This window comes from Fundulus heteroclitus, chromosome 16, assembly GCF_011125445.2.
Source record: "Fundulus heteroclitus isolate FHET01 chromosome 16, MU-UCD_Fhet_4.1, whole genome shotgun sequence".
Classification (NCBI taxonomy): Eukaryota; Metazoa; Chordata; class Actinopteri; order Cyprinodontiformes; family Fundulidae; genus Fundulus; species Fundulus heteroclitus.
In genome coordinates, this window is record NC_046376.1 from 19,480,868 (window position 1) to 19,602,763 (window position 121,896).

Here is a 121,896-nt window from a genome sequence, read left to right on the forward strand (position 1 = left end):
GTAATCTGCAGAGTCAGAGTAAAGCAGCTGAATGTGGAGCGATAAGGCTACTTCATGGTGTGTTTACATGGCGTGTGTTCTAAGACCGTTGCGTGTCAGGCCGGGCCATGCTGCAGAGAGTCCGATGAATGAAGCATGATCCTCTGATTTCCAGGACAAAAGCCTAAAACGTCAGAGCCCATCAGCTCACTGCGGCTAGTTGGTTGGGCGAACACCTGTTTTGTGTTTTGGTGGCGCGACAATATGCCAGCCGTGTTTTCCTTAAATCTGTGACATAAAGAGTGATTTTACACATGGTGCATGAGGTTGTAAATATACTGTATCAGTGAAATCATCTCCAGAAGCCTAACGTTCACTAGCCTTATGGCGGAATATTATACCAGAAATTATAAAATGTCAGAACATTTAGTTTTCCAGCGCCTCTTGGAACATCCTCTAACGATCTGTAATGATTTGGGACAGCTTGCCGACCTCACTTGCACTGAACAAACAGTAGTTCACGGGGTTTGCCTCGATTGACCTTCTTTTGCCAGGTGGTTAATTTCATAATGGACTCACAAGCAGCCTGTGCAAATTCATCTCATTACCCAGGCCCAGAATCCTCGCTGGAAAGATTTCAGTCAGATCAATATTCACGTACTCCTCTTAAAAACGGTGAGACAAAAAAAAAGACTTCTTATCTGCACGCTGAAATTTTTGTCATTAATCTACTTAGCCACCTACATTTTCAGGCTTGCCAGAGGTCAGCCCTAACAGATGGGGTTTTGATGATATCCAGTGATTTTTTTCTGTGAAGGGTTAGTTATTTTGTCTCGCGTTCAGCCGGCACCAAAGTCAGTTTGGTGTTTCGGAAGTACATAAACCGGTGCCTTCCAGGCATTCGTTCTCTGTCATCTGGATCGCATTTTGAAAAATTACATCCACAAAAGGGTTTGATGGAGTTTCAATGAGAAGTAGTGAAAATAATGCTAAAGTGTAAGAAAACTTTTGCATGGCTTTTCCTTTTTGGAAATAAAAATGAAAAAAAAAAAGAGTGGTGTGCATAGATAGTGGGCCCTCCAAATTCAATAAGCTGTAATACCGCCATTCAATGTAATTACAGCTGAAACATCTTTTGAGGAACGCGCTTACCAGCTTTGCACATCTAGAAACTGAAACTCTGAAAGTCAGCAGATGTGCATACGTCGATGAGGCTGAAATATAAATCCAACAAAAAAGGTCATACAGCTTTTCAGATAAGGGAATGCTGCGTTATGATCCATGTGTTCTTAATGCTGCCTCAGAAAACCTGGATGATGTGATTCTTTAGCAATTAAGCAAACTCAAAAGATGAGAGTAAGAGAAAGCAAAACTCCCTGAGCCGGATAAGTTTGCTTGAGACGTTGTACCGAAATGTACTGCCAAAATTTTGCAACAAGTGGACCATAAAATCCTGGTAAATTAATACAGAGCTGAATGTGAATCTGCGGAGAAACACACTCAGTAAAAATACTTTCGGAAAATTGGCTTTAATGTGCTTATTTTTTCCCCACATGAAGCATTTAACTATTGTGCAAGTGGGAACAGTCACCTCCAACTCTACGTACTTCATTGAAAAATGGCGTCAGTAAATACGGCGACAACTGAGTGAACTTATAAATGCTTTACTTTAGACGCCAATGGGCTGCTGCCCTTTGCAGCTCTGTTTGCGTAACACAAATGATAGCTTGATGGTTTTGGCCATCAAATTGGAAAAGGAGGAAACAAATGAGGGGGAAATATATATTTGTCTTCTTTTCGCGAGTAGCGATGTGAACAGACTTTTATCACCAAAAATATAAAAAACTAACAAAATCACCCATTTGGTTAAGTCCCAGCTGCACCCTTTCCACCCTATGACATTTGCACAAGTATTACACAAAAGCTCCAAAAATGACTTGAGCACCTGTGGGACCTGTTTGAAAGCTTGGAAGTGAAGCAGGCAGGTTGCATTGCACAATGTATCAACTGCTTGTCATGAAAAAGCAAAAGCCAAATGATTGCATCCAGAGAAAAAAAATAAATCTTAGTTGAGGCCTTCATTTGCAGCTCTAAAAGAAGATACCACTTATAAAACACTGAAAAAGAGAGAAATAAATTCATTTTTTTTAAATCCTGATGTTTAAATCTATTTGTGACGGTACCTTTTGAGCCCCTGGGTTTCATTTTGGTGTCATGAAAATCTTTGCAGCTATTTGAAGAAAAGAATAACTTGATTATATTTCTAGCCTTAACGTGGGTGTATATTGGTGTTGAATACTTTGAAATTAACAGCTATTAAAACGGTTCGGTACGGGGTTTTGTGTGTCATGAAAAGTGCGGTTGCTACTGACATCAGCGACTAAATGGCATTCAAAAATTATTCCCCTCTAGCACCTAATAAGCTGTTTATGGGTCACCAAATGTTGTGCGTCAGGGGTGCATCATGGTTTATCACACGCACCTTGGTGTGATTAATCCTGATGAGAGCCTACCAATGGTTTACCATATTCCAGAGAGTTTTCTAAGATCATGTCGGTTGTTCAGCTGGGATATTACGGATAATATAAAAAAGTTATTTTTTTTAATAGCAAAATCATAACAATGTTTGGAAACCTAAAAAAGTTGGTAAAGTATTTATGCACTGCTATACAGAAACAACCCTAAACATTCTTCCCATTATGTCGTGTTACAGCCGGAAGTTTTATTGCATTCAAATTGTAAATACATGCAACAAACCAATACAATGAAAATAGTGCATAATTGTGAACCATTTCACCAACATAAATCTGAAAATTGTGTTCATTTGTATGCAGTTCCTCTGTGCCAATGCTTTGTAGTAACACCCTTTGTCACCGGGGACATGTTGAGAGACCATGATGTGGGCCAAATCTTTCAGAATATCTTGGTCTCAGTCAGACTGAATAGATCAATATTGTGTCATCAATATGTTTGAATCTAAACATTTTATCTACTATAGCTGTGGAGGTCACCGTCTTGTTGGCACATGACCAGGGAGATGGTGTGTTCAGGGTGACGTGCAGCATTTTGGATGTAGGCTTAGGAGTAACATTCTGGTCTCATCTGAGCAGAGAACTTTATCTCTCACATTTGCTGTGTCCTCTACATGACCTCTGGCAAACGTTAAACAGGTGTCATGATACACAGACTATGAGTTAGTCTGCCACATTGGTTTTCAGTATGTTGTACCATCCTGACGTTACTATTAGAGTTTCAGACTTTCTCAGTGACAGCAACCAGACTTTGGAACCAGCTCCAAGTTTTTTTTATTTATACATTTTTGTAAAACATCAAAACTCATTATTTAGGCTGGCTTTTAATAACAAGAAGCAAACTATCATACTGTTCCGATTTTATGGTTCCATACTTTGTTTTGTTTATCTGTGTATTTATTTTATCGTTCTTGATTGCTAACCACTTGCTAAGCCTTTATTAACTGTGTAAATGCCTACATACATAAACCATTGATTTATTGATTGATGGATTATTATAACTACTTTCTTCTGATGCAGGTGTTTTTTTCCCCAATGCAATCATTCTTTTTTTAGCTAGTTGCACCATAGTCATGTTTCCTCACATGGCTGTACTGAATTGTGTTTATTGGACTCATCTGATCCTTGCTAATCATTCCTCTTCTGTTTTTAAGCCTTAGGTTTTCTGTCCTTAATCTCTGGAATTTATTGATGACTGTCCATCCGTCCATCCATCCGGCGTCTACATCTTCTAATCCTTACAGTGTCATGGGGGTCTGACGACGACCTGCAACAGTGATTGGGCAAGAGGCAGGGTAGAACCTGAAAAGGTTGTCAATCATCTAACATAATAAAATTAAGAGTACCACATTTGAAAAAAAAAATCAGACTAAATTAATATTATTATAACTTTAAAGCTCCATGTATGGGAGAATGTGTCCCTAGAGGGTATGAGTCACATCACACCGGGATTATTTCATAACACATGATGGATATCACACCCCCGCCTGTACACATGCCGATCCTCTGTTTTTGTTTACCTTGATTCTGTTACTGGGGCCCATTCTAACCCAGTTTGATGCTAATATTGCAAAGCGCTGAGGTGGTTACTACACAGCAGCCAACACGGATATTTCTTGCTGTTCAGCTAATAAGGCATATATGCATGCTGCATTCAAATAATGACATAGAATGCATGGACAGGCATGGTCACTTCACTGGTGGTCTTCATGCTGGAAACATGACTGAGCCTTTCAAATGACGGCTGATATCTCCTGAGTCTGTGTCTGCCCCTGTGATTTATCAAGTGTGTAAACAGGAAAGCATCACAAGGATATCAAAGTACACGTGGCTATGATAGGAGAGCATGTTCATGTAAAGCAGCTATCTTGTTCTGTAATGATTCATCATTAGTTTGACCAAAGAAAGATGCTGAAATTCCTTATTTACATATTGACCTGTTTTTAAAAGCTTTTTGATTGCAAACATGTCAGAAAATACTGAGTTAAAAAGCTGATTAATTTTAAAAAATCCATATTTCCAAAGAACATTGTTTAAACTATAGAAAGGGACATACAAAATCCAACTAAAAAAGTAACACAATATAATTGTTTTAAGGCTCTACTTGTTGTAAATGAGATCGAACACAAAGCAATCGATTCTTTCTTTAAAGGAAAAAAAGAATTAGGACTAAATGGTTTTATTCTCTTGTGACTAAAACACTAGTTAAAGTATAAATCTTGAAAGGGACAGTGTGTAACTAATTTGGATTTCAATTAGCCAAAATCAAGTATTGCTTTTATAAATACATATTCTGGCAAAGTCTAATAACCTCACATCAAAAATGAAAGCGTTCTCGCTATAAAATTAGCAGTTTATAAATACATAGGTGTCTGTGCAACTGTTACAGATTCAAACTCACAACATAACTGGTGTACCTTGCGTTATTTATACTGTAACAGCAACCACTAGGAGACGCCATGTTGCGTCGCTATATCTGATTTCAGTAGCCGAAAGGGGACTGTCAGCCATACATGTTTTCCCTATCTGTCTTCTATATGAAGACTTGCTGTCGGTGGAGGAGGAGTATAAAACAAGCAAAGATGACTATGGGTCTTTCTATTTGCCGCTTTCTGTTGAAAATGGAGGACCATCCATACTCTTTGTCCAGCGAGAGGGAAGAGAAAGTAACCAAGAAAAGAAAAATAAGTAATAATCGGTAGAAAATCAGAGGATATAGTGGCGCAGCTATTGTTACCAGGTGGAGATAATTCCTGAGTGGATTTAAAACGGATGCAGAGGTTGCATGCTTTTTGCTGGACAGGTAAGTTAATTCAATATAACAGTGACGTTTATTTTTGTGTTAAGTTAGAAACAAGGCAGTGTAGTCCAGCAACTACTCTGTCCTCCCGGCAGGGACGGCTGGATCGTCTTGTCTCCCTGTCAGGAGTATGTGTGTACATACGCGGAGGGATATTTGAGCATGCCGGTTCGGTTCACATTCCACAGCAGCAGAATGAGCTGGTCTCTTAACTCATGTTTATGGAGCCCAAAAAAGTGACTGCATGTTCAGAAACAAGCCCAAAAAACCATGACCAAAGTCACTTATTATAAGCAGACTTGGCAACAGTGCCAAAAAACATTTCACACAATGACCGTAGCCATTAGCAGTAGCTTGGTACCACATGCACAGATGGCATAACTGACAATGTAATTGTATTTAAATTGTTGCATTTATGGCACTCCATGGCTTCTGTAGTAGTCATTACACGCTTAACGGCGAGGTTGTAATTTATTTAGCTCACCACTACATGGTGTAAATCTTATACACTGGGGCTTTAAAAATGCAAGCCATGGGCATAAAAGTGGGGCAGGGGGTGTATAAATAAGACAGGACAGAACACAAGCAGAAGACAAAAGAAAAAATCTCATGCATAGAAATGTACACAGATTTAAGCAACTGAAAATAATTGTTTTGAAGATGAATAGAATGAATGACACACAATCCTTGAAATGACAATTTACTGGTTCTCAAGTTTTCATCTAACAGCTCTTTGAGATTTACCTTGTTGGCTCTACAATTGTGTTTATGACAATTAGAGAGTCTCTAAAACGCACAATCTTGAAGGAGCTCCCTCCGACAACCCTGCTATCCAAATAACAAGTCCAGGTGGGAGATTTGGATGGCAGCTCCGTCTCCTCTGCTCGTCACCCTTGCTTGTCAGGTTCAAAGGTGGGTGTTGCATTGCAGCACCGCTTCAAATTCCGTATAATTCCCAATAGCTTCCCTGGCAAAGCCCCCTAAAGTAACACATATGACACATGTATGATAGCAACATACCTACATCACAATCTGCCAACCTTATTCTCTGTTGGTGTACTCACCTTCCTTCTGGATCTTCATCATCTCTAAAGACATTTAGTCATTTGTTAGTGTCAAGGACCCATTAACCATTACAGCCTCCTATTTAGGAGACTCAGGTCTTTTAGTGTTTGTAGAGCTCTGCTCAGGACCTTCAAAAACCCTGGGGTAGCCTCTGCAGTATTTTATGCTGAGGTCTGCTGAGTGGCTGCAGAGAACGGGACAGAACTAGACTTAGACAAGCTGGTCAAGAGGGCCAGTTTAGTTGTGGCCTGTCCCTTGGGCTCTACAGCGGAGGTGGGGGAAGAGAACTGCTATCCAACATGAAAAACATTTCTCACCTCCTCTCTGATACTGTGGGCAGAGGATTGCATGGGAGTGAAGATCTAAAGCAATTCCCAGGTCTGGGGTCTGCCACAGCAGACTACAACTGCATGTGGCTCTCTGGACAAACTGAGAACTAAGAACCAAATAAGGTTTGATGTTTATAAAATAATATATTGTAATAAAAGTCAGGTTTTAGCAGTGTTTTCATTAAATTATTGCAATGTATCGATCCTACAATAGCAGGGTGTCTTCAGTCAGAGGCTTCTGCAAATCTACAGTAGGTCCTTCCTGCCTGCAGCCATCAGTATCTACAACAACTCATTGAAGAAACCCCATAACATGAATTACCACAGAAGTTAATGTCCCTCTGGGGTAAAGAAAAGTATTTTTAATTGAGTTTAAATTAAATTTCCACAACAAGATGATAAAGAAAGTACCAATGATATTTTTTAGGTCTATTTTTCTTGTCAATATGTTGGATATTATAGTATTTGCTTCTTTTTTTTTTTTTTTTTTTTTATATAATTTTCCTCAAATATCAACATCCCATAGAAGAAAATGTATCCATAGTCATTTTGCTTACATTTTAAAACCTAAGAATACAACTGACATGGTGGTCCTTTAAAAAGGACAGCAAATTTCTTATAGTAGATATTTATCAAAAACTTTAAGTTGCCTTTTTTTTTTTCAAAAGGTCATGTGACACTTAAGGCTTTAAACGAGTTAACCCTTGCCTGAATGATATAATACCACTTTGCATTGTGTGACCCATGCTCTGGATTGACATCTTATGCATTTTATGAACATCTGAATGTGGCTGCACTGCATGAAACAGGCTTTGTGTTACCCTACGTGAACTGGATCTGTTTGTGTCCTAAATGCTCCACCGTCACATTTGTTGGACATTTTTGCTATACAAATAAACCAAATTTAAATGAACTCAAATTTTGTGACAGCTCTATGGTGTTCAAGGTCATGTGGGAGTCGGTGCTCATCCTCAGTAATGTGTGAATACCTCAAGTTTCTGTATTTTTACATATGTAACAGCAGGCGAATATGGAGGACAGAGACACTGGGCTGCATGATAAAAAGACGAGGTCATCTCTGCATGTCTGTCCTTCACTTGGCATCTATTTATCTCAGCCTGCTGACAGAGGCAAAACCAGTGCAAGGAGCAACGGTTAAGCAAATACAGATGCAATATGTCTTTCAGAGGAAAAAAAGTGAGTGATGCTACAGATGCCATGAGTTAACTTACGGAAGAAAGCTAAAATTACCCCCTTTTCCATTCGCAAATGAACAAAAGGGAATTTGCACCAGTGTTCCTGCTGCTAAAAATAGAAGCCGGTAATGTTTGGTAGGCTTTCAACCCATGAACGAACACAAGGCTATGCTCTACTCTCTGTGGGTCATTTTTTTTTTAACTGGAACTCCTGGGCCCTGAACAGCCATTATCAACAACAGGCACAAACAGAGTGCCCAGGTAAAGACGGACAGTACCAGGCTGATTGTTAGCCTCGCATCGAGCTAATTACATCTAATTGGTCCAGACTGTTTTCAGCGGCTATGTGGCAGTTCAGTGGCTGAGAGGTGGGCTGTGATGTGGAGACACATGTTCTGTAATGTGAGACTCGACAAAGAGGTGAGAACCGGTGCCCATACAGAGATGATTTACGAACACATGTCCATATGAACTCATGTACACAATACCTGACCCTACTTGCACCCTTTTACCTGAGCTCCCACCTGAACATGGGAGCCCAAGACCTTGTTTTCACTCTGCGTCCTGCAGCTGCAGAGTTTAGTCCACCTTTCATATCTTAATTTACCCAGCCATGTTTACGGAGCGCGATAGCGATCGTTATCCCCGTAAAGCAACTCTGTGCATCCACTGCAGCTCTGACAGTGACCTCGGGGAACCTGACTACTTAAGCCCTACGAAGCACAAAGAGTACCGGAGTGTTTGTGCCCACACAGTGTGATTATTTGTTCCTGTTTAAAACAGGATTTCACCAGGTAATAACTTAATTTATTTCCTCCAATATGGACAAATAAAAGTTTATTAGCAACTTCTAGATGCAGCAGAAGCATTCCTTTTACTTTGCGAAATAACACATTTTTTTTGTCATGCTTCTAGCACAAACATCGAATGCACGTTATGGCATTTTTGTTGGATAGATCAATACAGAATGATGCATGAAATAATTTCTATTCAGCCATAAAAAAATTGTAAAAAACACCTTTCTCTAGAGTGGTAGCTGTGTAAAGATTTTGCATTGTTATTCCTTGCAAAATGCTTCCAACTAAAGCTGCGGATACACAACAGGAAGGGATGGACCTGACCCGACATCAGTCACAATCAAACAAAATTTCTTTTAGTTTTTTTAGGCAGATCTGAACTTGGTCTGCTGGTGGTAACTGATAACTTTCCTATTGTAAATGTGGTTGCCAACAGCCAATGAAAAAAGAGAGGCTGGGAAATGGTAACAGCTGCAGGTTGACTTTCTTTTATAATTTTTCTTACTTTATTGGTAACTATACAACATTATGAACATAAACTCATAGATAATTAATGCAAGCGATCAACCAAATAGTTGCAAGTATTGCAACATTATAATGGTGTGTGTTAAGATAGAAAATGCATTATTTAGATTACAGTCACGATTACAGTTGGGGGAATTTGGCCTTGGCATGTTGTGAGGTGGGTTTTATTTTCCTAATTTGTTTCAAAATAAAATATTAATTAAATAAAACTGACTGGTTTCTGTTAATTTGCAATAATTTATAAAGATCAGACATTTTTTCCCATTTTATTTCACATTAGACTTTATATTTAAGTTTGCGTTTGGAAAGAGGCAAAATGTGAACAAAGTTAGAAATAAACGGCAAATTAAAATAACGTTTGTTTTATGGTGTAGGCACATTAGCACTGCTACTGTGCTTTGGCCTCATTCATAGAACAACCCAACAGCACATCTGCATCAATCTGAACCCTGAGGTGAACAACGTGCAATATATTCTGTTGAAGTGGTCTGGTGATGCTGATATTTAAGAATCAGCTCTTACCACATGTTTTCTCGTAAACAAAACAGAAATTTGCAGTAAGTCTTCAGTTCTTTAGGTTGTCCCTTGAGGCTTTTGAATGGGAATGATTGTGTATGGAAAATTCCCCTTTCCCAAAGACGTGTCACGTGATGCAAAGCAGATGGTGGAGGTCAACTAACCTGCTGGTGCTTATTGTATTAAGACCTGCACCAACTGACCCTTTTCAAATGCAGTATGTATGCCCGTACATGTGTCTAATTTAAAGCTAGCAGGCCTGGTCACATGGACAGCATATGGACAGTGTTAAGGTGTCCACAGAATATATGTATAAAACCATGCACTCCCTACCATCTTAGTCTCTGGCTCTCACTGAAAATAAGGCTTTGATTACATCTGCGCATTTAAAATATTACAGGTGTGGGTGTCAAGCAAAGTTTATAACTTGTAGCTTGTTTACTGTGTCTAAGTTTTTATAGTTTATTAAACCATTTCGCTAAATTTTCCTCAGTTCAAATAGAAGCATTATGTGTGCTGGCTTTAAAAAACTGAAATATTCAAAAGAAGAATACGCAACAAATGCTGGAAAATGAAAAAGCTGTCAGATGAAAATGGACTAGATTGAAAGTGTTTATCACACAAGTTAGTGTCCTGATGCCTAAAAGAAAAATCAACTCAAGCTACTTTTTATGTTTACATGAACATAAATCTGCCTCAGCAAAAAAAAAACAAAAAAAAAAAACAGTATTCTCAAATCTGCAAAGTCAAAGCCCTCTGCTATTTTGTAAAGCCTGGCCTGGTGGCAGGAGTTGATACACAACTTTTACATGATCTACTTCTGCCCCAGAAAACTCTGAAGTTAACGTTCAATTAAATATGACTGTGAAGAACAGGCATAATTTTGTATTTGCCAACTTAAATAAAAAATAATTTATATTGCATTAGTTTAAAATCATGCATGCAAATTTTACATGTCCCATTCAGATAGAAACAAATGACAATCATTTAAAACTTTGAGCAGGGCTTGATCTAAATGAAAAGCTGAAAATAGAAACAATTTGCAACTCTTTTTTTGTCTTCCTTTAATGAACACTAAGGTTGTAGAATCAATGCAGCGACATTCCAAAACCCACTGCTCACATCTAATAGTATAGCCGCATGTATTGTCTGGTCATTCATGCCGGTTCATGGAAATGGCTACAAGTACATTCAGACAGTAACATCTCTTGGGCTTGCTCCAAGAAAACAGCATTTTTTTTTTTTTTCTGGCAGGGATGAGCTGGTCGAGGCAGGTGCATGTAGGCAGGTGAACAGAGTTGACTAATTAGTGCAGCAGGGGGATCTGATTAAGAGCAAGGTGTAATGATTTGTGCTGGAAGGAGATTGAGCTGATTGGACAGTGGCTGAGAGGTGAAGGTTGATCCAAGAAAAGTCCAGAAAAGTCCAAAATAAACAAACAAAAACCTGAATTATGACAGAAGATGGCCTGCAAAATAGGAGGGATTACATAACAAACTGACCAAGACAGGACACACAGAAAGTGGTAGTGATGGTGAGATGAAGCCTCATGAGGCATTGAACCACTTGAGCCAACTGGTTCGAGAAAGGGTTCATTTCTTGATGCTTCATGTGCACACGACACCACCTACTGGCCAGGTGTAAAATCACAGCCAGCTGTATCTTAACACGTGTGATGCATTGAATTTTTGTCTATTATGACTCTTGGGAATGACTTCACAAAAGGTGTAGGACAAAATAATTTGTCTACATAAATTTTGTATACACACGTGTATAATAAAACATTGTTTGAATGTATTCTCTGTGTGTAATTATTCCCAAAATAGTAGTGTCGTGATATGGCATGGTGTGTAATAATGTTTTTCTGTGACTCTAGGAAAATGGCATGGGCTTAATCAGGCAGAGGACAATGAAAGTGCTTGTGGAACTAGGGAGGGGTAGTGAATAGGCTAATGCTTGTGTAACTTGGATGATTTCATGCATTTTTATTAAGAAACAACAATTTCTCCACAGTTTTTGGTTTTAAATGATTTCTCTTTTTTGATACTACTTCTCCAGCCTTTGAAAAGACACGCTCACATGGCACAGATGATGCCGGGGTGCATAAATAAATAAGTGCAAGTATGTACAGATCGGGGTACTGTGACCAATGAAAAATGGCATGGGCCCAGTACTATACGGTCCCACATTTTCCCCTCAGCAGCAACACTGAAGCACACAGAGGTTCCCGCTGCGTCTTTACGCACGATCCAGCTGCTGATGTCTCACTCTTTTCAGCTCAATGCAATTCTAGACAGTAACAGTTTATAGACAAAATCTCTATTGCTTTCCTCAGTGCGCTCTGGGCGGTGAGGTGGGAGGATTTTACCCGATGGTGTGCTGCGTGCGAGGGATAAACAAGGGGGAAATGCATAAATAAAAACTGTACAGGGCTCCTATACAGTGATCATAGGAGCTGACCGGTCTGAGATCAACCTCCTGATGTTACAAGTTCTTTAAAATGACTCTTAAAAGTGCGCACCCAAATTACAAGTAACATAATTTTGCGCACCTGAATTAAAGCGCAAGGCAGCAGCGCACCGAAGCGCCACGGTTCTGTTTTATTTAAAACAAAGATCATGAAACACAGCCATAACTCTCCTGGTGACTTTAATTGGCACACTTTGCTACCGGTGTGAGGACATTAAACGTATTGATTCACGTTTTGAATGGTGAACGGTGATAAAAGCCCCTGGGTTCGAGGGAAAGGAGAGGGGAGAGGAGCAAGCGCTGAGGCACAGAAATACGGTGCATGTAGTTAAAAAAATGCAGAATTATTAAAAACAACTTATAAACAGAAGTAGCATTTTAAACTGCATCTGGTGAGCAGAACTGTTTTATGATCCAGAGTGCAGCCATCACTGGTTCTGAATGAAGGCAATATCTGGCAGCAGCTCTCTTCCCCCGCCCCCTCCCCTCCTGCGTACGTAGTACAGGACCTTACCGGCTCACTTTCACCGCTGGTTAAGACTAAAATTATTCATAACTCTGATCGCTCTTCCTGCTGCTCTGTTAACATGAACTGCAGCAGGAATTACTGATGGCCACAAGCTGTGAAAGAAGCTGAAACATCTCAGCAGAAGGCGGAGTTTTTATCGTCCGCTGCCCAGATGGGCGTTGGGATTTTTATGCGTGAAAAATGCCATGTTTGCGTGTGACCGTGTGAAGTCAGTGAAAGGCGTGTGTCACACGGTCAATGCGTGATAGTTGAAAGCACTGATCTCCTATCTATCTATCTCTCCCCTAAACTCTCCAAATAACAAACTAACTGTCTCAAACTAAATAACCACTATCCAAACTCTGCTATCCAAACTATCAAAACTCTATCCACTCTCTCAACTGACCGCAACTTGCCTACAACAACCCACAATTTCAATGGAGCCTGTGGGGTTTCTAAAGCTGTCAAACCCCGCAGTGAAATCTGAACCACTTCCCGAAGCAGTCACGTGGTACAGCCAGGCAGCGAGGCTTCGGCCGTCATCGTTTTCGGCTCCTCCCCTAAATGAAGCAAGCTTCGATACACGCATTGCGGAAACGCCCCCTCCATTACTCGACACGCGCCTCGGAGCCTCGGCACATAACGTAACATCACTAGAAAGTGGTGTGGTTAGATGGTGAAGGTCTAGCCAGACAACCATAAGCTGAGCATTTGTTAGTTTCTCCACGATAACAGATTTTTCCAGTTACAATTCTTCCCTTGGAGATTATTACACAACCAGCTGCAAGCGTATATACATATGTGCAGAGAGCGCAGGTATTTGTTTATCAGTTACCCAGTTGATGCACAGTTGATGTTCTTCAGACAAGATGGCAAGGTTGTGGTTGAAAACGTTGAGCAGCAATAAAAGTAGTGGAGTCCACCAACAAACACCCACTGGTCACTACAGCAGTTTATAAAATGGAGACTGCATGTTCAGACCGTGCTGACCAAGAACTCTCACATATTTTAAAGGCAAGTCCTCCCACTGCTTGGGCATCAAGCTTTTTGACATTTGCTGCTTCCATCCTAAATGCTGTTTGCTCTATTAAAGGAAGCTACTATTTCATCCATATTCTCCGGACAACATGAATGCATTCCCGCATTTTAAAATAGCAATACGTTTAAAACTGTCAGGATGCAGCTTATTGGCTGCAGGCTGAGCCTCTCTCCCTCTCTCTTGTTCCTGCGCAGCCTGATCGGTTTCACCTGGCAGGCTGCAATTAACCCACAACTGCTTCCACCTGTTTCCACCGCTTTATAAGACTCACCTCTTTCTGTTCCCGTCGCCGGTCCATAGCGTTCACTCCCGCTCAGTCCCTGTCAGTATTCTTGTCAGCTCCGTTTGTACCCGTCAGCCTGAAGACTCCTTTCACCTGGTCCTGTTACAGTCAGCCCAAAGACTTTCCGACAGTTTGTTTTCTCCAGTATTCGGCTCAGACGTTCAGCCCTCCACCGCTCGGCTCAGACGTTCAGCCCTCCACCGCTCGGCTCAGACGTTCAGCCCTCCACCGCTCGGCTCAGACGTTCAGCCCTCCACCGCTGGGCTCAGACGTTCAGCCCTCCACCGCTCGGCTCAGACGTTCAGCCCTCCACCGCACGGCTCAGACGTTCAGCCCTCCACCGCACGGCTCAGACGTTCAGCCCTCCACCGCACGGCTCCGTTCAGCCCTCCACCGCAAGGCTCAGACGTTCAGCCCTCCACCGCACGGCTCAGACGTTCAGCCCTCCACCGCACGGCTCAGACGTTCAGCCCTCCACCGCACGGCTCAGACGTTCAGCCCTCCACCGCACGGCTCAGACGTTCAGCCCTCCACCGCACGGCTCAGACGTTCAGCCCTCCACCGCACGGCTCAGACGTTCAGCCCTCCACCGCACGGCTCAGACGTTCAAGCCCTCCACCGCACGGCTCGACGTTCAGCCTCCACCGCACGGCTCAGACGTTCAGCCTCCACCGCACGGCTCAGACGTTCAGCCCTCCACCGCACGGCTCAGACGTTCAGCCCTCCACCGCACGGCTCAGACGTTCAGCCCTCCACCGCACGGCTCAGACGTTCAGCCCTCCACCGCACGGCTCAGACGTTCAGCCCTCCACCGCACGGCTCAGACGTTCAGCCCTCCACCGCACGGCTCAGACGTTCAGCCCTCCACCGCACGGCTCAGACGTTCAGCCCTCCACCGCACGGCTCAGACGTTCAGCCCTCCACCGCACGGCTCTGATGCTCTGCTCGCCACCGCTCGGCTCTGACGCTCTGCTCGCCACCGCTCGGCTCTGACGTTCTGCTCGCCACCGCTCGGCTCTGACGTTCTGCTCGCCACCGCTCGGCTCTGACGTTCTGCTCGCCACCGCTCGGCTCTGACGTTCTGCTCGCCACCGCTCGGCTCTGACGTTCTGCTCGCCACCGCTCGGCTCTGACGTTCTGCTCGCCACCGCTCGGCTCTGACGTTCTGCTCGCCACGGCTCGGCTCTGACGCTCTGCGCTCCACGGCTCGGCTCTGACGCTCTGCGCTCCACGGCTCGGCTCTGACGCTCTGCGCTCCACGGCTCGGCTCTGACGCTCTGCGCTCCACGGCTCGGCTCTGACGCTCTGCGCTCCACGGCTCGGCTCTGACGCTCTGCTCTCCACGGCTCGGCTCTGACGTTCCGCTCGCCACTGCTCGGCTCTGATGCTCTGCTCTCCTGCACCCGGCTCAGATGTTCTGCTCTCCAATGCTCGGCTCCAGAGTTCCTCCCGGTCAGTCTCTCCACACTCCTCCTGCCGGCCAGCTTCTACACCCTTCACCTCCGTCCGTTGAAAGACTCTGGTCTCATCCTCCATCTTCCACACTATGCAATAAAACTCACTCATAAGAACTGACTCTGTGTGTGCGTGCTGTGTCTGGGTTCATCCCAGAAAAATATATCATAACAAAAACAACTTCTGGATCAATACAAAAAAAAACTATTTTATTTCAAATTGGCTGAATACTTAGTGGACTTAGTCATAACAACAAATCCATAGAAACATCGTTGAACCATTTGTGCTCATTGGAGAAAGATTGGAAAGGGTTTGGACATTTCTATTGTTGGTGATTTATATGATTGACCTATTTAGTCACCAGATGACGGCAGAGCAAAAAAAGCATGGGAAAAAGTCTCAGGTCTACATACTTTATCTCAGATTCTTCTGCTAGAATGTACAGCCTTCACCCACAGAACTGAACTGATAAAAACTGGGACTCAAGTCCCTCAGCCTGGACTCCAGTCTCAAACTTATTTCAGACTTTTAGTCTCGGCTTGATATTGTCACAAAAGACTTGGAACTTGACTCAGACTTTACGACCAATGGCCCACTGTACATTATCTGTTATAAAAGGTTTTATGCATATCTCCCTGAAGAAAGAAATGTGAGATTTTAAAGACATTCACGGCATGCTTATGAAACAGCTTAAATCTAACATGCACCCACAGTAGGTATTCTGGCTACACCCCATGCTGGAGTTAAAGTGTGTTTCATTAAGTTCTGTATGCACAGGATGTACCATAACAATTAGCCCCGTTGGTTCACAACGAGCAATAATCATGCACAGCACAGACTGCTAAGATCTTCTTTTAATCACTGTAATGAAATGCATTATCACTCCCCTTCCATAAACAGTTTTTTTTATCTAGCAGCTGCAGGACAGTGCTTACCAAAATGTGTCTTTTTTAAACATCCTGCAAGATAGAAATACTGTATGACAAGGAGACTCTTGAAAAAGGTGTCTGCAGATTTGACTTTTTAAAGGAGCCATTTAGCAAATATTTTCCTCCAAACCTCCTTTTTCAAAATATTATATATTTTTAAAACTTTTCATCCTTAACCCATTCAATTAAGGAAGAATCATCAAATAATTCAGAGCATTAAAATGTCTCCTTTATGTTGGTGAAAGCATAAACTTTTACTGTCATAAACTAACTTAAATATGGACACATTGTAGAAACACAGCCCTTCAATCTGAGGTTTTAAGTGTAGCACAAGCAGCTGGATGGGATGGCCGTTATCAGGCGGATCTCCTCCGTCATTACAGAGACAAGGACACACCTGCCAGGACAGAGACCTCCACTGGAGTATTTGTTTGTTCCAAACCCAGTGAACCATGGCAGCTAATGAAAGATCGTTCACATCTATGATATCTAGTATCTGCTTTTGAAAAAGATCTCGAAAAAAATACGAAATTATACATGAACTAGTTCCACAGTTTTCACTTTAGCACCCCAAGGCTGATTAGATTTATAAACATATTTTCCAACTGGTGTCATCTGCTGGATTACAAACACACAGCACTCTCTGAACTTGGTCTCGGACACGCAGTTCAGGATAAAGTGAAATTTGTCTTTAAAAGCTGAAAGCTTTCTGCAGCTCAGATAAACAAGTTGTATTTTAGTTTGAGACCAATTTTAAATGTGGCTCTTTGTCCCTGTCCAATTAAGTGTGTCAGAGATTTACATACACTCATTGTTGATATGAATGATATTTTAACTTTTGGGCCTTTTGTGATGCCTTTGAATCATTCTTGTTTTGAGCTGAAATAAATATGAAGCATGAAACTTCACTGAACTTTAGGGAAAGAAAATAAAATTATTAGATGTTTGAATTCACTGTAATCCAGAATGGGTAAAAATATACATATCGTCTCAAATGCTATCATTGAGGCCAGGAACTGTTTCTAGTTAGATATTTAGCAACTATGTTATTAGAACTTTTAGAGCTGAAACTGGCTGGTTTTGGGCCATGGATCAATATTTTAGAAGTCTGTCCTAAATATTAGTTGGAATAATTTGTTCCAAAACCAGTTTTGATGTTTTTTTTATTTGTGTCTCATTGGATGTCTTAGTTGTGTCCAGACAGCAACAATCTTACCAAAACTGTCTTCCCCAGATGTTCAGGAACAACCCTAAACCCAGATATGTACAAGTCTATCATAAATGGGAAGGTCAGGCTAACCTGGTAAGTCAGATTGATAATATGTAGCACTCTCAGTTTAGTTCTACACATTATCAGTCTGGGTCTGCTCCCATCAAATGCATTCAGGGAAAGGAGGCAAATTTAGCAGAACCTTTAAGCTAATTGGGCGAAGCGACTACTAGGGCCCGCCTACCAAAGTGTGGTTTTAGCCAATCACGATACCAAATGAAAATGTCATAAGCAGCAGGCAAAATGAGAAGCTACAACAAGTTATGCTGGTAAAGGCACTTCTTGGTGTTCTTCCTTCAAAGATGAAATTGTGGCTTCTGACAAAACAGAAAAAACACACAACCTGTGCTGTCGTGTTTATTTTGGTTCGGCTGTGGGCTCGGTGCCTCTTGCTTTCGTCACAGCTGTATGTCTGGCCTTAAAGCATAATACTACGACCTAATTGTCCGATTCCTGCTGGGGCGCTTCTCAGACAGTTAAGTGGGACAAGCTGGATTCTCATGTGTTTATGAATGCACAAAGATCGCGAGAATTCAGCTTGCAGGCAAGGTTATTGTCGAGTCAAATCTTCTCAAATAATGTTTTATAGTCAGAGCAGACAAAGACTGATCTATCTGGCCATGATGACAAGAAGCATATGGAGCCAATATTAGGCTTTGAAAAAACTAACAGTAAACCAGTTGCCAAGCATGTTGGTGTTAGCATCACGCTAAGGGTATGCCCCACTGTTAGCAATATTCATGCTTTGGTTAATCTAATAAAAGAAGAACATGCACAGCCAAACTCAACCATTAGGTGGTTAAAAACTTGGAGACACTTGGGTGCTCCAACAAGACAAAGATCCTGGTTGTCATTGTTGACCCTGTTTGTATTAGTGAAACAAAATAAATTCAAACTTGACCATAAAATACCAGGTTTTTTTTTAAAATAAACAGAATTTGTTTGGTGTATAATCAAACCATACCCAAAAGGAACAGTTCAACTGCATCATTTGAAGCTAAAATATCATTTATCATTCAGTCCTAAGATGAGTGCATTTAAAGTTCTGACTGATACAATATAACTTGATAGGCAAAACACTTTGAAGAGTGTTTCATGCAGTTTCCTGCTTTACAACAGTGTAAATGTTCACTAATTTTTATTAATCCCCTCATGTACCAAATACAAATACTTTTTTTTCACTTGAGTTTCTTTATCTTAAACTAAATTGTTACATAAAGCATCATTATTTCATGTAATTATCCTTTTATCCACAGCAAAATGCTAACTCTCATAAGCTGGGTGTCTGTATCACAAGACCTTCATGCTAAGGCGGTCGCAGCCAAAGCTTGATTGAAAGAGCAGAACATTATCCCCAGTGCTTAGCACGGCCTGGGCCAAAAGAAAACCCTGTAGTGGAAAAGGTTAAGAGGAAAGGACGCTTAGATCTGCTCGCCTGGCACACACACCGGTATAACGACACACTGGACAGGCTGTTCTTCCTTCTGACTCAGTGAACTGAATGTGGTCCGATTTATGTGTGTGTGTATATACGTGCCTTTGAATCGCACATCTTCACACATCTCTGTTCCGACTCCCCCTTTCCTTCCTTTCCTTTCCTTTCCCTGCCCGAACAGCTAAAAAAACACATTCAGTTCTTGTTCGCATTTAGCACAAGCAGTATCCATGTTTTCATTCTTTGGACAAAAAGGAAAACAGTGATCTCTCAGCCGCCCCCCCCCCCCCCCCCCCTCCCAACCTCACTCCCCATCTTTGCCACCGAGGACCCCCGCTACCACAGACAGCACAATCAGATCTGTTTCAATACCCATCTGTACTATGGATAACAAAGAACATCTTGGACAATGATGTTTCTGTGGTTGCCGTTACGCAGAAGAAGAAGATTAGATGTTGTCTGATAATATAACTGTATGTTCCATACTGTGTGTAGGAGCACGCTGATCCTCTGCCTTGGGTGCGCTGACTAATCCTGCTGAAGTGTAGATGAACCGTGGGGCGGGAGGGTAGGGTAGGATCTGGCATATCACACACATTTTTAAAAGGAAAGCAAGGGAAAACTTTGTGAAAAGAGAAGTAAGATTATCATCAGAGATTGGATTTCATCATATCTTCCCAACATAGTCCTTTGCTCTCAGGCTGCAGGTTTACAGGTGGTTGCAAGTGTCTGTAAAAGTAGAACGGGAAGCTCCTCTCCAGTGGAACCAGCTCTCAGTTATAGTCAGAGGCAAATACTCTGTCTACTTTTCAGACTAGGCTTAAGCTGCTGGAGGACGTAATGACCATTTTCTCTCATTCTGCTACATTCTTTTACTACTCTTCCATTTTGCATTTTTTGCTGTTGTTTTTGCTTTTGACTTTCAATTCAATTTTATTTATATAGCGCCAAATCATGAAACATGTCATCTCAAGGCACTTTACAAAATCTTATGTTCTCTCTGTATTCTCTCTCTGTAGAAGCAACTTCTGGCCAGGCGTTCTGTATAGCAGTGACACGGTCTTGGAAAGGGGGCATAGGCTTCATTCATATCAACTTTTGTCCCATTATTTATACCAACAAGATCACACCTTAAACAAATCATATGTATCTTGAAAATATAACTGAACAGGTTATAAGTCAAAGCAGTAAAAGAGTTACCATTCTAGCTTTAAAATGGTCAAAATGTTACAAAAAAAAGGGACATCCAAAATGTGTCCTTAAGTATGAATATTACTTTCCTAATTTTAAAGCATTGCTCCAGATTTCTGAGAAAAGAGCTGACCCAGCTTGAGCTAGAAATCACAAGTTCTTCTTGTTCTAATATCTACTTGTTTCATAAGTTTGTTTGAGTGGAGCCAGTCAACCCGTAGTCATAGAAAATCAATTAGAATAGACTCCGAACAAAAGACAACACGCTCTTTTAACCGTGCTATCTTTCTCCGTACAGAGGCAAGATAAGAGCAAATTCTACGAATATTCAGCTCATCCCAAACATGGACTGAGACTTGAAAGTGCTATCTGAAAACCGAGTTCACCACGGCTTGAGTAATGGTTTTTCAAAGTCCCCTGACAAATCAGAGAAATGTGATCAGCGGAGGAGAACAACAGCATTTAGAAGACATGTTCCTTTAACTTGTTGTCACAGACGATGTCAACAGCATTACACAACATCCAAACTGACCCTATCTTTAAAGCTAAACCTGGTGTTTTTCGTTGCACAGCTTTGCAAAATGTGTTTTGAAATGACAGCTGTCTTTGGCTGTTTATCTCTTTATTATCTGCTTTCCTGGTATATTTATTAGAAAATAAATGTGCTTGTATATGTTTAATTTACAAATTATAATTGTAAATCAGGCCTTAAAAACAGTTTAAGGGAGATCTTTACATACACTGCATAAAAACAGAAGCAGCCTTTTTTCTCATCGACTAATGTTGAGTTTATTTATTTAATAAGGGGCAATGCATATTAAACGGGCATGTACATATAAATATGCCACATTATTGCCTATTGCTAATTTTCCATCTGTAGTCCCTTTGGAAGGCTGAGTCAACAACATAAAAAAATAAAATCAATAAAACAACAGTGAGCCCTATAAACAGGTGGAGTAATTACATAGAGAGATAACATTTCCTTGAAAACAAAATAATAAAAAAATTAAAGGAATTGCAAGAACGACAAAAAATATGGTGGATCATAAAACATACATGCCAAGGGGGTCAAGGGCACCATTCGCATATCATGTAATGGTTAATGCTGGTAAACCTGATATTCAGCCGTACACAGAGTTAAATTTTTTTAAAAGGTTTATTGCAAGGATGAGTAATGGCAGGTGAGGCAGGCAGGCAGGGACGAGCATTAGACCAGAGGATGCAGATACAGGTAACTTGTATCAGTCCAGCTGGCTGAGCACATAGGAACTGGCAGAGGAAGGACACATCACAAAAGAAGAGATGAGATCGGAAGAGAAGAAAGGTTCTGGCAGGGATGAGTTGGCTGAGGCAGGTATATGTAGGCAGGTGAACAGGTGACAAGAGTTGGAAGTAATTACTGGCAGCAGGTGGAGCTGATGTGGGCTAATTGACTGGAGGCTGAGCTGATTGGATAGTGGCTGGTGGCTGAAAGGTGATAGGCTGATAAGAAAAGTCCAAAGGCAAAATAAACAAAAACCCAAATCATGACATTTCACAAGTGTTAAGAAGCTAAAATTAGATATCAAAGAACTGATTAAAGTGCAGAGTGCTGAAGTGTTAAAGTATTAAATGTGCAGTTATATTGAAGATTTCACGATTGCACAGTCAATGCCCAACTTGTTACGCATTAGGACATGTGTGACATGATCATAGTATCAAAATACAATTTTGCTGACTGAAGAGTTTAATTGTTTCTAATAAACCTAAAGTTGGACAAATTAAACTTATTTGTATTCACAGTATTGTTTATCTGTCATTTGAAAAGCAATTGTGAGTCAAGAGTTATACGTATTAAGCTAAATGTCTTCAAAAAGCCTTAATCTTGAGATCATGAAAAATGTGTGGACAACAATTAAAGCTGACTGTTCGATCCCCTGCTCTGACTGTCTCAGTCGTTGCGTCTTTGGGCAAGACACATCACCCGAATTGCCTGCTGGTGGTGGTCAGAGGGTCCAGTGGCGCCGATGTATGGCAGCCTCGCCTCTGCCACTCTGCCCCAGGGCAGCTGTGGCTACTAACATAGCTCACCGCTGTGTCAACCACTTTGGGGTCGTTGGACTAGTAAAAGCGCTATAGAAGCACAAGCCATTCACCATTTTTACATTGTATATGTGTACACACACACACACACACACACACACACACACACACACACACACACACACACACACACACACACACACACACACATTTCATGAGTTGCAGGTTGCGTTTTTTTTTTTTAGCTTGTTTCTGAAAGTTGCTTATTTGGGCTCTAAAATAAGTGACAATAAACAGGACACCTGCTTGCACTACTGACACTTTGAGTATAACCAGCTGAAATATCCCTCCACCTCATGACGCACTGGAGCACATCCTGACATAGGAGCCAACCGGAGTAAAGGCAGAGATAGCAACTCTGCTCGTATTTTCTGCAGTTTACGGTTGCAATAACCGGTGATAACTGCTGAAAGTAGATTATGCGGTGCAAATCGCCATTTTGACGTCGGATTGGTTTTGAAGATGAGTTTTTACACGCTGATAACATTGCAGAAACCCAACCCATAAACCGTACTTTAATGCTTATTAATGTGTTGTCTTTGTATTTGACAAACTAAGGCTGAATCACGTTGCCAAACAAAGTACAATGGAGTTACAGTGTCAGCCCATGCAAGCTGTGCTAAACATTTCTCTTTCAAAGGTGTTAAGCTCCTGGCCCAGTTGCAAGCAAAGTGTAAGACTCTGGAATGACCTGGAAATTTAAAACCTTTTTCCAGGCTTTAAAAAAAATTGTGTGTATGATGAACGTGGCTATAAATAGCATGCAAAAATATAGAAAGAAATTATTGTTGTTATTGTGAAAGCTCAGGATTAGGTGTGTGAGAGAGTGAAAAGATGAACAATAAAACGTGACTTTATTGAAATGTAAAAGTAGTATTAATTTATATGTATATGCGTAATACCATGTCTATGTTTGTTTAAGAGGCGAAAACATGAAAACAGGTATTTATTTACACATTTGTGCTTAGAAAATAAAAAATAATTTTTTTGAACAAGCATGTTTTTTATTAGTGTCATTGCAAAATTGCGTATTAAAATGCCCAAATAGGCCTTTACACTTTCAGAAATAAAAGGATAAAATATGCGATTAAACTTGAGTAAACTATTACAATTTGTAATCGTTTGACAGCCCTAATCTATCTATCTATCTATCTATCTATCTATCTATCTATCTATCTATCTATCTATCTATCTATCTATCTATCTATCTATCTATCTATCTATCTATCTATCTATCTATCTATCTATCTATCTATCTATCTCTCTCTCTCTCTCTCTCTCTCTCTCTCTCTCTCTCTCTCTCTATACATATATATATATATATATATATATATATATATATATATATATACATATATATTTCTCACGTTGTCTTGTTCATTTAGTAACCTTGAGTGTTTTAAAAGACACTAGCAAATAAAATGTGTTAGTAGTTGTAGTATTTGTTTCTTTTTATCTATATAGTGTCAGTTTTTTTATTGTATATAAAACAACTCAGATGCAACAATAGACAATCTACTGCCATTCACCACATAAATAGCAAAGTTTGATTCTTCATTTTAGGATCACAATTTCTTCTTTCAAGACCTTAACAAGCTAAATATAATTTGAGAGGTTTCGATTATTTAAATATGCTTATATTTAACCATTATTCTCCCAAATAATATTTTTTAATTATGTATAATCATATTACTAATAATATTAATTATGAAACAAAATTCATAGTTAACAAAGAGGAACATTAATAAATTACTACAACTTAATTAAATAATAGAAAACTGAATTTAACATGATAAACAGGGATTTTAAAAGGATTTATTTAAGCCTTGTGGCATTGTGACCTCCTTTACCAGGAGAATCTGAAGAAAAGCTGCACTGAGTCCCTGTCAGTGTTTCAGTCTCATTAATCTTGTTTACCAGGATTGTCACGTTTCCCATGGTAATTAAAGGAGAAACCTTCCTCCTGCTTACTCCTTGTTTTGCTCCAGCTCCAAATCTTTTCTCTAACTCAGTCAGGTTTATTTTTCTGGAGTCAGCCTCAGGGCCTAAGGAGGTTCAAAAGGCTTTATGAGCAGCTCTCAAAGCGTAAACAAGTTCTCCATTGACGTGGTACCAGATCATGGCGCATCTTTGAATAAGCCACATGGTAAACAACTTTTTAGGCTTCACAACAGTTTAAAAATATTTGCTTAAAATACTATATCTCTACATATCTAAAGAAAACCAGGGGAAGGAGGATATGACCTGACCAGAGTAACAAAGTGTTGCTGTATTAAAATATCTTTCCCTGGCTAATAGTATTTTGATTAACAAATAACTTTATTTTATTTTGCCATGATACAACCACAAATCACAATTGTTTCAGGGGATTTGTCAGGATTTACCAACTGAAAGTTACAAATTCGAAATGGATATAACGAGCTAAAATGTGTGGTGCGCTTGTGCTAGTTACCCTGATACTCTTCAACATTATCAAGTATAACCTTTATGAAGTCAGTAGAATGAGCCTGTGTGACTTAATGCAATTTTTAACCAAACTATTGTTCAATGAAAACCTCAAAGGTTTGTTATTGAACAAACAGCGTCATGAAGGCAAAGCTGTTGAGTGTCTCACAGAGGAATTTTCAATCCATCATCCAAAAATGGACATGGTACAGCAAAACTACACATCTACTAAGACATGGCTCTAAACCTAAACCGACAGGCCAGATAAGGACAGAGTTAAGCAGAGAGGCAGCCAAGAGGCACATTAGTAGCAAGAAGAAAGCTTTAAGACGTCCAGTTTGCCAAACATCATGCAGGGGGCATCGGAAATATGTGTTGAATGTGTTGTGGTCAGATGAGATCAGCGCTGAACTTAAGTAAAGCTGTACATCATTCTGTAAAGCCACTGCCATCTGTCTTTTATGACTCGAACATTTTAATCTCATCAGATGCTGAGGACTATTTGCACACTTTTCGCATCTCGGGAAGTGCTGTCGGTGCTTTCAACTGTTTGAAAACATTATGTCTAGTTGTGTCTGCGTGTTAAGTGTAAATTTTGAGCCGGTATCTCACCAAAATTTCATCATGGTAACGTAATGACAGTGAAGATTCTTGATCCTTAATAGTTTAGAGCTGGAAGCCAACATAAAAATAATACAGTGAGTGTATTACAGTCACATTATACAGGTCAGTTTAAACATGGCTTCTCAAACCTCTGAAGTTGTCTTTGTGTTTGAATGTAATCCTCTCAGACCATGGTTTTATTATAGAGAAAGAAATATCTAATAGGCCTCTTAGCAGTGATGCACAAGGAAGCCACTTTGCTACCTGCCTACTGAGCTGCTGACGTCGAATTTGTTCTCCAGCTCACACACAGCAACATGTGCCTGGCCCACACTGATATGACCACTTTAAAATGCACTGGGACTCAATGACACACGGGTACAGAGGCGCACAATCATGAACATTCAGAAGGCCGTAGCGCTATCATGATTAAAGAGCCACTACATGCACTTCCTCACACAAATTATCCAAATGAACATTATAAGATGAGGGGGTAAATTGATGCTAAGCATTAGCAGGAAAAGGCCCTGGTGGGGTTGTTCTCTGCTCTGAGTTGCACCTGCCATAACAGCAATGCAATCCAGTAGATTTGTTTGCAGTCCCTGTATTCAGTCTTATTGAATATCTTGTGATCTTAGCCATGCAACAGTAACATTTTAAAGTAAATCCTTGAGGTTTTTAAAATTGCTGCTATTGTTCTACTCTTCCTTCTTGCAACTCCACCCACTGTTATCCAAGCTTAGACAAATTTATGGCTACTTCCGTATCCATTTAATTTCATGTTTGTCTTCTTCTTTTTTTTCAAAACCAGCACAATACCTGTTGACCAAGTGAACAGGTATTTTTTGTTTTTGTTTTTACAGCACAGCTTAATTTTTATCAGTTAAACAAAAAGTGGTTTAAGACATTGCAACACATGAGGAGATGAGAACTTGTAAAGCAATGCTTACTCCTTAAGGATTATTTTGCCTCTGTCTAAGACAATGGTGCCTTTGAAACAAAAAATGTCAAAAAAACAACAGATGAGGAAATGAAAGGGCTTTAAAAAAACATGTGTTATCACAAGAAATATGGCTGTCAATTTAGTGTTACCTATTTAAAGGAAGTTTAACTGTATAATTATTTGGCTTATGACAAAGATCTAACCTGTAAAATAAATAAATAAATAAATAAATAAATAATAATAATAATAATAATAATAATAATAATAATAATAATAATAATAATAATAATAATAATAATTTGTATTATAAGATGGATGGATGTACCACTTAGGAAATATGTCTAGCTGTTAGAAGGCATATTTTCAGTAAGAATAATGCATTGAAAGTAGCCCAAACGGAGGTTGTGTCAGTGCTGGTGCACCTGGCACTCAAAGCTCACATTTTGGTTAGACTTGTTTTTAGGCAAGAAAACCAGAAAATAAAACTAACAAAGCAGCGAAAAGACCCTGAAAATTGTATGTTGAAGGTCAACAGTCAATACTTAGGAAAGGTGCACAAACACTTGCTTAACTTGTTTAGCATGCATACAGTTCATGACTTGCAATCAGCGTATAGATTTCAAATTTTTTTTAGTTATCAGAATCGGAATGAACTTTATTGACAAGCAGGATTTTACACGTACGATGTGGCAACAGAAATGATTTTACGAGTTATGGGTACAAAAAGAAACGGTGACATGTCTGCATGTACTTTGAGCAATTGGAAATGTTATCTAGACTTTTTGGCAGACGTTACAATAAATTAATTTATCTTTGATAATCCCTCACAGAGCCCTAAAAACTAGCAATTGAAAGTACAGCTTCGAAACTATTTAGATACATAATAGTTTGTGTCCCACAAGCTCCATAAGTGAATGCTGAGTTATTATTACTATGATCTTTTTAACAGTGCTGGGCTGTCTTGTTTCTTTGGTAAATGTTATTTTCAGTTTTAACCACCCTACTTTAGCTTATTTTCCACCTCTGAGTCAAAGTCAACAACCACAGATGTGGTAGCTCATTTGTTGTCTGCTTGAGACTTATTACTGTCTAATGCCCCTTGTGGAAAGAAAAAAAAAACCTAAGGCTCATCCTCTTTGCGAAATGAGACATGATTATCACTGATAATGCTTCCTTAGCGAGCTTTGGTAATATCATGGGACATCCGATGACTGGAAATTATCTCATCATGCTCACTCATTAGCAGGAAAATATGCGAGTCAATATAACAAAGTGAAACTCTTTATTTTATGTCAGCTAGACCCAGTTAACCCGCCTCTAAACAAAACAATGCAGCTTTATGCTCTGCATTAAGAACATTATAATGCATTATTGTTTGGCTGACATGAAACATAAACTATGTTTTAAAAGAGAAATGACAACATTGCATTTAATTTATTATGACTAGGAATCAGAAAGAAGAAACAGACTTAATACAGTAACTTAATTAGTAAAAGATGAAACAAGTATGCAGTACTATGATCAGCTGAATGAAGCTTAGACAAAATAAATAAATAAATTTATGGAAAATAAGAGGAAAACCTATCCTATATGCACATATGTCTGTGTATAGTTTGTGTTGTCTATGTACCTCCTGCATCTATCTCACCCCCCTGTGTGCTAGCAAGAGAAGAAAGAGCCCTTCCTCTCTTACACACCCACCCACTGTTGGTTATGTAATGTTCTCTGCTGGAAGCTGACCTCTAGGTAAAAGCTAATTAACACATTTTAAAGGGGCAGACTGAGTAGACCTGGACAGAGAGCTATTAGTACAGCCTGCTGCAGTGAAACCTATTATTTTGTTATATAGCCCTAAAACAAGGGCTATATAACAAAATCTTACTTTCCATGACAGCGTATACTCAGTGTGTCCCCATACAAGTGATATAAGGGACATGGAAACAAGCAAACTGGTATGATGACACTAAAATAAACTACATTAATTACATGCAAAACAGAAACTAACACCCCCCACGATGCCTCCCTTCAACATCCTCAGCAACATGGTTTCTGCCGTGACTCACTCCATTCTGCTCAGAGGAAGGCCCAGCGGAGACTCTACCACCTGCTGCAAGTCAAAAAGTACAACCTTCTGCAGTCAGACCGCTTGTTTGTATGTACAATCTAGGAGATTAAAGCTTATTCTGATTATGATGTAAAAAAAAAAAAATAAATAAACCAAACCATTAAACTTTCAATTCTTTGCATGCAAATGTTCAAGGTTTTGTTTTTCTTTCTTTTTTTTAATAGTCTTGTAAAGAAGGTGATTTGATTACAGGTAAATACTTTTTTTTTCTATATTCTTAAAATTCGGACATATAACGTGAATTTTCCCGGAATGTTGAAATTTATCATGACCGTTTATATGTATACATTTAGTAAGATACACATGCTTTTTTTTGCTTGTCCTACTGTTTTCACAGCCGGATTTTTGTTGTAGAAAGGTCCAGGCCTAAATCCGATTTAAAGTAATATTAATGGCCCAGCCAGAGTTGATAAAAGAGAATAGTGGTGGATCTAAATCCTAAAAAGATGGTCAGCAATTAAGAGAAGGATTTTATCAATGTAATGCCAGTAAATTCCTTTCCTTTTTATTGAGAGGAGTTTAACAAATATCCAACATACCATGTATTTAATCAAATGGAAATAAAACTATTCATTATCATTACTGATACTAATTTGCATTGTTTCGAACAATGCCTGTCACATTTCCTATCAGAAGGAAACCTCTTGGTTGAATGGAAATAGTCAATTCAGCAAGATATTGATCTAAATCTGAGAAGCAGCTCTCAGGGGAAAGATCGGGGTCATCGATGATCTGCAAGCCTCCTCTCCTCCTCTTTTCCTCTTCTAAAGTTGTGTTAATGTGGACCTGCTTGGCTCTGACATGGCTTCTGGGACTCCACAGAGTAAGACCCACAGTGATCTCACCCAGACGTCATCAGTTTGCTAAACAAACCTAAGGGACTTTAGGTCACATCTTCACAACATCAGCTCAAATTCAGGTAACTGTACAACTGTAGCAACAGCTGCAGCTGAAAACAAAGCACAACAGAAGAAGCAACCCATCGCGTTCAGCCAGTACACCAAATCAAACCCTATTGGGTATCATAGATAATAAAGAAATGGGATATGAAGATGAGTGTGAGATTTAAACAAGACGGATGTCTTTTCACCACGAGGTCATCATAGAGCGGTTCATTCAGACAAAAGAGGATCATTAGCAATAAAGCACCATTCTAGGAAGACTTGATCCAACACACTTGAATCAAAAGAAAATGTCCCCAGAAGGCCTCTGGAGAACCCAGTGACATAATGAGGGGAGAATTCAGCAATTTGTGCAAGATGTGCTGAAAAGGGTACATATATAAACGTTGCAGGCCATTAGTCCCAAAGGCCCAAGGTTTGACATGTTTTTGGTAAGTGTTGCATTTATTTGTTCATTTATTTATTAATTACTTTTGATATGAGTTAAAGGTTACGGTCATCCACTTTAAATATGTTTTTTAGACTGAGACCAACAACGTATCTTCTACTTGTGCTACAACTGAATGCTTTGGTTCAGCATGAAAGAATGACCCATTCTAAGTCCAGGGAAAATGATCTAACCTGAGAACCTGTGGCAAGACTGAAAATTTGATGTTCAGATACTTTCTAAACAATCGGACTCAGCTTGTGCTATTTTGGAAGTAGAGTTGGGGGGGGGAGGGGATCAGTCTCCAGATGACTCAGGAATGTTGAATACAAATGAGGACTAATTTTATTTTCTTGCAAAAACTTTGAAACTACTTATCAATTAAGTGTTACTTCATATTAGTCTTTCAATAAAAAAAAAAAAACACAAAACTTTGTGTATGTGATATGATGTGAAAAGCTCAAATGGGAATGAATGGTTTTGCAAAGCACTGACGATGTTTGTTAAAAGTCTTGGTACAGAAAGTTTCTTAACCAACGTCAAGAGGGCATCCCATGATACCCGAATAAAATGTACACCTTCCTCTGCCTGTAAGGGATTCTTGCAAAGGAACAGATAATCTATGCCAAAAATAAACCTCTACCTTAGAGACCTGGCACAGCCAAAACTTTGTCCACAGTGTTTGAACACATTCAAACTTAAATATGTTTGTCCCGGGCTTTACCAGGACAAGCAGCTACATTGTTTTCCCTGCTATTCCTCCGATATTAAAACCACTTCCCGAATATCGCTCGCCGTACCTGATGTTGGCTCTTAATGTCATGTCTGGGAGAACCCTTTTAATTTAAACACCTCATCGTGGTTGTTTTGCTGAGGCATTAAATAGATTAGTTCTCAGCTCATAAAACATGAGGAGCTTTTTAAGAGCTGGCTCAAGAGAGGGAACACCTTCTCTATGTTGCAGCATTTTCTTAGACAGCAATGCTGGAAACCCATGCACCTCCCGAAAAAAGTCATGTTCACAAGAGTTTTAATATCAGTTAAGGTTTGGGACTGGCGTTTTTGCATAGTTGGAGACTTTCAAAGCAATTACTTGAAAAAATGTGTAGCCTATAAAAAATGTCTAAAACTCAAACTTGATATATTTGTTCATCAATTCTCTGCTGGGAAGGTTTTCTGCCGCTGGGTTTCCCCAGTTGCCTATGTTGGAATAACAAATTTTCCGTGTGAGCTCTGCCAGTAAAAGGCAACACCAGCGATTTAGTTCTTGGTCTCTGGAGGCCGGCAAACACACAACTAAAATCCAGTAAAAATATCAGGACAGGATGGACCTAACAAGAACAAGATTGCATCTTGATACTATGTGGTTCTTTCTAATATTATGTCCCATTTTTTTAACGACACATTTGTTGTCTTTAATTTAAATTTTTTTGAGTTACTCATAGCAAGGTGTGTCTTTATCTGGGGCCTGAACAGTCTTGCATTTATTGTAATATGGTATATTCCAAGCTTCGGTATGTCAGATAACCTGAATAAAAACAAAAGACAGTTAAAAAAAAAAGATTATAATTAATTGAGGATAAAACAGCGTTTGAAACCAACCTGGCCCGTTGTGACAAACTGTCCCCTAAACGCCTTTGGCAACTGTCATCAATCATTTGCTGGCTATGATCTTTTACATTCCTGTGTAGGAATTTTGGCCAGATTTGTTTAAATATTAGTTTTTATTAATTTTAATATAAATCTTCCTGCAGTCAAAACATGTCTTTATTGTGCAGAGGTAGCTGTTTATATCAGTCCACCTGATCAGTTATGTTTCATCAGTTAAGCTATGTGTTAAAACAAGTATTGTATCCATCAGGGTTTTCTTTTCTACAATAACTATTTGATATAATCTAATCTGATGAAAGTAAGGAACTGCTTACTGGAAGCTTTTATATAGAACCTCACTTCTAAAACCCAAACACTCACTTTCAATACTCAGAGTTAGCTGGTTCAGATGTATGCAAAAGTATGGATCTATACGCGTTGCAGTGGCAGTTTTTAATGTGGCCCATATGGTGGTTGCCCAGGGTGGCATTAGAAAGGCCAACAAGCATCAAATATATATTTTTTCCTTTCAATTGCATCATTAACAAGTTTCTATTGCTGGTTGTGGGGTGACAGAATGCAAGAATCACCACTGATCAGCCGTGTTGAAAGCCAGATGCCTCTGAAACATGCATAGGAAAGAACCTAATGACGAAGGATTAAAATAAAATTGCAATCTTCCATTTCGCCTGAACGACGATCATAAAGCAAAGTAACTCTTCAGAGTTGAAAATGTGCACATTTGGAAAAAAAAAAGTATCATCTTAGAAGAATGTGATCTATTAATGTTAGATAATGATTGTATGTTTCAAATCTGGTATCATAAGATTTTATTTATTTATTTATTTATTCCTGATTTGGTATAAACTGACCCAAATTTTCACATTTGAACTACATCTTAAATGAGCTGCTATAAAGTCCTTTGAATTTAATACACAAAGTATGACCAGAATATGTTTTATGGTTAAGATACAGCTTTCAACTTTTGTGCATAATACAGTATTCCTCCAGACTGGCAGCTGTCACCTCTTCAACAACATCAGGAAGGAGCTACCCAAGCATATAGCATACCCAGGGAGCAAATAAACAGTCCTGTGTGTTATCGTCAACACCTCAGCCACACCTGACACAGCCATTTACAAGATTTAATTAAGTGAAGCGTTTCCAGATACTTTTTCCTCTACTGAGTGTCAGACACATCTCACTGTGACTCATCATTCCCAAGGCTCAATAAAGGCAGCTAAACCCTCCAGAACTGTCGATTCATTTATCACTAACAAAGGTCCTCTGAGAATTTTTGTTTAGGAAAAAGTAGTAAATAACAGATTTCATCTGAAATCCGCAAAGGAGTCATCCTTTCAGAAAACAAGTGAACTATTGCTTACTGTATTTTAAAGCAAGTTAATATCAGTTTTAGTTTGTCCAGAGCTGTCTGGACGAATACAGATACAATACAATGTGAAAAAAAATGAAGTGATTGTAATACTTTCTGGTGATACTGTATATTTTGGTTGCCTTGTATGAACCTGGACAAGGTAATGAAACATTAAAGAGCAGACTCGTCTCTTCCCTTTTTATTATTTTTATGAGTATCATAATAATTAAAAAAAACATAGCGTAATTCATATAACGTCTAGGTGAGATTTTTTAGCATTTTTGTTTTCCGGTACTCGGTTTTTGTATATACTGTGGCATGCAGAAGTGGGTTTCCTCTAGGGTCCTAAAAAAGCATGCAGGTTATATTAACTGGAGAACTGAAACTGCCCACAGTAAGTGTAATTTGCACATGTGTGGTTGTCTCGTAGATGTCTGTGTTGCAATATTACTTGGCCAAACCCCCCCCCCAACTCATATACTGACCACCGTAGACAGGCACTAGCCCCCTGCAAAACTACACCTGCAGGATGAAGGAGCCTTAGAAAATCTATAGATGGACCAATGGATGGACAAGCATAAATGTCAGAACAGAAACATCGGAGAACAGTATGCATTCATTTATTTATTTTGCAAGTTCCCTTTCTGGCTTGAGTAATTTAGTCTTTCTAAGCCAATGACTTAAACTTGAGTTTTTCCCCCCAAAAAATGTGAGCACACTTTGAGTTTTCTCATGTGTTTGTGATTCTGCATGTGCCACACCATGGGTCACGTCCCTCATGCCACTTAACAATTTTCAAGTCTCTTGGTTTCTCTTGACATTTGTGTGTAGGTCACGCGTGTCTGCTGAGTTACAAAAACAGAATCCAGAGAAGTGATCATTTCAAATGACGTTTCAAAGGCAGCAACATCAGACATGCAACGGTTTTATATATATATATATATATATTTTTTTTTTTCTTCCTTTTTCTTAAAAGAATATTTTAAACACACGCAGTCTTCACAGGTACCTGCAGGAGAGGAAGAGATTAATTTTTATTTCAATGTGACCATGTTGTTACGTTGTAAAGACTGTTTCCTCCTGGAGATCACATGTCTTCCAGCTTCGTGTACAGTGTAAAATGGGATACCTTTGATTTCTGACTTCGTCGCAACCACTATAATTACCCCAAAAATTGAATTAGGTTTACCTCTATTTCTACCCTCAGTCAATCTGAAAAAATATCTGTGCTCTTATTAAATTCATTGTGGTTATTTGCTGTTTCTATCAGATTGCAATTTGTGACAGTAGCTCATATAACCTTTAGTTATACAACTGAGGTATGTAAAATACCCTCTCTGAATGTCCAGTATGTTGAATGTTGAAGCAGATGGACTACAGCAGCAGAAAATCAAACCTAGCACCGCTCCTGTCTGCTAATAACTGGAGGAAAACTGAGGCTACGATTTGCACAAGCTAACCAAAATTAGACTTTAACAGATTGTAAGAATGTTACCTGGTCAAATAAGTCTCTCTCTGCCCTATGCACATAGGGAGGGCCAAAACTTGACATAAACAAAATATGAAAGCATGGATCCATGTTGCCTTGTATCAAACATTTGCCTCCTGTTGGTTCAGTGCTGTGGGGGATATTTCCCTGGGATACTTTGAGCCTATTATTACCAGCTGATCGTTGTCTAAACATCGCAATCTATCTGAGTGCTGACCATAACTATTTCCAGTGGGATAATGGCCTACATACTCACTAAATTTTCATCCAAAGAGCACCTTTGGAAGGAGGAGAAACGTAATATTTGCATCATAGTTATACAACCGACAAATGCACCAACTTTATGATGCTATCAAGTCATTAAGGAACAAAACCTCTGAGGAATTTTTAGGCACCTTATTGAATCTATGTTGGAGTCCAATGTGTTACTCGCAAGATGTAAATAGTAGGTTAGCCAGAAAGTCTAGATCTTTTACAGGTGATACTAATACTGGGTGTAATCTTGTGCTATATTTAAAAGTGCAGGCAGATATTTTTGAGTCCTAATGACTTATTTTGCACCTGAAGTGGTTTGCATCTGATTAAATTAGTTGCTGCACAACCTATGTAAGGGAGTGTGTTTGGATAGATAGATAGATAGATAGATAGATAGATAGATAGATAGATAGATAGATAGATAGATAGATAGATAGATAGATAGATAGATAGATAGATAGATAGATAGATAGATAGATAGATAGATAGATAGATAGATAGATAGATAGATAGATAGATAGATAGATAGATGTCTTTTTACCAGGTTGAATTTTGATTCTGATTGTTATGAAATAAGAATTTTTTTCTACAATCTTTCCATGACAACGAAAAAAGCATGGGCAGGAGCAATTGTTTGCTCTGGTTTAGGTTTCCAGTGGTCCAGAAAGCTGATGAAGATGTCTTTGTTCCCTATGTCTCTATGTACACCTTCCTCCTCCTGCACCATCCCATCCTCTGCTCCCCCTCTGTGTTTATCATTTTCCAAACAGTGAAATTCAGAACACATCCTGTAGAGTCCGGCGACACACAGAGTCTGTGATTGAGCTCAGAGGCTGGAGACTCTTTCACACCAACCTTTGCTTTTGTTGGTGCTCATGTACCCAAACAGTGGAGCTCAGTCAGAAATAATGCTGTCTGGCCTTGGTACTAACACACTCAATTAGGCTTTGGTGTCACTAAAATTCACAAACCTTTCAGTTTTTTTTTTTCCATTTTTAACTCTTGCTGCTTCAATGTCTCTGTCTGAAATTTGCAAACCACACACACACACACATATATATATATATATATATATATATATATATATATATATATATATATATATATATATATATCATTATTATTTTTTCCTTGACATGTAGCTAAAACATTTTCACCAAATATAATAATAGAATTAATAACAATTCTTCATCCTTTTTTCTTTAATTTCTGATCTATCTGTGTAGTGATCGATGTAAACTGCAGCTTCACAAGTTGATGAAGACACACATTGATTCAGGAGAGTCTTTAGTTGATTAAGGCTGGTCTTTGTTGTACTCCAATTCAGTTAAAAGCCATGGTTTGATTGAAGATGCTTTAGATTGTTTATTTTATTTTTCTTGCATTCTACTTGCTGCATACTTCCTAATTTTTTAAACATATGGTTCCATTTTCCTTAGTGAATAATTACTAATTATTTGAAACTAACTTAATTCTCCTTATTACTTTCCTTGCACGTTTTGCTACCTTTTCTGGATCCAATCGTATATATATTTTTTAAATACTTTCTTGAAAGACTCCTCAGTCTGTACTTTCTAAATATTTACTGGTTACTTTATGTAAGTTACAACATAATTTCCTAGAACTTGTAAGGTAATTTATTTATAACTTGCCATGTTAATTATAGAATTATTTGGTTACTTTTCTAAATTAGTAGGATAGTTTTTCAACAACTTACTTATTTCTTCCTTGAACTCACATTGCAAGTGGGACTACAAACTTTCCCAAAATTTACCAAGGACTTTCGTGAACTTGCTTGGGACTTACTGGTTACTTTATTGAATCTTTTTTGGCACTGGTATTTCATAGAACTTTCTGGTCATTTTGGTTAACTTATGTGATACTTTCCTGGAACTTGCATGGTACTTCCTGGAACTTTCTGGTAACCCTCCTGGAATCTGTTGGTTGCTTTCCAGAACTTACTGGTTACTTGTTGAAAACTATAAGATAATTTCCCAGAAATGTGCTATTTCCCCAATTTTCTGGTTACTTTTCTGAATCTGTAGAATGTCCTAAGTATTATGGGTAGAGTCTAGAGGGTTCTGTTTTTTATAGAACATTTCTGGAACTTACTGGTTATTTTCCTTAACTTTTTTAACACTTACTAGTAACCTACGTTGTACCTCCTGGTACTTTGTAGAACTTACTGACTGCTTTTTGGACCTTTCCTGGAACATGCTGATTCCTTTACAAAAACATACTTGTTACTTACCTGAACAAAACATTTCTTGAGCTTGAAAGAATGACTGTCATATAAAATTGCAAGCATTTTTTTTTCACTGGAGCCAGAGTTCAGGGCTGATATTAGCAGAGCAGTATACCTGAGCTGTAGATTATTTGTTAACATTTCAGAAACATGATGCTTTCACTAAAAAGCTGCCACTTGAGAACATTCTGTCATTGACATTATTCTTCATGTTTTTCTTGGACTGTTATTTGACCAAGCTAGATGAGTGGCTAGATTTGAAAATGCTGATGCTGCTTTCACCGATATGCTGAACTCTGCTTACAGTATATTATTCAATTAGCTGCTATAATTAGAAAGTTGGTTAAATTATTGATGCAAATGAGACCTATATATAAAAGATGTATTGTAATCTACTGAATTTTAGCAGATGTTCTGCACCTTGTGAATAAAGACTGTGTCCCCCTAGAAGTCTGAAGGTAAAAATATCTACGTGTCTAACCAGCATAATTTAGTTAAACTAATCCTTCAGAAAGAACAGTTATATTTGGAATTGTCTTTGTTGTTACACCGAACGTTTTAAGTGCCATCCTCATTATTCTTATTTTCCCACACAGACATCTCTCTTCTCTGGAGCTATGCCTTCAAATTCATTGCCATTTTATGGTCTTCTGGAATAAACCCATGCATACGTTGCTAAGGGAAGCAGCAATGTGTAAACACGACTGGTTGCCAGGTTTCACCAAGACTCACAGTGAAAGCAGTTTGGCAAGATAAAAGTTAATGAGGCAACGTGTATCTGAGCTGATATCACAAAGAGTGCCAGGAAATTAATTGTAACGCATTCAAATGATAAAATGTAATTGTAATTTAGACCATTAATATATATAATAGAATATGAACATTTATCAGATCCTTTAGCTGAGTGCCTTTGCAGCATCACATTATAGAGTCAAACGCTTATGTTTTGGTCACATTTTTAGTACATTTACTATTTACTGGTTTTATTTACCATTTACTGTTTATTGCATTGGGAGTGACTGTGCAGCACCGTGGTTGTCTTGTAAATATTCATTTGAAATTGAATGATTTATTTGTCATTAATTTGTCATTTTACTTGGTGATATGCCTAGAAGAACCTGACAGTTGGCAGTCTACAAAAAGTTTGAAAAAAAAAAAAAAATATCAAGGACTTTTTTGTAATGTTCTCTACTTAACACTTGATGGCACACTTGGCCCCAGTTTCATTGAATGATCATTCAAAGAGCTGCAGAGCCATCTTGTGGTGAACGCTTAAAACAACATATATGTGGCTCCTCAATTTGAAAAGAACTCTAATCTGTTTAATACACATTTTCAGAAGCATACATCTGCATAAACAATTATGTGCAACCCTGCTTTAAATTCTGCAGGCTATATAACCCAGCTATGACTGATTTATTTTTTCAGCTCTGGTCCCAGGTGCAACTTTTTGATGAAATCCTCTTCACAGAGTATCTGATTCTGGACAAACTTTATATATATATATATATATATATATATATATATATATATATATATATATATATATATATATATATATATATATATTTATTTATTTATTTATTTTTGCTGATTATGTAAAGAATATATTCCACACAATCCCGTCCTCCTGTCTGAGGTGTAATTGGAGTATCTACTGGCTTTTACATTCTTTCACAACTGCTCGGGGAAAGACCGTATGAAACACACGATTCACAAAAGTGAGTGAAACAGCGGGTGGTTGAATTTGTCCTGAGTGGATTTATTTGGAGTGGAATTGGGTCACGAGAAAGTTTGACCATGATGAATTAAATACTACTAATGTGAAAATTGATGTTTTTAATGTTTATGACAAAAATTATGATTACTTTGGGTGGAGCGGCAGTAAAAAAGGAAGCGTATATCTAGTGATTGGGTCTTAGGTCATGTTGGCACTCGTGACAGGGAGGCTGCTGCGGTGGCTGAGCCTCAGCTGTTGTTATGAACCAAAGGACCTGGGTGAGTGGACAGCTGCAAAGGACCAAGAAAGCAAAAGTGATTGCTGTGCTGAGCAGTTGTTGTGTGTAGGGTCACTGAGTATTATTGAAACCGAAGGTACACACAGTAAATTAAAGCGCTTGCTTGTCGTTTTGTTTTGTTTTTACCTGATGTAAAAAAAAAAAAAAAAAATCATGGCAGTGCAATTAAATAAAGTGGGGCCTTATTGGTGATTGTTTGGCTGCAAATGTACATCATCGAATCGACATTTTTCGGTTATTACACAGCTAATCACAGGGTGAACCTTTGCTAGTTGTTAGATAAATGGTAAATGTACTGAATTTACATATATTTTTTTAAGTCAGATTGATCAATTAAGGCTCTTTACGTCACAGCCACATTTACCCCTTCCCATTCCCAAATGCACCAACATTCACACACTAATACAGATTGTTTGGCAACTTTGGATAATTGTCTTGCTCATGGGTCCATCAACATGTGATAGAAGAAAGCTGGAATACAACCACAATTTTCAGTCACATGATGACAACACCACCCACTAAGCTATGGTCACCCAATTTATCCACATATTTTAGCATCTGTTTAGCATTGTGAAGCCCTACTTGGAAATGTCATAAGATCCAGTAGCGCAAAAAAGCTAATTCTTGCAATGTTTTAACCTGTCTTAAGATTTTGATCAGGAGTGTATGAGCAGCAGTATGTACATCTGTGTATTTTTTTCACATGTAAAAAGATAAAAAAGGGAGATTGTGATAATGTGAAGTTGAATATGCATATTTTGATCAACAGTAGTATAGGTGATTACTCAGGCTGTCACCTGTTCATTGTACACATCATAGTGACAGCCTGGGGGAAGAAACTGTCTCTATTTCGGCTGGTTATAGCAAATAGAGCTCTATGGTGCCGACCTGAAAGTTGAAGTCTGAACAGTTTTTGCTCAGGACCCAATAACAGGTGGTTCCTAGGACCCAGAGCTGATCCACAGCAGACGCTGTGTTGTTGAGGATGGTGAGGGAGGCAGTGTGTTCTCCAAAGGTCCACTGTCGTATCCATGGTCTTGATCCATTTTAAAGGTACATACCCATATTACATGCATATAAAAAAGACCAAAAACATTTTGATCATGATAAAATAAGGTTATATATATATAAGTGTCCCTCTTGATAGTGTTTTGATAATTTTGATAGTCCTTTTTGAGCCTAAATAGAACCCAGCACCGGTACAATGAGCAGATAAACACAGACATGACGCCATCTACCTGTAGTATCACAGAACTATCAGAAAGCCAGATGGCATCTTTTAAAGGCCGCTACATATATCAACATTCATACTGTATTCCCAGCACTATTCCAGTCTTTTCGCTCTTGGAATCATATATTTTTTGTGTGTGTGTGTTTTTTTTAACACTGGATCTTAGACCTTTCTTCATTGTTTCCACACTTCACTGGGAGATGCAGACTCAGAGTGACAAGTCTGTAGTTATTAAACTGCATTATGGTGCGTTTCTCTTGCACAGGGGTGACGGTGAAGTGTTTGAAGCAGGAGGAAACCTTACACAGCTCCAGAGACTTGTTGAAAGTCTGAGTGAAAATGGCGGCCAGTAGTTCAGTGGAGGCTTTTCAAGCAGAAGAGGAAAATACCATCAGGTCCTGGATCACCGCATGTGCAAAGTAACAAAATAATATCAGGCCTTAATTGAAATTAGATTAGTAATAGTTAAATGTTTTAACTGTATTTGATTAAAAAGAACATGTGATAAGCATTTTCCTCATCTTCTTGGATGAAAGTTTGATAAAATTATGTGACTGTGGGGTGTATTTGACAGAGATGGACTGCAGCCACAAATTTGAAGGAAATCCCCTCGACTTTCCTGTCAGAAAGTGGTTTGTGTTGAAGCCAAATCAGGTGCTCTTAAGAACTTTCAGAGGACAATCGGGGACACAGGAGTGGAGAAGATGAGTACTGAATGGGATGAAAAGTCAGTCTGTCTTAGGCTAGCAAATTTACCTGGAGCAAATAAAAAATAATCCTTAAGTCATTTTTCCACTTTGGTTTCTGCTTTACAGACCTCCAGACCGAGGTGAACCAACAATAGCGTACATCTGATGAGAGTTGGAACAATTAAGGGCAGACTGAATCATTTCCCCATTCATCTACTATGCATGTTTCTGGACTAGGAAGCCACAATAGCCGGAAAAAAAACACACACACATCCACAGTGACAAGTATGCAGTCTGAGCTCAGAATGATTCCAGCTGAGACTTAAATGGAACCAATCTTGCTTTGAGGCGACAGCTTTCAACCACCACAACACCAAGCTGTCCATCAAGATCACAATTTGATGATTTTCCCCCCTTATGTTCCCCTGATGCAGGGAGGGTGATTCGACTTCGCGATTCAGAGGGATTTTGGAATCATGGTCGATTGAAAGCTTTTCTGGATCAGATTCAAGAAGGGCTGACGAAACGAGACTAAACACTGCAAACCACAGTTGAAAGATCTCCACAAGTGCAGATTTTCTCCTCCGCTGCCGCCGCCCTGGGATTAGCCCCTTCCTGGGAGACTGACCACAATCACAAATGTGCAGACATTCAAAAATGCATGAACATGCTCACAATTCATTTGTATGTCTAGAGCTAATTGGAAACAACTTTGAAAAAAGATTGAAAAAACATGTTATATTATTATTGTAATCCACAATTCTCAAAAAATAAATAGTTTGTTACCTCCTTCAGCTACGTGTGTTGATGTCTTACCTGCAGTGACCTCCTCTTGCAACAACGAGAACACCTTTTCTCAGGGATATCTTTGCACACACCAGTGAATGATCTGTTTTATTTAAAAATCCACACGGCATTCTATCCCAAAACAACACAATCAGATCTTGTGATGCTGCTACCTGGCCAGCAGTGCAAGTGAGTTTCTGCCTGTGTGTAATTCTTACACAAACAGTGTCTGTGATCTATTAAAGAGGGCTAGGAAGAAAACATTAGCTTAGGAACTAATACAATAATTTATCAACAGGTAAAAAGTTACACAAATGATGGGGATTGTTTACAGTGGCATCTATGTTTATTGTCAAATTGCTAAAGGTGTAAATAAAAAGTATTAAAAATCAGAGTTGCATTATGTTACACTGAGTTTTTTGAAAAGTTAATCAAACTTAATTCCAATACATTTTTTTATAACAGTTTTCATCAAAATACTGCTGACTCAGTTATTGGTATCCCTGGTTGGAGTGAGATCTTTTACCATTTCTCTTTGGAAAACCTCTAAATAATTTAGTCGTGAGTTACTTCTTATGTTTTTATCGTTAGGTCAGGGGACTAATGCCCATTGGAGGTGGATTTTGTGTCTGGCAGACCATTACTGTGTTGTTATGACCAAATGTTTTGGATCATTATGCTGCCGAAAGACACTTTCAAGCAAAGGTCTTCAGAAATTGTATGTGAAATCTCCTTGTATGTCAAACACTTAGAATATGAGTGTCTTTGTGAGAGAAACAGGCCCACACTATCACAGATCCTGCATCTTTAATTAACAACAGTTTGGCATGTAGATAGAATCAAATGGTTGTCAGGGAGACTTGATAACCCAAGATGCCATTTTTTGCTGGAGTTGTCTAATTGTGAGGTTTAGAGAGTTTTCTTCACGTCCGTTACTATCTTGTTGTGGCAATAATATAATGGCTCCACACTAAACCTATTGGGCAGTAGCTGAGAGAAATAGGTCTCTATGTCAAGGCACATTTACACCCTAGTGAACAGAAAGACTATTAAATGTAAAAAAGAAAAAGCATAAAACATGCCTCAGCTACATTTATTGTAAAGATATCATGTCTCAGGGAATTTTGTTCCCTGAGACAATTCAATGTTACTCTTAACATTGAATTGTTGCTTGTACAGAATAAAAGATGAGTAAAATTTGAATTAGAGGATCGACTTTTCCAAAATGTTCTGTGCGTAATAATTATTTCTTTCTTTTTTTTCTTTTTCTTTTAACGTCTCCTGTCTAGCAGTGTAGCGTTAAGAATTTCTGTGTTAATGCCAATGAGAACCCAACAGATTTCACTTTATTTAACAAGTGGAGCCTTACTGCTTTTGCTATAGTGCTGCACTTGATTTATATACTGTATGCATAAAGCTTTATTAGATTTTATTCTGGAACTATTTCAAGTTCAATGGACATGTACATGGGAAAGTAGAAAAGAATAAAAAGAAGAGGAAAAGATGAGATAAAATGCTAAAAAGGTAGAAAAGGTGACTAAAATGGAGGAGAGGAAAAGGAGAGAAGCAGATAACATCCTCAGAGTCTGCTTCTACACCTGCAAAGAACGATATACAAAGAACAGCAAAAAAAAAGATAAAGTATTTAAGGTACAAACAAAAAACGCCTTGATATCATCACTGAAAAATACACAGTATTATTTAATATGATATGTATAAACTGATAGCTAAAGCTAATGATAGAGGTTTTCTGTATAGAAGTGGATCAGTAAGCACCTGAATCCAAGCACCTGTAAGAGTTTGTGAGAGTGCGCTTACTTATGTAAGGGTTATCCATAAGAAAACGGCTCAATAGTGGTTGTGAGGAGCCAAAGACCCCCACCAGAGCACCAAGGCAGACACCGGGAAAACCAGAATCCCAGAGGGGCCCAGGAGGGACCAACACAGGGAAAGCTGCCTCCCCCTATTCCAGGGAAGAGCAGAGAGGAGCCCCCAAAAACCCCACAACAGCCGCAGTGCCGAAGCCCCCTGGACCTGCGGCGATAAGCCTGCGGGCTCCGCCGGCAGCTAGCTACGCCGGAGCTGATTGAGCAATGGGCTGAGAAACCCAGGCCCTGTGAAGCAGCCACCAGGAGTGAGTCAACACACACCTGAGGTAAACCAGCTACAGAGTCACATTCACACGTTCCCACCCTAGTGCCCTCACACGCATACACTCTTACCCACAATACAAAGGACCAAGTAGAAACACCCTCACTCATCACACACATCCTTTACTCCCAGGTCCAGCCCCCAGGTCCAAGAGGTGAACCCTATCATCAGGATGGGAGGGGGCACCTTCACACCCAACAGTCCCCAGAACCTGACCTACCCGGTCAGGTTGTGGGGACACGTTGCCTCAAACATGTTGGGATTGTGACAATAATTCAACGACACACTCAGAAATTCCCAAAGGAAAATGTAGAAAGCCCAGATTTTTGACCAACTACATTTACTTTTTGTTTTTTTTACAGACAAATGTTAGCATATTGCCTTTCATTAACCTATGAAAACCTTTAGAGGTGAGTGTAGGTTAAGACATCCTGTCTTCAGAGAGTCTAAATTCAGGCTCGTTGGAAGAAGAAAAACATTATCTTGAAACTAAAGATAGAGTTTAAAAGAAGTCTGTAATTTGATTGTCCCAGACCTTTAAAATTTGAGAAGATTATCACCTTATCATTGTGTGAACTGTTTTGTTTTTTGACTTTTTGTTAATGAAGAGTGATGTGGCTTGCCCGCTTGTGTCATGTGACTGGAAGTGGCACATAAGTTGACAACGGGTTGTTTCTTCTTGACTCTTGGCTGAAGAACTGAGGAGAAACTTGTGAAGGAGGCTTTTATCTGTGGTCATGAGGGATTTCTAGCGTCCCGAACAGAATACCTTAGGAGGGAGATCTGGACTGTTCAACTGAATCTTTTTTTTCTTCTTTTTTTGCCGTGTTTCTCATCAGCACAAAACCAGGAAGCCGCTTAATAAATGCACAGATATGCAAGCCTTGTAGTTGGGATTTGTTGTTGCTTCAAAATACAAACCAGGCCGGCTGTGTAGTTTTGAGTACTGATTGTTGTCATTTTGACTTCTTGTATGAGGAAAAACAGTGAAGCAGGGCCTCCCCAAAAATTATCTTTAGGAATTAAGGAGTTAAAACAAAGGGCTTGGAAAAATATAGGCTGCAGTTCTATCCATGTCTTGCCTTACAAGGTTCTTGTGGTCAAAGCTGTCATTCCCAGGCCCAAACAACCACCTCTGACCGTTTTCATACAGTGAGCAGATTCCTTATTTCCCTACAGACTTTGCAACATACCAAGTTTGGAATATCACACATGGTAAGATGCTGGAAGACTGTAAAATGTAAGTATGCCTTTATCTTTGAGCCTCTAATATCTTCCCTTCAGACAGCAAACATGCTGTTCTCATTTTCATTCATTCAAATCACCCTCTGCCTCTGGTCGCTAAAATATAGCTGGCTGTCCCTATTTACATAGAGCACCATTTTGGCTGCAGTCAAATCAAACCGGTCTCCAGCTTTATCAGACACTGATCAGGTACCTTCTCTTCTTCTTGTACATGAGAGCAGAAGTAACAGCCTCTTGTAGAGCTGGAAGCAGTAAACTGAAGCTGGAAAAGTAATACCTAGCAGCTGTGTCACATTTTATCTCATTAGAATCACAAAATTCAGTTAATTTCATTGGGATTTTGTGTCATAAGTAACATAATTGTGAAAGGGTCAGTGACGAATACATGGATTTCAAACAATGTTTCATGAATACAAACATTTCAAAATTATGCCTTGCATTTTTTTTCAAGCATCTTTTGTCTGATAACCTCAAATAAAATTCTGTTAGAAAATGCCTTCAGAGGTCAACTAATTAGTAAATAGTTTCTACCCGTGTGTCATTTAATCAGAATAAATACAGTTCTTCTGTGAAGACCTCAGAGGTTTGGTAAACATCATTAGCGAACAAAGAACACACCAGACTGGTCAAGGTTAGGTTGTCAAACAATATCTCAAGCTCTGAACATCTTACAGGCACTGCTCAGTCCATCAGCCAAAAATAAAAGGGACATGCACAAATCTAGACCTGACAGGACATGCTGGTACGCCTGTTAGGAATACTTTGTTTAGAGAACAACCAAGAGACCCATGGTAACTCTGGAGGAGCTGCAAATAGCCACAGGTCTAGTAGGAGAAAGTGTTGACAAGAGAGCTATTAGTTATCTACTCCACAAATTTGGCCTTGACAGGAGAATGGCAAAAAGAAAGCCATTGTTGAAAGAAAGCCACACAAACATTTATTTGTGGTTTGACAAAATTAATGAAGGAATAAAACAAAAAAACATGTAGAAGTAGGCTCCCTGGTCAGATAAGACCAAAATGGAACCATTTCACCTCTGTGCAAAAACTGTGTATTTTAGTAAACTAACACTACAGATCAACCTGGAACACACCTCCCTGCATCCCATGCAGTTGGGATGCTTTTCTTTAGAAAGATGAGTGGTCAGAGTTGATGGGAAGATGGATGGTGCTACAGACAGGAAGCCCTGGAGGAAAACCTTTTAGAGACTGTCTAAAAGTGGCTTTCACCTGCACACAGGATGAACCTAAACGTCCCGCTGGAGCTAACGAGCCGATGAGGAGTACCTTCTAAAATGTCAAACGTTGCATTAACAAATTTAATAATGCTTCATATCACTAGTTATACACTAAAGACAACAACTTTATGGAACTTTATTTATTAACCGATGCTGGTAAAGTCCAGATCAGCTATCTTAAAAAAAACACTTGTGAACCATAACGAGGCCACTATGATAGCAAAGGAACCACGCAACAGAAAATACAAATGGGATTTATGCTCTCTTCAGGCCAATGACGAGGAAGAGTAAACTGGGCCAACATTATGTGTATGTTAATACAAGGCCATATCTGTCAGTGAATTCCTTAGTTGGCATTTGCTTGTTCTGTTGCCTTTGGATCACACTTAGGACCTTTAAGTAACGCACAGGCCTTTGCGAGGCGATCCGTCAGACGACTACGGCAGGCGCTGAGCGCACTCTTCAAGTGGGAGAAAATCTTCTCACACAGACATCTAGAGCCAAACGCTGTCGATAAGGCCCGTGCAATGTTCTTGAGACAGTTAAACGTGTCTGGTAGGGATGTCCAGCAGGTGAAAATGTAAGCTCCACACACAGCTGTGCATTCCAGCTGCTGTCGTAGCTCTGGACAATTTGTCCGCCACGTGGTCGAGCTCTACAGTTCAGTCAGTTGTATTTGTGTGTCCTCTGTATGCAGCCAGTTAAAGAGAGACAAATCCAGCTGGTCATTAAAGCTTTCTGTTTTGGTCAGGAAATACGTCAGTACACCTGAAAGCGTGAAGTGAATTCTGTCCCGAGTCTTCAGATGTATCCGTGTTTTTTCCATCGTACTGTTCCTACGCTAAAGCGCGAGCTCCCTTTAGTTGTTTTAAGTGGTGAAATGTGGAAGTTTCAGCACATCTTAAAAAAGGTGCCACCTGTTTAGCAAAAGCTTCCCAGGTAAAACAGTTTATCCTGGTCCCTGCAGTTTGAGATTAACCTTGTTAAGGTGTCTAGTTATGTCTCAGAGAAACAACCCGCTTCTCATCTTTGGGGTTTTTGTCCCTTTTCTGCTAGGAAAATGTGTTTTTAACACATAAAAAAAATCCACAAATCATTCCAGAAGCTTCCCACTGCTAATCCATCTAACAGCACCATAGAGCAGTATCTCTTTACAAAAGCTACCCATCTCCTCCGGGGTGTCCTGGAACAGGTGGTGCATCAAAGCAGATCACTTGACTCCAACGTTGATCATTAAGATCTATGTTTTAAAAAGAGGTTTGCTTAGTGTGAAGTTTGATGACGGGATGGGCAAATTGTTCCTCAATTAAGGTAGCAGCCCCTATATGTTTCCCAACCATATTTGGCACACCATGTCAATGCCTCGCTCTTCAAAGCGCTCCTGAAAAACTTTGGCAATATCCTCACCTCCCGTTGTTTCAGGGTTAAGCAGAACAGTCCCTCTTGTACTGTCACATCTCAGTATTTTATCGTAACATTCAAGTGTGGCACATTATTGGTGTCGAAGTTCTCATTCAAAGCTACGCTTAAACACCCTGGCTTCTTTTGAACCAGTTGTTTGTTGAACTCTAAGATCGTCACCCATTTTCCGGACTTGTCGTTCGACCGGTTGATACAGGTATGTTTTGTATCCCTTAGAAAATCGTACTTTTGTCTGGGAGCCCATCAAATAAAACCTCTGAGTTATGGATAAAGCCTCCTTCATAAATGATCTGTCTGCAAACAGATTTCTATGGTTAGTGTCCAATACGCCAACTTGCTTCAGTTCTATGATGTTTACAAGCAGTAAATATTTGATATTCTGATATCTTGACACAACACGTGTAATTAAGTCAATCTTCACTACCTCATTCTCAATAAGGTTTTTAAAGTTTTGTCTAAAAATGTCATTTAACAGGGGATGTCTGGCCTTTCAAGGCACAGGACACATACAGGACAATCTTTCTGTTGTGCAGAACCCCAGTCTTTAATCCACATAGTCATAATAGACTGGGTATTATATTTGTTTGTTTGTTTGTTTGGTTCAATGTCATATTTTGCTAGCCTGGTCTAGTAAAATATTCTCAACGGTTGACAAAGTAACTTCAGCGAGTTCTAGCTCATCAGAGGTCAAACCCAGTAGGTGGGGCGTTAGCTAAGATAACGTCATTAAGAAGTGATCCAACTGATGTGTTTGTGCGAGCTAATTTGGAATGCAAACACTGGTGGTGCTTAATATGTATTTTTTAAGACACTCTCTAAGCACTCGGTTCCACTGAACATAGAAGCGTCGTGGTGCGGCTGTGCTGCGCCTTTGCAGCTGATCGCAGCAACTCTAGTCGGTCAGAGCAGTTGAATTAAAATAAATATCTGAATAAATAAACATTTGAACTCATGATACGTCCAAAGAAAAGAAGGTAAGGTGATTAAATAAAGAGCAGATATGCAAGATGTGGGTGGTACTGGCCAAATAACCACTTTACTAGTTCATTGTAGTGATCTATCAAATGTCCCTAGTCAAGGTCCTAAACATTGAACTAAATCTAATCAATAATGTGTGGCAAGTTTTAAAAATTGTGTGTAATTGAGACTTAGCTATAATTGCTGTTTACGGTAGTTGTAAAGGGTTGTTTAATACAATGTGCAACCTACTATTCAGATTATAGTAGTTAAAAAGGAAAACCATGCATATATCTTTTCACAATTACATAATACTTTTTGTTGGTCTATAATAATAATAATAATAATAATAATAATAATAATAATAATAATAATAATAATAATAATACATTGAAGTTTGTGGTTGTAATGTGACAAAATGTGAAAGCATTCAACAGCCATGAATACTTTTACAAGGGGTTTACACTAATAATTGGAAAAGGTGTTTTTCTCAGAATGAACCTTAACTCCCAGATCCTCAGCTTCCTTGAAGCTGAAGACCGGCAAACTGCAGTGAAGCTGCTTCTTGGATATTTGAGGAAATCTATTTGATGCTATCCATTTGTAGGACTCAGAAAATGATTGTAGTCTCTGTAATTCAGATCAGGCTTTGCACTTATTCTTTGCAGATGTATGAAAAATAAGTGAATGAATTCAGGAGAGAGGTTACACTATATCTGCGAAGAGAGAGAAACCTGTTCGGATGTAAATTATGTTGCATTAAAGCCAAAACATGAACCATTCCTCCCACAGCCGAGACTGTGATAAGCCGTAAAGAAGGTGGTGTAAATACCCTTTCACTCATTTGCTTTTCCAGGTCCTCTCGCAGCACACCTTCTTTCTGGCCCCATATTGTTTTTTTTTCCTTGACAATAGATTCAGTTACATAATGAATCCCATCCATATCAAAGACTAACCCCAGGAAAGACTGGCAGGGCTCCAAACCCCCTCAAAACGGGCCAAAACCACATGGGAGAACAAACTCTTCCCTATTTTTTCCTCTTCCCCTGGTCTTTGTCATACCACAAACGCTATCAAGTGTGAGAGGACGGCCATGTGTTGCTGATCATGTGCATATGAGATAAATATTGCGATGGTCACCTAATATGTTGCGGTGTACTTTCTAGCTTCATAATGACTGTGAAAGCAGAAAAAAACGGAGCACCCCAGATACGGTTCTAAAATGCATTCCTCATGGCAGGCCTTGAGAAAACGACGACTTCGTGGGTTTTTTCGATCTTCTAGGAGGGTAAATGGGTTTTGATGGTCTCTGCTGTTGTGTCTGAATCACCATGTTGTGCTGGGCAACAAGATTCGGTGCTCCCACAGAGTGCACTCACACATGGCTCTGCCAGCACTGAGCAACATTTTAAAACTCTGGGCCTGCTGTCCCTGCTGCACTTTCTGCCAAACAGCCCTGCAACAAAAAAAAAAAAAAAAAAAAAAAGAAGAAGAAAAAAAACAACAATGTTTTCTTTCTTTGCTTACTACCTGAATCTTTCCAATCTTGTTTCTTTTTGATGTCTGTTCTCTTTTTTTTTTTCTCCGCAGTTGTGTACGTCTTTTCGCGTCATCGATTTCTATTTGCTGGCTTTGTCTCGGCGATCTGTGCGCATGGAAATTTTAAAGCAAATGTGCCTCCCACACTTGAAATTCCAGGGTCTTGCAGGACTCCACAGGCTGCTGCCTCTCTCTCTCTCTCTCTGTCTCTGTCTCTTTATCACTGGTAACATAGGACTGTATGGGTGCTAGGGCTGTGGGACAGGACAACAATGTGAGTGTGTGTAGGGGAGGAATAATAATATGCTAATTCACTGCCCTTAATTACATCAAGCGAGAGGAGAGATTCCATACTTGACATAACTGTTTTTGAATCACTCATTGTGTCTCAGCTGGCATCAAGTGTCCACTTGTATAGCTGTAGATTAAAAATCAGACTCATACTTATATGTCACAATTATTCACTGAATTTGGAAACACACTGTAGTTGCTGACAAAAAGGGGGTAGATCCCCATCCTTTCCAAATTCCATTTTCATGCATTCATATATTTTTGCTTTTTAACTGTGTCTTATCTTGCTGGGAAAATGTGTATTTCTCAGATGTTAGTGTCTGAATGTGAGGGAACAAAGCAGATTTGTTTCTCTTCGTTGAGAGAGGTTGAGTACGGGGAACGACAGTGTCAAAATTTGTATTCTCCACTTGCCTTAAACGTGACATATGCAAAATGCACATTTTTACCCCTTAAATACATTTTGTACTTGGAGTCTCTAGGAAAGCAGAAAGGTTGAATGTAGTCTGTCCAGGAGCTGTGCAGATATCTTTATATTTCTGTTTGGGTCATATGTGTCAAGCCATTGAGTTTTCTCTGTTCTCTATTATGCTTTTCTGTAAAATTGGATCACGGTATTTGTTAAGGAGCTGCTAAAATAGATCATGGACTTAAAACAAACCAATTTTGTTTATCCGTTGTTTTATTTTTTGCTGTGATTTGGTGCTCCAAGCTTAATGATCCCAAAGCTACATGTAGGTAAGTGAAAATGGTCAAATGTATTAACCCACACAATTCATTACACCATCCCCCAGCATACTACAAAAATGGCCGAACAGGGTGGAACGCTCTGCAACCTGGTGGGGGGGGGGGGGTTGAATGTCCTCATTTGCATTCAAAGAGACCGCACCTGAACGAGTTGCTGACAGAGCACCTCAGAACAGGGGCAAACGAGGGACCATGGAGCAACAATAACAATAGATTCAGACCAAAGTGGACCATTGCAGTTCCACTTGATATAGACCAGGACTGAATTATTTGAATGTGAAAAGGAATGATTTAAAGCTGCAGTAGGTTACTGTTGATTATTTTAAATCTGTCACTATGTTCTGACAGTATAATATAAGACAGATAATCTGTGGGAAAAAAATCAAGCTCCCTTGGCTCCTCCCAGTGGTTCTAGTGCCATTTACAAAAATACACCGCTCCCAGTCAGAAACAACCAATCAGAGCCAGGAAGTGTCTTAGCGGTGTTGTTCACGCTTGTTTAAGCGCTGCTCACACTCCTCACCGACACAGCACGTACAAGCTCGACATTACCGGTGGGCTGAAGCTCTGCTGTGGGGGAGGAGCTGTGGAGGGAGGGCTGCAGTGGAGCAGAGAGCAAGGTGGGGCGGGGGGGGGGGGGGGGTTTGGAAGGTGGCTTGTTTCAATTTCCAGGCTAAGTCCGCAGTCTTGTCAGAACTCCCTACTGCAGCTTTAAAAGTATGCTATGTCCCCTTTAATAGCCAAATGTCACATACAGTATTCAATACTTATTGATAAATTAAATTAAAAAAAGAGCATTGCATTTTTGTAGTGAAAATCTTAAAAATGCACATTGGGGATTCAAGCATAATTTTGTTTGCAAAAAAAGGACCTTTCTTTGCCGTTTCCCATGAGAGAAAGAAACACAGTAATTGCTAGGACATTAAAACTTTCCTTTAAATTTCGTCATTATTGCCTAGTCTATGCTGTCTGCATGAAAGAGAGCTGACCCTCGGATGAACAGGTCATTTCACACAGACAGGACGCTGCAGAGACAAATGTTCTTTCTCCCCTACTGCCGTTATATTGAGCGTTGAAATATTCATGGAAAAGGTTGGAAAAATCCATTAGTTTGTTAGGGAAAACCAATATTCTTTGGGTCACATCCCTTATAAATTCCTCAATATTAGAGTTTACCACATTGTGTTAGTGGTAAAGGAAGAAGCATGTAGGAAAATACCTGTATTATTAACCTTTTTTGCCACTTACATTCTTTTTGTGATCATCTGAAGCTGAATTTTAAATGGAAGTTTGGTTAATTGCCCAGGCTTGCTGCAAGTAGCCATACTGAATGTTTGATGGTATTGTGTTATAAAATAGAATTTCAAAACAAGCTAAATTTTCTACCAATAAACTTAAGTGTCCTAAACTGCCTTAAACAGGAAGAAAAAGAAATTGCAAATGTGTGAGGTGAACTTATTTAAAATAAAGATGTATAAAGTACATAATCACGGAAGGCTGCCACAGTTCAACAAAGCAAAAAAGCTGTGACAAAGAAAACACAGTCCCAGTCTTGAAGCTGTGGAAATAAGATGAGCAGCTATGCTGCCACCCCATTCACGATCGAGACGTGCCAAGAAAAGTGAAAAGGAGAGAACGAATAAAAAAACAAAGTGAAAGACTGTGGACAACTGTTCAGGGAGCTGAAAACGACCAGATGTCAAAGTGTTGTTTTTTATCAACTTTCGCTTAATAATTTTAAGAACACTGCACCTGTGCTGAGCTAAGTCTCTTGTTATAATGTTAAGCTTACTGACAAAACCAGCTGTAGTATTTATTTATTCTAATAATCTTTCTAATAATGTTGTTACATTTTTATAGCAATTTAAATGTGTTTATTAAATACAAGACATTCAGGCACATCAAAGGAATACAACTCGCTGTCAGTGACTGTAGAGGCAGAAGGAAACCTTGCAACTTCTACAGGGCCCCGAATGGCCTGGGGGGCCCAAAAAAGTGTTTGAATTCAGTGAGGATGGTTTTACAAATGCACCAGCAGGTATATTCAACAGTTTACTGTAGATTAATTGCAATGGGCTCACCTGGAATTGAATCCACCACTTGAAATTACACTTTTGGCCATTGTAATATAGGGTGCGCTCTAAAGGAGTGTATGCAACCTATAATGTGAGAGCATTTCTTAAAAAAAATGTTAAAAGGAAGAAGTTCATTATCTTAACATTTTCTGAATTTCTGTAATCTCTCCCATGCAATAGGTGCAGGCAAATAGAGAAATATTTTCAAATACTTACATATGAAGGTTTTATTTCTTCTTCATTAAACATTATTAAACAAAAAAAAATAAATAAAAATAACACTGATAGGAATGAATATTTTTCTAGAAATGGTTAAACCTGGTCAGACAATATCATTTTTGGAGTTTAATACATAGGGAGTTTTTAAATGCCGACGCTGATCATTCCTAATTTCCTAATGAATGAAATAACAATTTCTTTGTTTTTGCAACATTATTTAAAATATATATTTTTTTATTTTATGTTAAGTCCTCAGTAAAGCTTGAATCAATTTAGATATGTTTATCACCAGGTTTTGACTGGCCTGGTCTTAACTGCATATAAAGGAGACATCATTTCGAAAATCCTAAATTCATTGAGTGGTACAGCAGCACAAGACAAATAATGTTGAGGAAGTTATTTGCTTGGGTGGGGCTGCTAAAGTTTAGTGCTATGTATTTACTTTGCATGTGTAGCGAGGTGTTGTTTTAAACAGGAGGGTCAGGGGATTTCTGTTGCAAATAAGCAACAGTTGCCCATTTAACTGTAAAATAACACAGAAGAGTATATAAATATTAGTTTCTGATTACTGCGATAAATGTCAGTGTATGTGTACAGTGCCTTGCAAAAGTATTCACACCCCTTGAACCTTTTCACATTTATTCAGATTGCATTCATAAACTTTAATGTATTTTGTTGTAATTATATGTGATAAATCAACATAAACTAGAGCATGGTTATGGAGTGGAAGAAAGAGGATGCATGATTACGCTAGATCTGATTACAAATTAATAAATCTGGATGAGCTACAGAGATACATCCCTCAGTTAGATTAACTATTAGTGATCCGCTCCACAAATCTGTCCGTCAGATCGGGAAGAAGAAGGCCCTTGTTGAACAAATGCCGTCCCTTACATGACGCACTGTGTGTCATGTAAGGGACACAGCAAACATGGAAGACGGTGCTCTGGTCAGATGAGACCAAAATGTAACTTTTTTCACAACATGTGAAATAGAATGCTTCGTCACCCTAAAAACACGGCGGCTGCATCATGTTGTGGTGGGTACTTCTGGGAGAAAAGCGACCCGATACTGGGTCCACCTCTCAGCAGAACAACGGCCCTAAATATACAGGAAGAGCAACAATGGAACAGTTTAGATCACTTTTGTATTAGAATGACTTCGGAGTCAAGGTCTAGTCCTAAATCTGTTTGAGAATCTGTAGCGAGAGTTAAGTTTTGCCACAGACCTGACTAAACTTGAGCAATTTTCCAAAGAGAAATGGGTAAACATTACAGTTTCTATTTTTGCAAAGCTTTATATAGTCCTGCCATAAGACAGCTGTAATTGACAATGAAATGTGTTTCTACAACACATTGTCTCAGAACTGAGTAAACATTGACACAAAGATTTTCAGATTTGTATTTTTTCAAGTTAAAATCATAATTAGTTGAACATAATATAATTCTCCTTCCACTTCCCATGTACGTGCTACATTGTGTTGGTCCGTCACATAAAATCCCATTAAAACACATGGAGTTCTGTGGTTGTAATGTGACAAAATGTTGAAAATTCTCAGGGGTGTGAATACTTTTGCAGGGAATTGTACTTTGCAAACATTATTAGGATGCGATATTACTTGCTGAACAGCTTTGTTTTCCTGTCTTTGTCATACAAACCGGACGATGAGACACCGGCCGAGCGAAGTCTCGGAGAACATTCAGGAACATTCTGTCGCGAGGAATAAGGCCATGCAGATTCAGCAGAGGGCCATAACTGTGCTTTATGTCCACTTCATTTCCCTTGCAAATCAGCCTCACATTCTTGGGGTTTTCACAGTTCCCAGATCCCTCCCTTTTCACCACAACATGCCCTGAGTCAGCCAGACTCATTAGGCGCGATGAGACCAGGTTAGCTGTCCCAGTCCTGACACTGCTTACATGGTCAGGTGGGTGAAGGCAGCAGCTTAACCGGGTCCACCCTGAGTTTCCATCAGGTCTAGTGGGCAAAGACCACATCTCAACTCCCAGTAACGCCCTTTCCTTTCCATCAACTTTATTTGACAACTGGAATGTTGCAGCGTCTCAAACATAAATTGTGCTATGCATTTCTTTTCCCAGTGTACTGCATGAGTATTTTTTCAACGCAACAGTGAGATTGCGCGGACCCACAAATAATAATGCAATTTTTTTTGAATGCGCTGCATTAGTTTATCTCACAGTAAAGCTCCGCGATGCAGTTCATCCCTACCTATTTCCATTCAGGCTTTCAAAAGTCCCAATCACAAATTGTGGATCCGTTCCAAGGAAACAGGACCCAAGCACCCTGAAGAGCCTTTTTGCCTCACTTTTATTCACTCCTCTTCTTTCTCAAGAGTTCCTCCTGAAAGTATTTGGCAAACACTTGTGAAAAAAAAAAGAGTTTGAGGGAAGAAAAACAACAAGTCGTTCTTGAGCCACCCACACCCCATCTGCTGTGGTATTATCTTCTTTTATTATCTTCAGATTATGTGTGCTGATATTATTTCTGCTATTTAGTCCGGTGGTCATTGCGGTTGTTCTTATTGTTGTTGTGTTTTTTTTTTTGTTTGTGGAGTGCTGCAATATGAGGGGGGGATTCTCCCCTTAGTGCATCTAATCATCCATTCAGGACCCTCTTAATGCCTTGTCAGTTCCCCTTGCCCTTCCATTTTCTGTCCAATTAATTCCTTTCTAGCTCTCCGGATAAAGGGACACAATAGGGCCCCATCCTCAGCATAATGGATCATTAAAATTCAGCAGCGCTGCCCTGGCACTTGGCATCGCCCTTGGACTGGTTAGGGACGGTGGCTTGGCATGCCAGGCCGGAGCCAATGCTGGACCAAAGGAGACAGGATCTCTTCTCATTTCTTTTATGCTGCTTGTTTAATGAATAAATCTCAAGGAGACAACTTTGACAAATATGTTGATAAGCTTTTGCAGAATTTTGATAGTAAGATACTTTAGAGATTAACTATATAAAACCAAAACTGATAAGTTGCCTATAGCCTTCTTGCTTTTTTTTTGTCAATGTTTGTTCCTGAGGGAAAAAGACGAGCAAATGATGTATTAATGTGTTTTATGCAAAGTCTCACTCATTTCAAAGTTAAACATGAAGATTTACATGAACTAACCAGCACAAAGGCAAACTCACAACTGAATTATTTTTCATTTTATTATAGTTGTTTTTTTTTTACAGTTGTTTCCAAATATATTTGAGCACAAAAAAAATGTACAGGACGGAAACTGGATGATGTGTTGGCGGTAATTAGAGGGACAAAAACAAACATCAAGAAAAAGAATTGTTTATTTGTTTTTTGGGGGCAGGGGGGCGGGGGGAATGGCCAGCGGAAGGGGTTAGATGTGCATGTGCGTGTGAAATTAGTTTAAAGAACAATCATTTTCAGAGACTTTCTTTCAAAATGATACACCAAAATGATATACAAAAAAATGCAGTTATGCTCCATTTTAATTCTGCAAACCGATGCTTTAGGGAATGACATCAAATTAAGGACAAAATGAGGAGCAAGTCCCTGGAGTGGATCGTTTGTTAGTTAAAAATTTCCTTTCATTTCAAAATACTGACAACAAGCATTAAGAAGGCACAAAAAACATTTTTATGCAGCAGTGAGTCGGCTTTCAATGGTTCATGGAATAAATATGGGGAAACAGTCACACTTAATTTCACTTTCACCAGATAAAATAAAAAATAAAAAAAGTTGTTTTCTGTATCATTTGGTGTGTATTATGATTATGTCATGGGATATGTATTCAGTCCCCCAAGAAAATGGGCTCACACATGCATCTGCACATTATCTCTCCCAACACACACGGATGCATGTTCGCCCGCATATTCGCGCGTTGTCCATGGACATATACAGGAGGTCCAGCTGACGCGTCACTCAACGTGTGGTGTTGTTTTACCCCATTTCCTTTAAGCCCACATCATGACTAATCGCAATTTGCCAAGCGTAGATTTCAGACACCTGTTCTGAGTCCTGCGCCAGAGTCTATTGGTCCTGTGTGTTTGCTCCCAAACTTGGAATGGAGATCCCTCTGGAAATTCAACGGAATATTAGATGCACGCTGCTTTACTTCATTTACCCTCCTTTTCATTAAGTCAATAAAACAGTACTCTAAATAACCAAGAAGAACTCACATGTAGCATGTGTTTATCTATTCAAAAACAAAAACAAAAAAAAAATCCATTAATGCATGAACATAAATACATATAAGACTTTTATGCAAAATGACACAAAATTCAAATGAGCCTTTTTCATTTCTTTTAAGGCTGAATCACTGATGCAAATAGTGTGCTGCGTTATAAACCTCCGGCCATTCATGTAAATTTTACTGCAGCTTCAACGTAACTGGTCCTGTGTGCACAGTTAGCCGAGCCTTTTCATTCCTACAGACTTCCGCAGCGGCTTTGCACCTTGACCTGAACGGTTCACTTTTGCAACTTCGAACTGAAAAGGACAGGGATGTACAAGATGTCAGCTTAAGTAACATGTCCTCACAGAGGAGTTTGGCTCTCTGACGACACAAGTTCTCTTTTGTGTAAAAACTCTGTACAAGTGGGTTTTTTTTTTTCATCTCAACAATAGAACTTTGTATAAAATCAGCAGGCACTTTTTCTTGTGTTTGTTTCACGTTCAAACGGTCGCAGGTGGCCCGACAGGCCCCTTCAAACAGCTCTTCGCCCCTTGCCTTCTGTCCTTCATTAGTAGTGCATCAAACTGAATGAGTCTCTGGTGCAAAAAGGCTGTTTCTGGTCCCCTTTAAGGCCGAGACAGAGTGGTGTAGACGGGCTGGTCCCAGCTGGAGGCGGTGGGGCTGTGGGCCGGAGCCATCGATAGACTATTCAGGATCGGGCTGCTGTAGGGCCGCCTAGATGAGTGGAAGTAGGGGTACTGATAGAGGCTGGAGGGGTAGCCAGAATAAGGGCTGTAATAGTTAGAGCTCTGCAGATCAGTATAGTCACACTGGGAGCTGGAGAAAGAGGCAGCGCCCGAGGCGGCCGAAGTGGCCGAGGTGACACAGGCTGGACTGCTGTAGGAACTGTAATCAGAGTGCGACGGCGACCCGCGGGAATGCTCGCTGTAGTGGCTGGGGCTCAGCTGCTCTGTTTTTATGTGGAGACGGTGCTGGCCTACTTCACCGGCGGGTGGGGAAGTGGAGGACACGGCACACTTTCGGCTCCAGGACGACGCACCGCTGCCGTACGAGGAAGCGTAGGAGCCGCCTGGGACTGGAATCTGACCGTGGCTGTGGTCTGAGGATAAGGCAGAGGAGCTGGACGCGTGGCCGTTCAGTGGGAGGTACTGGTCAAACTCGTGAACGTCAAAGGTCTCCATGTTGCTGATCACGTCAGTGCTCAGCTCGTTGATGTCCACATTGCTGAAGTCAATGTTTTGCCTGCTGCTGTCGGCAAGACGGCGGCCTTCGTGCTTCAGGTCCTGCTTAACTCCGTGGTGGAGATCTGTTTTGGGGGTGGTAGGTGGTGTAGGTGGTCCATGAGGTTGACCTAAGCAGAGAACAATCAGAATGAGATGTTAAGATCACATAAAACACAAAATGACCATAAACTCTTAAATGTGCTAGTCCTGTCTGCGTTATTTTTTTCAACATACCTGCTTGTTCAGGGTGGTGGTGTCCATCAGGCATTCCTGCCAGTCCTCCCATCCCTGGCTCAGCTTTGTACATGTGATGTGCCAACTCTGCCCCTGAGTCTGAGTCGCTCTGGCCTGGTTTCACATTCTTACGTCGCCGTGGCTGGTACTTATAGTCTGGATGGTCTTTTTTGTGCTGAACCCGCAGTCTCTCTGCTTCATCTACAAAGGGCCTCTTCTCACTTTCAGAAAGTAGACTGGTGTGGGAAAAATATGGAAGAAAAAAACGTTTAAATTTGACCAGCAAAAACATAAAAAATAAAAAAAAGTTACATTTAGATTTAAAAGTTCTCTTTAAGCTTATTTGTTGCTTTTAAATCATAGTTTTCTTTAACAAATTTTCCAAGTTTTATCAATCCGGACTCTAAATTTCCATTGCCAAGAAGAAGAAGCTATAACAGTACCTGTTTTGTTTATTATTTTTGATTAAAAACTGGATTATATTTTATTAAACTGCATAAATAATTCCTGTTGAAATAAAATATTTCTTACCGCCAGAGTTTCCCCAGTGTCTTGCTCAGCTCAGCGTTGTGCAGATGTGGATATTGATCTGCCAGCTTCCTGCGGGCCGCCTGTGCCCACACCATGAACGCATTCATGGGTCTCTTGACGTGCGGTTTGCTTTTCAGAGATCCGTTGCCTCTCACCGGCATCGGGACCAGGGACCAATCGTATCCTTTGAGAACCTGCGAGACCGCGTCTCTTATGCAGGCTGGGAAGCGCTCGTCGTCCTCCGGGTCCAGCTTCTTGCCCAAACCGCTGAGCAGGGATCCCTGACCGTCCGAGCCTGTTGGTGAGGACGGCGCGTCGGAGTCGGACTCATCCTGAGACATGGAGCTGTTTGTACCTGACGGACTGCACGGATGGTCACTGATACACTTGTCGTGTTCCTCTGTCATTTTTATCATATGTTCAGTCCAACAAAAGTAAAAATCCAAAACAATTTTGCAGAAATGAAAAAGAAACAGAATGCTCGCAGCAAGAGAGCCGCTGCGCTTTTTACGCACGGTGCGCCTTGGTAAAATTCCTTGAACCGTTTCAGTCACCTGGAGCCCGTATTTGTTTGCTTTCCCCCCCGTTTGTTTGTCTTGTTTTTCCTAAGCTGCCATTGGGGGTGCGGTCGACAGAGTTGCGATTCACAATATGAGCCGAGAAGCTACATGTTACTGCAACTTGAGTCGGACTTTTAAATCTCTCACCCCACCTTCCGCATGGGATTGGCTGGAGCAAATCACCACCTTTTCTTCATTGGTTAAGGGATTTGTGGGGGTTCATTATTATAATGCTTTTCTTTTTTTATGGTGTTTTATGGCTTTGCAGACGCTGCATGAACTGTGATAGATTATGTGCTGCAATGGCAAAATATCAGAAATATTATGTTCACCCAGAAATAGGTTTCTTTGAACGGTTTATTTGATAGATTTAAAAAAAATGTAAAAAAAAATAATAGACTTACTATTATAGGGAGATTCAGAAATGTGATTTTTGTAATGTCTTTTTAGACCTGTATATTTAATGTTACACTGTAAAAACAATTTTTGGAGGTTGTTCAATATTAGTTGTTAAAATTATATAACTAAGTATTTTAATTAAACATAATAGCTTGTAAACCTGAGAGTTGATAAGGTTTACATTCTAACTGCAAAAGCTACTTTATTTTGGTGATACATCGTTCTAAATTATTTTGAGAAAAATTTAACTGGGGAGTTTTAATGAATTAATCAACTATTCTTATTTGCTAGTACAGCCGATTATGGTACATGTTTGGGATGAAATATGTTGATTTAGTAATAATTAAATACTTCCATAAAACTGGTGATTGAACAGGTTTTGCTTATTGGAGCAGAAATTAGTTTCTATCCAGTTTTAGCCAGTTTAGCAACAGTACAAATGCTGAAGTCGAATTTGCTAGAAAATTAAGCTTTCACTGTGAGGTAAATGCTGCCTCAGAATCCTGCAACTTAGATGTGATTTGTGGAAAAAAGGATTTCATCGAAGCTTTAAATAAATTCAAAAGTTTGTTGACTAGATTAGTGACAGACTATCACAATCTCCAAGTGTTTGGGTTTTGGTTGTCCTTTGTGTTTTCAGTATTTCCTTGACTATTTTCTAATTAGTCTCTCCCCCACAGCTTCCCTGCTTTCCTTCTGCCAAAGCTGCTCCACAGCTTTGTCATTTTCCATCCATGCCTCAATATTTAAGCTTCTGTTTTCTTATTGCCACTGCTGGATTCCTCCATTACCATGCCTGTTACTTCCCCGTTGTACTGCCTGCTTCTCTGCTCACTCTCCATGTCCTGTTCTCTTTGTGCCATGCTGAAAGTTTTTCTCTTTTTGTTATTATCCCCAAGTTCCAGGCTGCACTTTGGTCATGTTACAACTTCATCAAACTTAACTTTTGTTGTATATCCGACTGGCAACCTGAAAAATCAGACATGTTCATGCAAAGAAAACCCACCATGAGGTATATGTTGCCAATTACTTGCACTTCAAAGCTGTGCTTGAAGTGCAGGTAAGGAAAAGCCATTGAATGCCAAAGGTGAATCCAGACGGTTGACTGGTAGTGTCCAATTATATTGTTTTTTCTTGGAGATGTTTAGAGGTGGGTGGGAGTAGCCAATTATTTTACTCAAGTAAGAGTAGCGCTACTTTAACGCATTTTACTTAAGTAAAAGTAAAAAGTAGTCAACCAAGAAATTACTTAAGTAAGAGTAAAAAAGTATTTTGTAAAAAGGCTACTAAAGTTCTGAGAAACTAATCACAAGCTAATCATAACAAGTAGGTTAGGAAAGTGTAAAGTACTTACAATGACAATATCTGCTGTTTACTGTATGTTCACTTGACCTGTAAATGGTTTGAGGAGCTCAGCAAATAGAAAATACCATTGAAATAACAAAGCTTGTGTACAAAAAAGAAGTGTGTGTGTCTCTCTGGTGCATCCTTGGGTAATACATGTCTGTTCTTTATTCAGTGAAGGTACTCAGGGATAGTAGAGTTGCCACAATTGTTTTAAAGTAAGAGTTTGATACATATTCATAATATTAAGCAAGTAAAAGTAAAAAAAAAGTATAGTGCAGTAAAACTACTCTTAAAAGTACATTTTGTTCAAAAACATCCATCTATAAAATGTAACTGAATAAATGTAACTAACTACTACCCACCTTTGGAAATGTTAATAAAAATCTACATAATAATAATGTATGCACATATTTACACAGAACTTACTGATTTAAGAAAATAAATTGTTTTTTTTTATGAGTGTACTGATCTCTGGATACAGACATTTATTATACCAAAAGTGGTAATTTGGATTTCTGGATGTAGAAATAAACATGGAGATAGAAAAGCCTTAATATGTGCAAAAAGCAGAGGATAAAAACTTATATTATGCCATATGAAATAATAATAAGAATGTTTGACAAGCAAAAAAAAAAAAATTAAACAAATTAATTCGCAGAAGGTTTGCAAATAGTTCCATTAAAGTCAGCAAATCTCATTGTTACACAATTGCTAATAGTTAATTTATTATAAAAACAAGTTAAATTAAGTTACAGGTAGGCTCAGATAATGATGTACACTGTTCCATGTACGTCTTTATTTTAATATTTCCTTAGTAAGTTCATTTTAGTCAACATTTGAATTTAAGCAAATGAAAAAGTTGAGCATCACTTCAGAGCTGACTTCAGCTTGAAAAGTTCAGTCTCCATTTGCCATTATGAGTCCCTTCAGAACTGTAAGAAAAAAAAAAAAGTTCCACTCTTTACCAAGTGAGTTTGTTTCCACAATAAACCTTTCACGTCCAGCGAAATGTCCATTTTATGACCCTGAAGGTACATTATCGAGAGAATGGGAGATAAGCTGCAGGTCTGAATCACTGTCTGTGTTGCAGCTGCCTTTGTTCATGTTTTGTGGGATGATTTTTATCACTGACCTCCCTATGAAAAGACAAGGTATGTGTGTGCTGGACGGCAGTTTACCTCACTCCATGGACACTGCAGGTGGCTGAGGGAACAGGATCTCTAATGTGGAAATAATAGAAACTGACACGTATGCATGCAGAGTTCTGACGGCTCATACACCAAGGTAAGTTGTTATAATATTGACTTTTACTAAAAACTGATCTTAAGTTGAAAAAGTATTGTACCAAATGCTTTAAAACCACTAAAATCCAATTAATAGAAAAGTCTTGAAAACGACTCATATGTTATGCTAGCTTCCTTTTAGGCAGCTGTTGTCAAAGCACTAGGGTCACATTTATTGTGTGTGTGTATCTGTGCGCATGTGTGTGTTTGTGTGAGCATGCAGAAAGTCCGGACAGCAGCTAACTGTCAAGCTTAAATGTCTCTGGCTTCAGTCTGATCCGTGGAAGTGTTTACTCATTGTGCATGTGTTCCGAGGGGGCAAGCATGCAGGCATACACGTGTGTAATCATAAAACTATAAACATACATGAAACAGGCATGTAAAATAGTAGGCGTCACACTGGTTTAATTTATGCACTCATCTCGTCAAATGTGTGGCCAAAAGAAAAGGACAGCCAAAGTAAACTACAGCTGAGCTAGGAATGTCTCGGGTCTTTTGAGGAGATGACTGAAAGGGACAGAGAAAAGGAGACAGTTTTTACTGGACTTGGCCTTCCTCTCTGTAAAGCGGGGAGAAACTCTAGCCAGACTTTGTGAGCTCCTAATTAGAACAGGAAGAAGCAAAAGAAGATGGGGTACCCGAGCGTGAACCTATCGTGTCCCTCAGAGTTAGGGAAGGTTTTCATTTTCCTGTTTGTTCCAACGTGCATCTCACGTGGTAAAGATTTTCGGATTTCTAGAACTAGTTTGCTCGTTTCTCCGGCATGGGCCCAAGCTGCTTCTATCCCACATGTAAATTATACTGCCTGGCTTCTAATGTGCATACTAAATTAAATTACACAGTTGCCCACAGGAACCTTTCTCTCTTTGGTCTCTGCTTCTGTGTTTTAATACAGTTAGGCACATTTCTTCACTCCTGCCAAGTCATTAAACTGAGTATGTGGAGTGGTTGATATTGTACTGTAAAGATTCAGATGTGTACCATGCCTTGCTAAAGTATTCACTGGTTTAGGGTCATTCCAATGTAGCTCAACATCAGTTAAATAGGATGGAGGGCAGCCTCTAACAGAAGTTTTTTCTAGCTCTATTCTTTATTGAGCATCCTTCCATCAACTCTGACCAGCTTCCCTGTTTCCATCAACCTAATGTCGCCTTGGGATGGTGTGGCCAGGATGGTTGTCCACCACACATAATCATCTAACCACAGTCCTACCTAGCTTGTAGTGACACATACAATATGACTTTAAATGGTCTTAAAGGGCCCTAGAAATGTCTTTTGTCCATAGAAAGAAATCACAGAAAGCCATATTTTCATCTTGAAATATGGCTTTCTGTGGGGTAGGGTTAGGGTTACTTAACCTATCATTCTCGCTGCTCCGCTGGGCGTTGCTGACTTGCTTGGCTCCATCACAAACACATATACGTAGACACCTCGTTAAGAGCTGAATCACCAGTCGACGTCACTGCCATATTGGATGTGGCATAGTGGTGCAATTTGGAGAAGATGCCTCATTCATGTGCTGCATGGAACCAGCTGATTCACAGTACAAATCAAATCTACTACCATTACTTTTCACAGGTAAGAATGAACATATACTAATGATTGTGTTTACTTATTATAAGCATTGCTCCATTGCCTCTTCATGTTTACTCATTCCGTGCGTGATCATACTTCCTGTTATGTGGTCTTGTTATGGTAATTATACACAAAAGCGCTTCATTAACTAACTAATAGAGCAAAAAAGTGTAAAACACATAAATAAAATATAATAAGCCAACTGAGTGCAATGATTTATTCGGAAAACCTTTGGGTGCAACAAGAGTGAGCCACTGGCGTAGAGATTTGTAAAGTCAGAGTAGGTGGCGAAGCCCCTTTAAGTTAAACAATGGCTTTCCCCTGGCTCCTCTTCTAATAATACCAAATTTGTGCAGCGCATGATATCTAATACTTGTCCTGTTAACAGAGGTTTTCACCTGAGCTGGTGATATCTGCAGGTCCACCAAAGTAACCAAGGGCCACTTGGCTGCTGCTCTGATTAATGTTGTTTGTCCTCTAATGTTGTCTGACAACTTTGAGCTCTAAAAACTTCACAAAACATCTATTTAAATCTAAACATATATTTATACTGGGATTAAAGTCAACACAGGTGGACTGTATTTACCCTGTAGCGGACTTCTAAAGGCAACTTGATGCGTTGGATTTGATTGAGTGGTATCAATTTAAAGAAGGCCGAATACAAAAGCACACCACACTTTTCAGATTGTATCTTCATAAATGTTTTTCTCTTTACTTCTACTCCACAAGCAAGCCAAACGTAGTCTATCACAAACTCACACTAAAATACTGTTAGGTTTATGGTTATAACATGACAAAATATGCAAAATATGTGACAAAAAAAACTACATTGACAATGAGCTTTTATTTAAAGGGCAAAGTTGATTGGAAAAAATATGCTTTGCTGCTGAACAAAAAAATCTTCCTCCTTTTTGTGTAGAGTTTTTTGGAATATGTTCCACAAAATGTCTGTCAAACATTCTATACAATTTCCCACATGGATAACAGCTGTCTCTACCACCACAGAGACTCCCTAACTAAACTGTAACCCAAACAGCAGGCCTTCATTTGGTTAAATAATCTCTCCGAATGAGTCACCATAAACTGGGTGAACTGTGAAGAGTGGCGTGCCCTCCTCCTCACCCAGACGATCCCGACCACTGCACAACCACATGTGGGGAGAACTCCTGGGCTGCTAACAAACCGTGCTTCACCCCAATGCCACATCAACCAGACCACTTCTATCTTTGGTTTCACACACTAAGAAAGAATGTAGTAAGTGCAGAAATTGCAGTTACAGTAAATATAAGTGAATCTGGGACACCAAACAAAAGAATAATTAACTTCTTTTTTTATCAGCCGATCCTACATTTTGCCACCCAGTGGGAAATATGGTACAGAATAGGCTTCTGTTACACTTTTAGTTAAAGATCTTTAAAGGCTTGTACGTAAGCGTTTTAAAGTGTCCATGATGAGGTCCACATGATCTTCCTTTCAGCTCCAAATCTACTCCTCCATTGAACCCCGCATGAGGGATTTTTTTTCTTTTTGGTTTATAGCCAAATACATTTACCAGGTTGTCTGCCTGGTGAGGCCAAAGACCCAAAGATGTTTAACTGCATTGCTTCAAATCACAGTCTAACCCACATACAGCTGCTGTGTGTTACTACCTCCTGTTGACATTTGACCTCACAGTATCCTAAATTCATTAAAACATCATAATGAGGGGTTCACTGAATCATTGCAGGTTTTATTCAGACTTATTAGTAAATGGAGCAAGGTGCAGGGATGGGTGGAGGGAGAGTGTTTGAAAACTAATAGAAACTTTTATTCAAAGTATCTCTGGGTGTGTATGGCTCACACTCACTCTTCTATTTTAAAGCAACACCATGTAACTTTTAGCCACTAGACCTGTAACTTCCAGGTTATAGCGCCCTGAGGGGCACTGCCGTCACTGGATTGTCGCAAAATTAAACAGTCTCCCTCTGAGTTTGGGAATCTGATAGCAGACCACTTTGGACCATCAGATTGAGATGTCATGGAGTTACTTGTAAAGACAAGGCCATATTCACCCCTCTAGAGTGTCATATCTGTTTTGTTTTGTTGTTACAGCAGTTTGAGCTCAGACTAGCCGTAGCCTAGAATGGGTCATGTGACCTAGATCAGCGCTCTAGGTCACATGATCCGACCATTTTAAGTTACGTAGGCAAGTTTTTGAGAAGGGCAGCCCGCATGGAGCATCGATTCGCGGCAAGTGCTGTATTGACATCAAGAATAATTTAATGTATCACAAATTAAGCTAATACTTGGGACAACGCTTAAACTGTGCTGCTTTAATGTAAGAAGTACAAAATGAGCCAATTGCTTTGTTTTCTTTCTGACATCACTGTTTGGCAGTGGTTTTGCATACAAATGTTTTTTTTTTTAAGTTCAATAAAATTCCCTTACTGTACATACAAGGAGGTTTTTATTGTAGCGAAAGTATAAATCAACATTTTCCTGGGTCTTTTCTAAGACCTTTGATGTTAAAATAATCAGTAGGTAGGTTCCTTGTGGTAATGTGTTCAAATATGCATGTTTACAGTTATTATTAATATTTCCTTAGAAATTATTAAAGCTGTTATATTACATGAAGAACATGAAAATGTATTTAATCAGAGTGAAATTCTGTTGCCAACTGAAAAAAGTTTCATGTTTGAATTTAGCTTTTTTATGCAGAAAAACATTTAAGATATTTAATTTCAAGGGCAGGATCTAGTATTCTTATGCTCTGTGTTGCCAGGTTGTCATACATACATCTGTGTACTTGGCATATAATTATTTTAGTGCAACCAAGACATTTTTTGTTTTAGGAAACGAAACAGACATCTATCAAAAGATTCTAAAACAATTTAAAAGGACTGAAAGTTGTTTTTAATCCAGTTTTATTTATAACTGTATAGAAAATTGGCACATTGAATATGATAAACTTCTCAATACTAAATGGCAAAATCAATTTTGGCAGTAAAGCAATCAAACTCTTCTTCTTCAATTCCATTTGTGAAATGCCATCAGTACAGATGAAATTTGGCAAACCCCACATCTAGCATATCAAAATGATGGAGAGAAACTTAGCCAAAAGCCTCGACCAAGCTGTGCCACCAAACTAAACACAATTCAAAGCCCAAGCATGTATATGAGCATGTGACAAAAACATGAAAACAGCACATGTTCACTTTTTTTCTTCTACTTGTGTCATCATTTGGTGCAAATGGTGGAAGACAAGTCTGATATTATTTGAAAGGACAATCTTTACCATTTTTTTCCTCTCATCCATAAAATTCAATTCTATTGAAGCAGAACATCAACATCCCGCTGCTTTGAGAGTGATTAAAACAGCCTTAATGGGCCGGATTGCAGTTTGAATTCAGTTTAAGAGCTTATTCTTGCATTTATTTATTTTATTTTATTATTTGGCTTTCTACCAACAGTATCACAAATGTCTGCAAAGACGGAGAGTTTTGATACAATTACAGCTCATTGCGCACAGAAAATAAAGAATCACAGGGATGGAAGTAAGAATGCAGCGAGCAGATTGTAAATGCTTCATGATGACAATAATATAATGTTGTCATCTGCCAATATTTATTCACTTGGTGTCAAAGACTCTAGCTTGTAAAAAACTGTAAATTACACTAATTTTAGCTCTATATTTTTAGTGCATCCAACATGCACATTGCCAAGTTAATTTGAGAGGTCAATAGTTTTTCTCAACCAAACAGTTTCTGTCAATCATTAGAAAACAGATTTGTCTTTAATCACTTAGGAAGAGAGGAAAGGCCTATTTCTTTCTTTTCCCCTGACATGATATAAATATGATTTAAAATGTTCTTTTTCCCCTTGTCATCGTGCTTTGAAAGAAATCTGTGGTCTGTGGAGTTTCCCACATTGTCTGCTTTTTTGATCTTTCATTGTCTTAAATCATCTTCATAATTTTCCCATGAACTACATGGTTTGGACCAAGAAAACAGTTAGAACAAGGCTTAGGAGCAGCAAAAAAACACTGAGCCCACACTTTGACTTTACGGGAAATGGGACAATTTAAATGGCCTCGTCAGGCTGTAGAGACTACCATGTGAGACTTCATCTTGTTTATGCTTTCTAAAGAACAGTAGATAAAAAAAACACTCGTTTGAATGTTTTATGAGAACAAGACTAAATATTGTGCTTGTACAAGTTTACATAAATGGGACTATTTGCAGAAGGGAGTTCAACACATGAAGAACAGTGGAATATAAAACCCCAAATCTCCTGTGTGCAATACACATATTACAGGATAATTTATGCGCTATTAAAGTGATTATTGGTTAGATGGATCAAATTCTCCAATTAGGCTTCCAGTGTACCGGCAAACATTTATGAGCAGCACTTAGTCTGTCGGTCTCCAGCCAGTCTGCAACCTTTGAAGGAATGACTGCAGTCAAAAACACATTAGCACACCTGCTGCTAACCGATTAAACAATCAGTCTAGGATTGTCATATTTATGAGCTTTGTCTTTAATTATATGATGCTTCAGCCATGCTGTTATTCCCATTAGTATGACTATAATAGGATGAACTGTTATTATTCAGGTTTCTCTGTGAGAAGCTCATAAATCCTCATCTTTGACATAATTTTACACGCATGCTGTCAACTCCTGACCTTCTTCATATAAACACCCACCAGGGTCTGCACTTCAAACTGTAAATGGCGTTGCAATGATATCCATAGATTAGCACCATCCTTACAGTACAGAGGCTGACATCTGCTTTCAAAAGAGGCTCCAACAGAATCAGGAAGCTTCATTACATAAAGTATTGCACTTATCTGACAAGGGCAGCAGCCTCATATCCACTATCAGCAACAGCGAAAATATTTTTTATATCTAATATCCCACTTAACCAAACAGTAAAAGCATTGTAAAGGACATACAATATTATACTTGTACCCATACTCGTAGTCTACTGTTTACTGTGTCACGGGGGCAGCAGGACTCAACAGATACACCCAGACTTCCCTCTCCCCAGATACCACCTCCAGCTCCCCCAGATCAGGTATCCCCCGAGAAGCTCTCAGGTCAGCCTAGAGACATATTCCCTACCACCACCACCCACCAAAACACACACACACACACACACTTTTTTAGCATTATGAATAAAATGATAACACTAAAAAAGATCACAGAAAAGCGACTAGGAGCCAGAGGTGGCTGCGCCCAGTCCCCCTACAACGGGACGAGCCCGGGAACACGTCTTTGCCACTGTCTTCCTACAGTAACCTTGCCTGCAAGCTGAATTCTTGCAGTATTTGTGCATCCACAAACACACGAGAATCCATCTTGTACTGCTCCCGCTCTGTGACCAAACCAAAAATGGTTCAGGCCAATCAAGTTGCAGTAATATGGTTTAAGGCGTGACATATCCTTGTGACAAAAGCAAGAGTTGCCGAGCCCACAGCCGTACCAACATAAGCATAGCAGGGCAGGAGGACACAAAGCTGCTATCAAATCTAGTTTACCATGTTGTGGTTTCTCATGACGCCTGCTGTTTACATTTTCACTTGATACCGTGATTGGCTAAAATCTATCTTTGGTAGGCGGGCACTAGGTGTCACTTCATCCAATCAGCTCGGTTAGATCTGCTGAATGTCCTTCATTTCCCCAAAGGGATTTGATTGGATCAGTCCCGGATTCATAATGTGCAGAATGGAGAGTCCTACATATTATCAATATAACTTGCCAGGTTATTCCTACAGTCCAGAGTTGCAGTACTGGAGCCGAGACGTCTGATCAGTGGGACCATCCTGGACATCCGTGTTTACATACTCCTACAGGCATACTGACACACCTGCACAGCTAGTTGTCTCGGGAGGCCAATTCCACTGCGCCCAGCTGACATGAACGTGGCGACATCCTCTACAATGTGTCACATTAAAAAGGAATATGCTAAGGAACATTAATAGCCTTCCTGAACAAATGCGTCTTTAATTTGGTTTTAAAAAGGCCCAGTTCGGTGACGGCATGAAGGTCCAAAGGAACACTCACCCACCTTACATCTTCAACATCAACTTGCTGTGGATGTTTAGATCCTGCCTCAAGACCCATCCTTCAATCATGACTATTCTTCTATCCTGCAATTCATCACAACTGTCTGGATACTACATGGTATTTTATTTATCAGGGTTTTTTTCACACTTAGTTCTATAATTTATGTCTTTGGTTTTGTGCAGTGACCGTGAGTGTCTTATAAGGCATCGACAAATAAATTGTACAATAATAATAATAATAATAATAATAATAATAATAATAATAATAATAATAATAATAATAATAATAATAATAATAATAATAATAATAATAATAGGCTGCACAGAGGTGCAGTGGGTAGCGCTGTTGTCTTGCAGCAAGAAGGTCCTTGGTTTGAGTCCTACCCTGGGTCTTTCTGCATGGAGTTTGCATGTTCTGCCTGTGCATGCCTGGGTTCTCCCTGGGTACCCTGGCTTCCTCCCATAGTTCAAAAGCATGACTGTTAGGTTAATTGGCGTCTCAAAAATTCTCCTTAGGTGTGAGTGTGTGTGTGAATGGTTGTTTGTCCTGTCTGTCTCTGTGTTGCCCTGCGATAGACTGGCAACCAGCACCCTTTGTGACCACAAGAGGGATAAAGCATATGGGTGGATAATAATAATGGTTGTTGTTATTATTATGTAATCACTCTCATCCCTTTACATTTGCTTATATATGCTTAGTTTGATCCACTGCTGCAATTCTGACTATACAAAATTCTGCTCAGATATTTTCAAAAAGATTTGTTGCATGCTTTACCTTCATTGCACTTAATGCAATCTGTAACTTGACCATAAGTGGATGGCATAAGGAACATTGATCAATGGTGTAAAAGATTTTTAAGGAATTGAGCAATTAAACGATTGACTCTAAGATTAGCTGAAAGTATTACAAAGTGCACCAAATTTGAAAAGTAATTAAGCATCTTAATATTAAACCTTGAACACAGAGAGATATTTGTTTTTCTTGGCATGGCCTGCTTTATTTTCAGGTTTATTTATTTCCTGTTTACTTGTTTTTACTCATGATCGTATTGACCACTTTCTGGTGAGGGTTGACGTTTGTGTGCCTTTCTGCAAAGTTCCCAACTGTCACACTGACAGATATCGCCTTAGGCATGGAAAAAAGGAAGCGACTGCAAACCGTTTACACTGGTTAAAGATGCAAGGTAACAAGTTTCCTGCAGGCACTTCACTATTTCCAACTGTTAGCCTGACTTTTTAAACTAGAAAAGCTTGGAGATCAACTTGTGTTGTGGTGTTCTGATGTAATTTAAAGGTAGACTTAGTTATGTGGAGTATGAATAAGTAATGCCTTTATTTGGATAGTGCTGGGACCTTTGTCCATAGCTATATTGTTGTATTTCCCAGATTCCATGTTCCATCTCTTTAATACCACTTCTGCTTCATTTTGTGGAGTCTAAGCCTTACACTCACCTTGGGAATGAATTTACCAGAACTTATTTTGTTTATTTTAATGATTATACAGCACAGTGCCTTACAAAAAATATCAATGCCACTTTCAGAGTGTTTTACTAGAATTTTATGTGGTAACCCAAGAAAAGTACTGCATAATTGCAAAGTGACAAAAATGATGCACGGTTTGATCTCTGGCTGTATGTTTCGGGTTGTTGTCCCAGTCTCAAGTCTATTACTAGCTCTATCTGTTTGTTTTCCAGGACTGCCCTGTGGTCAGCTCTATCCATGCCCTCCTCAACTCTGACCAGCTGCCCTGTCTCTGTTGAAAAAGCAACACCACAGCCTGATAATGCCACCACCGTGTTACAAGGTGGGGGTTTTGTGTTTAGACTGGTATGCATTGTTAGTTTTCCGACACATAAGGTTTGCTTTAAGATCAAGAGGTCAAATTTTGGTGTCATCTGACCAGAGCACTTTCTTCCATGTGTTGTGGCCTCTACATGATTTATTGTAAAATCCAAATGGGGCTTTTTATGTCTTCCGTGTCTTCAACAACGGCCCTAACAATGGTAGCTGTTTTAGCAAAATCTTTGTTTTAAACTGTGGCTCTTCGTTCCTCCACAATTGCCATGGACTTCTTGGCCGTATTTCTTATTAATATGCTTCTTCCCAGCCTTGTCAGTAAAGGTTGATGGTCATGTTCAGGCAGATAGGAAGTCGTGTCTTACATTTTCCAGTTTCAGCTGATCAATTGAACAGTTCAAAGCTGGGATGCTGTTATATAACCTAAACCTAAATCTGTTTCCTTGGTGGTTCATGATGCAGTTTGTTCACAAATTTTCTCTAAAAAACAAAAAAAAAACAATGAGGCCTTCATAGAACAACTGGATTTATAATGAGGTTAAATTTGACATTGGTGGACTCTATTTGCTAATTAGGTGTCTTCTAAAAGCAGTGGGTTGCCCTGGATTATATTCAAGAATATAAGTATAAAAAATTCTGAATACAAATTCTCACCAATGCCGGGCATTTCAGATTTAGTTTTTTTCATAGTTAATGCTGTAGTTGCTCTGGGTTGGATTACTTTGGGTTATGTCTCACCTTTGGTGAAGTTCATTGTGTTTGATATGAACTAACAAGAAATTACATCTGCGAGGACTATCAGTGTGCAGATAAAATTACACAGCTGTTGGAAATCATCAGCATTTGATTCCACTCACCACATTCACCTTAAATTACCTTCCTTTATTTGTGTATGCAGCTCCTCCTGCTGAGTTTTCTTTTTACACTCTACCTCAGAGGTCATTTTAACTAAACATTTTCAGTTAGGCGATATGCTACGGTTTTGTCATTGACTACAAAATAAAGGAATGTTAGACTTTCTGCTTCCTTATCATAAGACTTTCTGCTTCCTCGTACCTCAGAGCTGATCCAGTTAGCTTTTGGCTGCGTTTAGGGTGGAATATAGTTAGTTTAGACTGCTCAGTAAAAACCTACATTCTTTCTATGTTACTTTTCAGGCACTGATTGCATTTTACTTATTAGTTTAAGGAAATTCGTCTTACGGCAAAGCCATGACTGTCAGACATGGTCTTATTTGTTGTATAAGTGCATGTATAGCCAGTCCAATATCAATTTGGACTTTGTCTAAGTCACTCCAGTGTCATTTTGATTTTTTTCTTTCTTTTTGGCCTTTTAGAGGGTGGCTTGGTTGTGTGCTTTGGATCGTTGTACCCAAATGATCAAGTGCTTAGGAGCATTTGATCATTTGGATCAAGTGCTCCTAAGATCACAAATTGATGGGTGGATATTCTCCTCAAGGATTTTCTGCTAGAAAATAGAATCAATAGCTCCAATTATTACCAAGAGTCATCCAGGTTCTGAAGACTGAACCCCAAGCTGCCAATATTGATAGCTTTATGCCAGATGTAACTGTATACACCTCCCTGAACGTTTCACTGCTGTCCCATCAGTCCACAGAACATTTCCCCAAAGGTCTTGAATAGGATCAAGGTGTTCTGTTGTTAAGTTTGAGATGACCTTTGCGTTCTTTTTGGTCAGCAGTGATCTCTCCCATAGTCATCCCATCTTTCTCCCATCTTTCTGATTGTTGAATCATCCGCACTGACCTTCACTGAGGGAAGTTAAGCCTACAGTGTTTCAGATGTTGTTCTGGTAACTTTGTGACCTCCTTGCTGAATCAGAATCAGCTTTATTTGTCATGTTTGTGGAAGCTAACTAGGATTTTTACTTTGGTTCCACTTTGATCTCAAGGAAGGCATTTTAAATATAAATACACAAGAAGGGAGATAACAATAAACATATGTAATGTCTTAAGGACACAATGTGTTGCTTATTGAAAATAAAGTTAATCACGATAAGTTCCTGATTTAACAAGACACATGGGGGTTTTGGTGAGGTTGAATCATTCTGTTTCATAAACAAAATCATGATACAACAACTGTTTTTGGTAGTTATTCCGTTTATATTTGTCTGATATAAAAAAAATTTATTTAACGATCATTTTAACAGTGTCAGTAAAGCAAAAACTGTATAAATCTCTCAGGGGCAATTAATTTATTACAGTACTATATGTGCAGAAGCAGAATTTAGTCCTTTAAAACTGACATCCCAGTAATCACTCCTACAGGCACTGACAAGAAGATCATCTTGTTTGTGAATCCAAATTATGGGCAAGTGAGAGTAGCCTGATCTGGCTTTGTGGTAAGGAGAATAAATTAAGACTGGAGACTTCTTTTTCTGTGTTGCGTACAGTGCAAAATGGATTTCATGTGACGCTGCATGTTGCAGAGGCGTAAGGTCCATTATAAGTGAGCGTGCCAGAGGACAAATGTTGTTAATGGGAGACAATCAGGCTGCTTTTTCTGCTCTGCAGCAAATTTGTGCAGCGCAGGTTATCTCCTGCCTTTCTTTTCCTAGTATCTGAGTTAATTTACATGTTAACACTTAGAAATATACTATTTGGCAGTAAAAATATATGCAAAGCGTTGTTTTGTTTGATATTTACTCATTTTCTATCAAAGCTTTACTCTCTTTATGTTAGTACCTGCTACTGTACATTATTTCACACTTTATTTTCGATGACACTGGTAGACACCATGCAGAACAGTTACCGCCCTTTTTTTCCCCCCCCTCTCTGTCTCAACTGCCCATCTTCCCTCCTCCTTCCCCAATCCTCTCCTGGTTGCAGTTGTATTTGTACGCCTTGGGAAGATTACAAAGAGGTGCTTTGTGAAGGGATGCAGCTGCTGAAATTCAACTAGATCCAGCTGAAGAGAGAAGGGAGCAGGTGGGTCAACAACGCCACCCTGCTGTTCCCAGAATATCAGGCTGCAGAGCTGTGCCTCCCTTTTTTTTTTTTTTTCTTTATCCCCCTGCACAGATACGCACTGACACATGCACACACATCCTCAGCGATCCCGTTCCCCGACCAGCATATGCACACAAACGCTGTGCCGTGTCGAAACACAAACACAGTTTACACCCACAACATGGGACTACAGCAATATGCACGTGTCAAAAGGGCTGCCTCAGTGGAAATACTGCCCACTCATACAAGCTTGTTTAACAAGAATCATTCAAACAGTGGGAGAATGTTGGCAGATAATTAGCAACACAAAAATAATCCCTCCTAACGCTAAAATTGGTTCTACCTATAAGGGCTTGTTTTCTTTCTAAGTTAAGCCTTTGTTGCTTTATTCATTACAAGCAGTATAGACAAGGGAAAAACTGTAGAAAGCAGAGGAGTCGCCGTCAGCTTTGCGAAGTTAAGATCTTAACAGGTCAGGATGCAGCCAAAATGCTGGAATTCTGCATCACAATGGGGGACATTTGTAAGATGACCCTCATCCGGCTTTGTAGTGCTAGGTGGTAGGGGATGGAAAGAGGAAGGGATAAAAGAAAGTTGAGGAAGTCGTACTGGCAAGTGATTCTGTTTGCTGAATGAGATCAGATGTCTAACCATCATCTTTGCAGGGGACATGATGTTTGATCAAAGCGGTGTATAACATCCACATAAACCTAAATATCATTTGATTTGCTTCTATAATCTACAAAACTGTAGACACTAGAGATTCGTAAAACTAAATATTCATCTATATTCAGCTACTAAGGAGTAATTCTTAATAAAAGTGCTAAAGAAATTATGAAAAAAAAGTAGGATGAACTTTTTTTTTTTTTTGCTGTGCTGTCACATCCCAAAATCAAAAAGTTTCTTTTTTTTAAATAATAAAACCTTAAAACTGCTAACAGCAAGAGAAAGGTGTATGCTATTAGAGAATTGGATCTTGTTCAAGTTATTCTCTAAATTAGATCAAATGTCCCTTAGTATGGATGCATGGATACTATAATTGAGCTATGTATATAAACCCTTCTTTCTCTAGATGAAAAGGCTTGAATCCTATTTTACAAATAGGTAGAGATTATATATATATATATATATATATATATATATATATATATATATATATATATATATATATATATATAAAATCCAAAATCTTATTTGGGATCCATTATTTTTAAAGGATAAATATTCTATTTTAGAGTCAGAAAACCTAAATAAAGTCTTCAAAGTATGAAACCTAAATAAATTACAATCTGTCTTTCCATTTTTCCACAAAAAAGTAGTTTTGCAGAGCATTTTTGTAGACATAGACAGACATGGACATGGACACTTTATTGTCATTCAACTGCACATTCACAATGTACATTTGAGTGAAATCTCGCTGTAAAGGTCCGAGTATAAAACACAAGACAAAAGAGACACATTATAAATATGTTTAGTGTTTGTCACAGAATCATAATTTCACATGAGGAACAGTCTCTCTTTTGGACATACCTTTTGCCCAAGGATTATGAAGCCACTGAAATGTTGGTTTCAAGGTAGGCAACAACCCAAGGCTGATGGATATGAGCACAACGCTGTTCATGCTATAGTGAAAACACAAACTCTAACCAAACAGCTTATTGCTTTGGTGGATTTTATAGTACATGTGTTCTGCGTCAGTCGACGCCATTGACAAAGCCACGTCGGCCTTTGATGGCCGCATCTCTATCCCTGAGGCCTCCTGTGATTAGGAAAGAGAGGCTAACAGCATGTGGAGGGGCAAGCTAAGTGGTTTTGAAAGCCGGTCTCGTATGTACAACATCAGAGTGCCTGGCATAAAAGAGGGGAGAGGAACAAGGTCACCCCACCACCTTATGCCTGACATTCTGGGGAAGGATAACCTCGTCAAGCTGTCAAGACTGATTGTGGCCAGCGCAGCCGGAGCCCTAAATCACAGCTTTATCAGCCACAGTGAGCTATCACCTGAATTTTAAATAACATTTAGGTGAACAGTGAGATAAAAGCTTGATAATAACAATAATGATAGATTCTTAATTAATTTTGCTTGCTGTGGTAGTACTTTGCGCCGACTTCTTACCAGGCTGTTAGTAGCTATTTTGACCTCCTCCTCAATTTGTTCCTGCTGGGTCACATCGCTCTCCTCCTGCTCCCCCTCCTCCTCTGAATACACCTCAATTGCTACTTCTCCTTCTTCCAAGTTACCACTGTGTACCTCCCCAACAGCTTGTGTACTCGATGGGACAGTTTCTGCATATGATGTTGACAGCCCTGATCCTGCTGCCGCAGCTACGCTTGTCATGCCAGACTTAGCACGGTTTGCCCCGTCCACTTGTAGGTGTTTGAGCCCCTTTTCTCTCTGCTGCCTGCATTTGTGTGGTTTATTATCCATATCCACAGACTGACATGTAGCGATCACTCCAACTCCAGGCAGCTAAAATGGCTAAAATTGATAACCTCTGTCAATGTTGAGGGGAAGGGCAGAGAGCACTAAGAGATTTATTCACCACACATATAGTGGAGGTTTTTGCATAAATGATGCCGTTGGTGTGTCTTTTTATTTATTTTATTTTATTTATTTTTTTGCATAAACCTTCACAGATTCTGTAGTGGGACAAAATGTATCACAGTGCCGTACAAACAACGTAACCCATGCTCCCTATTCCCAGCAACTCAACCATACCTCTCAACTTTTGACGACTGTTGAGAGTGAGATTGTTGACGGGGGGGGGGGGGGTGCTATTGTTCGATTCAAGACTGTCCAACGGGGGGGTGGCTGTTGTTCGATTCAATGCTGTTGAGAGTGAGATTGTTGACGGGGGGGGGGGGGGGGGGGGGGGGGTGCTGTCGGTCGATTGAAGACGGTCACTGTTTTACACGGACTTTGCTTTCATGGTACAGTTTGGAATAACACATTACGACTTACCATTTCATTCGCACACAACACGGACCGTACAACTGTTTCACTTTGGATGAGGGAAACTGGTTTGCGCGGCGGCGCTCCTTGCAGCTGTGTTACCTCGACTAATGGACGTGCGGAAACCATTGTACCGCAAATTGGTTCCGCCATGACGCGAAGCGTCCGTACGCGTGTGTTTCAAGAGTGAGATTTTCGTTGTAAGATTGAGATTTTCAAAGTAATGCGTGTGAGCGTGTGCAATTGATGAAATGCGTGTGTCACTTGGTCAATGCGTGAGAGTTGAGAGCTATGAACTCAACCAACTCAATACCTAGGACTGGGTGATCTCTATTTTCTGCACTTGTTTAAAAGCAATAGAAAACCTGTTAAGGGAATAACTAAGTTACATGTTTTATCGACGCCCCACATTCTAATGCTGCCCTGGGTAACTGCCCATAAGGACCATATCAAAAGTTGTCACCGCATACATGTGTAGTTTCAACTTTAGTGACATGATATCAGCTCCATCATGGCGCCATCTCACACACCCTGCAAGGCTCACTGCTCCCTCCCACACCACAGGGAAAAAAAGCATTGCTTCATTTCTTCATGCAGCGCTCCTGGTTATTATTCACTGTCTTATCTGTCACTCTGGTTCATGTGATATTGAAGAAACAACACATTCTGGATCATTCTGAGTGTCTTAGCTCCTCGGATAATAGTTTCTGTGGGAGAGCAATCATCATTAGAAGGTGGATGTTTAAAAAAAAATGCAGACTTTTGGCCATCTGGAGCTACGTCTCCATGTGTTTTAGAGTGTGGGAAGCTGCAAAAGCTTGTCACTGGTTTATATCAAATCCCTAAATGTTTCATCAACCCCGTGCTCACTCGTGGGTGTGTGGAAGTTATTGTTTGAGGCTCTTTTTTTTCTTGTGTCCAATTACTAGCCCATCATTGTCATTTACTGTCATCTACATCAATTCATTTGTCAATAGGAATTTGTTGAATCCCTGTAAATATGTCCAGCCTATATTTCTGAAGTCTGACAAATCGAAACCAGATGCAGTTGCCCTTTGCTCAGCACTGTATCATGTTAACTGATTCTCGGCAACGGCCTCAAGATGCAACATTTCTCATCTCACTTCCATGTCTTTGCAGTGAGAGTTATGGTCTGCACATTGCCTTGAGAAGCATCACGCCTGATTGCCGCCATTCTCACATCTGCTTCCTGGAACTGCAGCGGGGAAGTCTCCAAAGAGCTCCCAGTGGAGTGTGCGGCATGTGTGCTCACATATGAGGCGAGAGCATGAAACGGAGGGGGGGGGGGGGCTTGCCGGTGTGGTTTATTTTCAAAGGGTAGTGCTGAGGATGTGTTGAGAGGTTGAGGAGTTGAGAGAGCTCTCTGCACTCCGGTTTGGATTTCACCTCCCTAGGACACAACTAGGGAGGGGAGGGAGCTGAGGTAAGAAAAGGATGGATGGGCTCTGTAAGGATTTTATGTTTAGAAAACAGCACAAACAAAAGGAGGAATATAATTTACTGTGTTCTCGGGGGAGGTAGAATAAAATAACTTATCTTAGTGTAGTACAGACGTGTATATTTGCTTTAAAAGTTCGCCTACTTCTTTTTTGACACCTTTCACTCTTAAGTATTGTCTGAGAAAGGAATACATGCAAACAACCAAACTGAACTCCAGGAGAATGAGGAAGTGAACCATCCTCACCAGTGCCGGTTAACTGTCATGTCCACGCCGTTCATTTCCCTATTTTTACAGCGACCAAAGTAACGTGATAAGCATCACTCCAATTGGGCCACTTTGCATTGAAAAAAGTCCTAGGTAATATGGAAAAATGTAAAGAGGTAAACTGAACTTATTTGCTTATTCAAAGCTATCACTCTGCCTTTCGTGCTCGTGCGACACATGCACAGTCCAGCTGCCACGGCAAACTGGGAAGTTTTGAATGCAAAATAGGATGCAAAGCTGCACATTTGCATTACAGTATAGTTTTAGCAACTGCAGAGACTCACAAGTCAAATGGGGATGTCACTTAACATTCGGCAATCTAACCTGTCGCATGCATCATTTCTTGCAAAAACAGTCTAACATTTTCTGTTTCTGTAAAAAAAAAAAAAAATTCTACACAGTGCATGACACTTAACAGTGTCTCTCAAATGGTAAACAGCAAAGAAGACAGGCGAAATGTCTGGTTTTGTTGCGTTTATAATGAACATTACAGTTCCTCTGCACCGGCTGCCCGTCTGCCTGCCAAACAATTAGGCGGCTGCTGTTGGAGGTGTTTTTTCAATCAGACTTGCATAGACCAGAGCATGTGCGGCCGGTGCCAAGACTATAATTTTTCTTTAGTTTCAACAACTGTAGAAAAAAGCTAAAGCAGATTTATAGGGACTGAAACTAATTATAAGGACTATACTAAGGATATTAGGAGTACAACAAGAGGTAAAAACAACAGAGCAGTTTAGTTTAGTAAGAATTCAAAGTGTTACATGAGTTTTATATTCTTTTTTTTATTCGTGTGCATGCTTCTGGTTGTAAAATACATGTGTAAGACAGTCCTTTTTGCAGCAAAACAAGGATTTTAGATTGAGACAAATACATTCAAGTTAAATAAAACTACCTTTAACATGTTTATTGAGCATGACAACAATCCATCTAATGTACAGCTTGACTGATTAGCTTGTATTTATCGTGTTTAGATTAAGATCATTTTTACTGGGAAATTCCTGTACTTAATAAAATTAGCTAAAGGTTTCAAACTGGCAGCTGTGGTAAGATGGAGGAGTTTCTTTGCTCTCCAGTTTTGTGCAGTAATATTGTCTAAAGAGTACAATTTTTAAAGAGTTCCCTGGGGTTGAAATATATAAATGTGTGTAATAAACATGTTTTAATATGAGAACTGACAGGCCTTCCACACTTTTTGGGAATGATGGGTAAAGAAGCCTTAATATAGATTGTTTTTATCGTAGTTGGCGTCATCTCCAACTTAAGAAAAGCATTTATCAGTTCCTGTTTAGTGGAGAAAATATCCTTTATCAGATTTTAAAAATATATATCTTTTTTTTCTGTCTTTTAAGTTCCTGGCACCTATTTATATATGTTGTCCATAAAACATTGTGCAACCACCTCTAGTCAATAGGACAGCACTTTTTCTTCTCCTTTAACATTTCCGGTTGGAGCATAGAGAGAATTTGACCTTTTCTTTCTTCCCCAATAGCTTCAGAGTTGTAAATTTGCTCTTAATTTTACTACGTTCAGCTGACAGAACTGGTTTTCTATAGGATTCAGGTTTTGGGACTGACTTGTCCATGAAAGAAGGTCTGCTGAAAGCCTGTTATTGTTGATTTTGCCATATGTTTTAGATTATCACCCCATGACCAAATGATGACTCATTTTCAGTTTCTGACTGAGTTAATAAAAAGGAAAAAAATAAGAGACCCTTCTCAAGTGATTATTGCCGGAAAGCACAATCTTAGTATCGTCTGACCAAGGTTCTCAGTTCCAGTTTAATCTCAGTAGAGTTTAGCAAATAGCACACATTTCCGTTTATCATGGTAGGACAGGAAAGGCGTTTTTACTGCCATACTTCCCAATCTTCAAGATGGTAGGCAAATACCATATAATGATGTTATAGACACTTAACTGCTCCAAAATGGCACACTGTGCAGGATTTCTTTAAAATTAGCTTTTGGGATTTATTTATTTTTTACCTCACTTACAACCCTACTCATTTACTGGTGGCAATACAAGTATATACTTAGATTGTCTTCCTGCCTTGTTTGTCGCAGTTCCAGTTGTTTTAACTGCTGCTTTAAAAACAGATAATGGCATTTTTAGGACAGTGGTGATTATTATGTGACCATTTCCTGATTTATAAAGATCAATGCTAATCTTAATCTTCAGTCCTCATCCAGCCTATTGACCAGTAGCTAAATAAATGCCCATCCATGTTATGTTGTTTTTTTTTTTTTTTTTTAATCAGGTAAAGAGGAAGTTGTGGATTTCTAATTAAAGGGTTTAAATAAACTCATCAACCTAAAAAGTATAAATAGGAAAATGCTTCCACTACATTCATTTTGTGGGAATTGTTGGGTTGCAATAAATTTGACAATTTACCATTTTCACTTTACGCTGACTTTTCGAGGAAAAGACGAAGGAGGAAATTATTTGCCTCCAGCTCTTGTGTACAGATAAAAAGTGAACGTCGGGCTTGTCTTGCATGTTAGGCAGGGCAGAGGGTCTTTAGTCAGCTTTTCAGAGTTTGAAGGTGCACCTGCTACAGAGGAAGGGCTGAGTAATAGCAGGAAGAAAGACAAAATGTGCTTACATGTGGGTCTGCTGGGAGGAATGGTGAGGTGAATCTGATCTAATCTGGTTATTAAAAAAAAATCAAAGATGTAGATTAATTCCCTAGATAGATCCTCCAGGTTGCTGTGCCCTCAGTGCTCTTTGGGTCATCCCCGTTTCCCTGACGCTCCTACCATCAGATCTCACATTGTTTCCCTGTTTTTCTTTTGAAATCATTTGACTGTTAGCAAAGGGGTTTCCAGCTAGCTCATGTTTGCTGACTCATAATCCCACCTTCTTGGGAGTCTCTGACCTGTCATTGGCTCCCACAGGTCTGATAGAGCAGAGACCAATTCTGTGATTTTTTGCTCTTTTTTTTTTTTTTTTACTTTGCGTTGAGTCATTCTCATGGTAAAAGTTGTACTTACACTGTTTCCAGTTGTCTCTCTGTTTACAAAGGGAGAGGTTCTTCTCCTCACCTCTTGAGGCAAGACCACACAGTGTGTGAAAATCTGCTCCACAGACACACCTCGGTTTCTGTGCACAATACAACACACATAAATGTTTTCTCACTACAAATGGCTTCACACTTCAGCTGAGAGATACAAACACATCCCCACTTTGTTACAGATTGGAACTATTAGCCAAATTATGCGGAGCACTGGAAACGAGTAGCCACTGAAGACTGAGTTGTGCTGTTTAAACAACTGCAAACAAATAAAGTAATTGCTTGTAGTTCATCAGCACCAGCACGTCACTCAATGAGTCTGCCAAACAGAAAAAAAGAAGAAAAAAAAACATTTTAAATTGACATCAGATGTGGGAACCAAAAAAAAAAAAATCCATCAGTCCTCATGAGCACCAGCTCCTTTGAATTCAACATTTTTCAATTTTATTTATGAACTATTCCTGGAAGACTCCAAATTTACATTACGCTCAGTTTGGCCTGATTAGAATCAGATTTAATTTTGTTATTCCCTTTGTGCGCTCGGTGTCACTAATTGCATTTATTCCGTGCGTCCAATCGCTTCGTGTTTGTCACTAATCATTTGAATTTACCACTAAGACATTCCTTGACATGTCAAACACCTAATCTAATTTTACTAATGTCTCTATTTATTCACACACCTTCCAAACCAGTGGTTCGGTCTGATTGTTGCCTTCCTTAAAAAAACAGAACTGGACTATTCTAAGACAAACTAAGAGGTTAGGCTGGAGAACATGTTTGCATGTTATAAGGATTATATAGATTTGTTGTATAAAGGCTATAATAAAAAATATGTCAAAATATTGTTTAAGGATTTATCAGACAAAGAAATCTCTGGGAACTTATATTAATGGAGCGACGATATTTTGCTAAGCATTTACAAATACAAGGTTTACCCCAACCCACTTCAAAATACAGCAAAACTGTTTTTGCTTTTTGTTAATTTGATTAACTATTTGACAAATCATTTCAAAATGACTTAGTTAGCTTTCTTTCCATTGTATTATTTGTTTATTTATTATATAGTATTGGTTTGGTTAGTAATGTCTTTTATTTTCAATCAAACTATAAAATTTCAGTGTTTATTTCTTCTTCTTTCTCTTTGTTGTCTAAAAAACCTTCTTTGAAGCTCCACTGATCTCTCTCAGTGGTGGGAGGCCAATCTGTCAGAGATCTGATTAGTGCATATTAACATGATTAAACTGAATGCCTGGTACTGAAAGATTGACTTATCTTAAAAAAAAAGGTGCCATTGTAGCTGACATTTCCTAACATCTTAGAAACCTCCTAATTCATCCTTCACAGCAGACTAAAATGTGACCAAGACTTTAAATCTAAAATCTAAATTAGCCCAATTGTGCACAGTCTTTTTAATTGTGGAGACTTGAAGAGGTCTGAAAGAGTGTGTCGACAATACAGCGTCTGTGGCATCTTTGGCATGATAAGTTAAGTGGGGCACAAAAACTCAACACCTATTAGTAGCAACACATTTTTTTTTTTTGATGCATACAACCTAACTTTGATCAATTTTAAAGTAAGCAGAAACCAACACACTAGAAAATACATTTTAGATAAGATAAATGTAATTACATTTTTATACATCAAATTATAAATAAAGGCTCACTCATAATGTTCATTTATAGAAAAGAAAATATTGACATCAATCTTTCAATGAGCCAGCAAGGTCAACCAATGCTAGATTAACATTTGCTTTTAGTTTCCACATTCCTATGTTTTATTTTGTTAAAATGTTCCTACATTTTGTTCCAACAGTTTTTTCACTTGCTTTTATTCTATTTTTATTTTCCAACGTTTTATTCATGTAAAGCACTTTGTATTGACTTGTACTGAAATGTGCTATACAAATAAATTTGCCTTGCCTAGATGGTCGCACACTTTCCAACAGAACGTAAGCGTAACATGTGCAATTCAAGTATTTTTATCGGACGATCCGAGCTAGGGGCCGTAGTATTTGTGCCCCACGGCTATCTACTGAGAGCGTGTTGGGCACGCGCACTGCGATTTCAGATGTTCATTATTTAAACATTTTAACATTGGTGGGCCGGCCCCGATATCAAGGCGTCTCAAGACGATTTAGCCTACTGAGCTTGTCGGTTTTCTGGAAGACTTAGATATATAGACACAAATGTTTATGACAGAATTTTCTTGGTGAGGGAATCTGTCTTTTTTAGAATACTACTCTATAAAGAGCGATCATGTCCAACTGATTATTGCGAACATAGAGCTCCACAGCGACATCTGGTGGGGCCATTCCCCACAGGTCCTACATGCAGAGACGCCACAGTACAGCGTGCTGCCCGTTACGTGTGAGAGAGCGTGAAAGTTCCTCCAGCTGGTTGGAGCATGTTCTAGTCTAAACATTTATGATTAGACTGTTGTGATAGATTATTGTGGTGGCTGCATAGCTGGGGTCTTTTGTTCAGCGGGGACCAGCCTGGTAGCAACAGTGGCAGCTTGCCCATGACATGTGAACTGCCCTAGCATGGGGGACTGAAAGAAATCAACTTTAAAGTTTTAATAGCAGGGCTGCTATCCCAACGAGGCTCAGGCTGCAAACAAAGGATCTTGCAAAGCAGTTTAAAACAAACTATCCATCACCTGCAACCCAACAGGAAGTGCAGATACAGTGTCATGAAATAAAAATCAGTATGTGCTTGGTACATAATCCCCGTCATTGCTCATTTAACTGGGATTAACTTTACTTGTTGGGAGTTCAGTTTCCTCAGCAGCACCAAGGAGTGACTACTGCCAGGCCCACAGAATTAGGAAAACCACTTTAAGAGAACCTGTCTGACAACATGAAGTAGACTAAAACATTTCAAAAAGCAACACACCATGCCTATAATCCAAAGTAATTGTCCTACCTTTTTCCCCTTTTAAAAAAATCTACATCATATGTCAGTCTGGAATTGTGTTTTAAAGCCATTTCTACAGCTCTGTGACTCAAGTAAACCAGTAGAGCAATTATCCTTAAATAGTGATGCCATGGAACATCCATGGCAAGCATTGCCAGGAATGGTTGGCCTACCAAAGTTATTCCTAGAAAAAATTAAAGACTCCACCAGGGGCCTCAAAACCCCGAACAGCATCTAAAGCATTGCATGCCTTAATTGTCTCAGTTAAGGTCAGCATCCTTGATTCAACAATAATAAAGAGATTGCTGATAAAATAACATAAGTGCCTGTCTCACATTTGCTGAAACCCCCCTGAATATCCTCAAATTTTTTTTGGATAAATATGCTTTTGAAATAAAAGTGGAATACTTGGGGAGGTTTTTCCACAGCTAAATGTAAAACGCAACAAACAGTCAAACATGGTGAGAAGTGTGAGGATTTGTGTGTACTTTGGTGCTTCAGGACCTCATTGACTCCAGAGACTGTCTGGACATTGGTTTGTGGCCTTAAGTTAAATGTGCTTGGGTTATACAGCAGGACAATAATCCAAGGCACAACCTGTCCATCTCTGATTTGGATGAACAGAAAATAATTATGAGTCTCGCGAGACAGCTCACAGCTTATGAGGGTTTCAACAAAACCTGTCCATCTCTGATTGGCTCAAAATACCATATAGCGGATTTAGCCATTTCAAAAGACACCTTTACCATCCTTACTGCCTTTGCAGATATGCCTCGATCCAGCTTTGTCTGTCACGGCGGTCCTGGAGATCGCGGTAGATGACCTTAGTCTGCTGTGAAAGGTCCATAAAGAAGAGAAGCTCAGCTGGGCATTAAGCACGCAGAGAAGTCCCTCCTTGGCACAGCTTTTCAATGTGCATCTACTTACATCCTCCCCCTCATTCTTTCTCTCTGTCTTTTTTCCATACACGTATTTTCTTCTGAATCCACCTGTCTCCAAGTGTGAGAATATGAAGAAGTATTTCATGTGCTTTGTTTGCTACATTTGCTTTGTTTGTTATGTCTGTTGCCTAAGTTCTACCAGGGCCTTGATTCTTACTTAAATCTAATGTTGTAGTTTAACCCTCCACACGTTTTTTTAGTTCCTCTTGATTGGTATTTTCTGCACTCCTCTACACTGCAGTCAAAAGCTCAAAGGCCCACGTATAGAGGAAGTTGGGTTTAGGCTTTACTCTAAATGTTCAAAATGTACTGCTCAAAAAAATAAAGGGAACACTTATAACTTCAAGTGTTCCCTTTATTTTTCGAGCAGTATACATTTCAGTACTATCTGTTCTTGTTCTGTCAATCAGTTAATCTCTCTGAGTTGATTTGCACAGAAATTGAACTCTGGACATTTTACTCATTTGAAGTGCGCATACAAAAATTGTTAATTTATGTCTTTAGACAGCCTGGAAAAACAGACTATATTAAACTAAATAATATTATCAATATGTCATTAAATTCTTACTCTGTCAGGAATATGGAATATAGATGTGAACGACGATGAACATGCCCATATATGCTTCTCAGAATGAGTTTTGCTTCCTAATTGGATTATTATTGGAACGTGTTGTTTTGCAAACATGCTGGCATGGAAAGAATCAATTAACTCAAACTTTTATACCGACATCAGATCTCATGTACAGCTTTGATATTATTTGAGTAAAACAAATTATTAATTTGAAAAAAATTGAAAATCCTACCTTCATTCTGTGTACATTTAATCAGTGGGGGATGGGGGTAAAAAAAATCTTATGTCATCAAATCACTGTTCTTTTTTCAAAAATCACAGTTGCTACGTTGAGCTGCACTCCTATCACTTCCTATAAAATTAATGTAAACCGCACCGCTAAAAGTATATGTTATGTTAAAATAGGTGTGCAATTTAGTTTCATTTATTTTTAAATGTTCTCATACAGGTCAGGGTGCATGAGGGAATAATCCTAGTCAAATAATAAAATTCAGCTCTCTTATGTAATCTCATTTGAGTTTATAAAATCTTTTTTTTTCATTAGGAGTTGGGATAAAAAAAACACATTTGCTCTTGAGAGACATATACCAGTGTAATAAAGCTGTGGCATAGCCTCCACCACTGATCATAGCTGCTTGTGCTGAACTATGCTAACATTTGGATGAACAGAAAATAATTATGAGCCTCGCGAGACAGCTCACTGCTTATGAGGGTTTCAAAACGGGCTTAATATTTGATGCTTTTGAAAGTAGTCCTGGGAGGTTCCTGTAACAGCATCTCAATCTTGACTAGTCGCTACCAGAGGCGTTCCCTGACTACCTGTTAGACTCCAGTAGACAGACACATGATCACACACACATATAAAACCACAAAGTGCACGGTGGGTCCCCCCGGCCTGGCTGGGCTTTGGGTAGCTTGTGACCCAAGTGTTTTATTAGCGACTGGTCCAACACAGCTAATTGCTTCCTGAGGGAGCCACATCCCTCCACTCCATGACTGATTAACAGTCAACGTTATGTGTCCCGACATCGTTGACAGTCTTTTTTTTTTTTTTTTTTTTTTTTCATTTTGGTCACAAAACTTTTTATTACTCTGCACTGCCAGCAAATCTCCAGTGAAAATGTTCCCTCAGACCCCTTTTCAGGGCAAAGTAGTTAAACTATACACAAGTGGTTTTTTTGGTGCAACTGAAGCATATTACCAGGACTCAATAATTATTGTGAAAGCTTTTTATAATATTTTTAGAAATTACTTTGAACATACTTCACATAGCTTTTTTTTTATTTGTAAAACTTTTACACATTAAGCTTTTTTTTTTTTACCTTTTTCAGTGGAATTTTTTTTTAAAACTCTTTAGCAGGTCTTAACTAAACTTACATTAATTTATTTGTCGTTTTTGTTTCCAAACTAGGCGTTCAGATTTAATGGTTTCTGGCAGTAATCTAATATTTCCATTATCTTTTTTGTCTGAGGCCTTTTATCTGCTCTCTGAATTAAATTAGTTCCCCGTTTTTAAGCCACTTGCTCTGCCTATTAGTCTAACTGTATCTTAAATTGTCTTTTTCTGTCAGTTTGTGTTAGTCCTTTGGACTGACTTTGTTATACATATGAAACACAAATAATGAAAAAAAAGCAGGCGAAATCTATGCATCATCTGTTATTTGACCCGGTTTTCCCTAAAAATACAGCTGAATATATGATCAGAGTGGGAGGATGTGAGCTTGTGGCTCCTGAGAACTTCCCTTTATTTACACTAATTTTTTTTAAGTGATATTTAAATAAAATGAAGCTTTTCATCTTCTTCAAAAACTTTGTTTTGAGTATCTTGGTTACTAATTCTGCATCTCTGATCATAAAAAGCAGTCACCGGCTTCCGGACTCTTCCTCTCCGCTGCTCTTGTCTTGTATCCGTCTTTGATAATGCCGTTGGGACCAGTGAGTTGAGTTTCAAACGGTTGCTCTCCCAAACAGGATATACATGATGTGTAGGCCCGCGCTCTCTGGAGCAGGGATCAAATGATGTTCTTCCGCCTTCCCACTGATTCCCCCGTTTCTGTAGGGTGGGGTCTGGCGGATGGCTTGAAGGAGAAGAGATCTTCCTGAAGTGCTCTTGAAGGTCATATTGTTACATGCACAAAATTATCATAATCAACATTCTCAATATCTCCTGTGAATCTGGATGGTTTTATGTCACATATGGTTTCGCAGTGCAGTTATTTAGGTAGAATCGAAAATGTGTTTTCATTCTGCTCTCCCGTTCCCCAATCCTTTGATGACTGTTGATGCATAATGGCCGATTAGGGCTCCAAACTATGTTGAAGCACACTGTGAAAACGTATGATCTGGTTTTGCCTTGGAGGAATAGCTCAAATAGCTTTTGGCTACACTCTAAAAAAGGAAAATGCACTGACTGATGTAAAAGTTTCCATGGATTTTTTTTTTTAAGTAGGTCCCAGTATTCTGGTTATGTTCAACTCAAACCAGCATGATTTCACATGATGTCTAAAAGCAAGAAGGCTTGAGTTCGAACCTTAGCTTGGCCAATTCTTCCTGTTCACAAAACATGACTGTTAGGTTAATTGTGCTGTGGAAATTGCCTTAGGTGTGTCCTGCATGTACGTATGTTGCCCTGTGTTGGACTGGTGAGATGCCCAGGTTGTATCCCCGCTTCTCAAGCAACCACCCCCAAAACCAGGCAAGGATAAGCAGGCATAGATAATGGATGGATGGATTTACTTAGTGTTAATTACTGATTTTGCCACAATTCTACTCACAATTGCCATGGACATTGTGAGATTTCTCCATACTTCCAAGTTACTACTTCATCTGGAATACATAAGTGAACCACCAATAGTTTACTTCTTTGTTTTATTACAATCTGGCAGAAAAATAAATAGAAGTAGTTTTTGTTTTTCAAAGCCTTCTGCACACATTTGCTGTGCTTCTTTTCAATAACAGATGCCATTATATAATTATTTCCTTTTTCAAAGACTAATAATTTGAAGTATAATTCTAAAACCTTCAGTTATTTTAGCACCTAACAGCGATGAGTGTTATAAAAAAAAAATTAACTAAGAATACCCATGCCTCAAGTTACAAAAAACAGATTGAGCCTGACAGGAAGTCAAGCATATCTGGTGCTTTTCAAAATAAGAGACATGCAATCCCAACAACTTAAACAAAAGGGCAGAATGTGGTCGGACAAGGAAAGTTTCGCCTTTGTTTGTGTGCAGCTCTATGTATTCATGGCTATTACTATGTGAACTCTCCACTCCTGTATGAATTTGGTACTCTTCCATAAACTCGTGCTCTCGGGAGTCCATTTCCCTCTGCTGACGATGGAGGCATTAACAGATTATTTTAAATGCATCCAGTGTGAATTGCCGTACGGCACATTTTGCGATGGACGATGGAATTGAAACGGAACGTACTCTGTGTAAACGAGGCATTACCATTAATTCACACAGACTACGCCATCCATGTGTTTTTCTCTCTGTCACAAATTTAAGTAATTCCCAATGGCTCCATGGTGCTGCGGCACGGCAGACAGCCCTCCTCCGTCAACTATCAGAAATACGGGTCGTCTATTTTTGACGGATGATGGAGCAAAAGACATAAATCACTAAAAACCACATGCATCAGACAGGAAGTCAGACACAGGAAGTGTAAAGCGGATCCAGCGTATTTCAAAATGAAGGTGTGGAGGCTGTCTGGATGCATTGACGGATGCTACACGTATCCAGTGTGGACTACTGCTAGGCACATTTTGCGTGGATCGGACACGGACCGTAGTCAGTGTGAAGCCAGCCTTAGTTTATGCTCCCCAAAAGCTGTCTTACTTTTAGTTAACTGGTTGACCTGCTCCCACTCCAGCAATCATCCTTCTAGAACCTGGTTTTCAGCCAGTCTTTGCTGTATTTTTCTCTCTTCATACCTCAAATTTTTGTATTTTGTCCTGTTTGCTTCTCTTTCTTTGTATGCTTTAAGTTTATGTAAGTTTGTTTTAGCTTTTCATCAGATCGCTTTTGATAAAAAAATATTTTCTGCTTTCATCTCGCTCTTTGGTCTTTCAGTACAACAAAACAGGACAGCACTGGGACCAATACTCACCTATGATTGGTTGCCGAATGTGCTGGCTACCTCACTATAAAGAATATTAAAAGATAATGTTACATTTTTTTATTGCTATAATAAGTTACAATTTGTAGACCTGAACAAATGACATTCCTGTGTTTGACTGAAAACCCATCTCTTTTGATGTCTTATATTTGCCTAGTTTTGCATTTCGATGGCAAGCTGAATACTTTTTTGTCCTAAACTTGCGACATAAAAATCAATCCTGCAAAAATGTGATAAAATAGTTAATGGACTCAAGTTAAATAAACAGATTAGCTAGTGTAGCCTAAATTAACTAATATGCAGTTACCATGTGTGTTTCTTTGAAAGCTTAAACCTTTGTAGTGTTGTAGTTTTTCTTGATTTGTTTTGAACTTTGAATTTAATTTTTCTGTTCATGTATTTATGCAACCAACTTGCATTTTAATATCAAAGCCATCTTTATCTTATCCCATTACCCAAAAACTCATACCATTTTGAGTTCAAAGTCAAGAACAACAGACGATAAAACTTTTTTTTTTGTCAATTCTATTTGAGGGTCTTACGAATCTCTCATTTGATGGAGCGGCCCTCGTGAAAGTGCTAACATGTTTTTCAGTAAATTTGAAGATGGCATTGAGGATAGAACTGGCACCAAGATCAAGGGACGATGCAGCAAATGCACCAAATCAGATGGCTCAGACAGGTTGTTCTGTGATGGCAACCAAATGCATGCGGTTAATAGGAAGACCACAGGGGCAGAGGAAGGAGGAGTCATTTTCACATTAGCAGAATCTCATTTTGAGAGCAATGCAGCATTCCAGGACCGCTTTATTCGATTAGACTTAATGTCATAAATGCAAGAATGCACTTGCATAAATGGCAAAAGAATCCGATAAATTACTTATTCCCGTCAGCAAATACCCACGCTGGCTCACTCTCCCTGTCCACATCCCATGGGCCACATTGCCTCCTCAATCTGCAATATGGAGCATAATTATACTAATTTTTTGAATTGCATTAGCTGGGTGGCGGGGTGGGGTAGGGGGGTGGGGGTCTAGAGAAGAGAAAGGCTCTCTTTCTAACCATGAATCTTAACTGTGCAGTCAACCACCATGCATGTACCTCAGAGAGCAAGTACAGGGGGAGGCTAAATGACCCCTGGTCCCCACTCTCCCCACCACCACCACACTTCTCATGTGCCAGCAATCCCCTGTTCTCAGTCCCTCCAACGCTTGTCTTTCTTTTTATATTCCATATTTTTCTCCCACAATAGCTGTTTTGTCAAATTGTTACTTAAAATTCACACATTTCTATTGTATTTGTCAGATTTTTTAGGAATCTTTACATTAATATTTATTTATTTATTTATATTTTTTTATTATTTATTTATATTTTTATTTTTTTGTCTTTTTGTCTCAGAAGATAAACCCACCAGTTTAAATGTACTGAAACAGCCTGAATATCAAAATTTGTCAGGTGTCAGAAAACTGTAACATCTCTATCAAAGCAGCATATTTTGTTAAAGCAATAAAAAGTATGAATTTTGTTTAAAAAAAATCCTAATAAAATTAAAATTCTAACAGCTGCTTACCGTAGTTCGGCTATTTTATACTTGTTGTAAACATGACTAAAAGTGCACCATTCTTGCAGCTATATAGATCGGTTTGTTCTAACATTGCGATGCTAGGATCTAAAGTAATCCATTTGAAATATACTATCTATATTCCTCTGTGGTCCCTTCTGGTGTAGGACCAGTCACTCATGACCAGGTCACTTCAAATCGGCATGGTGGATGAGGAACTCTGGGGGGGCCGCAGGGTGCTGGTAGTGGGAATGCTGTCTCTGTTATGAAAGACGCCATTGTCCTGTCTGGCTCGCCAACATAGAAAATGAATAAATCAAAGTGGAGAGATCAAGAGTGGAGAAGAGGGAAGGGCAAGGAAGGAGGGGGCTATCTGACATCTGAATTTTTAAACTGAGCATTTAGCTCTGTAAGAATGTCTTATCTTCACGTTGCAAATGCCACATTGCCAAAGAATTTAGCGATTAATCACGACATTGACCTCTGATCACATTTACACCTCTGTTCCTCTCTACCATTGTCAGCCCCACATTTAACAGATTAGTGTTTATTATATTGCTTTTGTCATTCTTTTATCTTTATCTTGTTACGTTGGCTTGAACAACCAGTTTTCACGCTCATCACTGAATGTTTCAAAGGCCTACAGTTACCGTGATGCTATCAGTGCTGATTTGATCAGGTATTTTAATTCTAACTTTTTTCTAAAATAGTTTTCTACCAGTGTTTTATTGGCATTGCGTCTTCAACCATAAATAGTAAGCCTCCTCACTTTGTGCATTTGAAGAGTTGCAAATGTAATCATCAGCACCCAGTCTAACTCGAAAAATGTGACTTGCTGATAAATGATGAAAGGATTAGAAAAGATATTTTTGTATTGTTTTCAAAGCACTCTTAACCATATGTCATGTGGTGCTAATTTAGCTAATTACAAGAACAAGACTCAACAGTAGTTCGTGCTGTTGTGTACAAATAATATTTGTGTTTCTCTTTTGATGTTAATTTATCTTGAATTCAAGATCAAACAAACCCTTACTTTTAATACCGTCAATGCACTTTATTTGACCTTTTATCTAACTTAGAATAACTAGCACTTTGTGTCAGGTGTACCAGTATGATTTTCAGCTGGTGCGGTTTGCTTTCACGCTGCACCTTGTCAGTGGAGCTAAACCTTTTATTCAAACTGTTCAACCCCTTGCCTGTTGTGGCGCTGCACCAAGAAATACAGAAGGAAAGAGGATGGTCAACAACACGGCACAACTTCCTTTTTTGCAAAAATGTAAACAAATTGAAATGGCAACAGATTTTAGCTTTCCAAATATGAGAATTATTTCCCATTGAGCCATCAATGGGAAATCATTGATGACAAGCTTCTTATCACAAAGTCCTTGAAGGTCAAATTGGATATTTAATCTGCTAAATTGTCTGGTTTCTGGAGTCACGACATGAGCTCATCCGAATTTGAGCCCGAATGATTCATAACTCAAAAAACAAAGAGTCAAAAGAAGCTAAAATGCTTGTTTTGCAGTGATGAGATGATTACCTATTCGTGGCCACCCTACATGTCAGGGGCATTCAGGGTTAATAAGGCAGCCTCTGGCTGACCGCTACAGATTTACGGCCAGTATAAACTGGTATACTGGTGGATCCCTGTAACAGCAAGACAGCAGCTGGCTCTCTGACTCAGTTCAACACTGTGGCACTTTGCTGCTGCCTCTGTTCCCAGGTGTGTGCGCTCGTGGATGAGTGTGTGTCTGTGCATAAATGGAGTGCACACAATGGCCGGCCTGTGTGACCCTGTGCATCTGTGTCTGCTCGGACAAGGTCCACTGTCCTGCGTGCGGCCGGGTCCTCTCTTCAGTGTTGACAGCACGCTACAGGTGCCCAGCACATCTGGTGTTGCACACAGCGCCACAGATCTGCCAAGCTCCAGATAAGTTACATCAACACAGCCCTGAAAAGAGCACATTAACAAAATCAGTAGGAACGTAACAAATTGCCTTCAGTAGCTACTTTGAGGCGTAGATGAAGTTTTTTTCGTTGCAGGGGTATAAATGTTGTCATTATTTGACCGGTCCACAAGTTCATGACCAGACCCTCTCTTATTAATGAAACTTTGTGCTTGGGATGGGATTTTAAACAGTCCCCACACTGTTATTTCATCTAACATCCCCCCACCATCTTTCTGTACTAAACACATGCTGCATAATCAGCACTCTGTCCAACAACAATCTCTGTTTGCTAAGTCTGAAAAGGCAAAAAAGTTTTGCTTGAAAGGAACCATTTAGAAATGTTTTTGTGACCTAAAAGAATATTTGTCATTCATTTGGTAACTTCTGAAACACAGGAGCTTCTCATAAGAGGTCCCTTACTCACCCCTCATTTCCTTAGCTTGCTATTAACCCAAAGCGGACTTTAAATTGTCTGTTTATTTGAAACCCAGCCTAAACCGTTGCTATGCTGTGCGACTAAATCGTGAACGTTAGTCCTTCAAGGAAAAAGTCCATCCGTGAAGTCCAGAAAAACAATGTGCAAATAAATAGCAGAGTTTACCCCAGTTAACAGGTGCACTTCCTCATTCACCTCATTGGAAATTTGCATGACTGTCCAAGGAGGAACGATCCTCTGTGCCACCTGTAACACTGAAACTCAGCCAGGAAAATTTACAGCATGTTGGAAATTTGATCTCTTCCTCATTAACCTGCTAATCTGTCAAAAAATATCTTTCTCCCCTTTTTTTAACCAGAAATACTCTAAGGGAAACTGTAGTATCAACTTTTCAATCTATCAATTTTAGCACATTAAAACGCTTTGCAGAAGTTGTTTAGCGCCGGTAAGAGAATCTGTTGCCCTAGCAGTACTGGGTCATCCTCCTCCTGTGTGTTTGTGTATTTGTGTGCAATTTCAGGTCTGGTAGGTCAGGTCACGGGACATGACAGTTGGCCAGTGTAGAGCCGCCTTAAGGCCATTGCAGACCCCCAGCCCCCGCCTCAACTTTGCTCTCGCTTTGGGTGGCCTTAGCTTTACGAGTTCCAGGAGCCGCTCATCACTGCGCATAGAGCATGGTTTCTGCGCGGAGAATATCAACAGGTCAGCCCTGGAGGAGCTGCCAAGAAATGTTTTTCACTTGTTCATATCTGCATGTGTGCGTGCACAAGTGTTGATGAGACTTGGTCCGGTGATTTGGGCTTCCTGTGTGCTGCAGTGCGTGGGAAGTGGATATGGGGGTGAGTTGACCCTTGACCCTGACCACATGTCCCAGTCTTTTGGTAGATCATCCGCATTTCCGCCTCCATGAGCTATTTGCTCCATTTCTGGGTTTGAGAAAATCTCTCGTCATGTCAGCCCCACAGTTAGTTAATTTCTTTGTTTTCTCAGGTTACTTTAAGCGCTTAACAAAAAGACATAGTGGTTATAATAATAATGTCGTTAGAAGTGCCTGCACAACAGAGATCATTCAGTCACCAGCAGCTTTCTTAGGTACACCTCGCTAGGGCTGGAATGGGCCTACTTCTGTCTTTAAAACCAGTTTTTCTTTTTAACATTCAAAAATGTGTCAGAAACATTTCCGACTGTTTTAGGTCCATATTAACAAAGTATCATCACACAGGTGCTGCACATCCATTTGACGAATGTCTTGTTCCTTTGCGTCCTGAAAGTGCTGTGTCATCCTGAGATTTGTTTGGAGCACAGCAAACACATTGTCACACCCAACAAACCAGCTTAGAGAGGATCTGAGCTTTTGGGCATTGTCCGTTCTCTTGCTCGAGGTAGATGTCAGAAGATGAGTACAATGTATTAATAAAGGGTCGCAAGTACCACAGAACTGGTAAGACCTTTCTTCTGAAGCTCCCCTGGGGGGTTCACAGTCAGCGTCAAGTGAAGTGACAACAGTTGCAGTTCCCTTAACATTCACTACCCTTATGCCATATATATATATATATATATATATATATATATATATATATATATATATATATATATATATATATATATATATATATATATATCATTGTCAGTAACACTTTGACATTAATGAAGCATACAGAGATGTCTTGACCACATTGGATGCTTTAGAGAAGCAATAAGCTAATCTCACATTATAACAAGGACTCCCTCTATCCACCACATCACCCCAGTCCTCTAAAAGCTCCACTGGCTCCCCGTGCAGTTCTGCATTCAATACAAAATTCTCATGGTGACATTCAAGGCCCTTCACCTTCCCCCCCACCCCCATATCTGTCAGGCCTCCTGCATGTTCCCACCCCCTCCCGTGCTCTTAGATCCTCCTCTGCTTTACACCTGTCTGTCCCTTCCGCCCGTCTCACCACCATGGGGAGCAGAGCATTCAGCCGTTCTGCCCCCCGCCTCTGGAGCTCTCTACCACCCCGAATTAGAAACATGGACTCAATTCTCCAGTTCAAATCACAACTCAAAACTCATCTGTTTAAGATTGCCTAATCTCTTTATTATCAATTTCCCTGTACCAGCCTTTGTATTTCTTAAATGTTTTTTATTCTGTTTTGACTTTGTTTCTGACATTGTGTTTTATCTTTTTGTACAGTGACCTTGAGTGTCCAGAAAGGCGCCTATTAAATAAAATGTATTATTATAATTATTATTATTATTACTACTACTACTACTACTACTACTATTATTATTATTATTATTATTATTATTATTATTATTATTATTATTATTATTATTATTATTATTATCTCACCACTAGGTGTGCTGTTGGGCCACTTTCTGTAGGCCAAAACAAGATGAGTGACAAGCCACGCCTCTCTCTACCACCACTCCAGCTACAACCCCCCTCCCCAACTTCTCCTTGAATATTGAGAGCAGCGGTGAGTTTGACGTTTCTTTTCAAACTATTTTATTGTGTTAATAACGTATTGCGTCACCTGTAATATAACGTAAGTTGAAATAAATCTGGGGCGTGCGTGCTTCAATGCCAGAACAAAAGAAAAATATATATTAGGTAACTGACTTTTAATTGTAATGTCTATGGCAGCCACATTTATCATGCTCAGCGACTGTAGCCTGGTATAAAGCAATACCCTAGATTCTGGTATCTAAAAAAGGTTTGGTTTGTATCATGAGATGCAAGTCAGTTGTGTGATCAGGGGAATTCTAATGTTTTATATGTACACCTGTACTTCGTTTTAGTTTTGTTTATCGTTTTGCTCATAGCCGAGCTGCACAGGTGATTCAGGCCATCTTTGGTTGACTGCGGCAATGAAGAGAAAGTTAATATGATGTGAAAATAAACTCCATTGGAAAAACAGCATCAACTCGTATTTGCTATCAACTTGGTACTGCGTGATGGACCCGCCGAATTTAAAAGGCATTCCTTGGTCCATGAAGGGGTGGACATGGTCAGTGACAATACTCTGATAGGCTGTGGCATTGAAATGATGCTCAGTTGATACCAAGCAGCCTGTAGTTGGCCAAGAAGATAGTCAACACAGCATTCCACCACCACCACCACCACCACCATCCTTAACCTTTAATCCAAAGCAGGAATTATCCCTTCATCCATACTGTTTACGAATTTTGACCCTATCAGATTCTAAATGTCAATTAAGTTCTCTGTCATATACGTATATGAACCATTAAAATAACGTGTCAAGAATAGTTTACAATAATATATCTTCCACCAATTTGATGAGTTATAAACAAAGATAAGCTTAGGAATGCAACTTTCATACACTTTTAAATAGAAAGAAGCCATATTGGATTTTGAGATCAAAGTTGGTGAGTAACCTCTGACTCTCCAAGCTGATTCAGTTGATCTGGATTTAAACTTGGAACCTGAAAATTACAACTTCTGAGTATAAACAGAACAGAATTAGTCAAGTTTTGCATTTTGAGCAAATGTTTGATTGCTTTCAAAGGATTGCTTCCTGGGACTGTTAGTCTTAGAGTAGAAATGTGTTATTAAGTGAGTGTGAAAACAGGATTAGCTGTTTTGCTAAATTAATTTAACAGAAACATTACATTCTTGTTTGTTTTAACTGTAATAAGGGTAGCTAGGATTAATCTAATCCTGTTAAAAGATAGCTTACAAAAAATCCAGATAAATATCAGCAGATCCAAAGCTTGACTTTTTTTGATAAATGAGTATAAATAACTGAATGCAATGCATACTTATCTCTAGGTTTCAAACATTTCGCTCCAGCGAAAGGTTGCTCAATTGCGAGCCACCAGAATTGACAAAGACTCATGGATCGATGTCAAAATGTTTTCAGAAAAACTCAGCAAAAGTCCAGTTGCCTCCGATTTAAGCCTGTTCTCAGCACTTTACTAACTTTTACATGCTTCCTTTTAATGCTTTTAAACTTTACATAGTCAAACAAAATGTTCAGATGACCCTTTAACCCCTGAATTTTCCTGGGAACATGATGATTCCTGTCCTCTCACTATCAGCAGTTTGCCACCAAGTCGGGACTAACCCACCACAAGGCTCCCTTTGACCGTGCCTAATGAGAAGTCTATGGTAAAACATTGCAACCAACAAGAGGTCTTCTTCCTTTTTCTTGTCTGCTTATCAACCAGTGACTTGAAAATAATTTAATTATATACATCTCCGCTTTCTGTGGATTACTACTTCCTTCCTGGCTTTGCTCACTGCTCCTATTAATGTGGTAAAATACTGTTAAATTGCATAATAACACAAGCTGCAATTAGTGCTGTATGCTTGTCAATAAAGTGATTTGTATATCCATTGACAGAGCACGCTCTCCTTCAGCATCTAAATTCTTGTAATTGAATATAGGGGTCTGCATTTTGGTTTATTGGATTTCATTTTTTTTAGTCGGGGCATTGGCTGATGCACAAAACAGAGTTGGTGGTGTGTGTGTGTGTGTGTGCAGAGGCAGAGCGGGGTCTGGAAAAATCTGTAAGCATTATTGCTGTTTGTTCGTGAGAATTTATCCCCCCGTTGTCAAAAAAGTCTGATCCAAAGAACCTGCTCAATGGTGTATGTATATTAGAAAAAAGCAAAAAAGTTGAAATGCATGAATAAAATTCAGCTGATGAACATTTCTGACTTGTGACTGGCTGGTCAAAAACTCAAAATATTATCTTTTTTTTCTATTTAGTGAACACTAAGCACCACCAGGTCACACTGACATCAATACGTTTTGGTGTCAACATGGTTATGGAGTGATGAAGACTGGATGTTTGCTGATTTCAGATTTATTGAGGCATTTTTTTTTTCCTTTTTACCTCGAAGTAAGCACATAGATATAAGAACCTTCTCTGACAACATGTCTGTGGATCATGAGAGAGAGCAAGACTTTTAGCCCATAACCAAAATGCCTGAATTGGGTGAGAGGTGGGGTACACGCTGGACAGGACATCAGAGGGCAACAAAGACACACACAGGACAAACAACCATACATGCACACACTCACACCGAAGGGCAGTTTAAGATAGACCAATTAACATAATAGTCATGTTTCTGGGGAGGAAGCCTGAGAGAGCCTAAGCATGCGAATAGAGAGAACATGCAAACTCCTAGCAGAAAGGCACCAGACCCCAGGTTTGAACACAGGACCTTCTTGCTGCAAGGCAACAGTCCAACTCTCCCACTGTCCCAAAATTCTAACTCTGAACATTTTGTCGTTTTTTAAAAAATATTTGTAAAATCCTGTTTTGCACTGACTACCCAGCTCTTTTTTGACATGATGTTATCTTTATTCCTGATTAACCACTTAACTATCACTCATGGCAGAATGATTAGAAAAGGGTCTTTTTAATGCTGTTTTTATATATTCTTATTTTATAAAAAATTGGTATCGACAGGTCAAAGGTTACAAAAGTCTGACATGAGAAATGTGTCACTTATTTTTTTTATCTGTGCACCTCTCCAAAGAATGTAGATTTTATTTCCATTATGTCTAGACTATATGCCGACGTAGTGAAGCAACATTACTCTTTTACATGTGTGTATTTTTGCTGTGTTGATTTGGTCAGAGGTGTTAGACAGATTTGCTGGTATGTTACAGGTGCTATAAAAGTTGTTGCTTTGGACACGGCTCATGAACGGCATAATGACTCCAGGCTTATGTTAATCTCCCTCCACCTGGCTCCGTTTTGGGCCCCACCCAGTTTTGCTGTGTGACAGGGCTCAGAGCTGCAACACAGGCAAAAGGAAGACGAAAAGAGAAAGAGAGAGTTGAAGCTACTGGAACCAGACTGAAAACATAGAAGTGAAGAAGAAAGAAGATGAGGGCAAGAGATTTAGGCTGCACGTGAAATGGTCTAATTATAGATCCTAGCTCCTGTTCCTTAACCTTTCATGAGATCAACAGATCAACGCTATTGTGGGTAGGAAAGGAGCTTCAGACTGCTGATACGATTTTTGGACAGCCTTAACTCCGACGTCATTAAAATGCACGTGGATGATGCTAGTCAAATCTGGGCCTACAGCCTTCCCAAAAAGAACTATAAAGTGAGCGTTCTCCTCTTTCTGGACATTTTCTGTCAATTCTGTGACATAGGCTGTGCTTATATGTATATTGTGGGATTTTTTTATAGCTCCTCAGTGCCAGTAAGGGACATTGCGAGCTCACAATCCTAAAGGAACTATGGTAGGAAGCATACAGGCTCCTTTTCGAACCCCCTTCCTTACTGTAAGAGTTCAAACAAATTAGAACATTTCCGGTGCAGCCTTAGAGTGCCTTGCAACAGTATGCACATCACTCAAAAATTTCAATACCTTCTTATACAACCACGAACACCCCATAGAAACAACAGAGAATTTTTGAAAAGTGCATTGTGAATTCATATTCTGCCCTCTTTAATCTGATACCACTGAATCGAAAACAGTGTATCCTTTCAATCTATCTCATAAGCAAAGAGTCCATGTTTGTGTGATTTCATCTCAGTAGATGTGAAGGCCTCAGAGAACTTTTAGGAAACATTAGTGAACAACCAGCATCATGAAGACCAAGAAACGGAGCACTAAGCTCTGAGACGACGTCTTCGAGAATTTTATAGCAGGGTTCGTTTATAAAGCAATATCCAGTGTCTCACAGCCAAAAGCCAGCAGGGAATATGGTAATCATGGAATAAGGTGCATTTGTCAGATGAGAATACAGTGGTCCGGTGATTTGGTCTTCCTGAGAGCGTTTGGCCTGTGATCAAAGTATATATATATATATATATATATATATATATATATATATATATATATATATATATATATATAATGGCTGCAGTATCATTCTGTGGGGATGTGTATCTTCAGCAGGGAGGGGAAAGGCGTTTAGAGTTGATGGAAAGCTGAATGAAGCTAAATACAAGGAAACTTAGTGGACGAGATGCTGAGTGCTGCAAAGACTGGAGACTGGGGTGGAGGTTTGCTTTTCAGCAGGACAACGACTCTGAACAAGCAGCCAAAGCTAGTTAGATCAAACTATTTTAACACATTAAATGGACCCAGTCAGAGCCTATTTCAGCACATTTACAATAAAAATGATTCAGTGCAGATCATAAAGGAGCCCAGGAGTTGGCGTAAAAAGGGCGACGTGATGTTTGGATGTTTAATGGACTTGCCTATGGCGTGCGTGTGTGTGTGTGTGTGTGTGTGTGTGTGTGTGTGTGTGTGTGTGTGTGTGTGTGTGTGTGTGTGTGTGTGTGTGTTGGTGGGGGGATGGGGGGACCTGATGAGTGCGTTGTGTAGTCCATGCTACTTGTTTTATTGACCTTTTGGGGGAACAGGAACAGAACGCTTGCGCTGGATACTGAAAACCACATGGCCTGTCATTAATGTGTGGACGATACTCTCGGATAAAGCAATTTGAGCCTTAGATTTATCTTTTTCCGTCATGCCACTTTCCTGGCCCTTTTTCTGTGTTGTCCTCTATGTTTGTTACAAATCTTTAAAACATTCATTTACTTTCTCAATTCCTTCCTTCTCTTTAAACAATTTTAATAAAATAAAGTACGACGAGAGCAGGCGAAACCTATTCATCCTCGGTTGGGTGACTGCCAAACTGTCAAACATTGTTCCCCGATGAGGCAGTTTTTTGGTCCAGGCAGCAGACAGACTGAAAACTCAGTTGTACTTTGGAGCCGCTGTGTTTATGAGGCACGGCGTTAGTGTAACCCAAGTAATTGTTTATTACGGGCTTCAGCTGATGTTAAAAGTAATTACCTTCAGGTGCCCCTGCCCTGTAAAAATCTGCTGTGTTTCCTGTCTGGGTGCCTAATGCCACAATCTTTAGCTCCTCCCTCCAAAGTATATGTCAGTTAACTGCACCTTTTGAAGGATATTTTATATAATTGTTGGCTTTTTCTGTGAGCTGCACTGTTGTAAAAAGGAGTGCATATGCTATTAATGATCATTAGGGCCTTGGGTGGTGCAGCGCTATACCTCAGTGACACTCTATCACCTGTGCCCATAAAACTCTGTGTGCCAAGGCAGTGGGGGGAGGATTTTAAGTGTGGTGTAGCGCCCTAATGGTCACTGCGTTAATCAGACAGCTGGACAAAATGTAATCATTAGCGCCGCAATGAGCTACTTGCTCATGACGTAAGACTTGATGCACTTTTGATGGCAGTGGAGTGGCTGAAGGAGGAGGAAAAGTAGAGGAGAGAAATGAAAGTTGCTTTCATCAGGCTGCTAAAGGAGGTAAACTTGTTACAGTAGCACACAGTGGCTCTCAAAAGCAAACACCTCCCACCCCCCTTAAAATTGTGTTTGTGATGTAATCAAATCAGACTGCTGATTTTTTTTTTCCATATACGTATATGGCATTTATCTTTTATAGTTCAACTTAAAAAAAGACATTTATTGGAATAAAAAAATATGAAAATTGAAAATTTTTAATAACTTAGTTGCATAAGTGCAGCTGAAGCACCTCTCAATCACCCTGTAATAAACTTCAGAGACTGAAACTGATCAGTTCAGGGCTGTGTTCTCGATGTGACAACCATCACTCATACTCTCCACAGGTCTGAACCAAGAGGTAGGGTTGAATTATTTTCTATCAAAAATAGACTAGTGGCCAAGCCTCCGAACTATAGCTCTGGGTGAATATCTCCCAAAAGTTTAACATTTTGTCCATAACTCCTAGTACCATATTTGGGACAAAAACATGGTTTCACATCACCAAAAGAACCTCACACTGTAATATTCTGAGTTCTGTTATGGTTTGTTAGTGTTAGTTTTCCTTCTCTTTCATGTCTTTTGTTATCTGGCTGTTTTGAGTTCTGTCTGGTTTGGATTCTTGTTTAGGTTTGTGCTTACTGTTTTAGTTATGTCTTCAGATGCTTCTTAGTTTAGGTTTTGTATTTGTGATCTGTTCCTGTGTTGAGCCTCGGCACTGATGTCTGGTCTAATTACTTACTCTGCACACCTGCCTAACTCCACCCCTGCTGCAATCACCTCTCACCGGTTTCACCTGATTCCACCTTCATATAAACTGCTGAGACCAGACATCAGTGCCAGGTTGTCCTGTTGAGTATGGGTGAGTCTCCTGCAATTCTGTATGTTAGTTTGTGTTTTGGATTTTTGACCCCTTTTCCTCCAGAAACCTGTGCCAGTCTGTCCGGTCTGTTCCTGCCTTGTCTGCCCTGCTTGTTAGTTTATTTTTTGTCATCTTTTTGTTCTACAATCTGTTTGGATTTTTCCCCATTTTTTGAGTTGGTAATTAAAGAGCTTTTTTTAAGAAACCTCTGCTGGTCTGGCTGAATTCTGGGTCCTTTTCCTCAATCATTACACACACTCACAGTAAAACATGATGATGGCAGCAAGATGCTCTGGGTTTACTACTGGAGACTTTTTTCCAAGGTCATTATGGAAAGTTTCAAATCCAGGTATGTTTTGGCACAAAACCTCCAGGTTTCTCCAAAAAAAAAAAAAAAAAAAAAAACAGAAGCTGAAGAGTGGGTCCCAAACTAAATTGGACATTAAATGTGTGAGGTTATCCAGAGAGAGAGAGCTGTGAACAAGACATATCCTTGGATCATGTTAGATCTGGATAACTTTTGGAAGGTACTTCAGCTAATATTGTCAATTCAATACTGCTGACTCAATATAATCATAATCCAATTTTGTTTTTGTTTTTTGTTGTTTTATGCTATTGTAAAAGGAGTTTGTACACTTTGGTCAGCGGATTAAACATTGTACACTTATATAGAGCAGATTAAATTCCACAAAGGTGAATCCTGTTGATCGAAAAAAAAAAAAAAAAAAAAATCTACACTGGATGATATTTAGTGGTATCTGAGTTAGTGGTGCTGAATGAACACTACAAAAAAATCTAAAGTTCCTAAACCTTTTATCTTTTATAAACTACTTTGTGTTGTTCAAATCCTGATAAAATATATCCAAGTTTGTGTTGCTACCTTGACAAAAGGTGACAGAATTCACAAGGTGTGCAAACTTTTACTTTAGAGTACTGCATCATCTTGAAACAGAAAGGGGCCGAATAATGTCATCTTCAAATGCGCATGCATGCAAGCGCATTCACTGACACCTAAATGAACAGCCACAATCAGATAAGCACAGTCAGAAGCAGAATCTGTGATTGCACTTACAACCATCGCACATGTGCACATTCTGACTCAATGGGGAGCAGGAATTGCTCACAATTGTTTACTCCGTTGTCCTTCTGTGCTGTGTAAAAGTGATTGCTGGCAGTGAGATGTCAAATGGGTTGCATCTTTGGGTGGTTTGGCCTTTTTTTTTTTTACAGTTTTGGACTGCCAGTAGTACATTTTTGCTGTTAATGTTTTGATCAAGTAGCAAATCAAATCTCCCTGAGAGCGTCGTCATCATTCCGCCCTTTTAGCGAGGAGCCAGAGATCTAATTGGGACCAGTTTTAGAGTAGAGAAACTTGCAGACTGAGACAAAACCGCAACCCAAAGTCCATTATTTCACAGTCTAACAAATATCCCTCACAGATTACTTTCTGCAAACAAATACCACTCACAAAAGCGCAAAAAGGCACGCGTGTGCACATCAGCGCAGCTGCACATGCTTGAGAGAAGTTAGCATCTGTCGCAGAAACATCCGTCAGAGCCCTCACATCTGTGCGCTCCGGCTCAAGTTGTTGGCTCCGGCCCCCACACCCGCACACGTTCCCCTCAACTGGGTTTGGCCCCGAGCCACACTCCCTCTCAGTTCTCCAGCTGAGTGATACATGCGCTAACCTCAGACGGCGATACTGTGCTGTAGCCTATTTAAAGTATCCCCGAAGGTAATTCAATACGGTGGGGTTTATCTGAAACATTTTTTTTTTTTTTTCAATCGAGAGGGAGCTGCGGCAACTGCCTAATGGTGTTACCGTTTTTTTTTGCACGGTGACACATGTCGGAGGCTTTACTGGCCGGCACACTGAAGAGGCAAACGCTGTCCAACGCGCTACGCCTCGTTCGTCCAGAAACGTGACTTTTCTTCATAACTTCCATACAGACAGAGATCGGTTGAGGGAAATGATTGGCGTCCGCCATTTAACGCATTGTTTACACTAACCGACTCAATATGCAGAGCGAAATAAGCCCGAGCACTTTGACTCTAATTCTTTACTTTAAAGGCTCTGTCGCATCTTCTTAAAATGACATTGATGGGGGTTGAGTCCAGGCAGAGTTTGAATCCTACAAAGCTGTTGTTGTTTTGGCATCCTCAGCCACAGCCTCAGCCCCCTCCTTGCCCCCCTCCCCACCCACCTTGACCCCCAAACTACCCCTGCCCTGAGGTCATTAGCCGTAAACAGAGAGAGGGGGAGGAAAGGGGGAGGAACGCGAGAGCTGTGGAGTGCGCAAGGGGAACAGCGCAGAATGGATCCTATTGTGAAACCCCGCAGGCCAAGGAAGTATCACCATTTGGCCGATGCCTGCAGCCAATTGTGTTTTCTTGGGTGTTTGTGTGTATCTATCTTTCTGTGACTACGTGTGCTCGTGTTTTTGTCTGCAAGAGCATGTTTGTGTTACTGCTCGTCTTCCCGGAGATATTACCAAGGCAACTGCGCGGGGTGTTCAGATGTGCTGCGAGCCTGCGACGCCGGCCGACGCCGCCACACGAACACGACGGGGTTCTGGTTTTGAAAAGTTCTTCCGTGTCCATCAAACAGCATCCGTTTTGCATCTAAGTAGTAAACGGCGACGAAAAATAAATATTCAGACCGCCTAAACTTTTCCACTTTCTGTCAACCAAAAACTTAATTTCTCCAACATCTTAAGGTGATAGAACATCTCAGTGTAGCGCACTATACAGTGGAAGAAAAAAACACTGTCAGACAAGCACAAATGAGGTATAAAAAGTGTGGTTTGCGTTTTTATTCAGCCCTCCTGATGCAATCCATTATAGAACCACCTTCAGCTAAATTTAAACAGTATCAGCCGGTCTTGGAGTACTTCTCAAGACGTACCAAAGATTCACAATTTAAGTCATGTTTGGACTTTGATGACTGAAGGTGTTTTGATTACCTTGCTACTCTAACTTATTTTCCTCTTGGAGGGTGAACCTCATCCCAGTCTGATGTATTTTTTTAGTCCTTTAATATGTTTTCTGCTGGGATTAGCCTGTGTTTAGCTCCATGCATTCTCCTAAAAACTATGAGCATCTTCCATGTTGCGCTAAGTAATCTCACAGCAGGATGCCATCACAATGTTTCTCCATATAAATGGTATGTTCAATATGATGTGCAGATCTCCAGCACACAGTGTTTTCATAGAAGCCAGAGAGTTTATTATTAGTCCCATCTGACCAGAACACCTACTTCCACATGCTTCCTGTGTCTCCTGCATTGCTTGTGGCAAACTGCAAAAATGACTTCTTATGGCTTTGGTCTAATAATGGCTTCCTTTCCCAAAAGGGTCAGATTTGTTCCATGTCTAATGACTGTGCATGTTCAGGTTCTTCCACCAAAGCTGTGGATCTCTGCAGCTCCTCCAGAGTTACAATGGGTATTTTGGTTCCTAATTATTATTATTATTGTTATTATTATTATGAAATTACTTACAAAAGTCATTGGCTACACTGGACTTTATTCAGTGTGATCAACCAGTGTAAAAAATTCAGTTTATTCTATCAGAGTAAAAGGGATTCTGGAATGTAAAAGGGTTGAAAAACGTCATCATCACTGATCATTTTTCTTCCACATTGCAATTATGTTGTTTTTTTGTGTTGGTTTATAGAATGAAATACCAATGAAATACATTGAAAATTTGTGGTTGCAACATGACAAAATGTGACAAAGTTAAAGGGGTGTGAATCATTTTTCAAGGCACTGTTACTGTGTCTTGACTTCTCTGTATAGCCTTTGGAACATACCGTGTAACTTCATGGATGGATTGGTTGGTGGGTTCACTAGAGACGAGTTATCCTAATCTGAATTTATGTACTTGCGGTCAAATCAGTAAGGATTAGTATCACCATTTGTCGCATTGACATGACACGTGTTTCCGGCCAGCTTGTTTTCATCCATTTTGCCAAAATCCTTTCCACTTTGATTCTGCTTTAAATTGAATCCAGAATGTTAAGGCCCCATCCGCTGAGTGAGCACACCTTGTTTGAGGAGATTTAGGCCTAGGGTAAAATCAATCTTTGAAAAGTATGTAAAGGGAAGGGCCGGCTTGCCAAAATATTCCCGCTCACTATTTAGCTGGCGCTCTGACAGTCGATGAAAGATGGATTGGATTTGAATCTAAGCAATAATAGAGAGTGGCTGTCTCCCAGTCCTCTCACTGCAAGACAGCACGAGACTAGGCATCACTGAGCGATCAGATCTATTATTACTTCTCTGTCTCCAAAAAAAACAAATCCTACAATTGGTTTAATTACTCAGAATAGTAAATAAGGCCTAATGAAGATGTTATGTTTGCAGCAACTTTAGTTGTTGGTTTTACAGGACGCCACCACGTGTATGTTTTCTTAAAATCGAGTCGGAGCAAAGCCTGTTGGGAGGAGGTTCCCACCCATCTGGAAACCACAGCATGATCGGCGCCAACTCCAATGAAGTGTGAATTATAACTCCATATTTTCCAAATTCAAATAAATAATCCCTCACATATTTAATCATTTAAAGTCTCATTATGATTCGCAGCCATTCCAATGACAAACTATGATTTATTTGTCACACACCTGCCATGAAGTAATTGCTGCTAGGCTAAACCGGCACAAAAAATTATTGTCAGAACGTTTATCCAGCAGCAGCAGGGGTCACCGCTCCTGCTCACCGGTACCAACAGAAGCAAAAATAGTCAGCCAACCTATAAGCGCATGCACACACTCAGAATGAAGTCCGTAGTAGCTACACTGCCGCAGCTATCGGAGCCTCTCAGCCATGTGTTGAGTGCAATAATGTTACAGGTAATGACAGGCTCAGCTTATGCTCTCAATAAGGCTCCCCAAGTGCTAGGTGTGGAAAGGTGTCTGGCAGAGCGCCTGACCGCAGCACTCAAAGACCACTTTGTCTGCGCGCCTAACTCCCACCGTTACCTGCTCGCGTTGTGGAAACAGGGCGATGTTGTCACACAGTTGATTTAATAAAATTAGATCCTCAAAATGAGCCTTCTAGTGTTTCAAGGGTGCAATAATGGAAACACGCAGACACCTCCTCCGCCCCCCCCCCTCCCCCCTTCCTCCAGCTTCACAGGCATCATTCCAGAGTCAAAAAGACCAGGGTAGACCTGGGGGAAAACGGATACTTTCCCACTGCAAGCCAAGTCATCAGGATATGGCACAAGTGCTGCAACACCGCATCCAATCCAAGCTCACATGCAGCCACGGCCCTCACTGTTGCTGTGGTTCACAGACTTGTTAAATGATGATTGCTTAAACAGAAAACATAGAGAAGAAAAATAAAGGTGGCACCCATAGGTTTGAGGCTCTGCTGTGGGTTTGTTAGTTGGTTTTGGGATTGATAGGACGGCACTTTATGTAGTTTCCTGTAGACTAAAATTTAATCCATTAGATACTGATTGCTTTGGAGAAGCGACTTGTTATAATCACACAGAAACTACATTCGCAATTACTGGACATGGTGGATATTTGCATTGTACATCTCAGCCGGTTGTGTCCAAGAGCTGGGAATACAGAAGGATGATCAAGTTGCCAGAAAAGCTTGGCAGGATAGAAGCTTGGAAAACATGAAGATCCCCCACTGATGTCCTGAAACAACTGATTTACAGCATTTTGTAGGATTACAAATTACTCCCTCTAAAAAGATGACAAACACTTACTTCTGCTGGAACTTTTCCTGATCCCAGACCACATTGTCGCTGCAACGATTGTTAATTTTTTGCCCTGAATATCCAGTCCTAGCTATTTGAAGCAAATGATAGTTGTGGAGATGTTTTGAGGATAACATTAGGAAACTGCTCTGCACATCCCTGTGCATTTTAGCCAGGTGTAAGAAATTGTCTCTGATCCCGTTTCTGCACATGCTCTGTTTTAGAATAATTAGCAGTTTTCATCTGCAACCTCCTGGATATGTTTATAGGGAGTAAATACATGTTTGGACAAGTTTTTCATATTTAATGTTTAAGATTAGTCATTATAAAACAAAACAAGATTTTAACAAATAGATACACAAATAAACACAAAATCATAAAAAGCATAGACTCAAGCAAACCTGTATATGAGACCAAATGTTAATCATATTATTACAACTTTTTTACTGTTGCATAAAAATAGAATTTTTTGCTGTTTCTTGAATTCCTTTGCACATTTAATAGTTTATTCCAGACATTATTCCAGACTGGTAAGTGATCTCTCTAAATTGCCCTTAGGTGTGAGTGTGTGCGTACATGGTTGTTTGTACTGTATGCCTCTATGTGGCGCTGTGATACTGGCAACCTGTCCAGGGACCACCTCCCCGTGACCCTGCACAGATCAGCAGGTATAAAAAAAAAAATGAATGGATGAACGTTTAGTAGTTTTTACCAAAGCTTACTCCTAAAATACATTAATCAGGCTTATTATTTTTTATTGCATATACTTTTTTACCACTGACATGAATGCAAACCTTAAGTAAAGATGTTCTATTTTTAAGCAAGAGATTCAAATTGTTTTCCTGGGAACACAGAGTACATAAACACCCTGGTGCCTTGCATAGTTGTAAACCCACTAATGTTCGCTGAAATCCACACACTGCTAGAAATGTATTATGAAGGGTGTGGGGTCAGAGACTCTTGTACGTCTGTCTTTGCACAGTGGGTCCTCAGAGTCTTTAAAGAGAACGTTGTGGTCCTCTCTGGGTGCAGCACAAACACCCCTTCACTATAAGTAATGTTTTGCCTTGTCATATCATTTAATGAGTTTGTTTCTCTGGGATTATTTACATAATTATTCCAGTCAAATCAGAAGCTTGATAGAGGAACATATTTGATCTCCTGAATGTATTTAAAAAAAAAAAAGTTTTATGAGGGCTTTTCAGAAGAGATTTTAATGCTCCAAATAGTTTGCTGTCTTTACAGCAGCTTCCAAGCAACTGATTTTGTTTATTGCACCGCCTGCCAAAATATTAGTGCCTTACAAAACTATTTATGTCCGTTGATATTTGTTTTATTTTGTCTCATAACAACCACAAAAGTCCAAAAGAAATTTTTGATTTTATGTTATTTTATGTGATTTCATGTGATCGAAGCACTCCATAATTGTGAAGTGAGACAAACAAAAACAAAATACATGTCTTTTTTCAGTTTTTCTTTTTAGTGCTGGCAGTGTAGCATTAAGAATTGCTGTCTTAATGTCAAAGAGAGCCCAACAGATTTCACTTACACAAGTGAAGAACTACTGCTTTCGCCATTGTGCTCTGCTTGATTTATATATGCAAAAAGCTTTAGTAGATCTTACTCTGGGACTATTTCAAGCTCAATGGATACAAAAACGGGAAGATAGAAGAGGAAAAAAAGGAAGAGAAAAAGATGAGACAAAATGCTAAAAGGGAGAAAAGGTGAAAGAGAAAGAGGAGAGGAAAGGGAGAGAGCAATATAACATCCTCTGAGTCTGCTTCTACACCTGCAAAGAGAGATGTAGAAAGAACAGCAAAACAAACCGATCAAGTATCACAGGTACAAACAACCAACGCCTTGATACCATCACTGAAGAATATACAGTATCATTCAATACGACATGTATAAAGTGACAACTAAAGGCAGTGATAGGGCTTTTCTGTATAGAAGTGAATCTATAAGCACCTGAATCCAAGCACCTGTAAGTGTTTGGGAGAGTGCACATGTGTGTGGAAGGTTTATCCATAAGAAAAATGCTCAATAGTGGTTGTGAGGAGCCATAATCCCTCCACCCAGAGCGCTGAGGGAAACCAAAACCCCAGACACACGAAAAGGCCCCCAGAGCAAAGGGGCATAAGAGGGACCAACACAGTGATAGCTGCCTCCCCCATCCCATGGAAGGGTAGAGAAGAGCCCCAGGAAACAAAAAGACAAACAGAAAACCATATAAATGGTAAATGGCTTGTATAGCGCTTTAACTAGTCCAATGACCCCAAAGCGCCTTACACTACCATCAGTCATTCACACCCTGACGGTGGTGAGCTATGTTAGTAGCCACAGCTGCCCTGGGGCAGAGTAACAGAAGTAAGGCATCCATACATCGGCGGCGCTGGGCACTCTGACCACCGCCAGCAGGCAATTCAGGTTAAGTGTCTTGCTCAAGGACAATGACTGAGACAGTCATAGAGGGGGATCGAACCGGCAACCTGCCAATTGCAGGACAAACTCCCTAACTCTACAGTCACATTCACACATTTCCACCCTAGTTGAGTTTTTTTTAGTACTGCCGCCATTGTAAAACATCATGGTGGCAGCATCATGATATGGGGAAGCTTGTCTTCAACAGGGACGGGGAATTTGGTCAGAGCTGATGGAAAAAAGGAGGAGTTGTATACAGGGAAATCCTGGAAGACCACCTGCAGTAGACAGCAGTCAGAGGTTCAGCTTCCAGCAACAGCCATAACATACAGCCACAGCTGCATGGCAAAGCAGATTTGCATGTTAGAATGGCCCAAAGTCCAAACATAAGTCCAATTAATAATCTGTGGGACTAGAGTTGATATTTACAGACAATTTTACCCCAATCTGATTGAGACATAGCCATATATAAGGTAGGGCTGTATCCCAACATGCTTGCAGCTGTAATTGCAGCTAAATGTGGTTCTACAAATTGCTGACCAAAAGTGGTTGAATACAGACACATGGCCCACTTTTCAGATATTTATTTGTAAAAAAATGGGTAAACAATATATACATTTTTTTCCACTTTACAACTACAAGTTACTTTCAGTGTGTCTGTTACACAAAATCCCATTAAAATGCATTAAGGACTGTCGTTTAAACACAACAATAGTGAAAAAGTTTAAGAGTTATGAATACCTTTGGAAGACTATGTATTTCAGTGTGTTTGTCCAGTTAAATGTTGTGGCTTATAGCTTTAATAAATACAGAAAATATGTGTCAGAGAATTTTAAGGACATGAACTTGTGAACTGCGGGTACTGTCATAAAATGTATGATTCCAAATTTCCTGCTCTTGTGCTCAACATGTGTAAGCAACCCATGAGTCAACAATGACAAGTTCCAAAAAAAGAACCAAAGAAATAGTCCAAAAACCCAAAACACCCTGTGTCTTTTTACCTCCCCCATGTCTCCTCTGTCCTCAAATCCCTCTGTTCTTCTTCCCTCCCATGCATAGTCTTTGTAGAGGGCTATACAGAGTGGGGAAACTGCACATCTGAGGTTTATTTGGCCTTCCGCTGGGGGGGGGGGGGGGGGGGGGGGGTTGAGTGAAGCTCTGCATCTAAAGGAAACTGCCAGAGCTTTCTGGTCAGCTTGGCATGCACTCAAAAGCACAGGCAGACATAGAGGCGGACGTTTAAACACTGCTCAGCTGGTTCAAGTCACTGCTTATTGCTTTTGTGGCGAGAGGTGACTGAACAGTGGCAAACTTTGCACAGTTTTCTTGCTCCTTGTGTTTTTAATCCATCCAGTGTAGATTAGGTAACTGCATGTAACATTAGGGTTTGACATGAGACTCCGTTTGTGCACACAAACAAGAAATTTAAATTTTTATCCACTTTGCTTTCAATGAAGACATTTTAAGTATAAATATAATTGAAGGGAAATACAAGAAGAGTTTTTTTTTTTTTGTTAATATGTACATACACCATGTTTTTACAAAACACAAACATGTGGATGAATTTATGCAAATATGCACGATATCCATCTGGCCATTCTGACTGTTAGTTGTTCATCAGAGAGACATCCCCGGAGAAGAAAATGTCTCTATTGCAGGTGGCTTTTGTAAATAGTCCTCTGTGGCGCCAACCTGAAGGTAAAAGTCTAAACAGTCCAGGATGTGTGGGGTCCGCAGAAATTTTAGCTGCCTGTTATTGTGTGGAAGTTCTGGATGGAGGGAAGGTTAGCTCCAATGATCCTCTCTGCAGACCTAATTATTCATTGTAGTTTGGACCTGTGCTGTTTTGTGGATGACACAAACCACACAGTGATGGATCCAGGACCGACTGAATAACAGTAGTGTAGAAGATGACCAGCAGCTGGAAGATTGTACTTCTTAAGTTGCCACAGGAGGAGGGACGGCATCTGCTGGGCCTTTTTTTCCAAACAGTGTCAATGTGTTTGGGCCATCTCAGGTCCCAAGAAAGGAGGTTCCTAGGAACCTGGAAGTGATCCACAGTAAACACAGTGTCACTGAAGATGGTGAGGGGAGGTTCTGTGCAAGCCACCGTCATCTCTACTGTCTTTAGCAGGTTAAGCTCAGTTGGCTGACCACAACATTCCACCAACCAACCCGCCTCCTTCCTGTATGCAGACCCATCACTGTCCTGGATCAGACCAATAACAGTGGTGTCATCTGCAAACTTCAGGAGTTCAGAGATGGGTCAACAGCCTCACCTGTTGTTGCAGAACTTCTGGTGGAGGATGTCTGGGTCGATGGTGTTGAAGGTTGGGCAGACGTCCACAAATAGGATCTTGGTGTAGGTCCCTGGGTGGTCAAGGTGGTACATGATGTAGTCCCTGTGATGGCTGGGAGCACTGGGAACCAGAGATTCGAACTGGACACAGCGTTTTGTCTTTTAAAAAGTTTATTATAAAAGGTATAGATGGCGGCAGAGGAAACAAGCAGGCAGGAAAGGCTGACCAGACAATGCAGGCAGAGACAGAGTTGCCCAGAAGCAACCAACGTGTTCCCAGCATGGGCAGAGCAAGAGACAGAATCCCCAGGAGCAACCTTAACCAGGCGGGGCACACAAGCAGCACTAGTTAAACCAATTAGTGAGGGCGGGGCGAGAACAGGTCCACAGGATCCAGGGGCCGAGCAACAAATACACTGGGGGAAAAAACACTTGCAAGCAGCGAGAGAAAACGTTCTGGCAGGGAGTGGTGAGTAAGACAGGTATAGGGAGGTGGAGTCCCAGGTAAAATAGATTGATGATAATCAGTCTGTGGCAGGTGGAGCTGATTACGATGAATGAGTGGTGAGTGGGAAGTGGCTGAGATTAGTGGAGAATAATCAGTCCAAAAACCTAAATCATGACAGTCTTGGGTTGACCAGAGTTTTTCTGGTCTTTTGACTCAGAAAGAGCCTGTCAACAGCTTCGTCAGAGATTTTAAATCCAGGTTGGGGGTCTGAGGATAGGAGGGCGGTGTGTGCATTGGGGGCTTTTGTGTCAGACTGTGATCTGGATCAGTTGGTGGGAGGTGTTTCAATGTCTACTTTTCAAGTCGACATTAGAAGGTATTCAGGTCGTCTACCAGACAAGGATTGTGCTCAGGATGGGAGGACGGGATCTTGGTATTAGTAATGTTTTCTTTTAGCTTCTCGCTGTAGTAGCTTTTAGCTGCCCTGATCTCCTAGGTCAGTTTGTTCCAGACTTGCTTATACAAAGCCAGTTTAAGCAATTCTTATACTGCTTCCTCAGATGCAAAATGCTCACACGTCCTCACAAAAACTAATGTAGAAAGTGACCATTTCTTCTTGCACCAACTTTCTCCCCACATTGTAAAAGTAACTCACTAAATGCTTGCAAAAGTATTAATACCCTTTGAACTTTTTCTATATTTTATCATGTTCCAAGCATAAGGTTTAATGTATTCCATGTAATCAGAATCAAGCCCCCTTTACTCTGAAACTGCTGACTCTATGTCGTTCCCAGTGTAACAAATTCCTTTCAGAAGTCACATATTAGGTAAATAAAGTCCACCTGTTAGTATTTAACCACAGTGTAAATCCAGTTGTCCTACTGGCCTCAGAGCTTTTTAGAGAACAATAGAGAACAGACACTGAGGAACACAGGAAAAGAAATCAAGTTGTAAAGCAGTAAAAAATAGGCTATAAAATACTATACAAAGCTATATCTAGCAGAGCACTGTTTAATCGATCATTTCAAATTGTAAAGAATACGACACGTTTGCAAACTGGCATGGCCATGCATCTAAACTGAAAGGCCGGACAGGAAGAACATTAATCACAGAAGCAGCCGTAAGGCCTGTGGTAACCTGGAGGACAATCAGAGATCCAGAGTTTAGCTGGGGGGACTCTGTTCACAAGAAAACTAGTTGTCATACACTCACTCCACAAATCTTCATGGACAAGTATTTACTGAGAAGAGAGCAAAATTTTTGGCCTATATGGAAAATGCAATGTGTGGCAGAAAACTAATACACTGCACATTACCTTTAATATACAATTCACAATGTGAAACATAGTAAAGTTAGCATCAGGTTGCAGAAGATACTTTGCTTCAGCAGAGACAGAAGCAATCATTTCTATGGTTAGAAAGGATGGGAGATAAACTGACTTAAAATTGGCGTGGAAGTTAACCTTCCAGCAGGTTATAAACTTACAACCAGAACTGCAGTGGAAAGGTTTAGTTCAGAATACAATCATGTAGAATGGCCCAGTCCAAGTCAAGACCTTAATCTAAGTGAGAATATGTGGGACTTGAAAATTTATGTTTTCTTCATATAATGGTCTGCTTAAAAAGTTGAGCCATTCTGCAAATAGGAATGGACACATTCCAAAAGACTTGCTGCTGTAGTTGTAATAAAAGTTTTTAAAGGGATCCATGATTAGGGGAACTTGTTGGCCTGAATATGTTGTAATTTTCCTATTAACTTAACAATTCCTGTTTGTGATACATATAAACATTACTTCAAAAATTGTATATCCTTTGTTATATTTTTTCCCCCACGGAGATCGCCATTTTTTTCACCTGCGCAATGCATGCTGGGTTGAACACACAGTTAGGTTCTACTTGACTGGAGCCTATAGAGTTAACACAGGATGGCTAACATTACCGAGTTGTTTTTTATTGTATCGCATTTGACTGGTGGGAATTTAGGCGATGTCACTCTGTGTCCCTGTTGGCTGTAGTTTCAAAATAAAAAACAACAGTAAAAGTGAGAAGAGTCTTCATCGAATCCCACATAAAAAAAGGATCATAATGGGAAAATTAACAAAATGTATGAATGATCCAACTGGAGGGTGTTACCCTCACAAGCTAAAACCAACTGCCATGCCAACTATTTTTATCCATAAAGCGCCTAAACCCTGCCGCCTTGCGAGCACAAAAAGCTGGGAGAAACGTCAGAGACAAGCAAATAACAAACCTTCTAAATAACAAAGGTAACACTGCCGCTGGTAACGAATGTGAAATCATGGACCCGACACCGGACCGAAGACAAGACCCTAAACATGTGTTAACGGACTGAAGTCCGGACCGATCAGATCCTAAGGATGTGTTATTGGACCTGACACCAGACACAGAGCACTACTTGCCAGATCACACAGTCATACGAATGGTACAGGTCATTCATCGTATTATTATTATTACCATTATTATTACCATTATTATTATTATTATTATTATTATTATTACATTGTCATCAATTTCAACGCGATTCGGTTCAGACTGAAAACGTTTAACGTTACTCATTGATGTTTTGGCTGAACGGTGCTAGCCCAAAAGGACCTAGCATACATAATCTACACAGAATGTAGCATAAACAACATGGTCCGTGTAACGATATTTCATTTCAGTTTATAAAAAACTAAACAGCTTACAGTATTTTTACTGTATTGTTTAAAATCTAACATAGATATTTCTCAAATAAAGTCTATTGTTACAAACAATTGACTGATAGCATGACTGGATGCATTCCAAACATCTCAGATTTGTATTTCTAAAAAAAAAAAAAAAAAAAAAGTGAATTTACTAATTAGATATTACGAAAAGGTTCATGAGCCACAAGTAAAAAAAATAAAAAATACATGAACAGGGAATTTTTAAATATTAAAATGTATTCCATTCAACGAAAGGTTAAAAACAAACATTCCGATATGAAGTACGAAAGTGAGGGAAATCAGTGGTTTGTGCTGAGCATGAGTGGAGTGTGAATGTGTAAGTGTTGTAATTTGCAGTTAGAATAATCTACAAAGCAAAGGGTTGCAGCATACATGTGGAGAAGAGCAGAGAAAGGTTGTGCTCAGGTCTCTCTCATAAGTCATCAGTTTTGTGTATAAAAGGTGAATGGTCACCCTAACCATAAGGGTCCTAGAGGAGTCACTAAGGTGATTTCTGAAAGCAATTGATATGTTTTAGTTATGGATATTAGTGCAAATTGGAATGAATCTCAATGCACACCCATAAATCTTTTTATTTCATCTAAAAAGGTTGAAAGCATAATAGCAAAAGATTTATATAGTGGCAATGACAGAAGTCCAAGAGGCTCAAGTGCGAGCCACCAGTATTCAAGTCTCCTGAATAGGTGCCGAAATGTTTTCAGAAATGCTGAGCAAAGGTCCGGTTTCCTCTGATTTAAGCCTGTTTGCTGTTATGGTGACCCGCATAACTGAGAATTTGCACAGGCATCCAAGGATGATTTTAAAAGATAGCTGTGGGATGACTGGACTTTGAAGAAGGAGATTGATACTTCAACATCATAATGCTATAACATCTGTCTTTCAGCTTTCAATGCTTCATTTGTTGCAAAAACTACTTTTTCTTTGCTCTCTTTTTCAGAGGAAATTTGCAAGAGACTTGCCAACCTCGGCAGACCTTGCCTCAAGACACAAAGACAACAACAGCGTCACCTCACCTCTAAAGCTTCGACTCTCCAGAACCCCCTTTTCATGTCAATCCCCACCTGGGTGCCATTGGGGTTAACATCTGGATCAGAGGGAGACAATCATGGAGAGACTCCTCTTGTGACCTGGGTGTACTTATCCCTCCCCACGCCTGTCGACCCTGAGAGGAAGTGATTCGCCGGCCGAGTGACCTCCCCTGGTGGCCCTTCCTGTCCCCATGTTGCCTCGTAGGAAGGAAGGATGCGGTCTGTTGTCCTCAGGCGGCGCTCAATCACTCTCCCCTCCTCGGCCTGACGGGAAAAACCAGATTATTGATTCCAGGCTCGTCTCTGCTCATGCTCGCTTATTTTTGTCTCTTCCATTTTTCATCCGCTTTCTTGTCTCAGCATCAGCTTGGTCCCACTTTCATCCCCTTTCTTCGTCTGCCATTTTTAATGTGTCCCTTTGAAAAGATAGAACACTGTAAACATTAACAAAGCGCAACAATTCCCACCCAATTAAACTCAAGAGACTGACAAGTGATTTACTGGCCTGTGCTTTGACTTTTCTGCCTCACATATGTTTAATTGTCTTGTTGTTGTTTTATTGGCCATACATTAACATTAAATATGACATGTATTTCATGTGGTGGAAAAGTCCCAAGGTTAGGCTTCTGGGTTTTTTGTCTGTTCTCAAATGATGCACATCAGCAGCGTGAAAAACAGCACAACCATTTTGGAAGAGAAGGGGATTTCCAGGCCAGGAGAGAGACAACACAAACCTCACTAACAACATCAGACACTGTTTTGGTTACTCTTGGCTAAAGATTAAAAAGAAGAACTTAAACCAGAAAAAGGTGAGCGGGTCAGGAAAACTCTTTGCTCAAAGCTCAGCCATCAGTCATAAACTGTAGCTGTTGGAAAACAATGTCATGGAGGGGAAAACCTTTATGGCTGGAAGAGTTCCTCCTCTTTTTCCAGTTTGTTAACAGGATCAAGTAACATCAACTTTGTCACAACTGCTAGACGTGATAGCGCATGGTAGTCAGTGGCTTGTTGATCCTTGTCAAAGCTTTCTTCACAATATGTCTTTGGAGTTCGTTTCATGGTCACTTCTAAGACATTGTTCATGTTAAAGATGACTTATTCAAAACAGAAATGGAATAAAATCAAAAGAAAGCCACAAGAACAAAGTCAAAAGAATCAAGAAAGCTAAAGAAGAAAACTTCAAATTTCTATCATTCAGCATTAGGCTATACATTAGCTTTTCAGTCAAGCTTATGGATGTATACATCTATCTAAATGTGTGCAACAATAATGTTGCACACATTTAGTGCAACATTATTGTCACTCCGCTTTAATTTAAGTGATATGTTGTAGTCTAAGTCATTACTTGCATCCATTTTTTTTGTATTTAATATTAGTCTAATTAATCAGATGATTTTTTTTTTTATTTTGTGTTACACATATCCTTTAAAATTCAGACACACTGCTAACGTGAAGCAGTTGCAAATGCTTAGTATTCTTTAAAGACAATACAAAATTCACAGAAACAATACATTAATAAATGTGTTTATGTAATTAAATGCATTTATGAAATTATGTCAAAATAATCATCCTTAAATGTTTCACTTTTACCTAAGAAGTTGCAGCTTCTATGAGATTTCACATTTTTTATGTATTATGAAAAGAAACCGTAGCTTCAGGACAGTTTCACTCGAAGTTGGCTTCTCAGAAAATAATTTCATCCAATTCAGCAGGAATGCTTCAGAAAATTAGGGCATCCTGTCTTTTTCCAGTTCCTCTTTCAGAAATCAAACAGCTTAATTTGATAAAAGTGTAATTTCTGGTGGCATGAAGTGAGTGTGAAGAACCGTGGTGTGATCTACAGGTGTGTTTCCATCTCCTGCTCTGTGAGTCTGCAGCTGCATTGCCACCTAGTGGAGATCAAACAAACTGACCCCTGAATGTTGTGTGCATTCAGCAAAAGGAGGAGGTATGTTTTCATACATTTCACCCTGTAATCATATCAGCAAACGGTGGGAACTGTTCCAGACAAGCTCCATCAATCACCCCACCAGCAAATCCCAGAAACACGCCGGAAGCTCTCACATCTGCAGATTGTGTGGGATATTTTGGATCAAATGGAGTTATGAAGCAACAAGAAGACAGGGAAAAAAAATATTCAGAGCACCTCAAAGTGGCCCGAGGAATTTGCCAAGGAGAGGGAAAGAGAAAACGGGGGGACTAAATGAACAAAGAATTAAAAAAGAAGACTGAAAGTGCCGTAAAAGTGAGAGAACATTTAGTTGGCTTGGTTTTACTAATTGGTCTGTTAGTGGCGTTGCTAATGGTTTGAGGTATGTGTCCAAGGTTCACAGAAAAGAATAACTCTCCAAGGGATTGTTGATGTGTTTTATTCAGCAGTAGTGGAGCAATGCGAGATGGCAGACTAAACATGATAAGAATCACCAAATATAAGTCTATGTCTGGTCGTTTTAC

The 121,896-nt window shown here is 39.6% G+C and overlaps 1 protein-coding gene and 1 long non-coding RNA gene across 2 annotated transcripts; one reads left to right on the forward strand and one right to left on the reverse strand.

The window, feature by feature from the left end:
• Nucleotides 1-56,565: 56,565 nt before the first annotated feature.
• On the reverse strand, nt 56,566-60,235 carry LOC105936198 (transcription factor Sox-8). The gene is made up of 3 exons (XM_012876907.3): nt 59,566-60,235; nt 59,035-59,270; nt 56,566-58,928 (listed from the first exon to the last, which is right to left on the reverse strand). Exons 1-3 carry the CDS (start codon nt 59,979-59,981, stop codon nt 58,183-58,185), a joined length of 1,398 nt encoding a protein of 465 aa, XP_012732361.1. The 5' UTR covers nt 59,982-60,235; the 3' UTR covers nt 56,566-58,182.
• A 2,826-nt stretch (nt 60,236-63,061) lies between these two features.
• On the forward strand, nt 63,062-120,054 carry LOC118566445. The gene is made up of 3 exons (XR_004933016.1): nt 63,062-63,155; nt 98,057-98,177; nt 119,352-120,054. It is a non-coding gene; the product is annotated as an uncharacterized LOC118566445 (long non-coding RNA).
• Nucleotides 120,055-121,896: the final 1,842 nt, after the last annotated feature.

What these genes read in the sequence shown, in the direction of transcription:
- LOC105936198 (XM_012876907.3), bottom strand. Translation starts at nt 59,981, where the DNA reads ATGATAAAAATGACAGAGGAACACGACAAGTGTATCAGTGACCATCCG. An exon ending in ACACTGGGGAAACTCTGGCG is followed by an intron (nt 59,271 to 59,565) that starts GTAAGAAATATT and finishes TTCCCACACCAG; the next exon opens with TCTACTTTCTGAAAGTGAGA. An exon ending in CCACCACCCTGAACAAGCAG is followed by an intron (nt 58,929 to 59,034) that starts GTATGTTGAAAA and finishes TTCTCTGCTTAG; the next exon opens with GTCAACCTCATGGACCACCT.